At 43.4% G+C, this 139680-nt stretch overlaps 12 protein-coding genes, 1 long non-coding RNA gene and 1 pseudogene across 15 annotated transcripts in view; 4 read left to right on the forward strand and 10 right to left on the reverse strand.

Moving 5' to 3' along the window:
- Window positions 1-15362: 15362 nt before the first annotated feature.
- LOC131187124 (platelet glycoprotein 4-like) lies at window positions 15363-32222 on the forward strand. 2 transcript variants are annotated; one of them, XM_058161318.1, is made up of 13 exons: window positions 15363-15749; window positions 16305-16589; window positions 16766-16926; window positions 18026-18170; window positions 22116-22298; window positions 23471-23562; window positions 23884-23930; window positions 24826-24895; window positions 25458-25645; window positions 28410-28528; window positions 28654-28727; window positions 29383-29437; window positions 30696-32222. In XM_058161318.1, the coding sequence occupies exons 2-13, from the start codon at window positions 16470-16472 to the stop codon at window positions 30858-30860; spliced, it is 1419 nt and encodes a 472-aa protein (XP_058017301.1). In that variant the 5' UTR covers window positions 15363-15749; window positions 16305-16469; the 3' UTR covers window positions 30861-32222. The 2 variants fall into 2 exon arrangements, with proteins under 2 accessions (XP_058017301.1, XP_058017300.1); XM_058161317.1 differs by lacking the exons at window positions 15363-15749; window positions 16305-16589; window positions 16766-16926; window positions 18026-18170 and adding an exon at window positions 19835-19980.
- A 93-nt stretch (window positions 32223-32315) lies between these two features.
- On the reverse strand, window positions 32316-58171 carry ATP10D (ATPase phospholipid transporting 10D (putative)). Its single transcript, XM_058161441.1, has 22 exons — window positions 57897-58171; window positions 56441-56635; window positions 55494-55698; window positions 52941-53026; window positions 52716-52822; window positions 51491-51622; window positions 50520-50635; window positions 49482-49734; window positions 48821-49023; window positions 46701-46883; window positions 45272-45854; window positions 44287-44387; window positions 43204-43330; window positions 42509-42693; window positions 41032-41317; window positions 38761-38837; window positions 38072-38197; window positions 36157-36357; window positions 34980-35060; window positions 34282-34386; window positions 32922-33109; window positions 32316-32446 (listed from the first exon to the last, which is right to left on the reverse strand). Exons 1-22 carry the CDS (start codon window positions 58169-58171, stop codon window positions 32317-32319), a joined length of 3945 nt encoding a protein of 1314 aa, XP_058017424.1. The 3' UTR covers window position 32316.
- A 2744-nt stretch (window positions 58172-60915) lies between these two features.
- Window positions 60916-69250, forward strand: COMMD8 (COMM domain containing 8). Its single transcript, XM_058161329.1, has 5 exons — window positions 60916-61057; window positions 62003-62158; window positions 63843-63995; window positions 64794-64949; window positions 65592-69250. Exons 1-5 carry the CDS (start codon window positions 60938-60940, stop codon window positions 65610-65612), a joined length of 606 nt encoding a protein of 201 aa, XP_058017312.1. The 5' UTR covers window positions 60916-60937; the 3' UTR covers window positions 65613-69250.
- Window positions 67492-72247, reverse strand: LOC131187126 (arylacetamide deacetylase-like 4). Its single transcript, XM_058161328.1, has 4 exons — window positions 72014-72247; window positions 70856-71072; window positions 68601-68664; window positions 67492-68272 (listed from the first exon to the last, which is right to left on the reverse strand). Exons 1-4 carry the CDS (start codon window positions 72185-72187, stop codon window positions 67492-67494), a joined length of 1236 nt encoding a protein of 411 aa, XP_058017311.1. The 5' UTR covers window positions 72188-72247.
- A 2938-nt stretch (window positions 72248-75185) lies between these two features.
- LOC131187044 (arylacetamide deacetylase-like 4) lies at window positions 75186-78360 on the reverse strand. 2 transcript variants are annotated; one of them, XM_058161157.1, is made up of 3 exons: window positions 77917-78360; window positions 76679-76742; window positions 75186-76305 (listed from the first exon to the last, which is right to left on the reverse strand). In XM_058161157.1, the coding sequence occupies exons 1-3, from the start codon at window positions 78026-78028 to the stop codon at window positions 75531-75533; spliced, it is 951 nt and encodes a 316-aa protein (XP_058017140.1). In that variant the 5' UTR covers window positions 78029-78360; the 3' UTR covers window positions 75186-75530. The 2 variants fall into 2 exon arrangements, 1 of the variants encoding a protein (XP_058017140.1); XR_009152474.1 differs by lacking the exons at window positions 75186-76305; window positions 76679-76742 and adding an exon at window positions 76892-76958 and having other exon boundaries at window positions 77917-78026.
- Window positions 78361-78986: 626 nt separating this feature from the next.
- On the reverse strand, window positions 78987-82387 carry LOC131187043 (arylacetamide deacetylase-like 3). Its single transcript, XM_058161156.1, has 3 exons — window positions 82197-82387; window positions 81185-81248; window positions 78987-81098 (listed from the first exon to the last, which is right to left on the reverse strand). The coding sequence occupies exons 1-3, from the start codon at window positions 82306-82308 to the stop codon at window positions 80324-80326; spliced, it is 951 nt and encodes a 316-aa protein (XP_058017139.1). The 5' UTR covers window positions 82309-82387; the 3' UTR covers window positions 78987-80323.
- A 1974-nt stretch (window positions 82388-84361) lies between these two features.
- Window positions 84362-86612, reverse strand: LOC131187101 (arylacetamide deacetylase-like 3). The gene is made up of 3 exons (XM_058161261.1): window positions 86399-86612; window positions 85380-85443; window positions 84362-85293 (listed from the first exon to the last, which is right to left on the reverse strand). Exons 1-3 carry the CDS (start codon window positions 86508-86510, stop codon window positions 84522-84524), a joined length of 948 nt encoding a protein of 315 aa, XP_058017244.1. The 5' UTR covers window positions 86511-86612; the 3' UTR covers window positions 84362-84521.
- Window positions 86613-89474: 2862 nt separating this feature from the next.
- On the reverse strand, window positions 89475-91843 carry LOC131187176 (arylacetamide deacetylase-like 3). The gene is made up of 3 exons (XM_058161402.1): window positions 91499-91843; window positions 90477-90540; window positions 89475-90390 (listed from the first exon to the last, which is right to left on the reverse strand). Exons 1-3 carry the CDS (start codon window positions 91608-91610, stop codon window positions 89616-89618), a joined length of 951 nt encoding a protein of 316 aa, XP_058017385.1. The 5' UTR covers window positions 91611-91843; the 3' UTR covers window positions 89475-89615.
- LOC131187203 (arylacetamide deacetylase-like 4) lies at window positions 91681-94032 on the reverse strand. The gene is made up of 4 exons (XM_058161442.1): window positions 93955-94032; window positions 93489-93804; window positions 91850-92485; window positions 91681-91715 (listed from the first exon to the last, which is right to left on the reverse strand). Exons 1-4 carry the CDS (start codon window positions 94030-94032, stop codon window positions 91681-91683), a joined length of 1065 nt encoding a protein of 354 aa, XP_058017425.1.
- A 1554-nt stretch (window positions 94033-95586) lies between these two features.
- On the reverse strand, window positions 95587-98414 carry LOC131187177 (arylacetamide deacetylase-like 3; annotated as a pseudogene).
- A 2009-nt stretch (window positions 98415-100423) lies between these two features.
- LOC131187175 (arylacetamide deacetylase-like 4) lies at window positions 100424-109431 on the reverse strand. Its single transcript, XM_058161401.1, has 4 exons — window positions 108828-109431; window positions 105618-105852; window positions 105143-105206; window positions 100424-103682 (listed from the first exon to the last, which is right to left on the reverse strand). Exons 1-4 carry the CDS (start codon window positions 109008-109010, stop codon window positions 102908-102910), a joined length of 1257 nt encoding a protein of 418 aa, XP_058017384.1. The 5' UTR covers window positions 109011-109431; the 3' UTR covers window positions 100424-102907.
- Window positions 109432-114275: 4844 nt separating this feature from the next.
- VAMP3 (vesicle associated membrane protein 3) lies at window positions 114276-122197 on the forward strand. Its single transcript, XM_058161356.1, has 5 exons — window positions 114276-114389; window positions 117189-117264; window positions 118340-118498; window positions 119559-119610; window positions 120971-122197. Coding segments are annotated over exons 1-5 (306 nt in total). The 5' UTR covers window positions 114276-114387; the 3' UTR covers window positions 120988-122197.
- A 2460-nt stretch (window positions 122198-124657) lies between these two features.
- On the reverse strand, window positions 124658-129193 carry LOC131186960 (uncharacterized). Its single transcript, XR_009152460.1, has 3 exons — window positions 128989-129193; window positions 126254-126297; window positions 124658-125046 (listed from the first exon to the last, which is right to left on the reverse strand). It is a non-coding gene; the product is annotated as an uncharacterized LOC131186960 (long non-coding RNA).
- A 10128-nt stretch (window positions 129194-139321) lies between these two features.
- LOC131187143 (coiled-coil domain-containing protein 50-like) overlaps window positions 139322-139680 on the forward strand; it is a 16413-nt gene continuing 16054 nt past the window's right edge. Inside the window, exon 1 of the mRNA XM_058161352.1 lies at window positions 139322-139581. The gene's annotated coding sequence lies outside the window, so the exon portion shown is untranslated. The remainder of the gene's footprint in view (window positions 139582-139680) is intronic.

The raw sequence follows: 139680 nt of genomic DNA on the forward strand, positions 1-139680 counted from the left end.
CTTCAAGTCTATCAACTGCCATATGCACTTCTCATGTTTATTGCACTTTATTTTCTGGCCTTACTTCACATAAGAGTTTTACTTATTTAAATGGCGATGGGTTTGTAAAGCATTTTTGGTAACATTGCAGACCTCTTGTTCGACTTGAGTCACGTGCAGAGATGCTAACTGGACAGTACTAAACACCGAAGGGAGAAGTCTGGTGCAGCATTCCACCCAGAAAAAAAATTATTGTTTTGGCTATTTCATCAAAAAACCAACCAACTAACAAACAAACAAACAAACAGAAGGAAGAAGAAAGAAAAAGAAAGAAAGAAAGAAAAAGAAAGAAAGAATCAAAATCTAGGCAGTTTCTGTATATAGAGAGAAGGTTAGAAATGGCAATGACAAAAATAAATATTTGAGAGGGAATATATTGATTAATTGCTAAATATTTTATTCACAAAGGGTCAATAGCTTGGCAAGAGAAATTTGCGTAATTGTATAGTTTTGTCTGAATGAACGAGAATAAGTGTGGATGTTTGTACATATTGTATATATTAAAACAGATGTGCATGAATTCAAGGAAAAAAGAAATGAAAAAAAGTAAAAGCATTAGTGGCTTATGGTCTAAAACGAAACAAAAACTTTATTTCACTATAAGAAACTTTATTTTAAATGTTCTTTAGAAGAACATTTTGCTAAAGCATGAATAAAACTGCAGAAGCAAAAAGAGCTAATGTATTTAGACTTAGGAAAAAAAAGCAAAGTAACATTACTTTAAAAAAAAGAGATATGTTTACATTTGATTTTGGCTACCAGGAGTTTTTAAATTTCTTTTAACCTTCTGGGTTATCTTTTTTTTTATTATTTATTTTATTATTTTGTTCTTATTTTATTTAATTTCTCTCTCTCTCTCTCTTTTTTTGCCAATGGTGCCAAGTAAAGTGAATGCTAATATTGCTTAACAACAACAAAAAATTAAATTATTTTGCAAAGCAGATAATCATAAGAATTCCAAATTGTATCTAGCTTAGCACCATACACTCACTCCAATAAAAAACAAACACTTAGAATGAACATAAACTTTAAAAAAAATTTAAAAAACAAGAAATAGTACGAAAGTAGGAAAAAAAGTTTCACCTGTCCATATTTCCCGCTGAAAGTCAGACAATGTACTAAATTGCACAAAACAAAAAAAAATTTAATGTTTTAAAAAAAAGATAATAATAATAATGAAAAGATGGAAAGGATACGTAGGGGTATCATGGTATATTTGCTATTTCCAGCGAGAGAGAGAGAGAGAGAGAAAGAAAGAAAGAGGAAGAACAGCCAAAGAAAACTCTTTAAAATTCAACCTTTTTCTGACAAGTTGAAATGCAGATTGCAACACTGGGAATTCGGTTGTGCGCGGTGGCTTCCGAGAAAGCCAGAGCGCTCAATCCCTCCCACACCTGCTCCCCCTCTGCCCCCCCCACACACATCCAGTGTGCATCTTGCTAGTGCTAGTTGGCCTTCTGGAGGGCGAGTTGGATCTTGGATGATCCCAGTTGCTTCATTCAACCGTTCCATTCGATTCTGGATGGTTGATTGTGAGGATCGGCATCCTCACCATTCTGCGCAACATCTTTCACCGACAAAGATGGAGAACCTGACCTGGCCTGAGATCCAGGTGTCTCTTCTGTCATTTGTTTCTCTCTCTCTCTCTCTCTCTTTCTTTAATTGCCTCCGTTCACTGCCAGGACCGACTGAAACCCCGGTTGGATGTGTGGTTGCATTGCTGTACACGCTCGCCCCTCTGCGTGATGGTGTGTGGCCGTTTCAACCCACAAAACAAACGGATCTAGAATCCCTGCCTCACCCGCAGTGGTGAAGCCACATCAAGGACCTCCTTCAGATGTTCCACTAACCCTCTCCGGATGGCGTCAGAGACTCTGATGTCTACCAGGATTGCCGCAACATATGAAGAAGGTCCTTGACTTGTGGCTGACCAGACAGAGAAGAGACACCTCCCCCCTTGGCCGAGTGGTAGCTACTACTTTCCTTCAGATGGACGTGGCTTTCCCTGGCCACAAGATTGACCTCAGGAGTGATTTGGCAAACCTGGTCCTGTTGGCCGGAGGGTTTCCAGAAAGAGTTGTAACATCTCAAGGTGTTCCACCATCATTCCTTCCAGATCCAGACTTGACAAGTGGGCCAGCCTGTCTTCTCATGGACTAGAGGCTGCCCGCAAGACAAGTTGAGCAACGTTATACTACCTGTAGTCCCCTTGCACCACCCATGCCCACATCCCAAATAGTTTTGGGGAATTGCGGGGGCCGCTCGCTTTGGGGCAATCGATGACCTCTGGCACGTTCTGTGTAGACCGTGTCAAGTTTCGGGGCATGTCCCTTCTCTGGGGTTCAGGATTCCATGTCAGGATGGGGCCTCTGGTCCCCTCCTGTCTGCTCGATCCTAAAACCAGATCGGGGAACGCTCTCGTGTCTCCCACCCACCCCCACCCCTCCAAAAATATATCCGGAATTGCTCCCTTGTGTGACTTCACTCGCGTGAAACGAACGACCCTGCGCGAACGAAATGCAGAATATAACATGAACCCCCTCTTGCACGCTTTCGTGGCCGTTCCACACAGTAGTTTGGTGCCCAAAGCAGAGATTTGGGGGGGGGAGGGGAATTCCTGAGACTTGCATGTAAAACCTAGTTATAGATGTCTCTTTTTGTAAGTTTTATTTTTGTAACTCTGCATGTTTAAAAAGAAAAAAACAAAAAACAAAAAAGCATCACTGACTCAATGGATCTGTTGAAGAAACTCAGCTGCTGGAAATCATGCAAAATGTTTTGAATTGCCCTTAAAAAAAAAAAATATGGAAAATGTTTTCTGAATGCTTTATATTCTTTCTGCTGTAAATTAAAAAAAAGAACAAAAAAAAGAAGAAAATTTCCCCCTTTGAAGCATGTGGGCTTTTTGTGGGTTGTGTTGTGGGTGCATCGCCAACTTTTTGCGTTTCTAGGAATGTCCTGAAGTCTTCAGGACATTGAATAACTCTTCAATCGTTCTTAATTTGGGTAATGGTCTGGATCAGGGGTCTTCAACCTTGGTCCCTTTAAGACTTGTGGACTTCAACTCCCAGAGTCCCTCAGCCAGCAAAGCTGGCAGTTGAAGTCCACAAGTCTTAAAGGGACCAAGATTGGAGACCCCTGGTCTGGATGGTCTCTTGAAACTTGAGGAACGTTTTCAGTCTCCCAAGACCATTCCCTCCATCATATCTGGAATGTACCTGTGGCATGTTTTACCTGGTAACAGGTGGAAAGATGTTGGGCTTCACAAAATTATTTTGTAACTGATACTTGAGATATTTCGCTTTGGGGCATTTTATTGTCGCAGCGATGGCTGTCCAAGCAGAGAATAAGGGTCTATTAATGCAAAGGAATGTTCTGCTCCTTAAATCAAGTTCCTAGCTTAGTAGATCAGGGGAATGCTGCAGGCATAGTTTAACTTGAGCTTGATAAAAGCTTGGTCTCTTCTGATATTCGCCTTAGCACTGATGATGTTCCCTAGTTTGGGTAATGAAACGTCCTCAAGAAAACAACAAAGCTGAGAGAGCACCGAGGACCCCACCATTTTCCTCCTCCTCCTCCTCTATCCCCCCCTCAAACCCCCCTCCCTTCTAAGACCGATAGTTGGGTAATTAGATGTCTGCAAGAAAACAACCCAACTCAGAGAGCATCAAGGACCCCCAGAGTTGTCATCCTCCTCCCTTCCCTTCATTCCTCCTCCTATTTTCCTTTCTCCATTCTCTTCTTCCTTCTCCTTCTCCTCCCTTCTTTCCTTTGTTCCTTCTCCTTCCTTCTTCCTCTTCCCGTTTTCCTCCTCCTCCTCCTCTTCTCCACAAAACCCGACTCTTTCCTAGCACTGATGATGTTCCCTAGCAGGGTCATGAAACATCTGCAAGAAAACAACCAAGCTCAGAGAGAGCACCAAGGACCCCCACAGTTCAACCCTCCGCCACAAATATTCTCCCGGATTAATATTCTCCTCGAAATGGTAAAATACGGAATAGACAAGAGTGCCATTAAACGCCCTCACAGTTGGCCCAACAACCGCAAACGAAGAAGACTTAATGAATGGTTCCGCTTCATTTGGAAGTGTTACTTGTGTTTTGTATAACACCCAAGATTTATGCTGGGCTGGCCAACTTTTGGATTAATGACTTGGAGAAGGGGAGAGGACGGGAGGCTTACGAAGTTTAAGCTGGGAAGGTGGTTCGATTCTTCAGAAGGAAGAGAGGTGGTGGTGGTGAGAAATGTGTAGGATGGATTGACCGGGAAGAAAAATTAGGAAATGAATCTGCTAAGATAAATTCAGGAGGGCCTCTGGTGGCTCAGACTGGTAAAACAGTCTGTTATTAACAGCAGCTGCTTGCAATTACTGCAGGTTCAAGTCCCACCAGGCCCAAGTTTGACTCAGCCTTCCATCCTTTATAAGGTAGGTAAAATGAGGACCCAGATTGTTGGGGGCAATAAGTTGACTTTGTATATAATATACAAATGGATGAAGACTATTGCTTGACATGGTGTAAGCCGCCCTGAGTCTTCGGAGAAGGGCGGGATATAAATGCAAATAATAATAATTTTAAAAAAAGGAGTGGGGAAGCTGCAAACTTGGCAAGACGCCTGAGGGGAGACGGGCTAACTGGCTTCAACGATCTAAGACGATTAAAGGCCTGGAGACAAACTTTGGAAGAACGCTTGCAGGAATTGGGCATGGTCAGTCCAGAGAAAAGAAGGACTAGGGGGGGATGTGATAGCATCGTCCAGTATTTGAGGGGCTGCCCCAAAGAAGAGGAGGGGGTCAAGCTATTCTCCAAAGCATCAGAAAGAAGGAGAAGAAGCAATGGATGGAAACTCATCAAGGAGAGGAGTAACCTGGAAGTAAGGAGAAACTTCCTAACAGTGAAGGCCAACTCGCCATGGAACAACTTGTTGCAGGACAACTTAACGATTCGGTTTATTTAAAACAAAACAAAAAAGATTATTTTTTGCCATTCGCATTTCATTCTATCCCTCCTTTTTGTGCCTCCTTTCCTGAACGATTCTATTCCATCGTTTCTTTGACAGTCGTATAACTCTTGTCCCTCTGGCGGGTTGTCCAATGGCGAGTTGGCCACGTCGAATTGTCACCTGGCACCCCTGCAAGAGCCCCCTTGCCTGGCCTTGTGCATGGGAAAGGGGTGGCAGGGGAACATGGGATATGGGGCGTTCCCCAATCCCAGGTCTCAGAAGATGGAAGTTGGATTATGCAGATTAACTTTCCGTCTCCAACACGAAATTCCTGAGCCGCTCGTCCCTTCCTCCCTCCCTTTCTTAGGCGGGTGAAAGGTATCGTTTATTTCACCGTATATTTTCTCTTAACTTCTCTCTCTCTCTCCTTGTTTGTGTGTGCGGGTGTGATTTATTCCCCCTCCCACTTAACTCTGGAAAGTTCACTAAGGTTTGATTGTGTTCTTGGAGACTGGCCAAGCTACTGCATCCACCCTTTCGGGATGGCGCCCTTAAGCATTAACTTTCAAAATAAAGTAAAAAAAAAAAAATTGGCTTTCGCTCAGCGGGCAGAACTGTGACGTCTTCGGTCCCTGGAATCTTCTCTTTAACCACGATGGCAAAAGATCCAGGGGTGGGATTGAAAAATTTTAGCAACCGGTTCTCTGCCCGGTTGCTGGGTGGGAGTGGCCATGGGGGCATGACCTATTCGGACTCCTGTACCACGGCGGGGGAGGGTGTCACACGGGCGTGCGCCCACACCCATAATTTGATACAGCCCACCCCCTGTGCGTGTGTGCCTAATCCACCCCCACCCCACCCCCGCTTTTGGCATCCGGTGGCCCGGTAGACCCGTTTTTCTCCCTCCCCAGGCTCCAGAGCCTTTCTAGGAGCCTGGGGAGGCCTTCCCCACTCCCTCAGAGGCCCTCCGAAGGCCGGAAACAGCCCATTTCCTGACTTCCGGTAGGTCCAGAAGGCCAAAAACTCAGCTGGCTGGCGCGTGCATGAGTGCTGGAGCTGAGCTGAGGTTCGCCATCACAGGGCTAGGTTTAGGAATGCATATTTTGCATCCATTCAGAAAGCCCGGCCACTCTGTTCATAAACAAAGGGCAGCCAGAAACCCCAAAGAGGCAACACAATAGACAAAAATGCCGAAACCGACAAGATTAGCTCAGACAAACAAAACACCTAGGATTTGCATTTCCCCTTTTTGCCTGTAGAGCCAGTCATGACCCCTACATGACCCCATAGGAATCTGACCACAACCATTCAAATATTCTCGCACAGGAACAGGCATCTCAATCCAAAGCCCCCAAAACTTGTATAAAAGCCCACCTCCTCTCACCCTCCCAATTTGTCAGCTGTCCCAGAACCGATTGCTGTATCGCTTTGCTTCTGATTCCTTAAAAAAATAAAAATGGAGACCTCCTTTCTGACTGCAGCTTGCCTCCTGCATCTTCCTCCCGGCTTGGAACAAGACCAGATTTAACTTCCAACGTGTCTCCCTATTTACTTAACAATATAGTCCACAGGCTGTCACTTTCCTGCTTCTTGGTCAGCTCTCATCCCAAACTTGACATCCCTTAGAAAAGGTGGGAAAGGAAATTTCACTTCAGGTGAAAAGCAATTTTAAAATCACCCCAATTTCGGATTAATACGTGGAGTACTGATATACCGTGTTTCCCCGAAAATAAGACATCCCCTGATAATAAGCCCAGTCCGGCTTTTGACTGCATGCGCTAAAATAAGCCTCCCTCCATAAATAATCCCACCCAAAAATAAGCCCTCCCAGAAAATATTCAAAAAATATATAAGACAGGGTCTTATATTTTGGGGAAACACGGTAAAAGAAAATCACCAACATGACCTACGTTAAATATTAAATATTATTCAAGGGTACTAATTGCTTCTTCGGTGTCAAAAGAGCTAAGGGACATCAACCTAGAGCAGCGGTCGGCAACCTGTGGCTCTGGAGCCGCATGTGGCTCTTCCATCCCTCTTCTGCGGCTCCGTCACTCAAAATATGCGTCACAACCACCAATGTGTGACACCTGCCAGCACGCGATTTATTGAGCTTTTCAACCCCTGGTAGGCCAACCATGGATAAATCCAAGAAAAGTAAAGTTTCTGAAGAAAACGGAACGTTTAATTCAACGAGATATGCTAGTTTTGTAGCCGCTCAAGTAATAGTCAGGCATGGGAAGGGTTTTTGTGGTTCCCGGTGTTTCCTTTTGTTTGGGAAATGGGTCTAAATGGCTCCTTGAGTGTTTAAGGTTGCAGATCCCTGACAGAAACGGGCCATTTGCTGACTTCCAGTCCCACTGGAAGTTGGTAAATGGGCTGTTTATGGCCTCCAGAGCAGAGGTCTCCAACCTTAGTCCCTTTAAGACTTGTGGACTTCAACTCCCAGAGTCCCTCAGCCAGCAAAGCTGGCTGAGGAACTCTGGGAGTTGAAGTCCACAAGTCTTAAAGGGACCAAGGTTGGAGACCCCTGCTCCAGAGGACCTCTGAGGGGGTGTGGAAGGCCATTTTTGCCCTCCCCAGTCTCCTAGAAAGGCTCTGGAGCCTGGGGCGGAGTGAAAAACGGGCCTTCACACACACACACACACACACCCGGAGGCCCTCCGAAGGTCGGAAACAACATTTTTTCTGAGTTCCTGTGGGCCCAGAAAGGCCAAAAATCCGCTGGCGAAGCTGACCTCGCGTGCCCACCGATATGACTCCGCGTGCCACCTGTGGCACACATGTCATAGGTTCGCCATCATGGGCCTAAGGGGTTCTCCGTACACGAATCAGCAAGCTATTTTTCTTGAAATAAATCAAGGAAAAATTGCGAGGAAATAGACACGGAGAAGGAATGTGTGGGGCAATCCCGATGCCCTCATTTCTCCGTAGATTTTTATTCCAACTGCAACTGATATGTCTCGTTTTGTTCAGACAACGCCGATTTCTTGAGAAGAGGGACAGGTGATAGGAAGGGAAGTCACTTTAGACTCGCTAATTATGAAGCCTTTATTAAACATGCTTTTTCATGTAGGATTATCCTTTTGTACTAAGTTCTGGAATGTAAAACTATTGCAACATCTCGGGAGTGCCCTTATATATTGATTTTCCAAGTAAAAGTAAATTTTAGCTCTAATTCATCAGGCAGCTACTTCAGATCTGTGACACGATTGGGCATTAACTATCCCGCTGGGATTTTCTCTTTCACCACGATGGCGACAAATGTCAGTTTTATTTTCTTTTTTTTTTTCCAGCTGCGAATTTCCTCCATGGCCAATCTCAAAGACTGAGATCCCAAACCTCCCAATTCTTTTATATATATATATATATTTGTTTTCTGAGGTTTTCGCAGGAAGGTCTTTGGTTATTTGGGTTTTCTCCCGCGTAAAGCCAAGACACTTCCAATTTTACGCGGGAGAAAACCCGAATAACCAAGCCTGAAGATGACGAATGAGACTTCGTCGAAACGTCGCCAATTTTACGCGGGAGAAAACCCAAATAACCAAAGACCTATATACAAACACCCGTGAAAACCTCAGAAAACAAATATATATATATATATATATAGGTCTTTGGTTGTTCGGGTTTTCTCCCGCGTAAAATTAGAAGTATCTTGGTGACGTTTCGACGAAGTCTCATTCGTCATCTTCAGGCTTCAGCTTCGTGCTTCTGGGAGCAATGTGTGATCGCAGCTGTTTCTTGATATATATAGTTCTATATATTCTATATATAGAATTATATATATATAGTTTTATTCATAAACATTTTTGAATACAGTGTATTGTCAGGGTATACTGTTTACAAACAAAAAAGGCCAAAGAAAAGGTGATAATAGATAGTAACACACGAACTGATAACAGGGACAATAATATAATAAGGTAAAGGAACTCTGGGAGCTGAAGTCCACAAGTCTTAAAAGAGCCAAGTTTGCAGACCCCTGCTCTAGGTTATAATCATAGCCATCTCAAGACCTACAGGCAATCCTTCAAGGTACGACCACAGTGGAGCCCAAAGTTTCTGTCGCCCAAAGGTGGGTTGGACTAGAAGACCTCTAAGGCCCTTTCAAGCTCTATTCCGTCTGAATTGGGGGAAAACATGGCCCCGTGCTCACCCAAATGAAAGAAGAGAATTAATTCTGTTTATATCCGTTGTGTTGCGATACTCTCATATGTTGTTAAAGATGGTTGCCAAAACAGCACGCAACTCCTAACACTTAGCGTGGAACTAGCCAATGGATTTGAATGCGGTGCTAATCTTACATATCATAAATTCTAAGAAGGCTCGGCTAATCACCCTAGGGAGACAAGCACGAAAACTACACCCGTTTGATTATTATCTGAAATTTCTGCGGTCGGAGAGTTAGGTTTCCCTTGCTAAGGTGTAACTCCTTATTATGCAAGTTGCGCGGCGGAGTTTCTACACCATCCAAGAGACAAACATGAGACTGCTTTGGAAGGAGCCGAGGAGTAGCTGAGTCACCGAGAAAGCTGCCCACTAATGGAGGGAGAGTTTTGATTGGAACCCACGCCGGCATTAGATGCGAGCTTCCCTAAGCGTCCAATTCAAATGAGAGATCGAATATCAGGTCCAAAGAGAGAGCACGAAACCCTTAGCAAGGCCACGCCTGGAAGAATGCAGCGTCCAGTTTTGGTCCCCACGTTACAAAAAATATATGTATATATATGTTGAGACTTTGGGAAAAAAGTGCAAAGAGCTACTGAAGACCCGGAAGCTAAATCATACGAAGAACGGTTGCAGGAATTGTATATGGCTAATCTACAGAAAGGGACGCGGTGATTCAGGGGCTAAGATGCTGAGCTTGTCGATCGAAAGGTCAGCAGTTCGGCGGTTCGAATCCCTAGCGCCGCGTAACGGGGGTGAGCTCCCGTGACTTGTCCCAGCTTCTGCCAACCTAGCAGTTCGAAAGCAGGTAAAAAAATGCAAGTAGAAAAAATAGGGACCACCTTTGGTGGGAAGGGAAGAGCGTTCCGTGCGCCTTTGGCGTTGAGTCATGCCGGCCACATGACCACGGAGATGTCTTCGGAGAGCGCTGCCTCTTCGGCTTTGAAACGGAGACGAGCACCGCCCCCTAGAGTCAGGAACGACTAGCACGTATGTGCGAGGGGAACCTTGACCTTTTTAATCTACAGAAAAGAAAGACTGGGAGGGGGGACATGATAGCAGTGTTCTAATGTTTGGGGGGCTGCCCCAAAGAAGAGGAGCGGGGGTCAATGTATTATCCAAAGCCCCCGAGGGCAGGAGAAGAAGCAACGGATGGAAACTAATCAAGGAGAGAAGCAACCTGGAATTAAGGAGAAACTTCCTAACAGTGAGGACAATGAACCAGTGGAACAGCCTGCCACCAGACGTTGTGAGTGCTCCAACACTGGAGCACCACTTTTGTAAGAAGAGGCTGGACAGTCGCTTGTCTGAAATGGCATATAGCCATGATGACATGAGTGCTGGGAAGTGGCACGCAAAGTCATCTCTCCGTTGCCCGTGGTTCTGCCAGCTTCTGGCCAGCTAGTCTTCACGTGTGTGGTTTCCGGCATGCCCATGAGCAGTGCCGGCTGGTCCTTGCACACGCATGTGTGCCAGAAATCAGAAGACCAGCTGGTCAGTGTGCATGCGCATACCGCAAACCGGAAGATCATTTTCCCGGCGCACACATGTGCACCCGGTGGCTGTTCTTCCGGTTCCCAGTGCGCGCATGCGTACCGGCCACCTGGTCTTTGCACATGCATGCACGCCAAAAACCGGAAGACCTGGTGGTCGATGTACATGTGCGTGCTAGAAACCAGAATATCGTCTTTCCAGCGCACACATGCGCCCTGGGCAGCTGCTCTTCCACTTTTTTTCTTCCAGAGCAAAATTTTTTATTTTCCATAATAATTCCCACAATTTGACCAGTGTACAATACAATCACTTATCCAACAATCGATCCTATACTCAAATTATACTCAATCAGGGCTGCTCGACCGCCACTCCCTCCCTTAATCCTTTCTACCCTTCTCATCCTTCTTCGACTTTCCCCACCATCCTTCTCCTCGCTTTCCTACTTCCCCGCCTCTAGAAGATAACCCTCTATCTTCTCCTCCTTCTTCTCCTCCTATCCTTTCTTCTCCCTCCCTTCTTTCCTACCTACCTACCTGCCTACCTACTTTCTTCCTTCTTTACTCCTCTTTCCTTACCCTTTCCCTTCGGGAGTGGTTACCGAGCGGTCCCGACTTTACACCATTCCAACTTGTTTAATTCTACCATTATTCCTGTACAATGGCAATCAATCAATTTATAATCTTCCCCTTCCCCCCGCCCCCGCCATTTCCCCCCTCCCCTGCTCTTCCACTTTTTGACACACTCCCATTTCAGCACTCCGTGCCAAAAAGTTTCACCAACACTGGTATATAGTTTCCTGCCTGAGCAGGGGGGGTTGGACTAGAAGACCTCCAAGGTCCCTTCCAACTCTGTTATTCTGTATGTTTCTTTGACGAGCGCTGCGGGATGAATTGGAATTGGAATGGCGGAACTGGAAGAATGAAATCAGCCATCCATGAAGTCAATCAGATCGTGCTGACTGGCGCGAAAAAGATAAAGTTTTTCTTTGAAACCCGAATGGTGCAATGTCCATTGGTGTCTTCAGACATCTTGTCTTGTTATTATTTTGTGCAACGTGACCTGATTGTTCTTAGCGTCCATTGGAGCTGGCAGGCTAATACAGTGCAATAAATCAATGTCATTTGTTACGACACTTTTTTTACAGCTTCTATCATTCGAGCCAATTGTTCTCGTTGAGCAACATTGAAGAGCTACCTCTGAAGTGCCAGAATGAACAAAGCAGCCTTCAAATTGAAATTCGGGTAGTCCTCTACCTACGGCCCACAACCGACTCCCCAATTTTCTGCTGCTTGGTGAGAAATTCGTTGGTTTTAATATAATATAATATAATATAATATAATATAATATAATATAATATAATATAATATAATATAATATAATATAATATAATATAATATAATATAATATAATATAATATAATATAATATAATATAATATAATATAATATAATATAATATAATATAATATAATATAATATAATATAATATAATATAATATAATATAATATAATATAATATAATATAATATAATATAATATAATATAATATAATATAATATAATATAATATAATATAATATAACAACAGAGTTGGAAGGGACCTTGGAGGCCTTCTAGTCCAACCCCTGCCCAGGCAGGAAACCCTACACCATCTCAGTCAGATGGTTATCCAACATTTTCTTAAAAATTTCCAGTGTTGGAGCATTCACAACTTCTGCAGGCAAGTCGTTCCACTTATTAATTGTTCTAACTGTCAGGAAATTTCTCCTTAGTTCTAAGTTGCTTCTTTCCTTGATCAGTTTCCACCCATTGCTTCTTGTTCTACCCTCAGGTGCTTTGGAGAATAGTTTGACTCCCTCTTCTTTGTGGCAACCCCTGAGATATTGGAACACTGCTATCATGTCTCCCCTAGTCCTTCTTTTTATTAAACTAGACATACCCAGTTCCTGCAACCGTTCTTCATATGTTTTAGCCTCCAGTCCCCTAATCATCTTTGTTGCTCTTCTCTGCACTCTTTCTAGAGTCTCAACATCTTTTTTACATCGTGGTGACCAAAACTGGATGCAATATTCCAAGTGTGGCCTTACCAAGGCATTATAAAGTGGCACTAACACTTCACGTGATCTTGATTCTATCCCTCTGTTTATGCAGCCCAGAACTGTGTTGGCTTTTTTGGCAGCTGCTGCACACTGCTGGCTCATATCTAAATGGTTGTCCACTAGGACTCCAAGATCCCTCTCACAGGTACTACTATTGAGCAAGGTGCCACATATCCGGTACCTGTGCATTTTGTTGTTGTTTTTTTGGCCTCAATGTAGAGCCTTACTTTTTTCCCTGTTGAATTTCATTTTGTTAGATAGCGCCCAATGTTCGAGTCTGTCAAGATCCTTCTGTAACTTGAGCCTATCTTCCAGAGTGTTGGCTATTCCTGCCAGCTTGGTGCCATCTGCAAATTTGATGAGTTCCCCATCTAAACCCCTTTTTGCAACTTTTCTTCCCACCGCTCTTCAGTGAATCGCTGCAGTTGGTAAGCGAGTCACCCGATCGTTTAGTGAATCTGACTTCCCCGTTGACCTTGCTCGACAGAAGGTCGCAAATAGGGGAATCACACAACCCTGGGACACAGCAACAGTCCTAAGTCCATGCCAGTTTCCAATCGTGCGATTTCTGGGGATGCTATAAAGCTTATAAATCCCTTTTTTCAGTGCGGTTGTAACTCCAAATGGTCACTAAATGAACTGCTGTAAGTTAAGGATGACCTGTAGTCTATTGAAAGCTTTAGCTGAAACTCTGACTATACAAATTATATTGGCTTTGAACGTTGGCAATATTTGCCCGATATTCTTTCCACCTGCAGGATTCTCCTACGATTTGACGCGTTTGTTCAAGGAAGCATTTTTTACGATTGCTGACAGAAATTAGCCAAAAAAAGAAAGAAAGCTTTATTTCACTTATTTTCTTCAAACATGCCACATTTTATTTTAAGGATGGCAGCTATTTCTCTTCCCGCACAAGTCCAGGTGATGCTTAATTTCTGAATGTTATCACTTGCGGGCAAAGAAAATTCTTAATTCTAGGTTGGATCTTTCCTGGATTAGTTTCCATCCGCTGTTTCTTGTCTTGCCTCCTGGTGGTTTGGAGAATAAATCAGAATAATAGAGCTAGAAGGGACCTTGGAGGTCTTCTAGTCCAACCCCTCTGCTCAAGCAGGAGACCCTGGATCATTTGAATCAACCAATCAATCAGAATAGAGCTGGAAGGGACCTTGGAGGTCTTCTAGTCGAACCCCCTGCTCAAGCAGGAGACCCTAGACTATTTTAATCATAGAGCTGGAAGGGACCTTAGAGGTCTTCTAGTCCAGCCCTCTATTTAAGCAAAAGACCCTAGATCATTTCAATCAATCAGAACAGAGTTAGAAGGGACCTTGAAGGTCTTCTAGCCCAACCCCCCTGCTCAAGCAGAAAACCTTGTACCATTTAAGACAAAGGGTTGAAACTTCTGATGAACAATACAGATGAATGTGGAAGCAGACTTAAATGTATTTTGTGGTTTTAGCCGCACCCCGTGTTTGTTTTCTGCAACAACCCACTCGCAGTTATTTTCCCACAACAACTATGTTGTGGGCTGGGCTGGGCTGAGAAGTGCTTTGGCCCAAGGAGACCTATAACGGCTTTATGTCTAAGGGAAGACTAGAACTCCCAAGCTCCCTGATGCTAATCCATCTTTTTAATCCCTGTATAAAATGGCTCACTTCATACGTTGGATGTTCGTTGAAGTTTTTTTTTGTTTTTGTTTTTTAGGAGCAACAATATCCAAGTAGGTTTTGTTAGGAGCAGCCAACACTCACAGTTGTAAAAATAAAAATTCGGGTGCTTGGGAGAATGGGGTTGTTGTTTTTTTTAATTTGCATTTATATCCCGCCCTTCTCCGAAGACTCAGGGCGGCTTACATTGTGTTAAGCAATAGTCTTCATCCATTTGTATATTTATATACAAAGTCAACTTATTGCCCCCAACAATCTGGGTCCTCATTTGACCTGCCTTATAAAGGATGGAAGGCTGAGTCAACCTTGGGCCTGGTGGGACTTGAACCTGCAGTAATTGCAAGCAGCTGTGTTAATAACAGACTGCATTAGTCTGTTGAGTCACCAGAGGCCCTGACACACACACCCTTGAAACTGAAAAAAAAGTGACTTATGGCCATTTCTCACACTTACGACCTTCGTCGCCATCCCCAGGATCATGTGATCAAAGTCCAAGCACTTCATACTTATGACCGTTTGCTGTGTCCCGAGGTCATACGATCCCCTGTTAGCAACCTTCTCACCTTGAGGGGCATCCAAGTTCCCTTAACAACCAGGTGACTAACTTATGGGCTGCCACGATTCACTTAGCGACGATGGCCAGGAACCTCGTACAATGGGGGCAAAGCTCCCTTAGCCAATGTCTCACTTAACCACAGAGATGTTGGCCTCCGTGGAGGGCGTAAGTCGAGGTCTACCTGTACCCTACCGCCTTCTTACCCATCGTCTGTCTTATATTCTGTGTCAGATTCCCTTTTTCCTTCTCGTTTTTCCTCCAACATATGATAAAGAAAAAATCTTAACTGCTTAATGCTGGCAAATAGGAGGTTCATTAGACGGGATTGGCTAATGTCTTACTCCCGCATTCAAACTTGTTCTCCTGGAATTTCTGATATATACTTAGATAACTTCGGGGTTCGTTCAGAGCAACTGTTAGCTCCTGGTTGAGTTCAGACTAGTCCAAGGTGAAGTTTACGTGCAACCGTCTCCTGTCTCGCTTCTTTTTTTCTGACGTTGAAGATTAAAGAGGAAGATTTGGTTATCCTGAGCTGTTTCAGTTCTTTTGATTTTTTAAAAATATATATCTATATCTACCGAGGCCGATGATAGAGCGACGGACTCTTGAACCCCTGGGCAGCTAACCAAGCTGGACTTCTGCAGAGTTGTTACCACAACTTCTTGTCTACAGAAAAGAAAATCCAGCTATGGGCACCGTATAGCTGGATTTTGAAGATTTTTTTTCCCCCCTTCTTCCTGATGTGGTTTGAACCAACTCTACAATCCCTGCAGAATTACTCCTCGGCTGCTCCAGGTTAGTTTGCATCTTCAGTTGGTTTTGTTTGTGTGTGTGTGTGTTAGGTTTGGGGAGTTATCCTAAACAGCAGAGGGATCAGACTAGGAAAGAGCTGCTAAAACTGAATCGGTCTACTCTTTTCGCCGTGCCTGTTGGTACCTGGGGTTGCAGCCTTGCATCAAAATAAGAAGAGTGCAGGAGAACAGCTCTGAAGCTGTACATGTTCCTTACAAGGGGAAGGAATCATCAATCAATCAGGAAAGAGCTGGAGGGGACCTTGGAGGTCTTCTAGCCCAACCCTTTGCTCAAGCAGGAGACCCTAGACCATTTCAATCAACTTCTGGTGGCAAGCCGTTCCACTGGTTAATTTTTCTCACTGTTAGGAAATTTCTCCTTAATTCCAGGTTGCTTCTCTCCTTCTGGTCCTTTGGAGATTAGGTTGACCCTCTCTTTTTTGGGGGGCAGCCCCTCAAATATTAGAATATTGCTATTATATCCCCTCCTGGTCCTTCTTTTCTCTAGCCCGGCCAAACCCAAATCCTGCAACCGTTCTTCATATGTTTTTGTCTCCAGGCCTTTAAGCTCTTCTCTGCGCTTTTCCCAAAATCTCAACATCCGCCGTTGAGGAAACATTTTGAGGAAACCTCAGGACAAGTGAAACCATCCGAGGTCAAAGGAGGAGGAGGAAGAGGAGGAGGAGGGGACAGCCGCCACAAGCTGCAATTGTTGGGAAGAAGCATGGGGTGTAAACCAAATTGTGGCTTGCTGACAGTCGCAACCGTTGGGGCAGTGCTCGCCATCTTTGGAGGAATCCTGATCCCAGTTGGAAATTACTTCGTTGACCAAAAAATAAAAAAGGTAATTCGTGTATTTCTGCGTGCTTCTTTCACTTCCTTCCCAACATTTGCCGGGCGTAAGCCGGCGCTCCAAGAAAGAGCCTGCCGCAATTCCATCTAACCTTTTCCTCACTTAGGGGAAGGGGGGAAAAATCATATTAAAATGTTGTCGTTTTTCCCACCCACCCCCCTCTGCAGGAAGTTGTCATCGAAAATGGTACAATTGCTTACGAGAACTGGATTATTCCGGGAAGTCCCATTTTCCGACAGTTTTGGGTTTTTGATGTCCAGAACCCAGAGGAGGTGATGGAGAACGGTTCGGCTCCGATACTTAAGCAGAAAGGACCGTACACTTACAAGTAAGTCCGGGACCTGAGGATGGGGGTGTCTTTGGAAGATGCATTCCTCGGCATTGAGAACAGTTAACCGGTGGAACGGCTTGCCACCAGGAGTTGTGGGCGCTCCATCCCTGGAGGTTTTCAAGAAGAGAGCGACTGAAATGGTCTAAGGCAGGGGTGTCAAACTCAAGGCCCGGGGGGGGCTAGATCTGGCTCGCGGGGTGCTTAGATCTGGCCCGCGGGGTCATATTATATTGGAAGCAGCAAAAGATCCGCCCGCGGTGCCTCTGGTTGCAGGAGGCAGCTTAAAACGGAGCTCCGAAGCCCGTTTTCGCTGGCAGAGCGCTCGGACCACCATAAGCACCCCCAAAATAAGTGATGTCAAGCTGGCCACACCCACCCTGGCCACGCCCACGCCCACCCCCCCAAGGTCAAACACAACCCTGATGCGGCCCTCAATAAAATCGAGTTTGACAACCCTTGTCTAGGGTTTCCTGCTTGAGCAGGGGGTGGGACTAGAAGACCTCCGAGGTCCCTTCCAGCTCTGTTCTTCTATCATCCCTCTGGATCAATGAACCAGTGGAACGCCTTGCCTCCAGAAGTTGTGAATGTTCCAACACTGGAGGCTTTTAAAGACGAGACCCGACAACCATTTGTCTGAAATGGTAGAAGATAAAGAGCAGGATTATTTCAGACGAATGGCTGTCCAGTCTTCTCGCGAAGGCCTTCAGCGATGGAGCGCCATTGATTTCTGGTGGCAAGCTGTTCCACAGGTTAATTGTTCTCACTGTCAGGAAATTTCTCCTTCGTTCTAGGTTGCTTCTCTCCTCCATTAGTTTTCCATCCCTTGTTTTCCTGTCCTGCGGGACAAAGCAAGCCATTCCACTGATTAATTGAACAGGGATTGTAGAATAACGGAGTTGGAAGGGACCTTGGAGGTCTTCTAGTCCAACCCCCTGCTCAGGCAGAAGACCCTATTACCATCTCAGACAAGTAGCTGTCCGGTCTCTTCTTGAAGACCTCCATTGATGGAGCAGCCACAACTTCTGGAGGGAAGTTGATTAATTCCGCGGGTTGATTTTTTTCAACATTTAACGATTGGATTTCCTTTTTCTTCAAGGATGCGCTATATTCCCAAAGAAAACATCACTAAACATGAAGATGCCACTCTGTCTTACCTCCAGCCGAATATCGTCCTTTTTCAACCTCATATGTCGGTTGGGCCGGAAAACGACACTTTCACGACCGTCAATCTTGCTATCGTGGTAAGCAAGCCCCCCCCCCCACACACACACCCTTAAAATTTCTAACATCTGAATATGAAACTGTAATAATAAGTCGGTTGGGTTCGGGTATTCTCAGGGCTTTGGAATAATGTAATCATAATTATCAGAATAGAGCTGGAAGGGACCTTGGAGGTCTTCTAGTCCAGCCCCTCTGCTCAAGCAGGAGAACCTTCCTAGACCATTTCAATCAAACGATCAGAAAAGAGCCGGAAGGAACCCTGGAATGAGTTCCTTCCAGCTCTATTATTCTTTATGCCAAAGCCATTAATTCTCCCGACTCTATTATTCTACGTTCTCTATGTTCTAAATCGGGTGCTTCACAGCAGAAGCAACGCAGCCGGTTGGACCACGCATGCCTTAACTTCACGGCCTGTATGAGCATCATTGTCCCCCTCCTGTATCTTTCCGCCCCCTCCCTCCCAAGAAGGAAAAAAGCCAACACAGTTCTGGGCTGCATAAACAGAGGGATAGAATCAAGATCATGTGAAGTGTTAGTGCCACTTTATAATGCCTTGGTAAGGGCACACTTGGAATATTGCATCCAGTTTTGGTCGCCACGATGTAAAAAAGATGTTGAGACTCTAGAAAGAGTGCAGAGAAGAGCAACGAAGATGATTAGGGGACTGGAGGCTAAAACATATGAAGAACGGTTGCAGGAACTGGGCATGTCTAGTTTAATGAAAAGAAGGACTACGGGAGACATGATAGCAGTCTTCCAATCTCTCAGGGCTGCCCCAAAGAAGAGGAGTCAAGCTATTCCACAAAGCACCTGAGGGTAGAACAAGAAGCAATGGGTGGAAACTGATCAAGGAAAGAAACAACTTAGAACTAAGGAGAAATTTCCTGACAGTTAGAACAATTAATCAGTGGAACGACTTGCCTGCAGAAGTTGTGAATGCTCCAACACTGGAAATTTTTAAGAAAATGTTGGATAACCATCTGTCTGAGATGGTGTAGGGTTTCCTGTCTGGAAAGGGGGTTGGACTAGAAGGCCTCCGAGGTCCCTTCCAACTCTGTTGTTATATTATATTATAAGTAGCCAACACTGCAGCAGCTATAAAAGGTCTTGGGAAACTCCTGGGAGTATCAGCTAATCAAAGAAGTGTTACTTAATACTCTTTATAATGAAAATGCTTGTAATCTTATCCTTCTTCCCGAAGGGAAGAGATTAATCCCATCCCTAGATGGGTGATTGATGGGTGTCCCTGCCCTAATCCTGTCAGTTTCTGTTGTTTATTGACTTGATTCAGCGTGTATCTGCATTCCAGCTGCAACTGTTAAGTGGAGCTATTAACTGAAAGGAGGAGATAGAGAGAGGAGGAGGAGGAGGAGGAGGAGGAGAAATACTCTTGCACTTTAGTTTTCCATCCCTTGTTTTCCTGTCCTGCGGGACAAAGCAAGCCATTCCACTGATTAATTGAACAGGGATTGTAGAATAACGGAGTTGGAAGGGACCTTGGAGGTCTTCTAGTCCAACCCCCTGCTCAGGCAGAAGACCCTATTACCATCTCAGACAAGTAGCTGTCCGGTCTCTTCTTGAAGACCTCCATTGATGGAGCAGCCACAACTTCTGGAGGGAAGTTGATTAATTCCGCGGGTTGATTTTTTTCAACATTTAACGATTGGATTTCCTTTTTCTTCAAGGATGCGCTATATTCCCAAAGAAAACATCACTAAACATGAAGATGCCACTCTGTCTTACCTCCAGCCGAATATCGTCCTTTTTCAACCTCATATGTCGGTTGGGCCGGAAAACGACACTTTCACGACCGTCAATCTTGCTATCGTGGTAAGCAAGCCCCCCCCCCCACACACACACCCTTAAAATTTCTAACATCTGAATATGAAACTGTAATAATAAGTCGGTTGGGTTCGGGTATTCTCAGGGCTTTGGAATAATGTAATCATAATTATCAGAATAGAGCTGGAAGGGACCTTGGAGGTCTTCTAGTCCAGCCCCTCTGCTCAAGCAGGAGAACCTTCCTAGACCATTTCAATCAAACGATCAGAAAAGAGCCGGAAGGAACCCTGGAATGAGTTCCTTCCAGCTCTATTATTCTTTATGCCAAAGCCATTAATTCTCCCGACTCTATTATTCTACGTTCTCTATGTTCTAAATCGGGTGCTTCACAGCAGAAGCAACGCAGCCGGTTGGACCACGCATGCCTTAACTTCACGGCCTGTATGAGCATCATTGTCCCCCTCCTGTATCTTTCCGCCCCCTCCCTCCCAAGAAGGAAAAAAGCCAACACAGTTCTGGGCTGCATAAACAGAGGGATAGAATCAAGATCATGTGAAGTGTTAGTGCCACTTTATAATGCCTTGGTAAGGGCACACTTGGAATATTGCATCCAGTTTTGGTCGCCACGATGTAAAAAAGATGTTGAGACTCTAGAAAGAGTGCAGAGAAGAGCAACGAAGATGATTAGGGGACTGGAGGCTAAAACATATGAAGAACGGTTGCAGGAACTGGGCATGTCTAGTTTAATGAAAAGAAGGACTACGGGAGACATGATAGCAGTCTTCCAATCTCTCAGGGGCTGCCCCAAAGAAGAGGGAGTCAAGCTATTCTCCAAAGCACCTGAGGGTAGAACAAGAAGCAATGGGTGGAAACTGATCAAGGAAAGAAACAACTTAGAACTAAGGAGAAATTTCCTGACAGTTAGAACAATTAATCAGTGGAACGACTTGCCTGCAGAAGTTGTGAATGCTCCAACACTGGAAATTTTTAAGAAAATGTTGGATAACCATCTGTCTGAGATGGTGTAGGGTTTCCTGTCTGGAAAGGGGGTTGGACTAGAAGGCCTCCGAGGTCCCTTCCAACTCTGTTGTTATATTATATTATAAGTAGCCAACACTGCAGCAGCTATAAAAGGTCTTGGGAAACTCCTGGGAGTATCAGCTAATCAAAGAAGTGTTACTTAATACTCTTTATAATGAAAATGCTTGTAATCTTATCCTTCTTCCCGAAGGGAAGAGATTAATCCCATCCCTAGATGGGTGATTGATGGGTGTCCCTGCCCTAATCCTGTCAGTTTCTGTTGTTTATTGACTTGATTCAGCGTGTATCTGCATTCCAGCTGCAACTGTTAAGTGGAGCTATTAACTGAAAGGAGGGAGATAGAGAGAGGGAGGGAGGGAGGGAGAGAAATACTCTTGCACTTTATTTTTTCAATTTCTTTTTTTATTGAGAAAGTTTCACAACAAATTTTTCCCCCTTTCCTCTCATGCCCCCTCCCCCCTCCCTTCACAAACCCCCCTCCCCCCTCCCACCCACCCCACTTCCCGGAACAAACACAAGGTATAGTTAAAAATAAAACAAACATATGCTAAAAAAATTTCCCTCCCAACTCAATTATACTCCTACAATTCTCATCAGTTCCTAACTTCCCCCAAAACAATCAGAAATAATACATCCTAATCATTCAAAGGCAGTCTGATAACTCTTAGTCTGATATCTACTTTGAATATAGTCAATCCATTTTTTCCATTCCTTTAAGTATCTTTCTTGCGTATTGTCTTTCAAAAAGGCTGGCCAGACAACAGAAAGAGAAATTAGAGGAAATAACAGGATTTGAAATTGTAAAAAAGGTTAAATATTTAGGGGTTTATATTACATCATTAAATGTGAAATTGTATAAGAATAATTATGAGGTTTTATGGCAAAAAGTTCAGAAGGAGTTGATTGTTTGGAAAAAATTGCAATTATCGTTGTTGGGGAGAATAGCTGCTATTAAAATGAATGTTTTACCTAGATTTTTATTCCTCTTTCAGATGATACCAATAATTAAGAAAGATAAGAATCTGGAGGAATGGCAGACGGGAATTAATAAATTTTTAACTGGTCCTCTGAACTGCCTAAACAATTTATTAACGGTTCGGGCAAACCGGTGAGAGTTATAGGTATATTGGTATTTATTGCAGGCTGCACCGGCGTTGTATAAAAGCGAATTTCTTCAAACCTTGATGAATATCTGGATGAAATCGTCAAAATCAAATTTCCTCCAAACTAGGACTGTGAAAGAAATACTTTGGGGCTATGAAGATCCTTTCTTGAAAAAAATCCCCATTGTAAAAATGGATACAGTTGTTGGAGTGTTCTACCCTGTAAGTATGAACTCAGAGGGGGAAAAAAAATCGATTACCGGTGATGTTTATTTTAAGAAAATTGTTCTAGATCAGAAGCCTTGCTGATATCATTCTATTCCATTGGACGTTAGGAGCAAAAGTGATAGCAAAAATGGGATTTTGATAGGGGTATAAAAGTAATTTCCTTGTGTCATTGGGTGATGTACCAATCCGATCTAGAAATCTAAACAGGATACCTAGACTGTACGTTTTATTTTATTTATTTTATTTTATTTATTTATTTTGGCACACAGTATATATAAGCATAAGCATGAAATAACTATATAATATATAAGCATATATATATATAGGTAAGAGTATGTAATAACTATATTAATTGGATATAACGAAAAGAAACAATAGGACAGGAAGGGTAGGCACGTTTGTGCTCTTAGGTTAAAATATTCGTCAATTCCACACCCCTATGTTGAAGTCAAATACATTTTCCTTTCTCATTCCAGGCCACAAGCAATAAGAGGGAATAATATTCAAGTTAAAGTAAGCTTTGAAGAAAATTATCCTTCCTAAAACCTTTGAAATAGAAATAGAATAGAATAGAATAGAAATAGAATAGAATAGAATAGAATAGAATAGAATAGAATAGAATAGAATAGAATAGAATAGAATAGAATAGAATAGGAATAGGAATAGAAAATATGGAATGGAATGGAATGGAATGGAATGGAATGGAACGGAACGGAACAGAACAGAACAGAACGGAATAGAATAGAATAGAATAGAATAACAGAGTTGAAAGGGGCCTTGGAGGTCTTCTAGTCCAACCCCCTGCTTAAGCAGGAAACCCTACACCACTTCAGACAAATGGTTACCCAACAGGTTTTCAGGGAGATTATTTTAAACTGGGTGGGTTTGTTCTGAAAAAGACACAAATGGTTTTTTGTTTTTTTTGAAGCTGACTCAGGACATCTTCAAATATTTTTTTTATTTCCTGATCTGTGCCGATTTCCATGTTTGGATGTTTAGCTAAAAGGGAAGGTCTCCATGCCCTAGGTACCTAGAAACCCACAATGCTGGCTAAAAGTCAGAAAAAGAAGAATGTTAAACATAACCGAGATTTGGCACTGCGGATTTTTAAACCCTTAGAAAAAGACTCATTCATTTTTTGCTTCTCTCTCTTTCTCTCGTTCAAGTACAATGAAACCTTTGATGGCCCTTACCGGATTTATAGTGGCAAAAATGATATAAACAAGAAAGGAACGATCATCACTTTTAATAATAGCAGGTATGATATATTTGGGGAAACGCACCTATATCTTTTTTCTTTTCCTTCAAAATTGACAGTTTAATTTAGCGGGTCTGTTTTTCTTTTTTTCTTGAGCTCTTGCAACACCTCCGTTCTTACATTTCCTAGCGCAGGTGCAAAATATTCTAAGCGTAGGAAGATATGTTGGTTGGGATATGGTGCAGGCAGTCCTTGACGTACGACGACAGTGGACCCCAGAAGTTATGTCACTAAGTGAGACAGTTGTTAAGAGAGTTTCTGCCCCCATTTTACCACTTATCTTGCCACGTTATTTTTCTATTTTCCTTTTTCTTTTCAAAGGACCCTCCAATATCGGACAAGTTATTGTAGCATGGTGAACGGCACTGGTAAGTATGTCAGTGGAACAGCTTTGAATTTCTGTGCAGAACACACACCTGTGTAAATTTAGGCATGCGTTAAAAATACTTTTGGGGCCTGGAAGTCCAGGTGCAAAACTCCTAAAGATTCCCGCATCAACGCATCGAATGAATGAATGAATGAAGCGAGGGAGGGAGGGGGGCGGAGAGAGAGGGGGGGAGGGAAGGAAAGAAGGAAGGAAGGAAGGAAGGAAGGAAGGAAGGAAGGAAGGAAGAGACGGAGGGAGAGAGAGAGAGAGAGAGAAAGAAAGAAGGAAGGAAGGAAGGAAAGAAAGAGAAAGAAAGAAAGAAAAAGAAAAAGAAAGACATAGTGTAAGCTGCCCTGAGTCTTCGGAGAAGGGCGGGATATAAATGCAAAAAAAAAAGGAAGAAAAAGAAAGAAAGAAAGAAAGAAAGAAAGAAAGAAAGAAAGAAAGAAAGAAAGAAAGAAAGCGTGCTACTGCTTTTTCCTTTGGCATGCATTTAAAATATTTCAGGTTGGAACTGAAGTCCAGGTGCTAAACTCCTAAAGATTCCCACCTTGATGCATCAAATGAATGAATGAATGAATGAATGAAGAAAGAAAGAAAAAGAAAGAAAGAAAGAAAAATGGAGAAAGAAAGAAAGAAAGAGAGGGAGGGAGGGAGGGAGGAAGGAAGGAAGGAAGGAAGGAAGGAAGGAAGGAAGGAAGGAAGGAAGGAAGGAATCTTTTAAGAAGAGATTGGACCACCGCTTTTCTCAAATGGTCTAGGCTCTAGGGTTTCCTGCCTAAGCAAGGGGTTGGACTAGAAGACCTCCAAGGTCCTTTCCGACTCTGTCCTTCTGTATTTTTGAAACCAGTTGCCAGGCTCACAAACTCACTAGATGCTCTCCTTGTAACTCACAGATGCGACGTCGTTCCACCCTTTTGTCAAAAAGAGCGAACAGCTCTATTTCTTTTCCTCGGATGTGTGCAGGTAAACGATCTTGAACAAATGGGTGGGTGGGTGGGTGGGCGGCAGGAGGTCGTTCCTTTGCTCCAGACAGCCAGGGAGCCACCCTCAACCTATGACCGCAACAGCCAATTTCTGTTGCTAAGTAAGGGAAGTTGCGGGTGCTCCAAGACTGGAGGTTTTTAAGGGGAGGTTAGCTGAGCAGGAGATTAAACTAGGAGACCTCCAAGGTCCCTTCCAGCTTTATTCTGATTAATTGACTGACTGATTGATTGATTGAAATGGTCGAGGGTCTCCTTTTTGAGCAGGGGGTTGGACTAGAAGACCTCTAAGGTCCCTTCCAGCTCTATTCTGATTGATTGATTGATATGGTCTAGGGTCTCTTGCTTGAGCTGGGGGTTGGACTAGAGGACCCCCAAGGTCCCTTCCAGCTCTATTCTGATTGATTGATTGATTGATTGATTGATTGATTGAAATGGTCTAGGGGTCTTCTGCTTGAGCAGGGCAGGGGGTTGGACTAGAAGACCTCCGAGGTCCCTTCCAGCTCTGTTATTCTATTAACGCCTATTATTTTCGCGTCTTGCAGGTCCACCTTTGCAAGATTCAATCGGGATCTGACCGTGAAGGACATCCCACTCTATCGCTTCAGTATCCCTGGTTCAATTTTGGCTTCCCCTGCCACCAATCCCGACAATACGTGTTTCTGCTCCGATCGGGAGGCAACCAATAACTGCACCTTGAAAGGGTTCCTGGATATCACCAGCTGCAAAAAAGGTAACCCAAAATAAGACAGAAAAGGGGGAAGAAATCTTGTTCGGAGCCAGAGCAGAACCTGCAAGATTCTATTCCCGGGAGCCATGGCGGCGCCAAGTGGGGAATGCAATACGGGCTGCCCTCGTCTTACCCCCCAAAACTGAGCGCAACCGTTCCGTCGCTAAGCAAGACAGCCGTGAAGTGAGTTTTGTCCCCGCTGGTCAAGGGTCTCCCTGCAGTTTGTTCAGTTAGCGACAGGGTTGTTCAGCGAATCCGGCTTCCCCGTCAAAGGTCACCAGAAGGGATTGCGCGATACCCACCCACCCACCCCCGGCGAACTCTGCGACCGTCATAAATAGGACCCGGTTGCCAAGCGTCCGAATTTTGATTGGGAATGCTGTGAAGGTCACGACTGTGAAAAATGATCTTAAGTTTGCTTGGGCGGGGAAAGGGGGGAGGGGTTGGACTAGATCAGGGATCTCCAACCTTGGTCCCTTTAAGACTTGTGGACCTCAGCTTTGCTGGCTGAGGGACTCTGGGAGTTAAAGTCCACAAGTCTTAAAGGGACCAAGGTTGGAGACCCCTGGACTAGATGACCTACGAGGTCCCTTCCGACTCTTGTTAATCTGTTCACACACAAAGTAAACCCAGAGCACGTTAGAGAGAAGTGCCCTGGGCTCTCGCACAAGTCCGAAAGCTCGGAAGAAAATGGAAAAAAAAACTTTCCATTAATATAGCTGAACCCCTAAGTATTATCTTTGATAAAGCTTTCACTACCAGTTCTCTTCCCAAACTTTGGTCACTAGCCACAGTCATCCCCATCTTCAAAAAAGGAGACCCCAGCTTAGTCGAAAACTACAGACCGATCTCCCTTTGCTGCGTCACCTGCAAAGTCATGGAATCTATCATCAATCAATCCATTACCTCACACTTAGAAACTAACAACCTACTCTCCAACAAACAATTTGGTTTCAGGAAAAAGTTATCATGTAACTTACAACTTCTCCACTGCAAAAACATATGGACTTCAAATCTAGATCAAGGCAAATCAATAGATGCAATCTACATAGACTTCTGCAAAGCTTTTGACTCAGTAGTACACGATAAACTTCTCCTTAAACTAACATCCTATGGCATCTCAGGACCCCTCCACAAATGGATATCTGCTTTTCTGTCTAACAGACAACAAGTGGTCAAAATTGGCAATGCTTTATCAAATCCTGTTCCTGTCAAGAGTGGCGTTCCTCAAGGCAGCGTCCTTGGACCAACACTCTTTATTCTATACATTAATGATCTTTGTGACCATATCTCAAGTAATTGTGTTCTCTTTGCTGACGATGTCAAACTATTTAACACCACAGACAACACTTCTATCATTCAAAACGACCTTGACCATCTAACCGCTTGGTCTAAAAATTGGCAGCTCCAAATTTCAACCAGCAAATGCTCAGTCTTACATATAGGAAAAAAGAACTCTAAAACTAAGTACATACTAGATGGACATTACCTTACAGACGACCCCATCCCGTTAAAGACCTTGGAGTTTTCATGTCAAATGATCTAAGTGCCAAAGCCCACTGCAACTACATAGCAAAAAGCTCTAAGAGTTGTAAACCTAATTTTATGTAGCTTCTTTTCCAAAACACCACACTACTAACCAGAGCATATAAAACATTTGCTAGACCAATTCTAGAATACAGCTCACCTGTTTGGAACCCTCACCACATCTCTGACATCAATACAATTGAACGTGTCCAGAAATATTTTACAAGAAGAGTTCTCCATTCCTCTGAAAACAACAAAATACCTTATCCCACCAGACTTGAAATCCTAGGCTTAGAAAACTTGGAACTCCGTCGCCTTCGACAAGACCTAAGTTTAACTCACAGAATCATCTATTGTAATGTCCTTCCTGTCAAAGACTACTTCAGCTTTAATTGCAATAATACAAGGGCAACCAATAGATTTAAACTTAATGTAAACCGCTTTAATCTAGATTGCAGAAAATATGACTTCTGCAACAGAATCATCAGTGCTTGGAATACTTTACCTGACTCTGTGGTCTCTTCCCATAATCCTAACAGCTTTAACCAAAAACTTTCTACTATTGACCTCACCCCATTCCTAAGAGGACCATAAGGGGCGTGCATAAGCGCACAAACGTGCCTACCGTTCCTGTCCTATTGTTTTTCTTTTCTTCTTCCTATATATGTTTATATGTGTATATACTATATAATCTTTTTGTATGATGTTGTGACAAAATAAATAAATAAAAATAAAAGACAGAAACCCCTGGTTCCGCTGACCGACTCAGACCGGACATGACGTGTGACATGAAATCAGAAGTGAGATTCGTACTGGTTTGAGCAAACCGGTAGTCGCGACCTGCGGGCCGGCCGGCCGGCTGCCCCGGCGCTACGCCGTCCTATTTAGCCACGTTTTCTAAGCCGCGCACATGCGTGCAAGCCCCGCGCGCAGTGGTGGGATTCAAATAACTTAACCGCCGGTTCTCTGCCCTAATGATTTCTTCCGACAACCGGTTTGCCAAACTGCTCAGAAAGTTAACCGCCGGTTCTCCTGAAGCGATGCGGAATGGCTGAGCAAAGCGTGTGCACGGATGGTCGCGCGCACATTTTCAGTGCTGGGTGAACCGGTAGGTAAATTATGTGAAACCCACCTCTGGACATTATCTACTCTGCAGATTTCCATCCGGCATCTGGAACAGAATGGCATTTGATGATCCCGTTTGCCAAGTGCACTTTTTAAAAAAATTTTATTTCCACAGGGAAGCCAGTCCACATCTCGTTGCCTCATTTCCTGCACGCAAGTCCGAGCGTATTTAAATATGTGAAGGGGATGCAGCCCAACGCCGAAGAGCATACCACCTTTCTGGACGTGGAACCGGTAAGTGGAGTGCAAATTGCACTCTGAAAGGAGAATTATCCGTAGCTCCTTAATGCTGCTGATCCTTGATGGATTCCGGCCCGTTTTGGCACAAAAATTCAAACGATTTGTTTGGTTTTTTTCAGATTACGGGATTTACCTTGGCCTTTGCCAAAAGGCTGCAGGTGAATTTATTGGTGAAACCCAATCTAAAAATCACGTAAGTCTCAGCGGGTTTTTTTAATGACCCATTGGGGAAAGGCGACCTGGCCGACGGATTGCTGGGATGCTTATCAGAGGCTTATGGGCAACAGCATCTCCGGCAGGGGCGGAAATCTGCAAGATGACAGGCCAATAGAGAGAAATGAAGGATCGGGGGAGGGGGGGACACATGACAGCTGGGTTCCAGTATTTGAACCCCCAAAGAAGAGGGGGGTCAATGTATTGTCCAAAGCACCCGAGGGCAGGACAAGAAACAACGGACGGGAAACTGATCAAGGGGAGAAACAACCTGGAATTAAGGAGAAACTTCCTAACAGTGAGGACTGTTAACCAGTGGAACAGCGTGCCACCAGAGGTCGTGGGTGATCCGTCACTGGGGGCTTTTAAGAAGCGATTGGACATCCGTTTGTCTGACTTGGACTAGGGTCTCCTGCTTGGGCAAGGGGTTGGACTAGAAGACCTCCAAGGTCCCTTCCAGCTCTATTCCGATTGGTTGGTTGGTTGGTTGCCATCCACATTACAGATCAAGCTTCATCCATGAAAAATAGAACAGCACTTAAAACCAACAAAAAAAATACGGTAGCCATTTTTTGCTTTCTCCCAAGGCAGCTAACAAAACTTCTAATTCTTTCTTTCTTTATCGTTTTCTGCAGCGCGCTAAAAAACGTCAAACATCTCTTTTACTTTCCTATTTTGTGGCTGAATGAGGTTAGTGGGTTTCTCTCCTCGGGGCGGGCGGGTTGTCAGCGGGGGGTTCCTTTGGAGTTTGGCTCTTCGAACTCCACCCGGGATCCATGTGGATTGTGAACCCACTCAATACAAACAATCTGCAAGGAAGGTCTGGAAACGAGATCTCTGGGAAGGGATGAAGAGAAGAAGGGTTGCAGGATTTGGGTATGGCCAGTCTAGAGTAGAGAAGGACCAGCGGGGACACAATAGCAGCCTTCCAGTATTTGAGGGGCTGCCCCAAAGAAAAGGGGGGGTCCAATTATTTTCCAAAGCACTGGAAGGCGTTTTACGAGAAGCAACAGGTGGAAACTCATCCAGGAGAGAAGCAACTTAGAACTAAGGAGAAACTTCCTGACAGTGAGAACAATTAATCAGTGGAACCTTATATATATATATATATATATATATATATATATATATATATATATATATATATATATATATACAGTCTGGTGATTGGATCAGTTTGTGACTTGCAATAACCTTCTTTCCTGGGCAATCCATTTTATGCAGAAGTGTGTAAATTGCAAGGTAGCACTGATTGGGGCATAGAGGAGAACCTGGTTGGGTTATTCGGGCTGAATTGTCCAGTTGAAATGATGCTGAAAATGCTAATCTTTCTTTCTTTCTTTTTCTTTCTTTCTTTCTTTCTACCTTCCGTCCTTCCTTTGTTTCTTTTTTCTTTCTTCCTTCCTTTCTTTCTTTCGTTCCTTCCCTCCCTCCCTTTCTTCCTTCCTTTTCCTTCCTTCCTTCCCTCCCTTTCTTTCTTCCCTCTTTTCATTCCCTCCCTCTTTCCTTCTTCCTTTCCATTTTTCCTTTCTGCACTTTCCATCCTTCTTCCCCTCCCTCCCTCTTCCTTCCTTCCTTCCTTTGTCTTTCTTCCTTCCTTTCTTTTTCCTTCCTTCATCCCTCCCTTTCTTCCTTCCCTTCCTTCTTTCTTCCTTCTCTCCCTCCCTCCCTTTTTCTTTCTTCCTTTCTGTCCTTCCTTTCCTTCTTTCCCTCCCTCCCTCCCTCCCTTTTTCTCTTTTTCTTTCTTTCTTCCTTTTCCTTTCTTTCCTTCCTTCCATCCCTCCCTCCCTCCCTCCCTCCCTCTTTCTTTCTTCCCTTCCTTCCTTTCCTTCCTTCCCTCCCTTCCTCCCTTCCTCCCTCCTTCCTTCTTTCCTTCCTTCTTTCTTTCTTTCTTTTCTTTCTTCCTTCCCTCCTTTCTTTTTCTCTCGTTTCCTTTCATCTTCTCCAGACGGCTATTATCAGTGATGAGAAAGCAGAATTTTTCCGATCGAAAGTGACCAACAAGATCAAGTTGCTGATCCTCCTCCAATTGGCGCTAATGATCGTCGGGTCTCTGACCTTTCTGGGATTCCTATTCGCTTTTTTCATTTGCAAAGGGAAGAACCCAAAATGACTCAAGTCAGGTTTAGAATTTAAGCTCTCTCAATTCATTTGTTCGGAAAGACTCTCGGTTCCACCGGATTCTGGGTTCCGTGGTGGGGCCCTAAAAATTGTGCGTAGCGAGAAAAGAGGAAAAGAATGGCAAACTTTCAAGCTAATGGATAATAATATTCTATGTGATATTATATTACATATTATCTGTGTGATGATATTCACACCCAACCAGATTTTCAAAGTTTGCGAGTGACGCGGAACTCTGGAAAGATTGCTGTCATGCAGGGCAGTTTTGTTTTTAACGGTGTGTTTGTAAGTGCGACTCGCACTTAGCAACGGGACATCCTGTATTTTCCATATGGCCCCAACCCTTTTCAGAATCCTGAATTGGGACGTTTGCTCTCCCACGTGCTCTTCGCTGAATTTAGGGGGTTTTAACGAGGGAGACTCCAGCCAGGTGTTTTACTAAGTGGGTAGATACTCGTTTCGCTATTTTATTGTCATTTTTGGAGGGGTTTTTTTTTTTTTTTGGAAACTGCATTTGTTGTTAAATTGTGAGCCCCTCCTCCCCCCGGAGTTGGTTTTGAAATCAAGTGGCATATAAGTCAAATAACATTGCAAACACCAGTCCCTGTTCATGAACAGAGAAAGGAAAGAGATACCTAAATAATGGGTTAGACTAGAAGATCTTCAAGGTCCCTTCCAGCTCTGTTTTCTATTCTATTCTATTCTATTCTATTCTATTCTATTCTATTCTATTCTATTCTATTCTATTCTGTTTCTTATTCTGTTCTATTCTATTCTGTTCTATTCTGTTGTAGTCTATTCCTTATTCTATTCTATTCTGTTCTGTTCTGTTCTGTTCTGTTCTGTTCCATTCTATTCTATTCTACATTCTACATTCTATATTCTATTCTCAAAGTAACAGTAACAAGAGTTGGAAGGGACCTTGGAGGCCATCTAGTCCAAACCCCTGCTCACGCAGGAAACCTATTCTATTCTATTATTTTGAATTCTATTATATTCTTATTTTCTATATTTATCTATTTTCTATATTCTATTCTAATACTATTTTCTATATTATTCTATTCTATTCTATTATTATTTTTTATATTCTATATTTTTATTCTATTATTATTTTCTATATTCTCTTCTCTTCTCTTCTCTATATTCTATTCCTATTCTATATTATTCTATTTTCTATATTCTATTCTATTACTATTTTCTATATTATTCTATACTATTCTATCTATTCAGGTGTCTTTTTTCTATTTTGTCTATTCTACACAGTATCTTTTTTCAAAAATTAACCCTATCATCCAAAAATAACAACACCTTTTGTTATTTTTATGATAACCACGGAATCATAGTGTATAAAAATGTCCAGAATGACGGCCGGTTATATATCCATGAAAATCGAACATTATCTGAGAAAGATAAATTTTAATATACATAATATATGCCACTTGGACATTTCATTTTTTTCTAAACTTGCTGTGTGTTTGCTCTCCACTTTTTTTTCGTGCATGGCTCCGACATTCACGAATTCTGGCTTGTAATAGTGGACTTGGGAACACGGTGGTCTCGATGACCCGGAACAGGAACCTAAAGTGAAATGAGATATTCAAGCAAGCCCCAAATCTATGTCACTAAGCGAAAATGTTTCTCCAGCGAGTTTTGCTCTGTTTTACGACTTTTCTTGCTGACGTTATTAAGTGGACCGTCACGTGGGTTACGTTAGTAACAGGGTTCTCTGTTGGATTAAATTTAACACTGATTCGCTTAACAAGAAAAGTTGTAACTCACTTAAAAAAAAATTCTCACTTAGCAGCGTTAAGTTCTGGGCTCAATTGTGGTCATAAGTCAAGGATCAGGGAGGATTTGAGATTTGCTAGAGGGAGGATTATATAACAGGGCGTTTTGCGCACTCCTTACCCAACTCAGAAGTAACTGAATGCAAGAATTCCATTTTTTTCCATTTTCCCCAAAAGTAAGTAAATTCTTACTGGATGAGAGCTAGCGTGGGAAAAAGCAAGATGGATAGGTGGCGAATTTAGGTAGGTTAAAATTAATAAAATACCTTGGAAGCAAAGCCAGGGTAATTGCGATCGTGAAGTCCAGATAAAACATCGGATTCGTCAGTTGCTTTTGGATAATCCAGTATGGATTTGCTGGTGGGTTACAGAGGACACAAAAAGCTCCCAAAAGCCCAAGAACGAAGAAATATAGAAAGATGCTCCCAGCGAAAACAGAGAAATGTATAATCGTCTGAAACAAATAAAAACAAACAAACAGAACGGTACAAATTTTCATTCGATCAGATCCGCTTCCGTTTTACAGATTAACAGAGTTGGAAGGGACCTTGTAGGTCATCCAGTCCAACCCCCACCCACCCACCAAGCAGGAGACCCTACACCATTTCTGGAAGGGTCCATGCAGGGAAGGATTGGTTGGGATTAATCTCATCTGATTAAGCATTCAGAGAGAACAATCATTTTCCCAAGTTCTCACTTGAACTTCCCGATACGATAACCAGTGGAACGACTTGCCACCAGAAGTTGTGGGTGCTCCGTCATTGGGGTTTTTAAGAAGAGATTGGACAACCATTTCTCTGAAACGGTCTAGGGAGCTCCTGCTTGAGCAGGGGGTTGGACTAGAAGACCTCCAAGGTCCCTTCCAGCTCTATTCATTGATTGAAACGGTCTAGGAGTTCCTGCTTGAGCAGAGGGTTGGACTAGAAGACCTCCAAGGTCCCTTCCAGCTCCATTATGATTGATGTATATTTAAACGTGTAACAACCTTCTGCATCTTCCTCAAGAGTATGAGATTGCAAAATGAACGATTTTCTATTAACTGTGCATCGATAGCAATGTTTTAAGTTTGTTTATTTTCCACCGGGAAATAGGTTTCCTTACCCAACATTGGAGCAAAAATTAGAAAGAAATTAAATATTTTTGAGTGTCTTTTCTGGGGTTTCATAATAAATGTTTTTTTTTAAAGTCCCATAATCAAACGCAGCAGCGACAATTTCTCTTAAGATGTAAATATGACGCAGTCTTATGCCCTTCTCTATCTCTCAGGTACTTGAATTTGTCTTCAAATGAAGGGCAATTAAAATTAAATGCCGTGTTTAAATTTTAACACTTTTGTTACCTAGAAAACACCCTGTTCAATTTAGAAATGGAATTTGCGACATAAAAATAGATAAATGGAAATTTTATTTCCCTATTTTAAGTGTGGAAAAGGAAATTTCAAATGGAAAGGAAATTTTATTTCCCTATTTTAAATGTGATCTAAAAACAAATATTTTATTTGGACGGAGACTTCAGAATACCTCGGTGCCTTGTCGATTTTTACACTTTTTATCGATCGTTGTTAGCTTATCGAAATATAAAATGCAAAGAAAAAATGAAAATAAGGGGAACACGTAAGATGCTCACCACATTTTTACTTTCAATCAGAAGATGCAGTAATATTATAAAAAACATGATAGTGTTCATACGATTTCCAAAAGAATAGATGTCGACATCAGAATCTTGCAAGGTCTACAGAGGAACCATCAAAAATGCATATTTTATCTCTTATATCAAAATGGCATACCGCAAATTGAGATCATAGCATGAAGCAATATTAAACGAGTTGGGTTTTTCGATACAAAAATTCCTAGTGTTGTAATTACAGGTAGGGCTGTAAAGTTTCGTACAAATAAACATGTGAAACGACTGTGCGCTATTTTTAAAAAAAACAAAATTTAAAACAAGCACAGATACCCCTTGACTTACGACTCCCGCCCCCCAATGGAGCCCAAAATTTCTCTCGGTAACTGAGATCCTTGTTAAGTGAGTTTTGCCTCGTTTTATGGCCTTTCTTGACGCAGTTGTTCAATTGGTCGTTAAGTGAATCTGGTGAATCCCCATTGTCAGACGGTCGCAAAAGGGGATTGTGTGACACCCCCCACCCCCACCCCCAGGACACTGCAACCATCATAAATATGAGTCTTTTGCCAAGTGTTTGCATTTGGATCGTGTGATCCACAGGGGATGCTGCTACGGTCGTAAGTATGAAAAACGGCCATAAGTCACTTTCAATGCCGGTCACTGTACGAAGGACTACCTGTAGCCGATTTTATAATACTTACAAAGTAACAGATAAAAAAGCAAACCAGACTTTGGTAAAATGCATCCACCAAGTTCATTGCAAAGGCTATTCCCAAGTAGGGCTGAAAAACAAAATAAAATAAACAGGCTGGTTATATTTGCTGATTTGAAATATTAACCTTTACGTAAGTTTGCATGTCTAAACTTGAGCTCAAATCTCCCACTGAAACTGGATTGAAATCCAAACCAAACCTGTCAGAACCAGATGGATTTCACCCCTAATTCTGTGTCTATTTTATATTCTACAGTACTCTATTCTATTCTCTATTCTCTATTCTCTATTCTCTATTCTCTATTCTCTATTCTCTATTCTCTTTTCTATTCTCTATTCTATTCTATTCTATTCTATTCTATTCTATTCTATTCTCTATTCTCTATTCTCTATATTCTCTATTCTATTCTCTATTCTATTCTATTCTATTCTATTCTCTATTCTATTCTATTCTATTCTCTATTCTTTATTCTCTATTCTCTATTCTCTATTCTATTCTATTCTATTCTCTATTCTTTATTCTCTATTCTCTGTTCTATTCTATTCTATTCTCTATTCTATTCTCTATTCTATTCTATTCTATTCTCTACTCTTTATTCTCTATTCTCTATTCTATTCTCTATTCTCTATTCTCTATTCTATTCTATTCTCTATTCTATTCTATTCTATTCTCCTCTTCTCTCTTCTCTTCTCTTCTCTTCTATATTCTCTTCTATATTCTAAAGTATTCTCTATTCCATTCTATTCTATTCTATTCTATTCTGGCAATGTAGAATCAGTATTAGACAGACTGACCCATTCTTCTAAGGGCTGATGAATCGTAATAGCTGTCCAACAAATTTGGACATGTTTCTGTTAAAGTTTTCCTTAAATAATATAAACAAGAAAAATCAGGAAAGCAGGCCAGGAGGCAACCGGGCTAGACTTATAATACGTCTAGCAGCTCATGGGGGGAAAATATACATCTCTCCTAGACCCATCTCCATCCGTTCATTAGAAGCCTACCAAAGAACATTTTACGGCTCCAACTTTTTCAAAAAGTTAAGAAAGGAACAAAGTTATAAAAACGATGGTTCAAGGAGCAAGGAATTGTGGGAACCGAGAACCGATAAATCGATGCAATTTTTTGAGCCGAGCTCCCACCACCACCAAAAAAAAAAAAATACCTCGTTTTTCTGACTCGCTTTGTAAAGTTCTGGATGCCTCATGAGAGTTTCTGCAGAAACGTCTTTATCTAAAACCCCGTATATGACGGGTGGCACCGAAGTGAAGAGAAGGTTGAAGAAAATCAGGCTCCAATAATCGATCATGGGAGTTCCTGAAAACCCACAAAAGAATTGATACCAGAACAGGAGATTGACGTATGCCTGCAATGATTGGAAAAAAAAGGGACAATGCATTGTACGAACTATATGCATGCTCGGAAGAAATTTAATATATAACTGTCTGGTTTGATTCTGCAACCCAACAAGACAGACACAGACTTCAGAGGATCGTTAGAACTGCGGAAAAAACAATGGCTACCAACCTGCCTTCCATTGAGGACCTGTATACTGCACCAGTCAAAAAGAGGGCTGTGAAAATATCTACAGACCCCTCGCATCCTGGACATAAAGTATTTCAACTCCTACCCTCAAAACGACGCTATAGAGCACTGCACACCAGAACAACTAGACACAAGAACAGTTTTTTCCCAAACACCATCACTCTGCTAAATAAATAATTCCCTCAATACAGTCAAACCATGTACTAAATCTGCACTACTATTAATCTTCTCATCGTTCCCATCACCCATCTCCTCCCACTTATGACTGTATGTACATCAGGACAAATTCCTTGTGCGTCCAATCACACTTGGCCAATAAAAAATTCTATTCTATTCTATTCTATTCTATTCTATTCTATTCTATTCTATTCTATTCGACTTTATAGAAATACAGACAGAATACAAATCTTCTATATTTATTGTTCTCAACTGCTCGACTTCCTTCCAAGCTCTGGAAATAGCATTGAGGGCAAAAGTGGGATTAATGTTTGTTAATCTTTGGAGGCTTAATCAACCTTAATATTAAGTGTGAAAACAGCAAATGTGAGTTTTCGTAATCAGACTCTCTCCATTTTTGGTAGCACCCTCAAAGGTAGGATTCGTATTATAATCAAGTCCTCGCCTAATCAAGAGAGACACAAAAACTAGCAATAGACTTATAGACCAGTGTTTTTTACAGCCCTCTCTAAGCGGTTTACGGAGTCAGCCTATTGCCCCGAATGATCTGGGGGTCCTCATTTTACCAACCTCGGAAGGACAGAAGGCTGAGTCAACCTTGAGCTGGTCAGGATCGAACTCCTAGCATTCGGCAAAGTCAGTCTGCAATATTGCATTCTACCCACTGTGCCACCATGGATGGATAGATAGATAGATAGATAGATAGATAGATAGATAGATAGATAGATAGATAGATAGATAGATACAGTGGTGGGATTCAGCCAGTTCACACCACTTTGGGAGAACCGGTTGTTAACTTTCTGAGCAGTTTGGCAAACTGGTTGTTGGAAGAAATCATTAGGACAGAGAACTGGTTGTTAAATTACTTGAATCCCACCACTGGATAGATAGATAGATAGATAGATAGATAGATAGATAGATAGATAGATAGATAGACAGAGAGATATGAGAAAGGGAGGGAGGGAGGGAGGGAGGGAGGAAGATACATGATGGATAGATGATAGAGATAGATAGATAGATAGATAGATAGATAGATAGATAGATAGATAGATAGATAGATAGATAGAAAGATAGAGGAGAAAGAGGAGAAAGAAAGAGAAAGAAAGAAAGAAAGAAAGAAAGAAAGAAAGAAAGAGAGAGAGAGAGAGAGAGAGAAAGAAAGAAAGAAAGAAAAAGATAAATGATGGATGGATGGATGGGAGAGAGAAAGAGAGAGAGATAGAGATAGATATTATTATGAATTACATTTCTTAGCGCTTAATAAGCCTCTGTCATCTGAACCCGCTAACCCCTTTTTCCCCTTTTCAAGACCTTCCCGCCCTCTTAAATTCGGGATGCCCCGCCGAGAGCCAACCTACCAAATTCTTGTAAAAAAAGTAGAGGATCATGTTAGCCAGGCGGGTGTAACACCAGTGCCCGTGAACAAACAGCAGCTTCCGGAGGTGACGGAATTGGGAAATGGCGAAGTCGCTGGCTAAGACGGCCTGCAAAGACGACGACGGGTTAGTTAGTTTACTTTATTGTCACTGCACCTCGTGCAACGGAATTAAATCGATTGCTGGATCAAATCAAACCCAACTGCTGAAATCGGAGGTTAGCAGGATCTTCCCACCTCCAGAGAACTCAGCGGCATAAGTCCCAATCCTGTTTAGACTTGCGGCCACCACTTATGACCATAATTTATGTCGCTAGGTGAGGTATACGTTAAGGGATACAGTCATTAAGTGACTCCGACTTTGCTGGTCAGAAGGTCGCAAAAGGGGGATCGCATGACACACCCACCCACCCGCGGGATGCTAACCGTTGTAAGTATGAACCAGTGGCCAAGAATCTGAAGTTGTATCACATGATCCGGGGGGGGATGCTACAAAATTGATTCGTAAGTGTGAAAAACGGACCTAAAAGTTGCATTTTTCAGTGCCATGATAACTTCGAATGGTCACTGAATGATCTGTTTTAAGTAGAGGACTAGATGTATTAATGAATTAAGATATGGGCGGCTTGGCTCTCGCCGGGGGGTGGTGGGAGGTCATCGATGTGCCCCTACCTGCATGCCTTCTTGTCCAGAAATGCCGACTCCAATGTTTGCCACTTGAATCATGCTCACATCGTTGGCCCCGTCACCTTCAAAGCAGAAAAACGCAACCAGGGTGTTGCAGAAACCTACAGCGTTTTTTTTTTAAATTATATTTTTTATTTTTTGTTTTTTTTACAAACATATCAAATCAATGCCCTGGTGGCTCAGGCTGTAAGATAGCCTGTTATTAAAACACAGTAGCCTGCAATTACTGCAGGTTCAAGCCCCACCAGGCCCAAGGTTGACTCAGCCTTCCATCCTTTATAAGGTAGGTAAAATGAGGACCCAGATTGTTGGGGGGGGGCCAATAAGTTGACTTTGTAAATATACAAATAGAATGAGACTATTGCCTTACACACTGTAAGCCGCCCTGAGTCTTCGGAGAAGGGCGGGATATAAATGTAAATTTTTTTTAAAAAAATGCATGAACAGGGTGGCTCTTGAGTGTCATACATTCTAATACAAATAAAACTAGTAAAATTAATCATAGTTATTACATTCAGTCGACATAAATTTCTAATAATGATACACAGTTATAGTAAATTGCAATCTGCCGTTGTTCAATTATTCCATGTTTTCTCTTATTGCTACTTTATTTTATTATATAAAAGAGTCTACACTAACATTCGCCCTTCTCTTTTTTCTACCACTTATTCTGACTTTCAGCCACGCCACCTTTTACTGAAAACTACCTAACTTCTAATCATGTCATCTACCTAAAAAAAAGAAAGAAAGAAAGAAAGAGAAAGAGAGAGAGGGAGGGAGAGAGATAGTTAAAGTATTTTTAAATTTAAATATTTAAAGTATTTTTAAAGATATTTAAAGTATTTCAATACTTTATTGGCCAAGTGTGAGTGGATACACAAGGAATTTGTCTTTGGTGCATACAGTAATTTCTCAGTGTCCATAAAAAATACATTCCTCAAGAATCATAAGAGACAACGCTTAGTGATAGTCATAGGATACTAAAACACCAATCAAAATCTTACTAGGAAACTAAATCCGGGACTAGCCTAAGTATAATTTTAATTGTAATTTTAAATGGGTTTTATGTCGGTCTTTGACCGTTTTAGTTGATCTGGCCATTAAATATTTGGTTTTAATTCGCTTTTAAAATTGTTATTTGTATTTGTAGTTTTAATACGGCTGTGAACCGCCCTGAGTCCTTCGGGAGAAGGGCGGTATATAAATGTAAATTTTTTTAAAAATGCATGAACAGGGTGGCTCTTGAGTGTCATACATTCTAATACAAATAAAACTAGTAAAATTAATCATAGTTATTACATTCAGTCGACATAAATTTCTAATAATGATACACAGTTATAGTAAATTGCAATCTGCCGTTGTTCAATTATTCCATGTTTTCTTATTGCTACTTTATTTTATTATATAAAAGAGTCTACACTAACATTCGCCTTCTCTTTTTCTACCACTTATTCTGACTTTCAGCCATACCTTTACTGAAAACTACCTAACTTCTAATCATGTCATCTACCTAAAAAAGAAAGAAAGAAGAGAAGAGAGGGAGGGAGAGAGATAGTTAAAGTATTTTTAAATTTAAATATTTAAAGTATTTTTAAAGATATTTAAAGTATTTCAATACTTTATTGGCCAAGTGTGAGTGGATACACAAGGAATTTGTCTTTGGTGCATACAGTAATTTCTCAGTGTCCATAAAAAATACATTCCTCAAGAATCATAAGAGACAACGCTTAGTGATAGTCATAGGATACTAAAACACCAATCAAAATCTTACTAGGAAACTAAATCCGGGACTAGCCTAAGTATAATTTTAATTGTAATTTTAAATGGGTTTTATGTCGGTCTTTGACCGTTTTAGTTGATCTGGCCATTAAATATTTGGTTTTAATTCGCTTTTAAAATTGTTATTTGTATTTGTAGTTTTAATACGGCTGTGAACCGCCCTGAGTCCTTCGGGAGAAGGGCGGTATAGAAATTAAATTATAAATAAATAAAATAAATAAATAAAACAATATAATCATGACGATACAAGCAACAAGGTTATAGTCATGAGTAGAAGGAGACAGGTAATAGGAAGGATGAGAAGAAGAATAGTAATACAGTCTGAGTAAATAGTTTTCACAGTGCTGAGTAGGCCACCCCCACCATGGCCACCCCACTCCTGTGTTCGAGGTCTCCTAGATATGGCACATTCACACAAACACACACACACACACACACACACACACACACCCCTCCCTGAAACGAGATGCAACTCACCGACAGCCAAGGTCATCACTTGGAGCTCGTTCTGGGCTTGTTTCACCATTTTGCTTTTCTGCAGCGGTGTGGCTCGGCAACAGATGACCGCTCGGACTTTCCTTGCAAGTTGCATGAAAGTGTTTCGGACTTTTTTGTGCAAAGCGAATTCCAAAGTGGGGCCGTTTATGATTAAGGCAAAATTTCTGGCGGAAGTCACTGTTCCCGGGAGGTTGCCGGGCTTTGGGGTACGAGTTTTCATCTCGATCTCTTCCAAAATGCTTTTCACCTTCTGCGCACAGGTCTCCTGGTTGGGAAATGAAAGCGGCCGGGAGAATAGTTTTACCTCGGTTCAGTTACCTTCTAAAGGGTAATTTCAATTACAGCTGGCTTGGATTTTTAAAATCAGCCTGGCCTGAGGATTAGGGCCTGACGTGGATGACATAAAATTGCACGAGGTCTTTAAGTGAGGAACAGGGTTGGGAAGGGAAGTCGGGTTTCCCATTGGCTTGGCTTGGCAGAAGATGGATTGGCAGAAGAGGGGCTCACAGGACCCTCAGGAGACGTTACAACCGTCGTGTTGCGAAGCATCCAAGTTTTGATCACATGACTAACAAGGGTGCTCCAATGGTTTTAAATGTGAAAGAAGAGAAGAGAAGAGAAGAGAAGAGAAGAGAAGAGAAGAGAAGAGAAGAGAAGAGGAAGAGAACAACAACAACAACAAGAAGAGAATGAGTAGAGGAGAAGAGGAGAAGAGAATAAGAAGAGTAGAGTAGAAGAATAGAATAGAATAGAATAATAGAAGAGGAGAAGAGAAGAGAATAAGAGTAGAATAAAGTAGAGTAGAATAAAAGAAGAGAAGGGGGAGAGAACAAGAAAAGAAGAGAATAAGGAATAGAATAGAATAAATAGGATAGGATAGGATAGGATAGGATAGGATAGGATAGGATAGGATAGGATAGGATAGGATAGGATAGGATAGGATAGGATAAGACAAGAGGAAGAGAAGAGAATATGAAGAAGAGAAGAGAATAAGAGAAGAGAATAAGAGAAGAGAATAGAATAGAATAGAATAGAATAGAATAGAATAGAATAGAATAGAATAAGAGAAGAGAAGAGGAAGAGAACGAGAAGAGAATAAGCAGAGTAGAGTAGAGTAGAATAGAATAAGAAAAGAGAAGAGAAGAGTAGAGTAGGATAGAGGATAGCACAGAACATAACAGAATAGAAAATGGAATCACTTAACAACCGGCTTACTAACTTATTAACTGTGTTGATTCACTTAACCACTGTGGCAAGAAAAGTCGTAACACAAGGCAAAACTCGCTTCCTCAATGTTTTCTTAGCCACATCAAGTTTGAGCTCAGAGTTGTGGCCATATCCCCTGTATCTGGAAGACCAGATCCTCCATCCTTGAAATCCCTCAAAGGTATGACATTTTGGCAGGGGGGGGGGGAGAAGTCCTTTTATGGAGAAACCGCAAGAGCTGCCAACGCACCAAATCTTCGCTGTCGAGGGAGAAAAGTCTGTCTGATGCATCCAGTAATTTGCAGGAATAGGCAATATTGATGGCCGTCTCTTTTTTATCGCCTGTGAGCATCCAAACGTTAATTCCCGCTTTCCGGAGAGCCTCTATGGTTTCTGGAACCCCTTCTTGCAATCGGTCCTCGATTCCAGTGGCCCCTATTTAAAACAACAACAATCAGGTTCATTATTTCCAATTAATCTTTTTTTAAAAAGAAGAAAAAAAGAAAGAAATGCAAATAAACATTAAAAAGAACGCAGCAGGCCAGAACAAATGAATGTAAAGATTGCAGATGGCAGCATCTGGAAACCTACGGTAGTCCTCGACTTATAACCACGACACCCACCCCCCCACCGCCGCCGTGGTGCAGGAGGCCAGGTAGGCCACGCCCACCATGGCCACGCCCGCCCAGTAACCAGGCAGAGAACTAGTTGCTAAAATCTTTGAATCCCACCCTTGCTGGGCACAATGAGAATATTATCTGCTGAACAAAACTCTGCACTGGCAACAGGAAGAGCATCCGGCCAGTAAACACTCTTGCTAGCTCCATTCAGTTGCCCAGACTCCATCCCGCAGGGGATTATGGGATCGTTAAAAGACGGTGATGATACTGATGAGAATTGGGGTGTATTTTTAACAGGTTAGCATTGGTTTTCTTTCCAACTCACCTAGCAGGGTTAATTTATTCTCGAGCCTCTCCGCTGACTCCAGCAGGAGCTGTTCTCTGTTTTCTATGCTGCTTTCAGCTAAGTATTGTCCTTTCAGCCACTCTTCATATTCCTTGTCGCTCAGCACCTGAATGCCCCCCCACCCCAAAAAAAATACACATCCCTTACAATGATAGTAACGGCAATGCTTAAACGGCAAGGGGTTTCTCGGGTCTGTGACAATTCGGGAGAGAAGAGTTTAGCCTAACATCAAAAGAATCGGCGGGATAGAATCATTAAAGAAAGGACGGAATGGAATGAAATGTGGACGAGAAAAACTAAAACAGTTTTTAAATTTATTCGAAGTAAATATTGAATTGTTGGATTGTTCCGCAGTGAGTTGTCCTGCAGCGAGTTGGGGAGGAGGAGGAGGAGGAGAAGAAGAAGAAAAAAAAGAAGAAGAAGAAGAGGAGGAGGAGGAGGAGGAGGAGGAGGAGGAGGAGGAGGAGGAGGAGGAGGAGGAGGAGGAGGAGGAGGAGAAGAAGAAGAAGAAGAAGAAAAAGAAGAAGAGGAGGAGGAGGAGGAGGAGGAGGAGGAGGAGGAGGAGAAGGAGAAGGAGAAGAAGAAGAAGAAGAAGAAGAAGAAGAAGAAGAAGAAGAAGAAGAAGAAGAAGAAGAAGAAGAAGAAGAAGAAGAAGAATTATTCAATCGATTTAAGGAATCATAATCCAATTTTAAGGATGAGTTGTCCATTAGGTGGTCGGGGTGGGCAACTATGGCCCATCATTTTGCAACCTGTGGACTTCAACTCCCAGAATTCCCGACCCAGCATGGATTGAACATCCATTCAATATTATATGGTACAAGACGGCTGCTTAGCATTTTTCTTTCCATGGGAAGAAACTATCCATTATTTTCAGCTTGAAAATTTGAGTATCGAACCACACTCAAAAAACAAAACAAAACACAGGGATGTCCGATTATGCCCAGTTTAGCTTCAGGAAAAAGTATTAAGTCCAGTTTTCATTCTCATAAAAAAACATTTTATATAAAAAGGGCGGGTTTTGTGAATTTTTTAAGCTTAACCATTTGGGGACATCATTACCTTCATAGAGATGCAAAGGGTACGAAGCCCTTGCCTGGCATAATCATTTAAATGCCTCTGGGTTCGATCTTCGACTGTCTTTTTTGGTGGCACTGTTTTATCTTTGCCTGAATTAAAAGGAAAAACCGGTCCAGAGAATATATAAATATAGAAGAAAAAATATATTAATTAATTATGTTTACTTCCTGAGGCTTATAGTGTAATGTCAGCCCATTTTCGATTTAGCAAAATTCCAACAATCCGATGAAAACAACAATCAGTGCAAAACTACAAGCAGCCCTCGACGTACGACAGTTCATTTAGTGACCGCTTAAAGATACGACGGCATTGAAGAAAAGTGACCGTTTTTCTCACTTACAACCGTTGCGGCGTCCGATCAACATTCAGACGTTGGGCAAACTGACTCGTATTTATGACGGTCCCAATGTCACGCGATCCCCTTCGACGACCTTCTGAGGAGCAAAATCGACGGGGAAGCCAGAATCGGTTAACTAACAACCGTGTGACTGGCTGAACGATTGCGGAAAGCAAAATCGTAAAATGAGGAACAACTGCCTGAACCGACGTCTCACCGAACGGCAGAAATGTGTTCTTGTTGTTCGTACCGTTGGCTGTATGTAGCGGCGGGCTTCACATTTTGCACCCGACCTTCAACGCGTGTGCTTTGCTCACGCGCACGCCTTCTGCGCATGCGCCTGGCCTCAAAACCCTTCCTAAATAGGACGGCATAAAGCCAGGGCGGGTGGACTGGTGGGCGAGCCCATCTACGATTTCTGCTACCGGTTCGCCCGAACCGGTACGAACCAGCTGAATGAATACCACTTCTGGCTGTATGGTTTTTTTCCCCACTGTTTTGTATTTTATTCCCATTGATAAAACACAATAAATAAATATTATAAATATAAACCCGGAAATTTTGAGGTCCATTGTGGTCGCCAAACCAAGGACCGCCTCTAAAATCAGAACCAAACGGCGGGATCCTTACCTGTTAATCCCACATCCAGCAAATTCATAATGGTGGTGTCGGCTCCTTTGGTGTACACCACGACCTGGTTGAACAAGGGGTGTTTCACAACCACCGACATGCGTTTCCGGGTGGAGTCGAAAGGTAAGATGTGCAGAAGCTGAAACGTTAACGTTCCCAAAGGCGCAAAGTCGATCTGCACCTGCTCGGGACTTCTAGTTTTCAAGGTGCATTGGTACGCCCTGGCCGCGTGAACCAAGGCCGCTTCGTCGGGACTTTCCGCTTCGTAACATATCTCGGACAGGGGGTTGTTTAACGACTCGTACGACAATCTGTGTGGCCGGTTCTCGGGTAACCTTAAAATATCTGGCAATTGGGGGCTGGGGGAGGCGGTTGGCGTTTCCAGACTGTCGGAGAGCTGCGCTGGAGTAGACGGGAATTTCACGTGAACAGACAGCCTTCTGGATTTCTCGGGTTTCTCTTTACGTCCCGCGGAGGAATCTGGGCTTTGAGTGCTCATTTTGCGACTTGACAACCTTTGGAATATATTTTTAAATTCTCCCAGATTTAAAGCGGGCATTTTGACCATAGAAGACCACCGTCTCTGTAGTGGAAAGAACGTTCTATAAGTACAGGTAGATCTTGACTGACCAAGGCTTCGCTTTGGGACCGTTAGAAGTTAGAACGGCACTATGATACTATGAAATCTCCTCGGATGCTGATTTATTGAGGGAGGGGGTGGGAAAGTATATAGATCAGCGTTTTGCAGACTTGACAGCATTAAGATGCGTGGACCGTGGACCACCAACTGCCAGAGTTGCTCAGCCGGACGTTTGAAAAACACAGATACAAAACTCACCGTGATTATAAAAATTTTATAAAAAATTATAAAAGGGTTTTTGTGTCCTGCTGAGATAGATAGATAGATGATTGATAGATAGATAGATAGATAGATAGATAGATAGATAGATAGATAGATAGATAGATAGAGATAAATAGATGATAGATGATAGATAGATAGATAGATAGATAGATAGATAGATAGATAGATAGATAGATAGATAGATGATAGATAGATAGATAGATAGATAGATAGATAGATAGATAGATAGATAGATGATAGATGATAGATGGATGGATGGATAGATAGATAGATAGATAGATAGATAGATAGATAGATAGATGATAGATGGATGGATGGATAGATAGATAGATAGATAGATAGATAGATAGATAGATGATAGATGGATGGATGGATAGATAGATAGATAGATAGATAGATAGATAGATGATAGATGGATGGATGGATGGATGGATAGATAGATAGATAGATAGATAGATAGATAGATAGATAGATAGACAGACAGACAGACAGACAGACAGACTGACTGACTGATGGATGATGGATGATGGATGGAACATCTGGAATTTCTCTGTTCTCTATACTCACCTTAAGTCGTGGTTGATCAGGTTCAGACACGACCACCGTGTTGCAAATTGCCAGGGCAATGAAGAATTCCGTGATATACATTAATTCCGGGATTGGCTTCTGTTTGTCTGGGTTTGAATATCCTTTGGATGAGATCCGGTTAACTTTCCTCACCAGTCGCATATCGGGCACAACACCCGTTTCCTGCGGGTAATATTAAAAGAATAAACGACGGGAATGAGGTTGGGTGTTTTTTTCCCCCATTTCAGCAGCCTGGCGGTTTATTATTTTTTAAAAGTGTTTTAAAAGAGACTGCTGCGGCTGAAAGCCTACATTTCCAAAGTTATGGAAAACTGCCTTTTAAGTCGCCTTCAGATTAAAGACTACAACTTCTGGTGGCAAGCGGTTCCACTGGTTAATTGTCCTCACTGTTAAGAAGTTTCTTCTTAATTCCAGGTTGCTTCTCTCCTTGATGAGTTTCCATCCGTTGCTTCTTGTCCTGCCTTCAGGGGCTTTGGAGAATAGGTGGACCCCCTCCTCTTCTTTGGGGCACCCCCTCAAATTGTTGGAAGACTGCTATCACGTCCCCCTTAGATCTTCTTTTCATTAAAGTGTTGGTGTTAGTTGCGAAGTCATGTCCGACCCATCGCAATCCCATGGACAACGTTCCTCCAGGCCTTCCTGTCCTCTACCTCTACCTCTACTAAACCTCTACTTTACTTCATTATAGTAGACATCCCCAATTCCTTCAAGTCCTTCGGGAGAAGGGTGGTATAAAAATCGAATAAAATAAATAAATAAATAAACTGTTCTTTATATGTTTTAGCCTCCGGTACCCTAATCATTTTTGTTGCTCTTCTCTCCACTCTTAACCCTATCGTGAGAGAATGGCAGATGGATAAAATTAGGACAAACATATAAATACTCACTCTTGCGGTCATCAGTAGCAGGTCAAAACTGCTTTGGAAGATTAGGAAAATAACTGCTATTTGTTGTATAATATATGTAATATAGAGAGAAGCAACCTGGAATTAAGGAGAAACTTCCTGACATTGAGGACAATTCACCAGTGGAACAGCTTCCACCAGAAGTTGTGGGTGTTTCATCACTGGAGGACTTTAAGAAGAGTCTCTAGACAGTCACTTATCTGAAATAGTGGACTAGAAGACCTCCATGGTCCCTTCCAGCTCTATTCTATTCTATTCTATTCTTTTCTATTCTTTTCTATTCTTTTCTATTCTTTTCTATTCTATTCTATCCAATCCTATTTTATATTTTATTATTTTCTATTTTCTATTCTATTCTATATTCTATATTCCATTTTATATTTTATATTCTATTCTATTTTACATTTTACATATTTTACATTCTACATTCTACATTCTACTCTACTCTATTCTGCTCTATTCTATTCTATTTTGTATTTTATTCTATTCTGTCTTCTGTTCTATCCTACATTCCATTCCATTCCATTCCATTCCATTCCATTCTATTCTATTCTATTCTATTCTCTGTTCTATTCTATTTTCTATTTTCTGCTCTATTCTATTCTACATCTTTTCTGCACTCTGTTCTATTCTATTCTTCATTTATTCTATTCTATTCTTCATTTATTCTACTCTATTCTACTCTACTCTACTCTATTCTATTCTATTTTGTATTTTATCCTGTTCTGTTTTCTATCCTATCCTACGTTCTATTCTATTTATTCTTCTATTCTATTTTCTATTCTATTATTTTGTTTTCTATTCTATTCCGATTTTATTCTGTTCTATTCTATTCTTCATTTATTCTACTCTATTCTACTCTACTCTATCCTATTCTATTTTGTATTTTATCCTGTTCTGTTTTCTATCCTATCCTACAGTCTATTCTATTCTATTTATTCTTCTATTCTATTTTCTATTCTATTATTTTCTTTTCTATTCTGTTTTCTATTCTATTCCGATTTTATTCTGTTCTATTCTATTCTTCATTTATTCTACTCTACTCTACTCTACTCTACTCTACTCTACTCTACTCTACTCTACTCTACTCTACTCTACTCTATATATAACCAGAAGTCTTTGGATCTGTACGGAGGAAATATGTTGGCAATTGCTAGATCCTTCAGCAAGGTGGATGGTTTCGGGAATACTCACGAGAGGGCTACTGAAAGCCAGTTGTCTCCAGCCAACACAGCCGATGCTGCTGGAAGTGTGGAAAATGCGGGAGTTAAAAAATTCGCTGGATTTGCGACTGAAGAACCTTGCCCTGGCCGCATGCCTCAGCGAAGAATGCGACGAGAGGTAGCCTGCCTCGTCTTCCTCTTCGTCGTAATCTTGATACGTTTCTAGTCTCTTGGCTAGACGTCGAGGGGACACAACCCAAAGAAAAACAGCTTCGTTAGGGAGAGTCCTCGACTTACGACCACAATCGAGCCTCAGATCTCTGTTGCTAAGCGAGACATCAGTTCCGTGAATTCCCGATCTCATTTTAGCGACCGTTCTCGCTGCGGTTGTTAAGTGAAACACTGCAGTTGTTAAGTTAGTGACGCGGTTGTTAAGTGAATGACGCTTGCCGCGTTGACTTTGCTTCTCCGAAGGTCGCAAAAAGAGGATCGCGTGACCCCGGGATGCTTCAACTGTCATAAGTACATGCCAGTTTCCAAGCCTCCGGGAATCCTGCAAGTGTGAAAAATGGTCCCTTTTTTCTTTTCAGTGCGGTTGTAACTTCGAACGGTCACTAAATGAACCGTCATATGTCGAGGACTACCTATATTTTTACCGAAAGGAACCGGTTATGGATCTGCCTGAGTCTTACCATTTTCCTCATGGCCATATTCCAATCCTCCGATGCTGCATCTCCGAAACACCATTTTATTCTCGGTTAGCGTACCCGTTTTATCCGAGAAAATATATTCAATCTGTCCCAGATCTTCTGCGATATTCAGGGATCCACACTGGATCTTTCGGTCGGACACTTCGTCGTATAAATCGATATCGTTTCTGATTAAAAAGATGTGCCCCAGTTTGACGAATTCAATGGAGACGTAAAGAGAAATCGGGATTAAGACCTGCGAGGCGAAAAAAAAATGAAGAATAAAGGCAGATTTGTAAGGTAAAAAACAGATTAAATATGGCTTCCTCACACGACCAGATCTTCCTCTCCATCAGAGGCAGTCCTCGACCTACAACCTTTTCATTTAGTGACCATTTGGAGTCATGGTCACACTTTCACATTTACGACTGTCACAGCATCCCCGTGGTCAAAATTCAGACGCTCGGCCACTGACTCGTAGTTATGACGGTCGCAGCATCCCGGCCCGGGTCATGAGATCAACTTTGGCAACTTACCGACAAAGGAAAATCAAGATTCCCTTAAGAACCGTGTAACAAACCCACAGGGTTTCACTTAATGACGGGGGCAAAGAACGATTGTAAAACGGGGATCAAAATTCACTGAGTGCTAAATAATCTAAATAATAGATATAGAAGAATATAGAAAAGTAAAGCTATTAGCATTAGGTAATCTAATGTAAATAAAGAAAATGGGATAAGAAAGAAAATAAAATAACAAATGAGAAATGGGGGGGAAAGGTATAAAAGCGTTGTTTAAAAATAGGAGATATTTATATGTTGTGTGTTTGTCAGATTGTGTATCACAATAAAATAATAATTAAAAAAATTCACTGAATGCATTTTGCTTAGCCACAGAAATTTGGGGCTCAATGGCAGTCGCAAGTCGAGAACTAGCCTGTACGAGAAAAACATTCCACATTTTTTCAATCCTATTCAAAAGGCTTGAGGATCACAGGGGCGTAAGTCAAAAAAACTTAGAAGGAACAAGCTGTAAAATTACCTGCAATAAAATTATCATTGTCCAAAACATTAGAAAACCTCCCAGTTCTGCAGGTAATTCTTTCCCGCTTGTGTAGAGAGGGGGTGTCGGATTGGCACTTAGCCAACGTCGGTGCCCTTCCGGTGAAGAAAAGAAATAAAAGTTTTGAAGAATTAAATATCAAAAACAAACACGATTTATTGTCCTTTAAAACGATATTTTTTTAAAGAAATAAACGTGATTTATTGAACTTTAACGATATCGTTTTAAAGAAATAAACATTACAGTAGTGGCCAAAATTGTGGAAACCTTTTGGGAAAAGTGTAATTTTCTAAAACATTTTTTTTTGAGTAGTACCATAAAATTATATATCAATGGAAAGACAATTTAATGAAGAATGTAATGCAATATCTTTTATGAAGGATTTGCTGTTAGAATAGCAGTTACAGTATAGAGAAGAAAAGTGAAAACACGTAGAAAAAACGAGATGTACAAAAAAGATCACAATAAAAAAACGAGATATACAAAAATGATCCCCATGTCAGTTAATACTTAACTGGGTAACCTTTAGCATGAATTACGGCCTTGCAACATCTTCCCATGGAGTGAACTAAGTCTTTTAATTCTGCAGCTGTTATAATATGAAACCAAGATTGAAGGATGGCTTCTATTAACTGGGTTTTATTGCTGGGTCGTTTCTGACTAACAAGTTTCTTTAGTTGGCGCCATAGATTTTTCCATTGGGTGAAGGTCTGGGCTATTCCCAGGCCATTCCAGCAGTGGAATAGAATTATCTTGAAACTCCCAAAAAAAAAAAAAGTGGTGTTATTAGCCAACAAACCTCAAAAATACAACTTTTCCCAAAAGGTATCCACAATTTTGGCCACGACTGTATTCGTTGTTCTTTAAAATGATAATGTGTTTAAAGAAAGAAATGTGATTTATTGTTCATTATTTTTTAATAGATCAGTTAGTCTTGTTCTTTAACTTACCGATCGCCCCTATGAAGCACATCATTATGAGTAGCAACACACACCAAAGGATGTCCCTGTTCATTCTCTTCTCTAGTTTACTTCGCTTGTACCGCGCTCCCATCGTGTTTAACATGGCTTTTGTTTCATGACCTTGCAACACACACACAAACACACAAAGAAACCCACATTGGGTGTTTCAATGCAAAGCAAAACTTTAACTCATTAAGTAGAGGGAAGCTTATAATACTGTTTCCCCGAAAATAAGACCCAACCGGAAAATAAATCCTAGCATGATTTTTCAAAATGCTCGTAATATAAGCCCTACTTCAAAAATAAGCCCCAGTTAAGATTGTCAGCCAGATGGATTCATTTAGTACCGTATTTTCCCCAGAAATAAGACCTAACCAGAAAATAAGCCCGGGTCTTATATTAATTTTTGCTTTAAAAGACACATTGTCTTTTAAAGCAAAAATTAATATAAAACCCGGTCTTATTTTCAGGAAAACACGGTACTTATTCAATAGCAATAGCCCTTAGACTTATATACCACTTCCTAGCGCTTTATAGCCCTCTCTGAGCGGTTTAGACTAAGCATTTTGTCCCCAATAATCTGGGTCCTCGTTTTATCGACCTCAGAAGGACGGAAGGCTGAGTCAACCGTAAGACAGTCAGGATTGAACTCCTGGCCGTAGGCAGAGTTTGCTTGCAATATTGCATTTTAACCACTGCGCCATCAGGACAGTTATGTGATGCTTACATCATATTAAAAAAAACAAAACCCAATTAACTATTTTTTTAAAGCTTCCCCCCACCCTTACTTACCCAATTCAAGAGAAAAGGCAGGCAGATTGAGTTGCTCACCGATGAGATGGATTGCAAGCAGGCAGATTCAGTTGCTAGTGGATGCAATTGGCTGCAGCCGCCGAAGTAAGACGGGAATAGCGAGCGAGACCGAAAGAAGTAGGAAACTGCCGAGTAGGCAAATGGGGACCGGGCGATTGGGTGGGCATGGGCAGGGAGAGGGGGCCAGGGATTTTGGCTACCGGTTCTCCAAACTACCTGCTCCCATCGCTATCGGATCGCCCGATCCGGCCCGATCCGGGAGCATTTCACCTCCGCCCCTAACCCATCCAAGTTAGATCATTGTTGAGTGCAATTATAGCTCCGGGATTAAAAAAACTATTTCCCAACTGACCAATGAACGGCTAGATATTTTCCTGCACGATCGAGCTATGGCACCCACCTGCATACACCACAATGCCAACCACAGCTTCCGTGTTCCTGATAACGCACCCTCGCATCAGCAGGTTGTCCTTGTTTAAGCCCACTCGCTCCTGGTCCACGTTCTCACTGCAACACATGGAAATCCGAACGAGTAATTCTGACTGGTGCGGTAGTCCTGCTTTAAAAACAAGAGAGCAGTGCACCCCGCGCTTATGTTTCTCAACATGATAAAAGAACTACTTACATGAAGCCCCGGAATGAATTAAGGTCGTTGTTAGGAGTCTCGCATTCTATTCTGCATATAATTTCTTCTGGATTGATTTCATAGGCCTTCAAAAGAAGAAGAATATATATGTATGTATGTAGGTAGATAGATAGGTAGGTAGGTAGGTAGGTAGGTAGACAGACAGAAATGTGCATAAATGAGATAGATAGATAGATAGATAGATAGATAGATAGATAGATAGATAGATAGATAGATAGATAGATAGATAGATAGATAGATAGATAGATAGAGATGGATGGATGGATGGATGGATGGATGGATGGATGGATGGATGGATAGAGATAGATAGATAGATAGATAGATAGATAGATAGATAGATAGATAGATAGATAGATAGATAGATAGATAGATAGATAGATAGATAGATAGGATATATGGATGGATGCATGGATGTAACAACTTGCATCCAGATAGATAGATAGATAGATAGATAGAGATGGATGGATGGATGGATGGATAGATAGAGATAGATAGATAGATAGATAGATAGATAGATAGATAGATAGATAGATGATAGATGGATGGATAGATAGATAGATAGATAGATAGATAGATAGATAGATAGATAGATAGATAGGTGATAGATAGGTATGGTCTAGAGCAGTGGTTCCCAACCAGTGTGCCGCGGCACTAAGGGGTGCCGTGAGATCTTTTGAGGGTGCCGGGAACTTTTGAGCTACGGAGATTTTAAATATCTATTTCCTTATAAGGGTGCCGGGAACTTTTGAAAGGCTTTCCAAGGGTGCCTCAAACAAGAAAAGGTTGTGCCTCAAACAAGAAAAGGTTGGGAACCACTGGTCTAGGGTCTTCTGCTTGAGCAAGGGGTTGGACTAGAAGACCTCCAAGATCCCTTCCACTTCTATTCTGATAGATGGATAGATAGATAGATAGATAGATAGATAGATAGATAGATAGATAGATAGATAGATAGATAGGATGGATGGATAGATAGATAGATGATAATGATAGATAGATAGATAGATAGATAGATAGATAGATAGATAGATAGATAGATGATGATAGATAGATAGATAGATAGATAGATAGATAGATAGATAGATAGATAGATAGATAGGATATATGGATGGATGCATGGATGTAACAACTTGCATCCAGATAGATAGATAGATAGATAGATAGATAGATAGATAGATAGATAGATAGATAGATGATAGATGGATGGATAGATAGATAGATAGATAGATAGATAGATAGATAGATAGATAGATAGATAGGTGATAGATAGGTATGGTCTAGAGCAGTGGTTCCCAACCAGTGTGCCGCGGCACTAAGGGGTGCCGTGAGATCTTTTGAGGGTGCCGGGAACTTTTGAGCTACGGAGATTTTAAATATCTATTTCCTTATAAGGGTGCCGGGAACTTTTGAAAGGCTTTCCAAGGGTGCCTCAAACAAGAAAAGGTTGTGCCTCAAACAAGAAAAGGTTGGGAACCACTGGTCTAGAGTTTCCTGCTTGAGCAGGGGGTTGGACTAGAAGACCTCCAAGGTCCCTTCCACTTCTATTCTGATAGATGGATAGATAGATAGATAGATAGATAGATAGATAGATAGATAGATAGATAGATAGATAGATAGATAGATAGATAGATAGATAGATAGATAGATAGATAGATAGATAGATAGATAGATAGATAGATAGATAGATAGATAGATAGATAGATAGATAGATAGATAGATAGATAGATAGATAGATAGATAGATAGATAGATAGATAGATAGAGTTCATAGATAGAGTTTATAGATAAAGGGAGGGAGGGAGAGAGAGAAAGTTTAGATAGATGAGAGATGAGAGAGAGAGAGAGATAGAGGTGTGGCTGTGTGTGTATGTGTGTGTGTGTGTGTGTGTGTGTATGTGTGTGTGTACCGGCGGAAAGTGCAAGAAGCAACGGATGGAAACAACTTGCCACCAGAAGTTGTGGATGGTTCACCACTGGAAGTTTTTAAGAAGAGATTGGACAATTGTCTGAAATTGTATAGAGTTTCCTGCCTGAGCACAGGGTTGGACTAGAAGACCTCCAGGGTCCCTTCCACCTCTATTCTGATTGCTGGATGGATTGATTGAGTGATTGATTGATTGATTGAGCAGGGTGGGTGTTGGATAATAATTTCCTTCACAACTGCGATGCCTTTGAAAGGTCACTAAATGGAACGGTTGTAATTCGAGGACTACGTAAGATGTAAGATCCTCAACCTTAAAGGCCTTAATGGCCATTAACCTTAATGGCTGGGATAGCTCAGGCAGTAGAGAAGCCTGTTATTAGAACACAGAGCCTGCAATTACTGCAGGTTCAAGCCCGGCCCAAGGTTGACTCAGCCTTCCATCCTTTATAAGGTAGGTAAAATGAGGACCCAGATTGTTGGGGGGGCAATAAATTGACTTTGTATATAATATACAAATAGAATGAGACTATTGCCTTATACACTGTAAGCCGCCCTGAGTCTTCGGAGAAGGGCGGGGTATAAATGTAAACAAAAAAAAAACACGATCGGTACCTGTTCGGCGAAGCCCTTCACCACCTGTCTCTGCTTCAGGTTGGTCTCTCCATCCAGGCTCGAGGTCTCGATGTGGCAGATCCCATCCCCGTCGCTAGAATAGATCAGGATCATGTCGGCGGGAATCTCTTCGTTGCACTCCAGTCGGATGAAATCCCCCACGGCCACATTGCTCCAAAACTTATCCACGTAGTCTCTCTCTCTTCTGGAAAACCAGGAGTTAAGTAGATGGAAGACATGAGCATGCCATTTTTATTTTAATTTTAATTTTTGTATTTTATTGATACATTTTTCTTTAGTAAGCATAAAAACTCAACATTCTACATGAACAGCGTGTTGTCCAGTAAAGGTAATTTTGAAAAATAACAGCAGTAGTAATAAGTAGTAATAGGTCACATTCCCAGAACTCAGGACGTTTCCACACAGCCCGTTACCCAGGTCGTTACAACACAGAAGACTAATGGGCGCACAACTAGGACAACACCCACACAGGATGCCACGAAACAACCGACTAATCTGCAAACACCCACTCCACCTACCAATCAAGATGCAACCACACAGCCAACCAACCCGCTTACAGCAACAAAGCCAACACTCCACACCTCCCCACCAGTATTTATAGAGAGACGGCAGCTCCGACCACGCTTTGCTCGCACAAGCACGAAGCCGAAAGCACCAGCCTGAAGATGACGAGTGAGACCTCGTCGAAACGTCGCCAAGATACTCTCAAACTTACACGGGAAAAGACCCGAACACGCCCACTTAGGGCCGTTCTTTCACACTTACGACCGTTGTGGCACCTCCGTAGTCACGTGATGGAAATTCAGAGGCTTGGAAACTGGCATGTACTTATGACTGCTGCTGTGTGCCAATCAGATCCGTGTGACTTAGAGCCTTCGATGGGCATCTGACGTCTTGGAATACATTGTGGAAGGACTTCTACGTACCTACAATACGCTCTGGTGGTGAAGTTGTTTATCTTTTTGTCTAGTTTGTACTTCGTGTAATCCTCCAAGCCATCTTTCACGGCGATAATGGTGAGAACCACGCAGAGGGGAATCATGGTGACTTCTTTTCTAAAGGCTTCCACCGCTGGGACCCAGTTGAGCAGGACGATAAATAAGAAGTACAGATTGGCGACTCTGAAATAGAACAAAATACACCTGCGGTAATCATACGAGACACATACGAGGTGTTCATAGGTGAGCAACCTTAGCTAATCAAAGGAATATCGAAACGACGTTATGCATCCACAAACTGTAGGTGTTTTATCATATGTCGTCTCAACTATCCAGATATTTGTCTCTTTCTGGCTTAAATATTCTGCTTAAAATTATAGTTCTGATACCACCACAATTGTAAAAAAAAGATGTTGAGACTCTAGAATAGAATAGAATAGAATAGAATAGAATAGAATAGAATAGAATAGAATAGAATAGAATAGAATAGAATAGGATAGGATAGGATAGGATAGGATAGGATAGGATAGGATAGGATAGGATAGGATAGGATAGGATAGGATAAGCACTGAACAACTGGCTTAATAATTTATCAACTGCAGAGCAGAGCAGAGTAGTGGAGAAAAGAAGAGAGGAGAGGAGAGGAGAGGAGAGGAGAGGAGAAGAGAAGAGAAGAGAAGAGAAGAGAAGAGAAGAGAAGAGAAGAGAAATTGGAAGATGGAAGATGGAAGATGGAAGATGGGGAATGGAATGGAGTGGAGTGGAGTGGAGTAGTGTAGAGTAGAGTAGAGTAGAGTAGGGTAGAATACAATAGAATACAATAGAATACAGTAAAATAGCAGAATAAAATACATAATAGTATACGATAGGATAAGCACTGAACAACCAGCTTAGTAACTTATCAACTGCAGAGTAGAGTAAAGTAGAGTAGAGTAGAATAGCATAGCGTAGTGTAGTGTAGCGTAGTGTAGAAGAGGAGACGAGAGGAGAGGAGAGAAGAGAAGATGGAAGATGGAAGATGGAAGATAGAAGATGGGAAATGGAATGGAATTGAATGGAGTAAAATTCTTTATTGGCCAAGTGTGATTGGACACACAAGGAATTTGTCTCCGGTGCAGAAGCTCTCAGTGTACATATAAGCAACAAGTGATAAATCACAATCATAATCACAAAATACAATCATCCTAAATCATAAGATACAACCAACCAACCGATAGTTCTAAGATGCTAAAGGAATAGGTAATAGGAAGGATGAGAAGGATAAGAGTAATACAATCCTACTACATGGTTTGACATCCTGGGCCATAGGCGAGTGTTGTGGGAATTAACTGTTTTGCAGAGTGGGGGAATACAATTGTCTTTGTGTGTGTCTAGCACACACAAAAAATGTGTTATGGATTATGGTCCTATAAACTCAAATAAAATAAGGAAACTAACCAATCACCTGTGAAACTGTTCGAAGAGATTCCTAGGTATAAAGGACCAAAACCGGTATTTGGTCGTCCGTATTTTGTTGTTCACGTAAAGGTTGGTGACTTTTTTATACTCGTCTTGAAAATGGGTCGACCAAGGTATAACGACTCGGTGTTTCTTGGATTTTTCAGGGACCACCAGCAGGGTCTCACAACTCGGAGCTGTCGGTTTGATTTTGTTCTGCTTGCCGAAGGCCAATTTTAGCCACCGCTGACAATATCGGGGTGCCCACGCCCGGCCTCCCATCTTCTCAAAAGAAGCCAGCAAATCTGGGAGAGGAGACCTATGAGAATAAATCTAGTTAAATGATTGTTACAAAGGATTGTCTGCCCTGCTGATATCAATGGCGCATTGAACGGTCCACTATAACGGTCTTCTAAATTGCCAAATATTTAAACAAAGACTTGCTGAAGCATCTTAGGGCGAGACTAGAAGACCTCCAAGATCCCGTCCAACTCACTCTGTTATCCTGTAAGAAAGTGTCTCTTGTTTGAGCAGAGGGTTGGACTAGAAGACCTCCAAGGTCCCTTCCACCTCTGTGATTCTGTTATCTTGCACAGGGTAGGGCTTTGCCCACGTCTGATCCCATAGAAAAGACATCACTAACAATAGCTCAAAAAAGTAAAATAGAAGGAGAAGGAGAAGGAGAAGGAGAAGGAGAAGGAGAAGGAGAAGGAGAAGAAGAAGAAGAAGAAGAAGAAGAAGAAGAAGAAGAAGAAGAAGAAGAAGAAGAAGAAGAAGAAGAAGAAGAAGAAGAAGAAGAAGAAGAAGAAGAAGAAGAAGAAATGGAAGGATCGTGAAAGCATTAGCATAGGATGAGGGTTACAAAATAACTAGGCGTATTGGAAGCAGATAACATCTTGAATGGAAAAATCAAAGCGTCAGTGCAAAAGGAATACATCCGGAAAATATTCAAATCAAAACTGAATTTGACCAAGTTGCTAAATTAATCCACTGGTCATTATGTAAAAAAATACGACTTGCCTGTATCCGAAAAATCATGGGAGCACAAAGTGGAAAAAGTTATAGAAAATGAGAAGGTGAAGATCTTGTGGGACTTTGGAATACAGACGGATCGTCACTTGGAACACGACACACCAGATATCACAGTTGTCGAAAACCGAAACGTACAATTTATTTATTTATTTATTTTTTATTTATTTTTGTCACAACAGTATACACAAACAATTGTCATAGATAAAACAACATGTCTTGAAGAAAATATATATATATATATATATATATATATATATATATATATATATATATATATATATATATATATAAGTAAAAAATATGTATCAACTATATTAATTTGATATAATGAAGGGAACAATAGGACAGGAACGGTAGGCACTATTGTGCTCTTATGCACGCCCCTTAACATTGACATCATGGTACCAGGAGATGCCAGAGTCGAAGAAAAAGAACCGGGAAAAATCATGAAATATCGCGATCTGGCCATCGAAACTACACGGCTATGGATGAAACACGTCACAGTGATGCTCATTGTCATCGGGGCACTTGGTACCATGTCCAAGAATTTTATAAGATACATCAACAAAATGCAGCTTCCTGCAAAAACACCAGCAGAATTGCAAAAAAACTGTGCTATTTGGAACATCGTACATCTTAAGAAGGTCCTTGGTTGATACCTAGGATGCTGGCAGCAACCCAGATCAACCATCAGCACCAATCAATGGTATTTGTGATGCATTTTTAAATGTTCAGTTGACTGAGTTTCATGTTTAATGAATAAAAGAAATAACAGTAATACAGAAACTCACTTGTTTGGACTTTAGCGCCAATAGGTTTTCACAGAAGAAAACCAGGAAGCTCCTTAAGCCATGGTGGCTAATAAAATCTTTGCAGGTGGCCCCAAGGGCATCCAACTCGGAGAAACGTCGGAACCAGCAACTGAAGTCCATTGTTGTGAACGTTCTAGAAGAGTTACGACAATGGATCGTGCCGCCATGACTTGGCTCTCCTAGGTTCTGCAAGCTGACATGTGTCCTCCTGCTTTGCAAATACAGGTAGACCTCAAACATTCAGCCCAAAATTTAGGTTGCTAAGTGAGAAATTTGTTGAGTGAGTTTCGCCCCGTGTTATGTACCACCGTTGTTAAACGAACCACGGCGGTTGTGAAGTTAGTCACACAGTGGCTCAGAGAACCTGGCTTCCCCCATGGATTTTGCTCGCCGGAAGGTCGGAAACGGAGATCGCGTGGCTGCGACCGTCGTAAATACAAGTCGGTTGAATTTTGATCACCTTTACATGGTTGTCAGGGTGAAAAATAGCCCCAAGTCACCATTTTTTCGAACTTCGGACGGTCACTAAACGAAGTCAAATGACCACAAAGACGGTTGTTAAGCGAACCTGGTTTCCCCATCGACTTTCTGAGGAGGTCGCAAAAGGCACAGCAACCGTCGTTAAGTAGGAGCCAGTGGCTGAGCATCTGAAATTTTGAAATTTACATTCCTAAGTGTGACATTCATTAAGTGAGTTTTGCCCCATTTTGCGACCTTCCTTGCCCCCGTCGGTAAGTGAATCTCAACGGGTGTTAAAAGTTAGCAAAGCGGTTATTAAGTGAATCAGGCTTCCCGGTTGATTTTGCTCATCAGGTCGCAAAAGGGGGGAGTCACGTGACCCCGGGACACAGCGACCGTCGTAAATATGAGTCGGTTGCTAAGCGAGGGATGCGGCAACAGTCATAACTGTGAAAAACACCCCTAAGTCGTTTTTTTCAGTGCCGTTATAACTCTGAATGGTGTTAAGGTGAGGACTGCCTGCATTTTAATGTTTATTTGTTGATTACAGATATACAGTATAAGCAATAAAGCAACAAAGCTTTGACATTGGTACAATAGGATAATACAAGCGACACTTGGTGCCACAAAACTACAATTCCCGCGATGCAACGCTCGTCACGTGTCAACGAGGCCCCGCCCACCAAACGCTGCGCCTGCGCAGAAGCGCCTAGCCGACCGCTGCTTCCGTCGCAGGAAACTACGCATGCGCGCGAAGCGAACGAAGCGGAAAAGAGCGAGCCCCGCGGACCCCGCCTCGACTCTTGCGCCTGCGCACGGGAGGATGAAGCTGTTGGAGAAATTGCCGGCGGCTGAGACGGCGAAGGTGAGGACGGAATGGGGCTTTATTACAGTCGGATGGCCTATCGGGGTTTCCGCATTTAGAGGGGCGTTCACTTTGCCCCGGTCCCGGCATCGAACGCTCGACGCTGGCTGCCCATGCGCAGAACGGTTCGCGCATGTATCTCATATGTGCGCATGCGCGAGCGCTGGGTTTTGTGCACATGCGTAGTAGCATCCTTACTGAATTGAAGAGCAAGAGTTGGAGGGGACCTTGGAGGTCATCCAGTCCAACCCCCTATTTGCATCTCTTTTTTTTTTTCCCTTTTGGAGAGATGCAACCAACTCTCCAATTTTCTCTTTTTTTCCAGCGATTTTCTGTTCTAACAGTTTTGTGGACAACTGTCAAAAAACTCTGGAGGAGCCTGTTTTTATGTTTAATTACTAATTATTAATTAATAATAATAAATTAATTAATTAATAAGTAAGGAGCGGCTCAGGAGCGGCCACCTCGTTGATTTAAAAGTTACCCAACCCTGAACGATAAAAATAAATTTTGCTGTTTGTTCCTTAATATGGTCAGACTTGACTCGTGCCCTGCGGGTAGTCCTCGACATACGACTGCAGTGGAGCCCAAAATTTCTGTTGCTAAGTGAAACATTTAAGTGAATTTTTCCGCCCCCCCTCCCGTTCTATCACCGTTCTTGCCACTTTCGTTAAGCGAATCAATGCCGCCGTTAAGCGAGTAACCTGGTTGTTAAGTGAATCGGGCTTCCCCGTTGACTCGGCTCGTCATAAATACGAGTCCGTTGCCAAGCGGCCAAATTTTGGGTCACAAGTATCCGCAATTGTCCCTTTTTTTTTCCAGTCCCCGTTGTAACTCCGAACGGTCACTAAACGAACAGCTGTAAGTCAAGGACGACCCTGTACATCCCGCTGAGTCGTGGCCCTTCAGGAAACCATGTCTTGATTTATGCTTCGTTTCTTGCAGTTCTTCCACAAGGTCATCGATGGGCTATGTGGCCACGTTTCCCCCCGGTATCGTGACTACGACGCTATTTGGAATTTAACGGAATGGATGGAGGTGCTCGAACAAACGGCGTCGTATTTCAGGGAAACGATTGGAAAAGATCTTTCTGAGGAAGAGGTAGAATTTTTTTTTTTAAAAAAAAGAGGGACTCGATTCTGCTGGTTAACTCAAAATTTATTTCATAGAAAAGAAAAGCGTTTTAAGATAATTATAAGCAAAGCTTGGCTTATGGAGCAGAACTTGGCTGGGTTTAGATTTATGCGTAAAATGTGTTTACAGATTAGATTAGATTAGATTAGATTAGATTAGATTAGATTAGATTAGATTAGATTAGATTAGATTAGATTAGATTAGATTAGATTAGATTAGATTAGATAAACAGATTTGGAAGGGACCTTGTAGGTCATCTAGTCCAACCCCTCTCCTCCCAGCAGGAGACCCTATATACCATTTCTGACAGAGGGCAGTCCAGTCTCTTCTTGAAAGGCTCCAGGGATGAAGCTCCCACAACTTTTGAAGGCAACTTCTGTTCCATCGGTTGATTGCTTTCAATGTCAGGAAATTTCTCCTTATTTCCATGTTGAATCTCTCCTTGTTCAGTTTCCATCCATTATTCCTTGTCTGGCCTCCAAAACTGGGTTAGTTTTTTTAAGTTATGGGTTTTTAATGGGTTTTATCTCCAAATTTTAATTGTGGCCAATTTAATAAGTTTTTTAAATTGTATTTTAATTGTATTTATAGTGTATTGTGTGTTTTTACTTGGCTGTGAACCGCCCTGAGTCCTTCGGGAGAAGGGCGGTGTACAAATTTAAATAATAAATAAATAAATAAATAAAGGTGCTTTGGAAAATAGCTTGACCACCTTCCTCCTCTCTGGGGCAGCCCCTCAAATATTGGAAAACTGCTATTACATCTCCCCTGGTCCTTCTCTTCACTAGACTAGCCATGCCCAGTTCCTGCAACCGTTCATCATATGTTTGAGCCTCCAGTCCCCTCATCATCCTGGTTGCTCTTCTCTGCACTCTTTCTAGAGTCTCAATATCTTTTTTATAGTGTGGTGACCAAAACTGGATGCAGAACTCTAGGTGTGGCCTTACTAAGGCTTTATAGAGTGGTATTAGTACCTCCCTTGATCTTGATTGTATCCCTCCGTTAATGCAGTTTAGGAGTGCATTGGCTTTTTTTGGGCTGCCGCCACACACAGCCGGCTCCTCCGTGTGCAATGTTTCAGTTCAGTTATTTATTTATCGATTAGCCCTTGGGTCATATCAAAATGCAAAGTTCCAGAAACAAATTATTTCTAAAATTGGATAAAAGCCATTTAAAACGGAACAACAAAAATGCAATTTAAAATGGAATGGGAATAAAATACAGTCTAAAATGAAATTGGAACGTGCCTGTTTAAAAGTGGCTGATTTCATTCCGTTCAGATTATATAGATTTTTGAAACGTGTTTGTTCTTCTTTTGCTTGAAAGGGAAGGCCTCTTTCAGCGGAGAATTCTCTTTCTGGAACTCTCTCTCTGAATAAAAAGAATTAAATAACCAACTTTCCGGAGAGAGGCTGCCAGAGACGTAAGAATAAACACGCAAATATAAATATGTAATATTGATTGTCGATTTTTAATTTTTATGATGGTGACAGCGACCCTGGGGTGTGTGTGTGTCATGTGATCTCCTTTGGCGACCTTCTGAGGCAAAATCAAGTGAATCAAGATTCATTTAACAACCGGATCACTAACTTATCAACTGGCGTGATTCACTTAACAACGGCGGCATTGTTTTCTTTCTTTTTCTTCGTAGGCTGTTCTGCCGTTGGCGGAATTAAATCCCGACACGCAAAGAGCAGCACGGACTTGCTTGAAAGCCAGAAAACCTGATATCAGGCAAGCCCTGGTTGGAAAAACAAATGCTATTTGTTCTTCCCAGCTCCTGAATTTTGACTGGCAGCTCAAGGTTAGAGGCCAACCTGCTCGTTCTTGTCTGCATCATATTTTTAGGAATCCTGAACCTGAGCACCTGAGAGATGGGAGATCAGTTGAGGACTGACAGGTTAAAAGCTCCTGAGTTTACCATTCTTAAACTCAAAGAAAAAGAGGAGCTGTTAGATAGGTAGGTAGCTAGAAAGAAAGGAAGGAAGGAAGGAAGGAAGGAAGATGATAGATAGATAGATAGATAGATAGATAGATAGATAGATAGATAGATAGATAGATAGATAGATAGATAGATAGATAAGATACATGACAGACAATCGATGGGTGGATGGATGGAGATAGATAGATAGGTAGGTAGGTAGATAGATAGATGGATGGATGGATGGAGATAGATAAGATACATGACAGGCAATGGATGGATGGAGATAGATAGATGGATGGATGGACGGGTGGGTGGGTGGGTGGATGAGAGAAAGATGGATGGATGGGATAGATAGATGACAGATAGACATGATAGATGGGTGGATGGATGGACGGATGGATGGTTGGATGAGAGAAGAGATGAAAGATGGATGGGATAGAGAGAGAGAGAGATATCAGAAGATAGATAGATAGATAGATAGATAGATAGATAGATAGATAGATAGATAGATAGATATAGGCTGAATGCAAACTAGATTTCCCATTTACACGTACTCGGAGTTCCTTTCAGCTCTCATGTTATGACCTTAAAACAATTGCTAATTATTATTTTTTGTCATCTCTTCTGATTTTAAAAAAAAACCCGTCTCAATTGTGTTGTCTCTGCTTCCCTACGCAGCTCGCCCTTTCTAGCGATAAATTGTCCCTGCTGCAGATGCCGCTTTTAAACCTTGATCTGGATTTGTCTAAAGATGGGGACCTCAAATTTGTCTCTGTGGAAATGAATAAAGAAGAATTACAGGCTCTGATAAACGCATTGGAAGCGGCGAACAAGGTGGGTCTTTTTGCTTTTAACTCGCTCGACATGTTTCACTTAGCAACCTACATTTTGGAATCAGTTGCGGTCGTACATTGAGGACACTGGGAAACACTCGACTTGGCAGGAGATACTGAATATTTATTTCACCCCAAACTGAGTGATAATTTTAATTGAAATTACTTTTCTGCTCCTTTGGATCTCCCGTTTTTACACTTACGTTATCTTTGGGAGATGTTCAGGAAATCATTTGGTTTCATAAAGCCAACGAAAGCTTAAATCTTTCTCTTCGGGAAGAAAATTGGTAGCCAGTCGATAAATGTTGGAAAACGTTGGGATTTTCACACGAAAGGTTCAATCATGGCAACTGGAGCAAATTATTTGGTAAATTTATTTATTTATTAAAACGTCTTCCGGCAAAATGAAAATAACAAAAACGTCTCAGTTTTGATAAACTTAATTTATTGAACTTAATAAAACGTCCTGTTGCCATCATTTAATCTTTTTAGATAATGCTGGGAATTCCATGGTTGGAGTTTATTGATTGAGAAGATAATGCAGGCAATCATGTCGACACAATACAAGTTTAAAATATTAATAATATGTTTGAATAAGCTGTTGTCATTTAATGGTTGCCTCTCTTTTTTTCCTTCTTTGAAGGTTGTTTTGCAACTGAAATGATTCCAGATTCGGAGCCGCCCAGCGCTGAGAAAAAGAATATTTATTCTAAAATGCAAAAGGATATTATTTTTCCTGAGATGGAAAGTTCAGCACATAAAAGGAGATGAGGAATTTTAATTGCAAGCTTAGCAAGACTTTGCATTAGACCAAAATCAGTTAAGTACATTTAGGCTAAATTGCCAAAATGGGCCAAAGCTCAGATTGTTACAATATGTTTGAAAAGTTTTGAAGAAATGAAGGCGCTTGAAAATTCATTGGATTTCATATTACGTTAACAAACATTGCGTCAAATTGTTTAGGGCAAAAGAAAAGAAATTTCTTTCTTCTTTTTTTTTCAATTCGCTTCGGATTTGTTGAAACAATTACATATTTTGACTACTGTGGGATGGTCAGACTGGAAAGCAAAATACGTTGTTTCTAACTTGCCTAAGAACAATATTCTAGGACAAACAGTTCTGTCCACAAATACAAAGGAATGCATCTACTTAATGAACTACATCCAGTTTGAAAATGACATTAGGAACAACTCCCATTCGTGTCAAGTGGATTTATGATGTCGGAATAATAATTGTACGTGGGAGAAATCAATAAATGTTTTTGTAGCCGGGTATATCCGAAACGAATGAAACCTAAGCTATGAGGCAGGTTGCAAATTTAATACAACGTTGAATCTTATGAGGTTTAGGACAACTCGTCGCGGGGAAAAAGTTACCCTAATATCGAAGAAATGGTGGAATAGAATCATAAAAGGAAGGGTGCCAACGAAGGGGCAGAATGAAATGGGAATGATAAAAATTAAAATGCTTATTAAAAAATTATTTTAAATAATTACATTGAATTGTTTAATTGTCCTGCAGCGAGAAAGAATAGAATAGAACAGATGATAGGATAGAATAGGATATAGGATATAAAATATAGAATAATAGGACACAGAATGCAAAACAGAACAGCACAGGTACCGTATATGTGGTACCTTGCTCAATAGTAGTACCTGTGAGAGGGATCTTGGAGTCCTAGTGGATAACTATTTAAATATGAGCCAGCAGTGTGCAGCAGCTGCCAAAAAAGCCAATACATCAACAGAGGGATAGAATCAAGATCACGTGAAGTGTTAATACCACTTTATAATGCCTTGGTAAGGCCACACTTGGAATACTGCATTCAGTTTTGGTTGCCACGATGTAAAAAAGACGTGGAGACTCTAGAAAGAGTGCAGAGAAGAGTCACAAAGAGGATTAGGGGACCTGGAGGCTAAAACATATGAAGAACAATTGCAGGAACTGGGTATGTCTAGTTTAATGAAAAGAAGGACTAGGGGAGACATGATAGCAGTCTTCCAATATCTCAGGGGCTGCCACAAAGAAGAGGGAGTCAAGTTATTTTCCAAAGCACCAGAAGGCAGGACAAGAATGGATGGAAATTGATCAAGGAGAGAAGCAACCTGGAATTAAGGAGAAATTTCCTAACCGAACAATTAACCAGTGGACCAGCTTGCCACCAAAAGTTGTGAATGCTGAAAGTTTTTAAGAAGAGTTCGGACAACCATTTGTATACGGTTTCCTGCCTGAGCAGGGGGTTGGACTAGAAGACCTCCAAGGTCCCTTTCCAACTCTTATTCTGTTAATTGGAAACCCTGGGAGGTCTACACCAGGTTGCCAAAAGAACTTTTAGGAGGACTGAATGTTGTCCCCGGGAAAGTTCTTCATGACTTGTTCTCAGTCAATTTTAAGAGCTGCGTTTGAATGGGGAAGATCCCAGTTTGGGTTCATTGACCAGCATCTAACCAGTTTATCCTAAGGGGTCCATGAGTCTGGGCCACCGGATCCCCTGGAAAGAAGATCAAAGCGCGACATCCTTCTCTCGCTTTCATTTTTTGGCCTCACAAGCTTCGGATAAAATCGGCGAGATCGTGCACCACCCTGTTGATCAGCGGAAAGGATAGGATGCGATACCCGTAAAGTAAGAACATCCCATGGATGCCCTTCTCTACGTGGCTCCAGGTTACCGGCACACGGTTGTCTGTCAGCCGCCTCATGTACAACAAACCGTCATCGCGAAGGACATCATACTCGCAGGTCAGCAGGAAGGTCCGAGGGAGCTTGGAGACTACCGCATCCTCGGCGAGCAAGGGTGAACACATTTCGGTGAGCAGCACTTTAACTTCTTCGTGCAACCGAGGGTTAAAATGAGACGAGGATGGCTCTGGCGGCGTGTAGCCTCTGGCTTTGAACCGCTCCGGGATGTGGTCGGCGCTCACCCACTTCTGGTACTTCAAACGGGTGGCCTCAGGAACGTGCCTGTTCTTCAGAATACCGTCCACAAAAGAAGTGGGCTTGTTAAAGTAACAGCAGGCCAAGAAGGGGACTAGCTTACGCCACAAGAGGGGACTTCTGCGGTTCTGCTGATAGGATGGCAAGCAGAGATCCAGGCCTTGAAGCACGGGGTAGATCAACACTTGGGCGTGAACCTTGGGAAGGTCACTCCGGTCCACCAGTGACTGACAGACGTGTGTGGCCACCGCACCCCCAAAGCTGTCTCCAGAAATGATGATACGGGAGCTGTCCACCCCGTAATCTTCTGCATGTTTCATGAGGAAGACGGCCGCCTTCAGACATTCAACGTGCTGGGTTGGATAAGGGTTCTCCGGCCCAAGTCGATACCTGAAAGGAGGAGAAAATGACAGATTATGGATTCCCGATCCAATCGGGTATACTGACAAGTTCAGACTTTCCCTCGTTTTGTAATACGGTGGTGGTTGTTTTTAAATTGCCGATCGATCGACCAGTGAGAATAGCTCATGCTCATCGGCAGGCTCCTTTGGAAGCCTTTCTTTCCTTTAACAATTCTAGATCATCATTTCGTTGGTATTAGTGTCACCCTTGGCCTGCGGCGAGTTACCTGCTCCACGAATTGTCCGCGCTGCGAATTGTCCGCGTCGACTCGTCCAAGACCTACGGCAGATTAATGCGACAAGGAGATAACACTCACCCAACCATGAATACAGTCGAATTCCCCACTTTGGCAATGTACCGCAGGAATCTTTCGTAGCTATCTGAAACGAGCATTGAAGAGTTATACAATGGATGGGGGATTCCTTCCCCGAAGCCCCTCTCCCTGCTTCAGACAAGATTTGGGGGAAGGAAAGTCTGCCAGAGACCGGCTGTTGTACCAAAGACGGCTGCTGTCCACTAATCGCTATCCTATTTGTTCTCCTATTTGCTTTTGGAATCTTTTTCATTTTATACATCTCATTGAATGGACGGTGTGATACTTGGATATCATACATTTCAATACAAATAAACATAACATTATTATTCCTGATAATACGTTCCATTTTCATTTTTCATCTTTTTTAACACAAAGCTTTTACCATTGTCCTTCAGTTCTAAACCTTCTCCTACTTCTTCCATACATGGTAACATTTTAATATCTATTTTAACTATTGTTCCCCCTCTTATTTCCCATCTATATTTTAACCCTCTTTTTTTCCCCTATGTCACTCTAATATTCAAAGTCGTGATCTCTCCTTTCATTATTAAATATCTCAGCGTACACTTCTAGTTCCAGTCAAAATTGTTCCAACAATTAATATACACCTATTCATATTCATATTCTTTCCAGTCCTTTATTTCTAGTATGGATACACATGTTTTCATTAAAATACATTTTTTTCACTATCTAATCTAGGATTGTTTAATTTTAGTTCCCACTGTTAATCACAGTTTTATATCTATTGCGATAGTACCCTCACGTAACTTCTAGTTATCTAATTTACAAAGCAATTTTCCAACCTATATAATACTAATGATAATGTGCAGTATTAATATATATTCAGAAGTCATTTTTAACTCTTTTAACCCCTTATGCATCATCTCTTGCCTGTTTCCGAATTTGTAATATTATTATTATTTTTTTAACTTGCTTCCCATGTCCCTATTTGCCAGGCCTCTTGCTGAAGTCCCATCCAACATGGGTCATGTTGACAACGCTGTGGCAATATTGAAAATTGTTAAAGGTTTGGGTGCGGCTGGCCTAAAAACAGATATGGCTTGATTATAGTGTGTAAAGCAAATGAATAGATAGTGTGTAAAGCGAATGAATGGATAGATCTCTGTATCCAATGTGCACGTTTAGCAAGAGAATTTAATATTCCCTGTTTATCTCTATCTAAATATCCACCCTTCTCTTGCTTCAGCTCCCTTGCACATAAACTAGTTAGACGAGAATAACTCTTAACAGCAACATTCTAGGCCCTTCAATGTCTTCATAAATGCCTTGGAATAGAAGGGGGACTCAACAAATTTGCAGCCGACACCCCAGAAAGCAAGCTCAGGATCCAAAAAGGTCTCGTCAGACTCGGACCTTGTCAAACAACGTGACTTTTAATGTGGAGAAAAGCAAGGTTTGAGACCAAGGCAAGAAAAAAAAAACCCAAAGGGATTGAACACATAAAGAACGGCTGCAGGAATTGGGTATTAATTTTAATACCTATAGAAGAGTTTAAAACCAATGGAACCGTTTAAAATCGTAGTTGAGTCCGAATTCATTTTAAATTGCATTTTATCCAATTCCATTTTTTAAATTGCTTTTCTCACATTTGAATAATAATTTGTTTCTGGAACTCCGCACTTTGATACGGCCCGAGGGCTAATCAATAAATAAAAATATTAAGATACTTAAAAGAAGGATTGGTGCGGGTGGGGACATGATAGCAGTATTCCAGTATTTGACGGGCTGCCACAAAGAAAAGGCCGGGTCAACTTATTCTCCAAAGCGCCAGAAGGCAGGTCAAGAAACAATGGATGGAAACTAACCAAGGACAGAAGCAACCTGGAATTAAGGAGAAACTTCCTGACAGTGAGAACAATTAACCAGTGGAACCGCCTGCCACCAGAAATTGTGGGTGCTCCATTAATGGAGGTTTTTAAGGAAAGACAGGACAGCCACCTATCCAAAATGGTCTGCTTGACCAGGGGTTTGGATCAGAAGACCTCCAAGGTCCCTTGCAGCTCTATTCTGATTGATTGAGAGCTGTGTGCGCGTGTCTTTGTGGGAGAGTGAGAGACACTTTGAGTGAAGTGGAATCGCAGGCAACCTCCTGAACATCTACCCGTGCTTTAGTAGCCAACCATCTGGAAGTGGTTTGCCATTAACTGGGATGTTTTGCGGTGTCCCCGAGGTTCCCCAACCATCTTGGTTTGGCAGTCCAAGGTTGGCTTGGAATCACGCCTCCGTTTCCTTACCGAAGCTTCCGAAAACGCCAGCTCCACCGTGGCAAAAAAGCACAGCTTTCCCTTTTACAGTCGGCCCCGTTTTGGATGAGTAGATCCTCACTGGCACCCCATCAAAATTCTGGTTCCGAATGACCAGGGACGGATCCTCCCGCGGGCCGATTCCATTCGTCCACAGCCGTAAGATTTCGGGAAGACTGGACAAGCCCAGCGCCTCCAAAACAATTCCCTGTTGGCCAAACGACGGAAGAGAAGACGTTAATTTGGAGAGCTTCTGAAAGCGAGCTGTTAGTTACTAATTTGATGAGTGCTATTCTGACTAGTTATGTTGTTCTGACACAATGGCATCTTCCAGTATTTTGAGGGGCTGCTTCAAAGAAGAGGGGAAGGGTCAACTTATTCTCCAAAGCCCCTGAAGACAGGACGAGAAGCAATGGCTGGAAACTCATCAAGGAGAGAAGCAAGCTGGAATTCAGGAGAAATTTCTTAACAGTTGAGGACAGTTAACCAGTGGAACTGCTTGCCACCAGAAATCGTGGGTGCTTCATCACCGGAGGTTCTCAAGAAGAGACTGGACAATCACTTGTCTGAAATGGTCTAGGTCTTCTGCTTGAGCAGGGGGTTGGACTAGAAGACCTCCAAGGTCCCTTCCAGCTCTGTTCTGATGGATTGAAACGTCACCCAGCCAGAGACCTTCAGGTGGGGGCATTTAACTTCAACCTTAACTTTAATTTAACTTTTCCTTCAGCTTAACTTTTCCTTAGACATAGTGAGGCATGATTCTCCCAAGTTAAGGTTAATTTAAAAGAAAAAAGACTTTCGTCGCATTTCCCCCCCACCCCTCTTCTATTCAGATTTTACTACCTGGTGTAACTCAAGCCACATTTTAATGGGTCCCAACTATGCCATGGGGACGTGCCCAGTAACAACACAGCTGTGAAATGAAGGAAAAGAAAACGAAGGGAGTCCCTCTTAATTCCAACCCCCTACAAAACTTAGACAGGGAGGTGACCCGGTCAGTTTCATTGCTTTTCTTGTTCAAGAAGCCAAGGAAGGCTTTGACGGCGGGGCAGATAAATTCGGGCCAGTTCGAATCCTGTAAGGAAAGAACAAATCCACTCAATTCTCCCCCAAAATTCATGAAAAGAAAGGAAAAAAAGAAAGACTCACTAGCAGGATACCCGAAATGAGCCATGTCTGGCACACACGAAGCTTCAAGGTGTGATCGATCCCAGGAGGAAGCACGGTTTGGGCATACTGGATGACGACCGAAACCAGTAAGATGGTTGGGTAGATGGCGGTTCCGACAAGAATGCAAGCCAGGCGCTTCCAGAAAGACGTCATTGCACCTAGTCTGGGATGGGAGGATGTTGCTTGTCCTCTTAGAGACTGTGAAGAGCCCAGTGGCTGATCCATGGAAAAATAGGTTGGTATTGATAAAAGAAGGCTGGCCTTCTCCTCTCCACCCATTATAGAGACACCTACAAGAACGACCAGGAAGAGATGGAGATCTGGTGGGAGGGACCACTGGATGGATCTTATCTAACTGAGTTGTTGCGAGGCCAAAAATCTTAATCCGGTTATTATAAGGGGTTAATCCCCAACTCCCTTCTCCTTTCCTGTTGTTGCAATGGTTTTTAAGTTGGAAATGAGTCAACAGATTGTGGTTCACATATAGATATAGATATATTTTTTGGGGGGGCCAGCCTACCTCAGAGGGGATGTGAAGATCCCCCAGTTCAGGGACAGGTGTGTGGGAGCCAGATGGGAACAAAAAATACCCAACGGGCACAAAAGTTAACATTGTGGAGTGGGTGTGGCAGCCTAGAGGTACACCTCTGGCCTCAATCAGGAGGCTGTGAGTTCGATCCTAGATAGAGGCCGATATTTCTCTCTCTCTGGGCACACCAAGAATATATCTGCTAAACAAAACTCTGCCTTGGCAACAGGAAGGGCATCAGGCCATTAAAAAGAACACTCTGCTGGCTTCATTCAGTTGCCCAGACTCCACCCCGCAAGGGATTACGGGGGCCGTTAAATGATGATGACAAAAGATAACATTGTCCATTCTCTCCATCCTTCTCCTCACCACCCATTACGGAGACTCCTAAGCGAAGGACCAGGCAGTGAGGAAGGTCTGAGGGATGGATCCTGGACTTCCTATAACAGGATCATTTCCAATCAGGAAATCCAGTTGGAAAGAGGAGCAGTTCTCCTCTTGTGCATGGATTCTTCAGACTTTTGTCTGTGGGCCAACATCTTCTCAGTTATTCTTCCATCAGCTGGATGCCAAAAATCTACCGCAATTATTATAAGGATTTACCAAGTAATCCCCAATGTTTGGCTCCTTTCCTGATGTTGCAATGGTGCTAGGATTGGAAAGAGTCAGCTGATGATGGGGTCATACGTGGAGATATTTTTCGGGCCCTGAGCAGCCTTACCCCAAAAGAGATGGGAAGAGCCCCCCCCCTCCAGTTCAGCAATAGGCGTGTCAGATCCAGATGGGAACGAAAACACCCAACAGGTATGAAAGGTAACATTCTCCATTCTCTCATCCGTCAGCAAAGATGGACGTCCCACACTGGCCGGGTGGGCGAGATCGGTGCCTCCTTTGCCAGATAAGGAAGCTATGAGCAATTGGATGTCATCGGTTCGCCATCACGGGCCTAGACCATTTCAGATAAAAGGATTGTCCAATCTCTTCTTGAAGACCTCCGATGATGGGAGCACCCGCAGCTTCTAGTGGCAAGCCGTTCCCCTGGTTAATTGAGGAAATCCCTCCTTCGTCCCAGGTTGCTTCTCTCTCCTTGATGAGTTTCCATCCTGCCTTCTGATGCTTTGGAAAACAGGTTGACCCTCCTCCTCCCCCCACCTATCCCCCCATCCCCATCTTCTTTGGGGCAGCCTCTGAGATATTGGAGCATTATTAAGAAAAGGAAGAATTTGTCCCAGGAGTAATGATAGGGTTGGTGTAGACAAGAAGGGTTAATCGCAGTCATATCCTGCAATCCTCATTCCGGATGGAGGGGCTGATAGGATCAGAGAATGCCGCGCTCGTTGATATCAGCACCCCGTGCGAGATCTTTGTCGGGATGGGCGGCTGAGGCAGGTGCTAATTTTGAGGTCGTGTGGTTTTCCTTCTGCATACCACAGAAATCATGATCAGCTTTGCAAACCTCAGGAACGCACAGTGGTGGCTGCAACGTCTCCTGTATTGATGGCCCAGATTGATACGGTCGCCAAGCCATGAAATCAGAAATAGGGATCAAAACTATTAAAGAGGAAACCATCAAGAGCCGTGGTGGCGCAGCGGTTAGGGAGTGCAGGGTGGCAGGCTTGCCCTTCCCATTGCCAGCAGCTCGATCCTGACCGGCTCAAGGTTGACTCAGCCTTCCGTCCTTTTAAAGTCGGTAAATGAGGACCCAGATTGTTGCAGGATGTGGGGGAGGGAGGAGATGCTGAAACTGCTTAGAGAGGGCTGTGAAGCGCTGTGAAGCGGTATATAAGTCTAAGGGCTATTCTGTTCTGTTCTAGTTTATTTTATATATATTTTTTAATTTTTTATTTGATTTTGTCACAACAGTATATACAATCATCAACATAAACAATAATTCATCATGAGAGGAAAAAGTATATATAAGTAAAAGTAAAAAAGTATGCACATAATACTATAATGAAGAGAACAATAGGACAGGAACGGTAGGCACTTTTGTGCTCTTATGCACGCCCCTTATAATATAGAATAGGATAGAATTTTATTCTATCCTATATTGTATTCTACTCTATATTTTCTGTCCTATTTTCTATCTATTCTTATTCTATTCTCTATTTCCTATTCTACTCTATTCTATTCTATTCTACTCTATTCTATTCTATTCTATTCTAAATTTTATTACTATTTTCTATTATTTTCCGTTTTCTATTTTCTATTTTCTATTTATTTTCTATTTTCTATTCTCTATTCTCTATTCTATTCTATTCTATTCTATTCTAAATTTTATTACTATTTTCTATTATTTTCCGTTTTCTATTTTCTATTTTCTATTTATTTTCTATTTTCTATTTTCTATTTTCTATTTTCTATTTTCTATTTTTTTCTATTTTCTATTTTCTATTCTATTCTATTCTATTCTAAATTTTATTACTATTTTCTATTTTCTATTTTCTATTTATTTTCTATTTTCTATTTTCTATTTTCTATTTTCTATTTTCTATTTTTTTCTATTTTCTATTTTCTATTCTATTCTATTCTATTCTATTCTATTCTACTCTACTCCATTCCATTCCATTCCATTCCATTCCATTCCATTCCATTCCATTCCATTCCATGTTTTTTATTCCATTCTATTTCATATCTATTCTTATTCTATTTTCTCTTCTCTTCTGGTGCTTTGGAAAATAAGTTGATCCCCTCCTCAAATACTGGAAGACTGCTATCATGTCACCTGGCACAGATCAGGTCACCTGGAAGTAAGTAAGAATTTTGTGATCATGAGAACAATCCACCAATACAACAGCTTGCCTGGAGCTCCATTCGTGCGAGTGGCGGGGGTGGCACACACGCCACTCACACAAATGGAGTTGTGCGTGAGTGCCTCCCACTCACACACACACACACACACACACACCAGGCAAAGTCACCAAGCAGGAAAGACGAACAGAGCAGAAGAAGGTGGACGTTGGGTTTCTAGAAGCGTTCGAGGAATTGGATGGTACTTTTGAGACTCCTCCTCGTCCCGGGAAACTCCAGTGGCCCAAATCCTAACAGCAAGGTGATCCCGTGGAATCCGTCCTCCAGGTGATGCCAGGTGACGGGCACCCCGTTGTCTTCCAGCCGTTTCTTGTACAGCCAGCCGTCGTCTCGGAAAACGTCGTATTCGCAGGTCAAAAGGAACGTCTCTGGAAACCGTCGGAGGACGGCGTCTTCCATCAGGAGTGGCGAAAACATGGGATCAAAAGCTCTCTCGCATTCTTTGAAGAGGTCTTCTGAAAACCGACCAGGTACAAAAGGGACGTAACCCCGGACTTTAAATTCTTCCGGAATAAGTTCGGCGCTGATCCATTTCTGGTACTTGGCCCTGAGATGTTCCGGAACGTGAGCGTTGGCCATCACTCCATCGACGTCGGAGGACTTTCCGGTGAGATAAAACTTGCCAAAACGGATCATATCTCTCATGAGTAAGAGGGGCACTGACTGGTTTTGCTGGTAAGATGGCAGGTTGAAATCCACAACTTGGAGGTAAGGGTAGATTAGCACGTGGGCCCTGACCTGGGGCAGGTCCTTCCTGAACACAAGTTGTTGAGAAATGGCCGCCACGACGGAGCCTCCACTGCTGTCGCCACCCAACACGATCCGCTGAGGGTCCACGCCGAAGTCCTGCGCGTACTCCAGGAAGTACGATACGGCCGCGTAGCAGCTGCGTTGTTGAGCTGGGTAGGGGTGTTCTGGTGCCAAGGGATACCTAAGGCAACAGGGAGTCAAAAAGAAGTCTTTAAAATACATTGGCATTCCTATTTATCATCACCATCATCATAGGGCCTCATGTGGCTCAACAGGCTAATGCAGTCTGTTATTAACACAGCTGCCTGCAATTACTGCAGGTTCGAGTCCCACCAGGCCCAAGGTTGACTCAGCCTTCCATCCTTTATAAGGTAGGTAAAATGAGGACCCAGATTGTTGGGGGGGCAATAAGTTGACTTTGTATATAATATATAAATGGATGAAGACTATTGCCTGACATAGTGTAAGCCGCCCTGAGTCTTCGGAGAAGGGCGGGATATAAATTCAATTTTTTTTAAAAAAAAAATCATCATCCTCCTCCTGCTCCTCCTTACCCGATAGATACGACCACGGTGGCACTTTCCTGGGCAAAGAAACGGCACAGCCTTTCGTAGCTTTCTGAAATATTAAATATATATATATATATATATTTTAACAGAAAACTGAATGCATCCATTTTTTCGCATTTAGCCCGAACATTTCTCTGTCCCCTTGGTCGATCAATCAAATCAAATTAAAAAAATCATCCCCCTCCTCCTCCTCCTCCTTACCCGATAGATACGACCACGGTGGCACTTTCCTGGGCAAAGAAACGGCACAGCCTTTCGTAGCTTTCTGAAATATTAAATATATATATATATATATATATATATATTTTAACAGAAAACTGAATGCATCCATTTTTTCGCATTTAGCCCGAACATTTCTCTGTCCCCTTGGTCGATCAATCAAATCAAATTAAAAAAAAAATCAAATTCATTACAGCCAAAGATGAGACTTAATTTTCTGGTTGGGTCTTATTTTGGGGAAACAGGTTATATATATATTTGCCGTCGCGTTCCAAAAACAAGGGGAGCACCGGGGGGGGAGGTCTCGCATGTGTGTGCCCACACCCATAATTCAATGCCCTCTGCCCCCCCACACATGTGTACGACCCTCCGTGCTCCCCACGCATGCTTGCACAGCCCCCCCCCTCCTCCCTGTGCCCCGTTTTGGGTCTACCAGGCCTACCTGAAGCCTCCAGAGGCCAAAAATGGCCCATTTCCCAACTTCCAGTGGGCCCAGTAGGCCCATTTTTCACCCTCTCCAGGCTCCAGAGCCTTTCTTGGAGCCTGGGGAGGGCGAAAATCCCCTCCTCCACCCTACCAGAGGCCCTCCGTAAAAAAGACCGTTTCCTGACTTCCGGTGGGCCCGGTAAGCCTGTTTTTCACACACCCAGGCTCCAGAGCCTTTCTTGGAGTCTGGGGAGGGCAAAAAAGGCCTCCCCTACCCCTGGCTGAAAACCCCCTCCCAAAATCTCTCTGTGAGCCCTGTACTTATCTGGCATCCAAAATGGGCTGCGTGGAGACTCCTGGGAGGGGAGGGGCATCGTGGACGGGGCCAGCCGAAAATCAGCTGGCCGGCGCATGCGTGCGCGCTGGAGCTGAGCTAGGGCAAGGGCTCGCGTGCCCGCAGATATGGCTCCGCGTGCCATCGTGCCATAGGTTCGCCATCATGGGTATATATAATATTAATAGAAGTAAGGAGAAATTTCCTAACCGTGAGAACCAGTGGAAAAGCTTGGAGAACTTACTGAGGCTTCCAAAAAGGCCCGCTCCTCCGTGAATCCACACAAGTCCTCGTCTCTTCTCGGGATTTGATGTTTTGCACCGATAGAGCCTCACGGGCACGGTGTCGAAAAGCATTTCCTTGATGCTCAGGTCACAGGGCCCCACTAAAAATATTCCATCTACCAGGAACTTCACTACTGCAAATTCACGGCAGATGTCCAGTTTTTCCAGGGTCGAATCCTGCTCGGTGCAAAAATTAAGGAAGAAACCACTTGGAGAGATCCAGAGAAACGCCACCAAAGAATAGTTCAATCAGAATAGAGCTGGAAGGGACCTTAGAGGTCTTCTAGTCCAACCCCCTGCACAAAGCAGGAGACCCTAGACTATTCCAATCGACTAGAATAAAGCAGGAAAGGACCTTAAAGGTCTTCTAGTCTGTAAGCCGCCTTTGAGTCGACATGTGCGAATGGCCGGCAAATACAAATTCCACAAAACAAACATACAAACTGAAGATAGAATCCAAGGACTCACCAGTCTGAGGACAATACCAATGGACAGATAGAGTAGCTGAAGTTTTACCTCCTGGCGGATTCCTGGCGGGATATACATCTTGGTAAAATCGTCATAAAGGATCCACCCGAGAATTAAAAATGGGACCGAAATGCAGAAATAAAATATCAGACTCCACAACTCTTGGCCAAGAATTTCCATGCTGGAAAGATCCTGAAACCAGAGTTGGAATATCTCTATCTCTATCTCTAACTCTGTCTCTATATCTATATCTGTATCTTCTTGCAATCCAGACCAAGAAAATTGCAGCTGCAGTTTAATTTCCTTTTTTTTTTTGTGGCTTTTTGTCTAGGTGTGCATTGCCACGTCGTCCTTTTAACAATCCGTTGTGTGTTTCAATCCATTTTCTGGCATTTTTCTAATCCTGCATTTGGTGCAATCAGTCAGCCCACGTTCTGAATTCGAGAACTGGCCAATCTCTTTCCAAACCCTTCCCTGCTTAAAGGTTAACCTGACTTTGGTTTTTGTTTAACTTTTTAGATCACCCGGCAGATTAAAAGTTATTTTTTGTTGATGGCCACTTTCCCAGAACAACTTTTCCCCAACGGAGGCTATCCCGGACCGAGAATTTCGAGACAAAAACCGCATTGACTGAGAGTTTTCATTGACAGATAAAAATAGAATAAAAAAAATATATACTAGACTGTGCAGAAACGGATAGGTTAACGTCGAAGATAAATGATGAAGAAGATACAAACTACTCTTAAACTTGGGATTTATTTAGATAATAAAGGGTAGAAATTAGAAACTGGAAGGATGCTATTATATACAAGTAATGAATATTATTGTTACTAGAATTCTCTCTCTCTCTCTCTCTCTCTCTCTCTCTTGTATGGCCTTCACCCTGGGAAAATTTGTCCCACAGGGAATTTATCCAGCAATTCCCTCTCTGGGGATGCCCCCCGATGGCTGCAGGAGGAATTGCACCCTGCCAGAGAAAACCACAATTTGCAACCCAAATCCTGCAACCGCTCTTCCTATGTCTTAGTCTCCAGGCCTTCAATCATCCTAGTTGCTCTTCTCTGCACTTTTTCCAGAGTCTCAGCGTCTATTTTGTAATATGTGGCGGCCAAAACTGGATGCAGGATTCCAGGTGTGGCCTTACTAAGGCTCTGTAAAGCACCAATAATACTTCACGTGATGCTGGTTTTATTAATCTGTTTATGCAACCTAGGATTCAATCGGCTTTTTCGGCTGCCGCCGCACGCTGCTGCGTCATAATTAGGGGATTATCTAATAGCACAACATTTAATGACCGTTTGCAGTTACAAAAGCCCTGAAAAATGTGATTTAGGACCGATTTTTCCCGATTTTATTATTCTATTCTATTTTCTATTATTTTCCATATTCCATATTCCGTTCCACTCTATTCTATTCTCCTTGGTGGCATAGCGGTTAGAATGCAGGATTGCAGGCTAACCCTTCCCACTGCCAGCAGTTCGATCCTGACCGGCTCAAGGTTGACTCAGCTTTCCGTCCTTCCGAGGTCGGTAAAATGAGGACCCAGATTATATGGGGCAATAGGCTAGTTTTGTAAAGTGCTTAGAGAGCCAGCCTATCACCCCCAAGAAACTGGGTCCTCATTTTACTGACCACGGAAGGACGGAAGAGTTCACCTGGGACAGATCACGTCACCTGGAACTAAGTAGGAATTTTCTGACTGTGAGAACAATCCATCAGTACAACAGCTTGCCTGGAGCTCCATTCATGCGAGTGGAGGGGGTGGCACACACGCCACTCAAACAAATGGAGTTGTGCGTGAGTGCCTCCCACTCACACACACACACACACACAAACACACCAGGCAAAGTCACCAAGCAGGAAAGACGAACAGAGCAGAAGAAGGTGGTCGTTGGGTTTCTAGAAGCGTTCGAGGAATTGGATGATACTTTTGAGACCCCTCCTCGTCCCGGGAAACTCCAGTGGCCCAAATCCTAACAGCGAGGTGATCCCGTGGAATCCGTCCTCCAGGTGATGCCAGGTGACAGGCACCCCGTTGTCTTCCAGCCGTTTCTTGTACAGCCAGCCATCGTCTCGGAAAATGTCGTATTCGCAGGTCAAAAGGAACGTCTCTGGAAACCGTCGGAGGACGGCGTCTTCCATCAGGAGTGGCGAAAACATGGGATCAAAAGCTCTCTCGCATTCTTTGAAGAGGTCTTCTGAAAACCGACCGGGTACGAAAGGGATGTAACCCCGGACTTTAAATTCTTCCGGAATAAGTTCGGCGCTGATCCATTTCTGGTACTTGGCCCTGAGATGTTCCGGATAGTGAGCGTTGGCCATCACTCCATCGACGTCGGAGGTCTTTCCGGTGAGGTAAAACTTGCCAATACGGACCATATCTCTTATGAGTAAGAGGGGCACTGACTGGTTTTGCTGGTAAGATGGCAGGTTGAAATCCACACCTTGGAGGTAAGGGTAGATTAGCACGTGGGCCCTGACCTGGGGCAGGTCCTTCCTGAACACAAGTTGTTGAGAAATGGCCGCCACGACGGAGCCTCCACTGCTGTCGCCACCCAACACGATCCGCTGAGGGTCCACGCCCAAGTCCTGCGCGTGCTCCAGGAAGTACGATACGGCCGCGTAGCAGCTGCGTTGTTGAGCTGGGTAGGGGTGTTCTGGTGCCAAGGGATACCTAAGGCAACAGGGAGTCAAAAAGAAGTCTTTCAAATGCATTGGCATTCCTATCATCATCATTATCATCATCATCATCATCCTTACCCGATAGATACGACCACGGTGGCACTTTCCTGGGCAAAGAAACGGCACAGCCTTTCGTGGCTTTCTGAAATATTAAAATATATATATATATATTTTTGCATCCATTTTTTCGCATTTAGCCCAAACATTTCTCTGTCCCCTTGGTCGATCAATTAAATAAAAAAAAAAAAGCAAATTCATTACCGCCAAAGATGAGACTTAATTTTCTGGTTGGGTCTTATTTTGGGGGAAACAGGTTATATATATATATATCAGTGGTGGCTAAGCTTTTTGCCGTCGTGTGCCAAAAACAAGGGGAGCACCGGGGGGGGGGGTGTCGCACATGTGTGTGCCCACACCCATAATTCAATGCCCTCTGCCCCCCATGCATGTGTGTACGACCCTCCATGCTCCCCACGCATGCATACACAGCCCCCCTTCCCTGTGCCCCGTTTTGGGCCTTACCAGGCCTACCTGAAGCCTCCAGAGGCCAAAAATGGCCCATTTCCCAACTTCCAGTGGGCCCAGTAGGCCCATTTTTCACCCTCTCCAGGCTCCAGAGCCTTTCTTGGGGCCTGGGGGGGGCGAAAATCCCCTCCCCCACCCTACCCGGGGCCCTCCGCAAAAAAGAGCGCGTCCTGACTTCCGTGGGCCCGGTAGGCCTGTTTTCACACCCCCAGGCTCCAGAGCCCTTCTTGGAGACTGGGGAGGGCAAAAAGGGCCTCCCCTACCCCTGGCTGAAAACTCCCTCCCAAAATCTCTCTGTGAGCCCTGTACTTATCTGGCATCCAAAATGGGCTGCGTGGAGACTCCTGGGAGGGGAGGGGCATCGTGGACGGGGCCAGCCGAAAATCAGCTGGCCGGGCGCATGCGTGCGCTGGAGCTGAGCTAGGGCAAGGGCTCGCGTGCCCGCAGATATGGCTCCGCGTGCCATCGTACCATAGGTTCGCCATCATGGGTATATATAATATTAATAGAAGTAAGGAGAAACTTCCTAACCGTGAGAACCAGTGGAAAAGCTTGGAGAACTTACTGAGGCTTCCAAAAAGGCCCGCTCCTCCGTGAATCCACACAAGTCCTCGTCTCTTCTCGGGATTTGATGTTTTGCACCGATAGAGCCTCACGGGCACGGTGTCGAAAAGCATTTCCTTGATGCTCAGGTCACAGGGCCCCACTAAAAATATTCCATCTACCAGGAACTTCACTACTGCAAATTCACGGCAGATGTCCAGTTTTCCAGGGTCGAAGCCTGCTCGGTGCAAAAATTAAGGAAGAAACCACATGGAGAGATCCAGAGAAACGCAATCAAAAGCGAGTTCAATCAGAATAAAGCAGGAAAGGACCTTAGAGGTCTTCTAGTCTGTAAGCCGCCTTTGAGTCGACATGTGCGAATGGCCGGCAAATATAAATTCCACAAAACAAACATACAAACTGAAGCTAGAATCCAAGGACTCACCAGTCTGAGGACAAAACCAATGGACAGATAGAGAAGCTGAAGTTTTACCTCCTGGCGGATTCCTGGTGGGATATGTATCTTGGTAAAATCGTCATAAAGGATCCACCCGAGAATTAGAAATGGGACCGAAATGCAGAAATAAAATATCAGACTCCACAACTCTTGCCAATAATTTCCATGCTGGAAAGATCCTGAAACCAGAGTTGGAATATCTCTATCTCTATCTCTAACTCTGTCTCTATCTCTATCTCTATCTGTATCTATATCTGTATCTTCTTGTAATCCAGACCAAGAAAATTGCAGCTGCAGTTTAATTTCCTTTTTTTTGTGTGGCTTTTTGGCTAGGTGTGCATTGCCACGTCGTCCTTATAACAATCCGTTGTGTGTTTCAATCCATTTTCTGGCATTTTTCTAATCCTGCATTTGGTGCAATCAGTCAGCCCACGTTCTGAATTCGAGAACTGGCCAATCTCTTTCCAAACCCTTCCCTGCTTAAAGGTTAACCTGACTTTGGTTTTTGTTTAACTGTTTAGATCACCCGGCAGATTAAAGGTTATTTTTTAATTGATGGCCACTTTCCCAGAACAACTTTTCCCCAACGGAGGCTATCCCAGACCGAGAATTTCGAGACAAAAACCGCATTGAATGAGAGTTTTCATTGACAGATGAAAATAGAATAAAATATATATATATACTAGACTGTGCAGAAACGGATAGGTTAACGTCGAAGATAAATGATGAAGAAGATACAAACTACTCTTAAACTTGGGATTTATTTAGATAATAAAGGGTAGAAATTAGAAACTGGAAGGATGCTGTTATATACAAGTAATGAATATTATTGTTACTAGAATTCTCTCTCTCTCTCTCTCTCTCTCATGGCCTTCACCCTGGGAAAATTTGTCCCACAGGGAATTTATCCAGCAATTCCTCTCTGGGGATGCCCCGATGGCTGCAGGAGGAATTGCACCTGCCAGAGAAAACCACAATTTGCAACCCAAATCCTGCAACCGCTCTTCCTATGTCTTAGTCTCCAGGCCTTCGATCATCCTAGTTGCTCTTCTCTGCACTTTTTCCAGAGTCTCAGCGTCTATTTTGTAATATGTGGCGGCCAAAACTGGATGCAGGATTCCAGGTGTGGCCTTACTAAGGCTCTGTAAAGCACCAATAATACTTCACGTGATGCTGGTTTTATTAATCTGTTTATGCAACCTAGGATTCAATCGGCTTTTTCGGCTGCAGCCGCACGCTGCTGCGTCATAATTAGGGGATTATCTAATAGCACAACATTTAATGACCGTTTGAAGTTACAAAAGCCCTGAAAAATGTGATTTAGGACCGATTTTTCCCGATTTTATTATTCTATTCTATTTTCTATTATTTTCCATATTCCATATTCCGTTCCACTCTATTCTATTCTCCTTGGTGGCGTAGCGGTTAGAATGCAGGATTGCAGGCTAACCCTTCCCACTGCCAGCAGTTCGATCCTGACCGGCTGAAGGTTGACTCAGCTTTCCGTCCTTCCGAGGTCGGTAAAATGAGGACCCAGATTATATGGGGCAATAGGCTAGTTTTGTAAAGTGCTTAGAGAGCCGGCCTACCCCCCCCAAGAAACTGGGCCCTCATTTTACTGACCACGGAAGGACGGTAGAGTTCACCTGGGACAGATCACGTCACCTGGAACTAAGTAGGAATTTTCTGACTGTGAGAACAATCCATCAGTACAACAGCTTGCCTGGAGCTCCATTCATGCGAGTGGAGGGGGTGGCACACACGCCACTCAAACAAATGGAGTTGTGCGTGAGTGCCTCCCACTCACACACACACACACACACAAACACACCAGGCAAAGTCACCAAGCAGGAAAGACGAACAGAGCAGAAGAAGGTGGTCGTTGGGTTTCTAGAAGCGTTCGAGGAATTGGATGATACTTTTGAGACCCCTCCTCGTCCCGGGAAACTCCAGTGGCCCAAATCCTAACAGCGAGGTGATCCCGTGGAATCCGTCCTCCAGGTGATGCCAGGTGACAGGCACCCCGTTGTCTTCCAGCCGTTTCTTGTACAGCCAGCCATCGTCTCGGAAAATGTCGTATTCGCAGGTCAAAAGGAACGTCTCTGGAAACCGTCGGAGGACGGCGTCTTCCATCAGGAGTGGTGAAAACATGGGGTCAAAAGCGCTCTCGCATTCTTTGAAGAGGTCTTCTGAAAACCGACCGGGTACGAAAGGGATGTAACCCCGGACTTTAAATTCTTCCGGAATAAGTTCGGCGCTGATCCATTTCTGGTACTTGGCCCTGAGATGTTCCGGATAGTGAGCGTTGGCCATCACTCCATCGACGTCGGAGGTCTTTCCGGTGAGGTAAAACTTGCCAATACGGACCATATCTCTTATGAGTAAGAGGGGCACTGACTGGTTTTGCTGGTAAGATGGCAGGTTGAAATCCACACCTTGGAGGTAAGGGTAGATTAGCACGTGGGCCCTGACCTGGGGCAGGTCCTTCCTGAACACAAGTTGTTGAGAAATGGCCGCCACGACGGAGCCTCCACTGCTGTCGCCACCCAACACGATCCGCTGAGGGTCCACGCCGAAGTCCTGCGCGTGCTCCAGGAAGTACGATGCAGCGTAGCAGCTGCGTTGTTGAGCTGGGTAGGGGTGTTCTGGTGCCAAGGGATACCTAAGGCAACAGGGAGTCAAAAAGAAGTCTTTAAAATACATTGGCATTCCTATCATCATCATTATCATCATCATCATCATCCTTACCCGATAGATACGACCACGGTGGCACTTTCCTGGGCAAAGAAACGGCACAGCCTTTCGTGGCTTTCTGAAATATTAAAAAATATATATATATATATATTTTTGCATCCATTTTTTCACATTTAGCCCAAACATTTCTCTGTCCCCTTGGTCGATCAATGAAATAAAAAAAAAAAAATCAAATTCATTACAGCCAAAGATGAGACTTAATTTTCTGGTTGGGTCTTATTTTTGGGGAAACAGGTTATATATATATATATATCAGTGGTGGCTAAGCTTTTTGCCGTCGTGTGCCAAAAACAAGGGGAGCACCGGGGGGGGTGTCGCACATGTGTGTGCCCACACCCATAATTCAATGCCCTCTGCCCCCCCATGCATCTGTGTACGACCCTCCATGATCCCCACGCATGCATACACAGCCCCCCTCCCTGTGCCCCGTTTTGGGCCTTACCAGGCCTACCTGAAGCCTCCAGAGGCCAAAAATGGCCCATTTCCCAACTTCCAGTGGGCCCAGTAGGCCCATTTTTCACCCTCTCCAGGCTCCAGAGCCTTTCTTGGAGCCTGGGGAGGGCGAAAATCCCCTCCCCCACCCTACCAGAGGCCCTCCGTAAAAAAGACCGTTTCCTGACTTCCGGTGGGCCCGGTAGGCCTGTTTTTCACACACCCAGGCTCCAGAGCCTTTCTTGGAGTCTGGGGAGGGCAAAAAGGGCCTCCCCTACCCCTGGCTGAAAACTCCCTCCCAAAATCTCTCTGTGAGCCCTGTACTTATCTGGCATCCAAAATGGGCTGCGTGGAGACTCCTGGGAGGGGAGGGGCATCGTGGACGGGGCCAGCCGAAAATCAGCTGGCCGGCGCATGCGTGCGCGCTGGAGCTGAGCTAGGGCAAGGGCTCGCGTGCCCGCAGATATGGCTCCGCGTGCCATCGTACCATAGGTTCGCCATCATGGGTATATATAATATTAATAGAAGTAAGGAGAAACTTCCTAACCGTGAGAACCAGTGGAACAGCTTGGAGAACTTACTGAGGCTTCCAAAAAGGCCCGCTCCTCCGTGAATCCACACAAGTCCTCGTCTCTTCTCGGGATTTGATGTTTTGCACCGATAGAGCCTCACGGGCACGGTGTCGAAAAGCATTTCCTTGATGCTCAGGTCACAGGGCCCCACTAAAAATATTCCATCTACCAGGAACTTCACTACTGCAAATTCACGGCAGATGTCCAGTTTTTCCAGGGTCGAAGCCTGCTCGGTGCAAAAATTAAGGAAGAAACCACTTGGAGAGATCCAGAGAAACGCCACCAAACAATAGTTCAATCAGAATAGAGCTGGAAGGGACCTTAGAGGTCTTCTAGTCCAACCCCCTGCACAAAGCAGGAGACCCTAGACTATTCCAATCGACTAGAATAAAGCAGGAAAGGACCTTAGAGGTCTTCTAGTCTGTAAGCCGCCTTTGAGTCGACATGTGCGAATGGCCGGCAAATACAAATTCCACAAAACAAACATACAAACTGAAGATAGAATCCAAGGACTCACCAGTCTGAGGACAAAACCAATGGACAGATAGAGAAGCTGAAGTTTTACCTCCTGGCGGATTCCTGGCGGGATATACATCTTGGTAAAATCGTCATAAAGGATCCACCCGAGAATTAAAAATGGGACCGAAATGCAGAAATAAAATATCAGACTCCACAACTCTTGGCCAAGAATTTCCATGCTGGAAAGATCCTGAAACCAGAGTTGGAATATCTCTATCTCTATCTCTAACTCTGTCTCTATATCTATATCTGTATCTTCTTGCAATCCAGACCAAGAAAATTGCAGCTGCAGTTTAATTTCCTTTTTTTTGTGTGGCTTTTTGTCTAGGTGTGCATTGCCACGTCGTCCTTTTAACAATCCGTTGTGTGTTTCAATCCATTTTCTGGCATTTTTCTAATCCTGCATTTGGTGCAATCAGTCAGCCCACGTTCTGAATTCGAGAACTGGCCAATCTCTTTCCAAACCCTTCCCTGCTTAAAGGTTAACCTGACTTTGGTTTTTGTTTAACTTTTTAGATCACCCGGCAGATTAAAGGTTATTTTTTGTTGATGGCCACTTTCCCAGAACAACTTTTCCCCAACGGAGGCTATCCCGGACCGAGAATTTCGAGACAAAAACCGCATTGACTGAGAGTTTTCATTGACAGATGAAAATAGTATAAAAAATATATATATACTAGACTGTGCAGAAACGGATAGGTTAACGTCGAAGATAAATGATGAAGAAGATACGAACTACTCTTAAATTTGGGATTTATTTAGATAATAAAGGGTAGAAATTAGAAACTGTAAGGATGCTATTATATACAAGTAATGAATATTATTGTTACTAGAATTCTCTCTCTCTCTCTCTCTCTCTCATGGCCTTCACCCTGGGAAAATTTGTCCCACAGGGAATTTATCCAGCAATTCCCTCTCTGGGGATGCCCCCTGATGGCTGCAGGAGGAATTGCACCCTGCCAGAGAAAACCACAATTTGCAACCCAAATCCTGCAACCGCTCTTCCTATGTCTTAGTCTCCAGGCCTTCAATCATCCTAGTTGCTCTTCTCTGCACTTCTTCCAGAGTCTCAGCGTCTATTTTGTAATATGTGGCAGCCAAAACTGGATGCAGGATTCCAGGTGTGGCCTTACTAAGGCTCTGTAAAGCACCAATAATACTTCACATGATGCTGGTTTTATTAATCTGTTTATGCAACCTAGGATTCAATCGGCTTTTTCGGCTGCAGCCGCATGCTGCTGCGTCATAATTAGGGGATTATCTAATAGCACAACATTTAATGACCGTTTGAAGTTACAAAGGCCCTGAAAAATGTGATTTAGGACCGATTTTTCCCGATTTTATTATTCTATTCTATTTTCTATTATTTTCCATATTCCATATTCCGTTCCACTCTATTCTATTCTGCCTTGGTGGCGTAGCGGTTAGAATGCAGGATTGCAGGCTAACCCTTCCCACTGCCAGCAGTTCGATCCTGACCGGCTCAAGGTTGACTCAGCTTTCCGTCCTTCCGAGGTCGGTAAAATGAGGACCCAGATTGTTATGGGTGTGGGGGAAGATGTTGAAACTGCTTAGAGAAGGCTGGAAAGCACTATGAAGCGGTATATAAGTCTAAGGGCTATTCTGTTCTGTATTCTATTCTACACTATATTTTATATTCTGTTCTATTTTATATCTATTCTGATTCTATTCTAAATTTTATTATTATTTTCAATATTCTATATTCTATCTGTGTATATATAAAAGCGAAATACCCCTCACGGATCATCACGAAATCTCCAGAACCCTAAAGCCTACAAACTCGAAATTTGCCACGTATGTTCCTCTTGGCTTCTAGGTGCTCGCTAAGAAAGGATTTTTCGAAATGACCATCAGATCATTAGTATTTCTTATATTATTATTAACACGTTATGATGCTAAGGAGTTAGACGCTCTACTCCCCCTCCCCACCTCAAAAGAACTCTGTTCCAACTGCCACTTGGGCGTGGCCAGTGTGTGATTCATCTTTCCTGCGGGTTGGCTGTTTAGATATTCTACACCCCACCTGAAAGGGAGAAAAGGGGATGAGATAGGAGAGGCCTCTGTGGGGCGAGCCTGTGGGAGAGAAAGGGAGAGGTGAGGCCGATCGTAACTTCTCATTAATTTTCAAGCTGTGTCGATTTATCAAGCCCTATCACATAGTTTTGTAGCGGAACATGGGTATCCAGCTAATATCCTATATCCTATCTTATTCTGCCTTGGTGGCATAGCGGTTAGAATGCAGGATTGCAGGCTAACCCTTACCACTGCCAGCAGTTCGATCCTTACCGACTCAAGGTTGACTCAGTCTTCCGTCCTTCCGAGGTCAGTAAAATGAGGACCCAGATTATATGGGGCAATAGGCTAGTTTTGTAAAGTGCTTAGAGAGCCGGCCTATCACCCCCAAGAAACTGGGTCCTCATTTTACTGACCACGGAAGGACGGTAGAGTTCACCTGGGACAGATCACGTCACCTGGAACTAAGTAGGAATTTTCTGACTGTGAGAACAATCCATCAGTACAACAGCTTGCCTGGAGCTCCATTCATGCGAGTGGAGGGGGTGGCACACACGCCACTCAAACAAATGGAGTTGTGCGTGAGTGCCTCACACACACACACACAAACACACCAGGCAAAGTCACCAAGCAGGAAAGACGAACAGAGCAGAAGAAGGTGGACGTTGGGTTTCTAGAAGCGTTCGAGGAATTGGATGGTACTTTTGAGACCCCTCCTCGTCCCGGGAAACTCCAGTGGCCCAAATCCTAACAGCGAGGTGATCCCGTGGAATCCGTCCTCCAGGTGATGCCAGGTGACAGGCACCCCGTTGTCTTCCAGCCGTTTCTTGTACAGCCAGCCGTCGTCTCGGAAAATGTCGTATTCGCAGGTCAAAAGGAACGTCTCTGGAAACCGTCGGAGGACGGCGTCTTCCATCAGGAGTGGCGAAAACATGGGATCAAAAGCTCTCTCGCATTCTTTGAAGAGGTCTTCTGAAAACCGACCGGGTACAAAAGGGACGTAACCCCGGACTTTAAATTCTTCCGGAATAAGTTCGGCGCTGATCCATTTCTGGTACTTGGCCCTGAGATGTTCCGGATAGTGAGCGTTGGCCATCACTCCATCGACGTCGGAGGTCTTTCCGGTGAGGTAAAACTTGCCAATACGGACCATATCTCTTATGAGTAAGAGGGGCACTGACTGGTTTTGCTGGTAAGATGGCAGGTTGAAATCCACACCTTGGAGGTAAGGGTAGATTAGCACGTGGGCCCTGACCTGGGGCAGGTCCTTCCTGAACACAAGTTGTTGAGAAATGGCCGCCACGACGGAGCCTCCACTGCTGTCGCCACCCAACACGATCCGCTGAGGGTCCACGCCCAAGTCCTGCGCGTGCTCCAGGAAGTACGATACGGCCGCGTAGCAGCTGCGTTGTTGAGCTGGGTAGGGGTGTTCTGGTGCCAAGGGATACCTAAGGCAACAGGGAGTCAAAAAGAAGTCTTTCAAATGCATTGGCATTCCTATCATCATCATTATCATCATCATCATCATCCTTACCCGATAGATACGACCACGGTGGCACTTTCCTGGGCAAAGAAACGGCACAGCCTTTCGTGGCTTTCTGAAATATTAAAAAATATATATATATATATTTTTTTGCATCCATTTTTTCACATTTAGCCCAAACATTTCTCTGTCCCCTTGGTCGATCAATGAAATAAAAAAAAAAAATCAAATTCATTACAGCCAAAGATGAGACTTAATTTTCTGGTTGGGTCTTATTTTCGGGGAAACAGGTTATATATATATATATATATATCAGTGGTGGCTAAGCTTTTTGCCGTCGTGTGCCAAAAACAAGGGGAGCACCGGGGGGGGTGTCGCACATGTGTGTGCCCACACCCATAATTCAATGCCCTCTGCCCCCCCATGCATCTGTGTACGACCCTCCATGATCCCCACGCATGCATACACAGCCCCCCTCCCTGTGCCCCGTTTTGGGCCTTACCAGGCCTACCTGAAGCCTCCAGAGGCCAAAAATGGCCCATTTCCCAACTTCCAGTGGGCCCAGTAGGCCCATTTTTCACCCTCTCCAGGCTCCAGAGCCTTTCTTGGAGCCTGGGGAGGGCGAAAATCCCCTCCCCCACCCTACCAGAGGCCCTCCGTAAAAAAGACCGTTTCCTGACTTCCGGTGGGCCCGGTAGGCCTGTTTTTCACACACCCAGGCTCCAGAGCCTTTCTTGGAGTCTGGGGAGGGCAAAAAGGGCCTCCCCTACCCCTGGCTGAAAACTCCCTCCCAAAATCTCTCTGTGAGCCCTGTACTTATCTGGCATCCAAAATGGGCTGCGTGGAGACTCCTGGGAGGGGAGGGGCATCGTGGACGGGGCCAGCCGAAAATCAGCTGGCCGGCGCATGCGTGCGCGCTGGAGCTGAGCTAGGGCAAGGGCTCGCGTGCCCGCAGATATGGCTCCGCGTGCCATCGTACCATAGGTTCGCCATCATGGGTATATATAATATTAATAGAAGTAAGGAGAAACTTCCTAACCGTGAGAACCAGTGGAACAGCTTGGAGAACTTACTGAGGCTTCCAAAAAGGCCCGCTCCTCCGTGAATCCACACAAGTCCTCGTCTCTTCTCGGGATTTGATGTTTTGCACCGATAGAGCCTCACGGGCACGGTGTCGAAAAGCATTTCCTTGATGCTCAGGTCACAGGGCCCCACTAAAAATATTCCATCTACCAGGAACTTCACTACTGCAAATTCACGGCAGATGTCCAGTTTTTCCAGGGTCGAAGCCTGCTCGGTGCAAAAATTAAGGAAGAAACCACATGGAGAGATCCAGAGAAACGCAATCAAAAGCGAGTTCAATCAGAATAGAGCTGGAAGGGACCTTAGAGGTCTTCTAGTCTGTAAGCCGCCTTTGAGTCGACATGTGCGAATGGCCGGGAAATATAAATTCCACAAAACAAACATCTCTGGAAACCGTCGGAGGACGGCGTCTTCCATCAGGAGTGGCGAAAACATGGGATCAAAAGCTCTCTCGCATTCTTTGAAGAGGTCTTCTGAAAACCGACCGGGTACGAAAGGGACGTAACCCCGGACTTTAAATTCTTCCGGAATAAGTTCGGCGCTGATCCATTTCTGGTACTTGGCCCTGAGATGTTCCGGAACGTGAGCGTTGGCCATCACTCCATCGACGTCGGAGGACTTTCCGGTGAGATAAAACTTGCCAAAACGGATCATATCTCTCATGAGTAAGAGGGGCACTGACTGGTTTTGCTGGTAAGATGGCAGGTTGAAATCCACACCTTGGAGGTAAGGGTAGATTAGCACGTGGGCCCTGACCTGGGGCAGGTCCTTCCTGAACACAAGTTGTTGAGAAATGGCCGCCACGACGGAGCCTCCACTGCTGTCGCCACCCAACACGATCCGCTGAGGGTCCACGCCGAAGTCCTGCGCGTGCTCCAGGAAGTACGATACGGCCGCGTAGCAGCTGCGTTGTTGAGCTGGGTAGGGGTGTTCTGGTGCCAAGGGATACCTAAGGCAACAGGGAGTCAAAAAGAAGTCTTTAAAATACATTGGCATTCCTATCATCATCATTATCATCATCATCATCATCCTTTATAAGGTTACCAGATAGATGACTTTACTATTGCCTGACATAGTGTGGCACTTTCCTGGGCAAAGAAAATCATCCTCCTCCTCCTGCTTTCTGAAATATTAAAAATATATATATATATATATATATTTTTTGCATCCATTTTTCACATTTAGCCCAAACATTTCTCTGTCCCCTTGGTCGATCAATGAAATAAAAAAAAAAAAATCAAATTCATTACAGCCAAAGATGAGACTTAATTTTCTGGTTGGGTCTTATTTTTGGGGAAACAGGTTATATATATATATATATATATATCAGTGGTGGCTAAGCTTTTGTGCCCACACCCATAATTCAATGCCCTCTGCCCCCATGCATCTGTGTACGACCCTCCATGATCCCCACGCATGCTTGCACAGCCCCCCTCCCTGTGCCCGTTTTGGGTCTACCAGGCCTACCTGAAGCCTCCAGAGGCCAAAAATGGCCCATTTCCCAACTTCCAGTGGGCCCAGTAGGCCCATTTTTCACCCTCTCCAGGCTCCAGAGCCTTTCTTGGAGCCTGGGGAGGGCGAAAAACCCCTCCCCCACCCTACCTGCGGCCCTCCGTAAAAAAGACCGTTTCCTGACTTCCGGTGGGCCCGGTAGGCCTGTTTTTCACACACCCAGGCTCCAGAGCCTTTCTTGGAGTCTGGGAGGCAAAAGGCCTCCCTACCCTGGCTGAAAACTCCCTCCCAAAATCTCTCTGTGAGCCCTGTACTTATCTGGCATCCAAAATGGGCTGCGTGGAGACTCCTGGGAGGGGAGGGGCATCGTGGACGGGGCCAGCCGAAAATCAGCTGGCCGGCGCATGCGTGCGCGCTGGAGCTGAGCTAGGGCAAGGCTCGCGTGCCCGCAGATATGGCTCAGCGTGCCATCGTACCATAGGTTCGCCATCATGGGTATATATAATATTAATAGAAGTAAGGAGAAACTTCCTAACCGTGAGAACCAGTGGAACAGCTTGGAGAACTTACTGAGGCTTCCAAAAAGGCCCGCTCCTCCGTGAATCCACACAAGTCCTCGTCTCTTCTCGGGATTTGATGTTTTGCACCGATAGAGCCTCACGGGCACGGTGTCGAAAAGCATTTCCTTGATGCTCAGGTCACAGGGCCCCACTAAAAATATTCCATCTACCAGGAACTTCACTACTGCAAATTCACGGCAGATGTCCAGTTTTTCCAGGGTCGAAGCCTGCTCGGTGCAAAAATTAAGGAAGAAACCACATGGAGAGATCCAGAGAAACGCAATCAAAAGCGAGTTCAATCAGAATAGAGCTGGAAGGGACCTTAGAGGTCTTCTAGTCTGTAAGCCGCCTTTGAGTCGACATGTGCGAATGGCCGGGAAATATAAATTCCACAAAACAAACATACAAACTGAAGCTAGAATCCAAGGACTCACCAGTCTGAGGACAAAACCAATGGACAGATAGAGTAGCTGAAGTTTTACCTCCTGGCGGATTCCTGGCGGGATATACATCTTGGTAAAATCATCATAAAGGATCCACCCGAGAATTAAAAATGGGACCGAAATGCAGAAATAAAATATCAGACTCCAGAACTCTTGGCCAAGAATTTCCATGCTGGAAAGATCCTGAAACCAGAGTTGGAATTTCTCTATCTCTATCTCTATCTCTAACTCTGTCTCTATCTCTATCTCTATCTATATCTGTATGTTCTTGTAATACAGACCAAGAAAATTGCAGCTGCAGTTTAATTTCCTTTTTTTTGTGGCTTTTTGGCTAGGTGTGCATTGCCACATCGTCCTTTTAACAATCCGTTGTGTGTTTCAATCCATTTTCTGGCATTTTTCTAATCCTGCATTTGGTGCAATCAGTCAGCCCACGTTCTGAATTCGAGAACTGGCCAATCTCTTTCCAAACCCTTCCCTGCTTAAAGGTTAACCTGACTTTGGTTTTTGTTTAACTGTTTAGATCACCCGGCAGATTAAAGGTTATTTTTTAATTGATGGCCACTTTCCCAGAACAACTTTTCCCCAACGGAGGCTATCCCAGACCGAGAATTTCGAGACAAAAACCGCATTGAATGAGAGTTTTCATTGACAGATGAAAATAGAATAAAATATATATATATACTAGACTGTGCAGAAACGGATAGGTTAACGTCGAAGATAAATGATGAAGAAGATACAAACTACTCTTAAACTTGGGATTTATTTAGATAATAAAGGGTAGAAATTAGAAACTGGAAGGATGCTGTTATATACAAGTAATGAATATTATTGTTACTAGAATTCTCTCTCTCTCTCTCTCTCTCTCATGGCCTTCACCCTGGGAAAATTTGTCCCACAGGGAATTTATCCAGCAATTCCCTCTCTGGGGATGCCCCCGATGGCTGCAGGAGGAATTGCACCCTGCCAGAGAAAACCACAATTTGCAACCCAAATCCTGCAACCGCTCTTCCTATGTCTTAGTCTCCAGGCCTTCGATCATCCTAGTTGCTCTTCTCTGCACTTTTTCCAGAGTCTCAGCGTCTATTTTGTAATATGTGGCGGCCAAAACTGGATGCAGGATTCCAGGTGTGGCCTTACTAAGGCTCTGTAAAGCACCAATAATACTTCACGTGATGCTGGTTTTATTAATCTGTTTATGCAACCTAGGATTCAATCGGCTTTTTCGGCTGCAGCCGCACGCTGCTGCGTCATAATTAGGGGATTATCTAATAGCACAACATTTAATGACCGTTTGAAGTTACAAAAGCCCTGAAAAATGTGATTTAGGACCGATTTTTCCCGATTTTATTATTCTATTCTATTTTCTATTATTTTCCATATTCCATATTCCGTTCCACTCTATTCTATTCTCCTTGGTGGCATAGCGGTTAGAATGCAGGATTGCAGGCTAACCCTTCCCACTGCCAGCAGTTCGATCCTGACCGGCTCAAGGTTGACTCAGCTTTCCGTCCTTCCGAGGTCGGTAAAATGAGGACCCAGATTATATGGGGCAATAGGCTAGTTTTGTAAAGTGCTTAGAGAGCCGGCCTATCACCCCCAAGAAACTGGGTCCTCATTTTACTGACCACGGAAGGACGGAAGAGTTCACCTGGGACAGATCACGTCACCTGGAACTAAGCAGGAATTTTCTGACTGTGAGAACAATCCATCAGTACAACAGCTTGCCTGGAGCTCCATTCATGCGAGTGGAGGGGGTGGCACACATGCCACTCAAACAAATGGAGTTGTGCGTGAGTGCCTCACACACACACACACACACACACACACACACACACACAAACACACCAGGCAAAGTCACCAAGCAGGAAAGACGAACAGAGCAGAAGAAGGTGGACGTTGGGTTTCTAGAAGCGTTCGAGGAATTGGATGATACTTTTGAGACCCCTCCTCGTCCCGGGAAACTCCAGTGGCCCAAATCCTAACAGCGAGGTGATCCCGTGGAATCCGTCCTCCAGGTGATGCCAGGTGACGGGCACCCCATTGTCTTCCAGCCGTTTCTTGTACAGCCAGCCGTCGTCTCGGAAAACGTCGTATTCGCAGGTCAAAAGGAACGTCTCTGGAAACCGTCGGAGGACGGCGTCTTCCATCAGGAGTGGCGAAAACATGGGGTCAAAAGCTCTCGCATTCTTTGAAGAGGTCTTCTGAAAACCGACCGGTACAAAGGGATGTAACCCGGACTTTAAATTCTTCGAATAAGTTCGCGCTGATCCATTTCTGGTACTTGGCCCTGAGATGTTCCGGATAGTGGCGTTGGCCATCACTCCATCGACGTCGGAGGTCTTTCCGGTGAGGTAAAACTTGCCAATACGGACCATATCTCTTATGAGTAAGAGGGGCACTGACTGGTTTTGCTGGTAAGATGGCAGGTTGAAATCCACACCTTGGAGGTAAGGGTAGATTAGCACGTGGGCCCTGACCTGGGGCAGGTCCTTCCTGAACACAAGTTGTTGAGAAATGGCCGCCACGACGGAGCCTCCACTGCTGTCGCCACCCAACACGATCCGCTGAGGGTCCACGCCAAGTCCTGCGCGTGCTCCAGGAAGTACGATACGGCGCGTAGCAGCTGCGTTGTTGAGCTGGGTAGGTGTTCTGGTGCCAAGGGATACCTAAGGCAACAGGGAGTCAAAAAGAAGTCTTTAAAATACATTGGCATTCCTATCATCATCATTATCATCATCATCATCATCCTTACCCGATAGATACGACCACGGTGGCACTTTCCTGGGCAAAGAAACGGCACAGCCTTTCGTGGCTTTCTGAAATATTAAAATATATATATATATATTTTTGCATCCATTTTTTCGCATTTAGCCCAAACATTTCTCTGTCCCCTTGGTCGATCAATGAAATAAAAAAAAAAAAATCAAATTCATTACAGCCAAAGATGAGACTTAATTTTCTGGTTGGGTCTTATTTTCGGGGAAACAGGTTATATATATATATATATCAGTGGTGGCTAAGCTTTTTGCCGTCGTGTGCCAAAAACAAGGGGGGCACCGGGGGGGGGTGTCGCACATGTGTGCCCACACCCATAATTCAATGTCCTCTGCCCCCATGCATCTGTGTACGACCTCCATGATCCCCACGCATGCATACACAGCCCCCCTCCCTGTGCCCCGTTTTGGGCCTTACCAGGCCTACCTGAAGCCTCCAGAGGCCAAAAATGGCCCATTTCCCAACTTCCAGTGGGCCCAGTAGGCCCATTTTTCACCCTCTCCAGGCTCCAGAGCCTTTCTTGGAGCCTGGGAGGCGAAAATCCTCCCCACCCTACCAGAGGCCCTCCGTAAAAGACCGTTTCCTGACTTCCGGTGGGCCGGTAGGCCTGTTTTTCACACACCCAGGCTCCAGAGCCTTTCTTGGAGTCTGGGGAGGGCAAAAAGGGCCTCCCCTACCCCTGGCTGAAAACTCCCTCCCAAAATCTCTCTGTGAGCCCTGTACTTATCTGGCATCCAAAATGGGCTGCGTGGAGACTCCTGGGAGGGAGGGGCATCGTGGGACGGGCCAGCCGAAAATCAGCTGGCCGGGCGCATGCGTGCGCTGGAGCTGAGCTAGGGCAAGGGCTCGCGTGCCCGCAGATATGGCTCCGCGTGCCATCGTGCCATAGGTTCGCCATCATGGGTATATATAATATTAATAGAAGTAAGGAGAAATTTCCTAACCGTGAGAACCAGTGGAAAAGCTTGGAGAACTTACTGAGGCTTCCAAAAAGGCCCGCTCCTCCGTGAATCCACACAAGTCCTCGTCTCTTCTCGGGATTTGATGTTTTGCACCGATAGAGCCTCACGGGCACGGTGTCGAAAAGCATTTCCTTGATGCTCAGGTCACAGGGCCCCACTAAAAATATTCCATCTACCAGGAACTTCACTACTGCAAATTCACGGCAGATGTCCAGTTTTTCCAGGGTCGAAGCCTGCTCGGTGCAAAAATTAAGGAAGAAACCACATGGAGAGATCCAGAGAAACGCAATCAAAAGCGAGTTCAATCAGAATAGAGCTGGAAGGGACCTTAGAGGTCTTCTAGTCTGTAAGCCGCCTTTGAGTCGACATGTGCGAATGGCCGGGAAATATAAATTCCACAAAACAAACATACAAACTGAAGCTAGAATCCAAGGACTCACCAGTCTGAGGACAATACCAATGGACAGATAGAGTAGCTGAAGTTTTACCTCCTGGCGGATTCCTGGCGGGATATACATCTTGGTAAAATCGTCATAAAGGATCCACCCGAGAATTAAAAATGGGACCGAAATGCAGAAATAAAATATCAGACTCCACAACTCTTGCCAATAATTTCCATGCTGGAAAGATCCTGAAACCAGAGTTGGAATCTCTATCTCTATCTCTATCTCTAACTCTGTCTCTATCTCTATCTCTATCTATATCTGTATGTTCTTGTAATACAGACCAAGAAAATTGCAGCTGCAGTTTAATTTCCTTTTTTTTGTGGCTTTTTGGCTAGGTGTGCATTGCCACATCGTCCTTTTAACAATCCGTTGTGTGTTTCAATCCATTTTCTGGCATTTTTCTAATCCTGCATTTGGTGCAATCAGTCAGCCCACGTTCTGAATTCGAGAACTGGCCAATCTCTTTCCAAACCCTTCCCTGCTTAAAGGTTAACCTGACTTTGGTTTTTGTTTAACTTTTTAGATCACCCGGCAGATTAAAGGTTATTTTTTATTGATGGCCACTTTCCCAGAACAACTTTTCCCCAACGGAGGCTATCCCAGACCAAGAATTTCGAGACAAAAACCGCATTGACTGAGAGTTTTCATTGACAGATGAAAATAGAATAAAAATATATATATATACTAGACTGTGCAGAAACGGATAGGTTAACGTCGAAGATAAATGATGAAGAAGATACAAACTACTCTTAAACTTGGGATTTATTTAGATAATAAAGGGTAGAAATTAGGCTTCTGGGTGGCGCCATCTTTCTCGCTGGGTGCCAATTTATGGCACTCCGCATTGAATACCGTAAAAGCCGGATTTAACAACTGATCCCGGCTTCATTTCTCTCTCTGGTTGAAAGAGAGAGACAGAGCAAGGGGGAGGAATTGGGTAGATTCCCCTAGGGGCTTTGTTTTTGTAATACAAAGTCCTGAACGGTGAATCCCCTTATTTACCCCTCCCCCACCTCCAGTATTCTCTGTGCTCCTGAAAAAGCAGGAAAAGAGGAAGATGTCCACTTCTGCTAGCAATTGATTTTTTTTGTGGATACGAAAAGCAGGCGGAACGAATGTGAGGAGCAATTATTGGTTTGCAAGTATTTTTGATTTTCTGACTTCCTCCCCCCCTTCAGTTTCGTTTTAGAGAAACTGAAAGCAGAGCGATACATCAAAGGGAGCTTTGCTGTTGAATCGAAACTGAATGGAGATTTTATCTTATTGTGTTTGACTGTGGACTGTTGGATTATATTATGCTGTTTAAGTACGTTACAAGGGGATTCTCAGCAGGAATTTTGTTATGGAGGTTCTTTCAGAAGAATGGGTTCGGGACGTTATACAGGACTACACAGAAAGAATGTATTTAATTATTCAAAAATACAAATTGATAAAAAATGGGGACGTTTTGGATGAGAGTTTGGAGCAAATTAACCAGTGCAATTATTCGGAAAATGGAATGGAGGATATACAAATAAAAGTGGATAAATATGAAGATTTGATCGTGAAGAAACAAGGTGATCTAAAGAAGTTTTCTTTAAATAGTTTGGATGAGCTGCCTGAATTTGTGCTACAGGAGATTGTCCCTCAAATGGAAAAGACTCACAAGCTTAATGTTTCCCAAGAGTTCTCTTTTTGGACTGATGGAATATCGGCAGTAATTTTTGGATTTCTGGACATAAGGAATTACTAGGAAATATTGTGATTGACTTTTTAAAAGGAGCAACGAAGGAAAGACAGAGATTAATGCACCAAAAAAAATGGCAAGAGACATTATTTTTGAAACAAGGTTTTTTTAAAATATTAATAGACAAAAATATTTGTGTCCCCGAAAGAATTATATGGTTATATGGTTATAGAAGCTATAAGGAGATATTCTCTGAATTGGATTGGATTTTTACGTTTTAGCTGGTTTTAAAATATTTTAGGATTAATTTGTTCTACTGATTTATATATTTTATTATTGTTTATTGTTAATTTTTGAAGGATTTGGTTATGTAAGGAGGAAGTCAGAGCTAGAGAGGGAGAATTGGTATAATAGTTTTGGAAAAAAAAATTTTTTTTTAAGCATATGTTTGTTTTATTTTTAACTATACCTTGTGTTTGTTCCGGGAACCAGGGGGGGAGGGGGAGGGGGTTTGTGAAGGGAAAGGGGTTGGGGGGAAAGGGGGGAAAAATTTTTTGTAAAACTTTTTGAATAAAAAAAAAAAAAATAAAGGGTAGAAATTAGAAACTGGAAGAATGTTATTATATACAAGTAATGAATATTATTGTTACTAGAATTCTCTCTCTCTCTCTCTCTCTCTCTCTCTCTCGTATGGCCTTCACCCTGGGAAAATTTGTCCCACAGGGAATTTATCCAGCAATTCCCTCTCTGGGGATGCCCCCCGATGGCTGCAGGAGGAATTGCACCCTGCCAGAGAAAACCACAATTTGCAACCCAAATCCTGCAACCGCTCTTCCTATGTCTTAGTCTCCAGGCCTTCGATCATCCTAGTTGCTCTTCTCTGCACTTTTTCCAGAGTCTCAGCGTCTATTTTGTAATATGTGGCGGCCAAAACTGGATGCAGGATTCCAGGTGTGGCCTTACTAAGGCTCTGTAAAGCACCAATAATACTTCACGTGATGCTGGTTTTATTAATCTGTTTATGCAACCTAGGATTCAATCGGCTTTTTTGGCTGCTGCCGCACGCTGCTGCGTCATAATTAGGGGATTATCTAATAGCACAACATTTAATGACCGTTTGAAGTTACAAAAGCCCTGAAAAATGTGATTTAGGACCGATTTTTCCCGATTTTATTATTCTATTCTATTTTCTATTATTTTCCATATTCCATATTCCGTTCCACTATTTATTTATTTATTTATTTATCAAATTTATATACCGCCCTATCTCCCGAAGGACTCAGGGCGGTGTACAGGCATTTAAAACACATAAATACAATGTAAGAAATATAAAAACAGTTAAAAAACTTATTCTAAACGCCTATTAATTTAAAATTAAAAATATAAAATAAAAGCCAATTTAAAAACCAGTAATTTAAAATTTAAAATTTAGCTCAGCCCTGCACAATTAAATAAATGTGTTTTAAGCCCGCGGCGGAAGGTCCGGAGGTCCGAAAGCTGACGAAGACCGGGGGGTAGTTCATTCCAGAGGGTGGGGGCCCCCACAGAGAAGGCCCTTCCCCTGGGCGTCGCCAGACGACATTGCCGCGCTGACGGCACCCTGAGGAGACCCTCTCTGTGAGAGCGCACGGGTCGGTGAGAGATATTCGGTAGCAGTAGGCGGTCCCGTAAGTAACCCGGCCCAATGCCATGGAGCGCTTTAAAGGTGGTCACCAGCACCTTGAAGCGCACCCGGAAAGCCACAGGTAGCCAGTGCAGCCTGTGCACTCTATTCTATTCTCCTTGGTGGCGTAGCGGTTAGAATGCAGGATTGCAGGCTAACCCTTCCCACTGCCAGCAGTTCGATCCTGACCGGCTCAAGGTTGACTCAGCTTTCCGTCCTTCCGAGGTCGGTAAAATGAGGACCCAGATTGTTATGGGTGTGGGGGAAGATGTTGAAACTGCTTAGAGAAGGCTGGAAAGCACTATGAAGCGGTATATAAGTCTAAGGGCTATTCTGTTCTGTATTCTATTCTACTCTATATTTTATATTCCGTTCTATTTTATATCTATTCTTATTCTATTCTAAATTTTATTATTATTTTCAATATTCTATATTCTATCTGTGTATATATAAAAGCGAAGTACCCCTCACGGATCATCACGAAATCTCCAGAACCCTAAAGCCTACAAACTCGAAATTTGCCACGTATGTTCCTCTTGGCTTCTAGGTGCTCGCTAAGAAAGGATTTTTCGAAATGACCATCAGATCATTAGTATTTCTTATATTATTATTAACACGCTATGATGCTAAGGAGTTAGACGCTCTACTCCCCCTCCCCACCTCAAAAGAACTCTGTTCCAACTGCCACTTGGGCGTGGCCAGCGTGTGGCTCATCTTTCCTGCCGGTTGGCTGTTTAGATATTCTACACCCCACCTGAAAGGGAGAAAAGGGGATAAGATAGGAGAGGCCTCTGTGGGGGGAGCCTGTGGGAGAGAAAGAGAGAGGTGAGGCCGATCGTAACTTCTCATTAATTTTCAAGCTGTGTCGATTTATCAAGCCCTATCACATAGTTTTGTAGCGGAACACGGGTATCCAGCTAATATCCTATATCCTATCTTATTCTGCCTTGGTGGCATAGCGGTTAGAATGCAGGATTGCAGGCTAACCCTTCCCACTGCCAGCAGTTCGATCCTTACCGACTCAAGGTTGACTCAGTCTTCCGTCCTTCCGAGGTCAGTAAAATGAGGACCCAGATTATATGGGGCAATAGGCTAGTTTTGTAAAGTGCTTAGAGAGCCGGCCTATCACCCCCAAGAAACTGGGTCTTCATTTTACTGACCACGGAAGGACGGAAGAGTTCACCTGGGACAGATCACGTCACCTGGAACTAAGTAGGAATTTTCTGACTGCGAGAACAATCCATCAGTACAACAGCTTGCCTGGAGGTCCATTCATGCGAGTGGAGGGGGTGGCACACACGCCACTCAAACAAATGGAGTTGTGCGTGAGTGCCTCCCACTCACACACACACACACACACACAAACACACCAGGCAAAGTCACCAAGCAGGAAAGACGAACAGAGCAGAAGAAGGTGGACGTTGGGTTTCTAGAAGCGTTCGAGGAATTGGATGGTACTTTTGAGACCCCTCCTCGTCCCGGGAAACTCCAGTGGCCCAAATCCTATCAGCAAGGTGATCCCGTGGAATCCGTCCTCCAGGTGATGCCAGGTGACGGGCACCCCGTTGTCTTCCAGCCGTTTCTTGTACAGCCAGCCATCGTCTCGGAAAATGTCGTATTCGCAGGTCAAAAGGAATGTCTCTGGAAACCGTCGGAGGACGGCGTCTTCCATCAGGAGTGGCGAAAACATGGGATCAAAAGCTCTCTCGCATTCTTTGAAGAGGTCTTCTGAAAACCGACCAGGTACAAAAGGGACGTAACCCCGGACTTTAAATTCTTCCGGAATAAGTTCGGCGCTGATCCATTTCTGGTACTTGGCCCTGAGATGTTCCGGAACGTGAGCGTTGGCCATCACTCCATCGACGTCGGAGGTCTTTCCGGTGAGATAAAACTTGCCAAAACGGACCACATCTCTCATGAGTAAGAGGGGCACTGACTGGTTTTGCTGGTAAGATGGCAGGTTGAAATCCACACCTTGGAGGTAAGGGTAGATTAGCACGTGGGCCCTGACCTGGGGCAGGTCCTTCCTGAACACAAGTTGTTGAGAAATGGCCGCCACGATGCAGCCTCCACTGCTTTCGCCCCCCAACACGATCCGCTGAGGGTCCACGCCGAAGTCCTGCGCGTGCTCCAGGAAGTACGATACAGCCGCGTAGCAGCTCCGTTGTTGAGCTGGATAGGGATGTTCTGGTGCCAAGGGATACCTAAACCAATAGGGAGTCAAAAAGAAGTCTTTCAAATGCATTGGCATTCCTATCATCATTATCATTATTATAATAATATTGTTGTTGTTGTTGTTCGTTGCACAGTCAGCCAGATGTTCAAACGGGTTTGGCATTTCTGTCCACCTATCGAGTCCTTAACAAGCATCTGGGATAGGAAAATCTGTGTGTTTGACGAAGTTACAGATACCATCTCAGATGGTTAATACAGGTAGTTTTTTTTTAATTTGTATTTATATCCCGCCCTTCTCCGAAGACTCAGGGCGGCTTACACTATGTTAGCAATAGTCTTCATCCTATTTGTATATTTATATACAAAGTCAACTTATTGCCCCCAACAATCTGGGTCCTCATTTTACCTATTTTATAAAGGATGGAAGGCTGAGTCAACCTTCGGCCTGGTGGGGCTTGAACCTGCAGTAATTGCAAGCAGCTGCTGTTAATAACAGGTTGTCTTACCAGTCTGAGCCACCAGAGGCCCTAGGTTGCTGAAACATCCTAGCTATCAACCAAGTATCTTCTTAAAATGTATGAATTATTATTATTATTATCTCCTTTATTCAGTAAACGTGAAACTTAGCCAACTGAACATTTAAAAATGTGTCACAAATACATTATTATTATTATTATTTACACAAAATGACAGTATACACAGCAAACGAGATAACTATGCTGGATTTCGTATCACAGATCACTAGTCGAACACTTCCCAAGCGTTTAGGACGGGGTGATGTATCGGCGAATTATGCGAGCAGATCCCAGTAAGGTGGCCTTCTGCAGCTGACCAATGGTGATCTTGTCAGCGCCAATTGCTTTTAAGTGCTTGCCCAGGTCTTTAGGCACAGCTCCCAGGGTGCCGAGTACCACTGGAACCACCTGCACTGGTTTATGCCAGAGTCTCTGCCATTCGATTCTCAAATCTTGATATCTGGTGACTTTTTCAAGTTGTTTCTCATCGATTCTGCTGTCACCAGGTATAGCAATGTCGACTATCCACACTTTTTTCTTCTCCACAATCGTAAAATCCGGGGTATTGTGTTCCAAAACTTTTGTCAGTCTGTATTCGGAAATCCCACAGCAGTTTTTGCATGCTCATTTTCAATCACTTTTTCAGGCTTATGATCCCACCAGTTCTTTGCTACAGGCAGATGGTAGTTGTGACACAAGTTCCATCTGGACCATCTGAGCGACTGTGTTGTGACGTTGTTTGTAGTCGGTCTGAGCTATTGCCTTACAACAGCTCAGTATGTGATCAATGGTTTCATCTGCTTCTTTGCAGAGTCTGCATTTGGGATCATCAGCAGATTTTTCTATTCTGGCTTTTATTATTATTATTATCTGGCTAACATCATCATCATCATCATTATTATTATTATTATTATTATTATTATTATTATTATTATTATTATTATTATTATTATTATTATTATTATTATTATTACCCGATAGATACGACCACGGTGGCACTTTCCTGGGCAAAGAAACGGCACAGCCTTTCGTGGCTTTCTGAAATATTAATACATATATACGTATTACAAACTATTCTAAAAAATACGAGTTCCAGGTATATTTGCAAAACAAGAAACAGACATTCCACGAGTTACGGAACGAAAATAATTAATATTTTATGTATATGTTTTATATCTATATATAAACATTTATTAAGAAAAAACTGAATATATCCATTTTTCCTCTTTGGCCCACAAATTTCTCTGTCTCCTTAGTCGATCAATCAAATTGAAAAAAAATCAAATTTATTACAGTCAAAGACCAGAGACCAGAACAAGTCAAAACACTCCAGGAATATCCAGTTTAAAATCCCGGGGATGTGTGAAGAATGGTTCCCTTTTTGTGACTTTGAACGGTCACTAAATGAGCTGTTGCAAGGTGAGAACTGTCTGTGATTGGAGAACTTACTGAGGCTTCCAAAAAGGCCCCCTCCTCCGTGAATCCACACAAGTCCTCTCCTGTTCTCAGCATTTGATGTTCTGCACTGATAGAGCCTCACGGGCACATTGTCGAAAACCATTTCCTTGATGATCAAGTCACAGGGCCCCGCTGGAAATATTCCGTTTGCCACGAACTTCCATACCGCCAATTTATACAGCGGATCTTCCATACTGCAGATGCCAAGTTTTGCCAGGATCCAAGCCTGCTCGGTGCAAAAATTAAGGAAGAAACCACATGGAGAGATTCAGAGAAATGCTATCAAAAGCGAGTTCAATCAGAATAGAGCTGGAAAGGACCTTGGTGGTCTTCCTAGTCCGGTGGTCACCGACCGGTGGTCCATGGACCCCTGGTGGTCCGCGAGAAAATTTTGGTGGTCCGTGGAGAAATAGAAATATTTTTGCCGTTGCACCCTCTTGGAGGAGCTGCGGTGCAAGCGGGCCAAAGCAGCGAATGCGATGGCTGGAAGCTGTGGAAGCGAAGCACTATTTGCACTTGCACAGCATCAGCATTCCGCCTGGGTATATTTGCCCAGCTGGTGGAGCAAAGCAGCCCTCGTCTCCTGCCGCTTGGGACTCGGAGCGGTAAATGGCGACTGGTCTGGGAAGCAGCCGGATTTTGCTCTCGATTGCAGACGCCAGATCGGCCCCCTGGAAGCTCTCGTCTCACGAGGAGCGCTCGCTGAAGTGGTGTGGGAAACTTCGCCCGGGTTCCTCGAGAGACGAGAGCTTGCCGGGGGGGGGACGGGGGGGGCGATCTGGCGTCCGCAATCGAGAGCAAAATCCGGCTGCTCCCCTGATCAGGTGCCATTTACCGCTCCGAGTCCCAAGCGGCAGGAGACGAGGTCTGCTTTGCTCCACCGGCTAAGCAAATTTCGCGAGGCGGAATGCTGACGCCGTGCAAAATAAAATAGAGAAAAAGAGACAGATTGAGAGAATGAGAGACAGAGAAAGAGAATAAGAGCAAATGAGAGAGAATGAGAGAGAGAGAGCACCACCTTCTTGGAAGAAGTGCAAGGGGGGGCGCGAAGGGTGATGTCTTGCATTAAGTATCAAAAAAAACCCCCCTCAATTTGGCAAGGTTGGCGCAGCAGGCAGCGGTCCTTCCCGGGGCACCTTGTTTCTCCGGAGCACTCTGTCTCCTCTCCCGCTTCTGCCTGCCTCCTCCTCCTCCTCCTCCTCCTCCCAGAGTCTCTGGGCTGCTTACTCAGCCAGAGGGCAAACTCAAAGGACACTCCGCTGCCTGGTTTGCCCGCCTCCCTGGGGATGTCACCCGGGAAGGCACTCCCTTTGCAACTCTTGCTCGAAACCGCCTGGCTCTGAAAGGGATGGGCAGAGAATCAGAATCAAGAGAGAAAATCAAAGAGTGAGAGAGACAGAATGAGAGAGAGACAGAATGAAATAGAATCAAAGAGAGAGAATTAGAATGAGGGAGAAAGTGGGGGAGAGAAAGAGAAAGAATGAGAGAAAGAATGGGAGGGGGAGAGAGAATGAGTGGGAGAGAGGGGGGAGAGAAAGAGAGAATGGGAGATAGAGAGAAAGAGAAGGAATGAGAGAGAGAGGAGAGAGAGAATGAGGGGAGAAAGAGGGGAGAGAATGAGAGAGAAAGTGGGGAAAGAGAAAGAGAGAATGAGAGGGGAGAGAGAGGGAGAGAGAGAGAAAGAAAGAATGAGAGAGAAAGAGGGGAGAGAGAATGAGTGGGAGAGAGAGGGGAGAGAGAGAAAGAATGGAAGAAAGAGTGGGGAGAGAAAGAGATGAGAGAGAGAATGAGTGGAGAGAGGGGAGAGAGAGAAAGAGTGGGAGAGAGAAAGGAGAGAGAGAATGAGAGAATGAGAAAGAAAGAGTGGGGGAGAGACAAAGAGGGAAAAAGATGAGAGAGAGAGAATGAGAGGGGGAGAGAAAGAGAAAGAAAGAATGAAAGAGGGGGAGAGAGAGAGAATGAGAGAATGAGTGGGAGAGAAAGGGGGGAGAGGGGGGAGAAAGAAAAGAGAAAGAATGAGAGAGAAAGAGGGGGAGGGAGAGAGAGATATGAGAGAATGAGAGAGAGAGAGAGAGGAGGGAAAGTGCCTGAAGGATCCCATCCCCTCTCTGGGAGTCCAGGAGCTTCCGCAATACTGGATTCGTATTAGTGGTCCACGGGATTTAAAATTATGAACTTGGTGGTCCCCGAGGTCCAAAAGGTTGGGGACCCCTGTTTTATTATATTAACGTATTCTATGACTCTTCTTTTATTAGGCTGATAGTTTTTAGATGACGTTCTACAGAGGAATTATTGAGTGTCATTTGCACCTCTATAGCTGTCTGGTTTGGTTCTGCAACCCAACAGGAAAAACACAGACTTCAGAGGATAATTAGAACTGCAGAAAAAATAATTGCTACCAACCTGCCTTCCATTGAGGACCTGTATACTGCACGAATCAAGAAGAGAGCCGTGAAAATATTTGCAGATCCCTCGCATCCTGGACATAAATTGTTTCAACTCCTACCCTCAAAACGACGCTATAGAGCACTGCACACCAGAGCAACTAGACACAAGAACAGTTTTTTCCCCGAAGGCCATCACTCTGCTAAACAAATAATTCCCTCAACACTGTCAAACTATTTACTGAATCTGCACTACTATTAATCTTCTCATCGTTCCCATCACCCATCTCTTTCCACTTATGACTGTATGACTGTAACTTCGTTGCTGGCAATCCTTACGATTTATATTGATATATTGACCATCATTTTTGTTGTAAATGTTGTACCTTGATGAACGTATCTTTTCTTTTATGTACACTGAGAGCATCTGCACCAAGACAAATTCCTTGTGTGTCCAATCACACTTGGCCAATAAAAAATTCTATTCTATTCTATTCTATTCTATTCTATTCTGTTCTGTTCTGTTCTGTTCTGTTCTGTTCTGTTCTGTTCTGTTCTATTCGGTTCTGTTCTAGTCTATTCCTTATTCTATTCAATTCTATTCAATTCAATTCAATTCTATTCTATTCTATGTACACTGAGAGCATATGCCCCAAGACAAATTCCTTGTGTGTCCAATCACACTTGGCCAATAAAAAATTCTATTCTATTCTATTCTACATTTTGTAAGCCGCCTTGAGTCGACATGTGCGAATGGCCGGCAAATATAAATTCCAGAAAGAAACATACAAACTGAAACTAGAATCCAAGGACTTACCAGTCTGAGAAAAATGCAGATGAACAGATAGATGAGCCGAAGTTTCATCCCCTGGCGGATTCCCGGCGGGACATGCATCTTGGTAAAATCATCATAAAGGATCCACCCGAGAATTAAAAACGGGACCGAAATGCAGAAATAAAATATCAGCATCCACCACTCTTGGCCAAATATAATTTCCATGCTGAGAAGATCCTGAAACGGGACTCCGGTCCAAGGAAATTGCAGTCCTAGTTTTAATTTCCTCTTCTTTTTAACTTTTAGACGTGCGTGTTGCCACGTTGTCCTTTTAACAGTGGGAAGCGGGTGTGCTTTAATCCCTTTTTGAAGGCATCCTTTGGTGCAATCGGTCAGCCCATGTTCTATAGTCAAGAACACGTTGATCTCTTTCCAAATCCTTCCCTCTTTGAAGGTTACACCACCCAACTTTGGGTTTTGTTCAACCTTTTAGATCATGCGGCAGATTAAAGGTTATTTTCTTATGGATGGCCCATTTTTCCAGAACAACATCTTCCCCAACGGAGGCTATCCCAGGCCAAGAATTGCGAGACCGAAAACCACATTGAACGAGAGTTTTCGTTGGGAGATGAAAATATAACCAAGAAAATGCTAGATTGTGCGGAAACGGATAGGTTTAACGTCGAAGATAAAGGATAATGAAGATACACACTGCTTTTAAACATGGGATTTTTTTTTATCAATGGTTAGATCTCCTGCTTGAGCTGGGGGTTGGACTAAATGACCTACAAGGTCCCTTCCAACTCTCTTAATCTGTTAATGAAGGGTAGAAATTAGAAACCGGAAAAACACTACTATATACAAGTAAATAATATTATTGTTACTAGAATTATGTGTATGTAAAATGACCCAGACAATACACTGTTTATTAAATACTTATATATGTTAAGAAAAATGTATAAATAAAAAAAATAAATAATAATTTTTAAAAAGTGTTCACGCCAAGGCTTTGGATTCCAAATTTGGGGAAAGAGTCGGATTGGTGTTGTCCTAAAAGATAGGAGGGCCCCAAATGCAATTCTTTGCCCTTCGTTTGTTTTTTATAACGAGGCAGTTATAAGATTTCATAAATTTTGATGAAGAAGCTGGGAATAATACATATATGCGAACAGAAGATCACAAAGGAAAAACTTGAGCAAGAGAAAGGAAAGGAAAGGAAAGGAAAAAGAATGGAATTTGAGAAGGCTGGTGGTGAAATTCTGGGAAGGGGCTGAGCTGGGCCCTTGAGGAAGGTCACAGCTTCCTTGGCTCACGCACAGGGAACCTTAGAGGTCATCTAGTCCGACCCCCTGCTCAAGCAGGAGACCTTAGACTATTCCAGGCGAGCGGCTATCCAATCTCTTCTTTATTTTTATTACTTTTATTTTATTTTATTTTTCAAATTTATATACCGCCCTATCTCCCTAAGGACTCAGGGCGGTTCACAGGCAGTTAAAATACATATAAATACAGATTAAGAACAACAATTAAAAAACTTATTCTATTGCCCAAATTTAAAATAGTATAAATAATAAAAAACCCTTAAAACCCATAACTTTAAAATCTAATCCAGTCCCGCGCAGATGAATAAGTGTGTTTTAAGCTCGCGACGAAAGGTTCGGAGGTCCGGAAGTTGACGAAGTCCTGGAGGGAGTTCGTTCCAGAGGGTGGGAGCCCCCACAGAGAAGGCCCTTCCCCTGGGTGTCGCCAGACGGCACTGCCTAGCTGACGGCACCCTGAAGAGTCCCTCTCTGTGAGAGCGCACGGGTCGGTGAGAGGTATTCGGTAGCAGCAGGCGGTCCCGTAAATAGCCCGGCCCTATGCCATGGAGCGCTTTAAAGATTGTCACCAGCACCTTGAAGCGCACCCGGAAGGCCACAGGTAGCCAGTGCAGTCTGCGCAGGATAGGTGTAACACGGGAGCCACGAGGGGCTCCCTCTATCACCCGCGCAGCCGCATTCTGGACTAACTGAAGCCTCCGGATGCCCCTCAAGGGGAGCCCCATGTAGAGAGCATTGCAGTAATCCAGGCGAGACGTCACGAGGGCGTGAGTGACCGTGAATAAGGCATCCCGGTCTAGAAAGGGGCGCAACTGGCGCACCAGGCGAACCTGGTGGAAAGCTCTCCTGGAGACGGCCTTCAAATGGTCTTCAAAGGACAGCCGTTCATCCAGGAGAACGCCCAGATTGCGCACCCTCTCCATCGGGGCCAATGACTCGCTCCCAACAGTCAGCCGCGGACTCAGCTGACTGTACCGGGATCTTAAAAACCTTCAGTGATGGGAGCACCCACAACTTCAGAATATAGAATAACAGAGTTGGAAAAGGCCTTTTGAGGTCTTCTAGTCCACCCCCTGGCTCAGGCAGGAATAACTAGACCATTTAGACAAATGGTTGCTGCCTATCCCTCTGGGGAGGAAGGAGCCTCTGAATTGTCAGAACAACTTTTGTCTCTCTTATTTACCTACATCCAGTGGTGGGATTCAAGTAATTTAACAACCGGTTCTCTGCCCTAATGATTTCTTCCAACAACCAGTTTGCCAAACTGCTCAGAAAGTTAACAACCGGTTCTCCCGAAGTGGTGCGAACCGGCTGAATCCCACCACTGCTTACGACCAATTTTCACACTTATGACTCTTGTAGCCTCTCCTTGGTCCTGTTGATAAAGAGAAAACATGAGTGAAGGTCCTACAGAAAGTACAAAACTGCCAGAAGAAATAGCTTGCTTAACTGCAGGCGTAAATAATTAGTATAACAAGAAAGTAACTAGCAACTCCAAGTAACCGTAGCGTAACAGCGACTGAAGGGGCTTCGTAGCGAGGATTGGAAATATTTGATCTGTAAAAGAGCCACCAGAGGAAACCGTTGGCTTATCTACAGGAGGGAGGCATGGAAATTAGGGTGGTGCTCTTGCCTCACTATCAGGAGGTTGTGAGTTCAATCCTAGGTAGAGGCAGATGTAGATGTAGAACTAGATGATCTGCAAGGTCCCTTCCAATTCTGTTAATCTGTAAATTGTGGCAAACCCATAATAGGTGGTTCTTCTAAAGTCACCGTAGTAAGCACAGCACATGCTTAAAATGTCGACACGCCTTGCGTAGATAATCTGATAATCATAATCTGTCCATATGTGGTAATTTAGGGAGGGTCTCAAGAAACGTAGGAGGATCGGAAGAGAGTGTAACCTCATAGTATCTCAGCTAATGGGGAACAAGGAGGGATTGGCAGCCCGTGTTAATTGAAGATGACCTGAGATAACCAAGCTAGGATAGTTTCTCCCTGTATGTTGCAACAGAATTTACAATAACATTTTTTTTTAACTTTTAAAAGCATTTTTTTCTACAACCGAAAGAGGTTGTAAAAAAATGCTTTTAAAAGCCTCTGATGATCAGGCAACTCAGCTGGGATCGTCAGAGGAGCCTTTTAAAAGCATTTTTTTCGGCCGAAGAGGTTGTAGAAAAAATGCTTTTAAAAGGCTCTGACGATCCCAGCTGAGCCGCGCGATCATCAGAGGCTTTTTTTAAAAACTTTTGAAAGCATTTTTTTCAGCCGAAGAAAAAATGCTTTTAAAAGTAAAAAAACCAAAAAAAACCAAACCTCTGATGATTGCGCGGCTCAGCTGGGCATGGGGGGTGGGCAGGGATTTTTGCTACCGGTTCTCCGAACCACCCGCCGCCATCACTACCGGATCAGGCGATCTGGTCCGAACCGGGAGCATTTCACCCCTGGCGTGCATGCTCACGATACTGAACTGGTAACAAAGGTAAGTGGAACATACCACTCTTAACATAACATAACATAACATAACATAACATAACATAACATAACATAACATAACATAACATAACATAACATAACATAACATAACATAACATAACATAACATAACATAACATAACATAACATAACATAACAACATAACATAACATAACAACAGAGTTGGAAGGGACCTTGGAGGCCTTCTAGTCCAACCCCCTGCCCAGGCAGGAAACCCTACACCATCTCAGTCAGATGGTTATCCAACATTTTCTTAAAAATTTCCAGTGTTGGAGCATTCACAACTTCTGCAGGCAAGTCGTTCCACTTATTAATTGTTCTAACTGTCAGGAAATTTCTCCTTAGTTCTAAGTTGCTTCTCTCCTTGATCAGTTTTCACCCATTGCTTCTTGTTCTACCCTCAGGTGCTTTGGTGAACAGCCTGACTCCCTCTTCTTTGGGGCAGCCCCTAAGATATTGGAACACAGCTATCATGTCTCCCCTAGTCCTTCTTTTTATTAAACTAGGCATACTGTGTTCCTGCAACTGTTCTTCATATGTTTTAGCCTCCAGTCCCCTAATCATCTTTGTTGCTCTTCTCTGCACTCTTTCTAGAGTCTCAACATCTTTTTTACATCGTGGCGACCAAAACTGGATGCAATATTCCAAGTGTGGCCTTACCAAGGCATTATAAAGTGGCACTAACACTTCACGTGATCTTGATTCTATCCCTCTGTTTATGCAGCCCAGAACTGTGTTGGCTTTTTTAACAGCTGCTGCACACTGCTGGCTCATATCTAAATGGTTATCCACTAGGACTCCAAGATCCCTCTCACAGGTACTACTATTGAGATTACTCAATACTATATATTACTCAATATATATTACTCAATATATATACTCAATATCTCAATACTATTGAGATTACTATCAAGATTACTCTTGGCAACTGGTTCATATTTACGATGACTGTAAATAAATAAATATAAAAATAAATAAATATAAATATAAATAAATATAAATAAATAAATATGACAATCAGTGTCATGAAGTCATGTGATCCCCCCCCTTTTTTTGCCACCTTCGGACAAACTAACCTTACTCTCGCTCTTACCTTACTCTTACTATTAGAAGTACCTTTGCTTTGTTCTGCAACGGGCCGTTCTATTTCTACCTGCTTATTTGTTGGCATTTATTTATTTATTTATTTAGTCACACAGTATATATAAGCATAAGCATGAAATAACTATACAATATATAAGCATATATATAAGCATGAGTATGTAATAACTATATTAATTGGATATAACAAAAGGAAACAATAGGACAGGAACAGTAGGCACTTTTGTGCTCTTATGCACGCCCCTTACAGACCTCTTAGGAATGGGGTGAGGTCAATAGTAGATAGTTTTTGGTTAAAGCTTTGGGGATTTTGGGAAGAGACCACAGAGTCAGGTAGTGCATTCCAGGCATTAACAACTCTTGTTACTGAAGTCATATTTTCTGCAATCAAGATTGGAGATTTGGTTAGGTTGTGCACTTTTTTCTGAAATTGAAGACAGCCCCAAAGGTTTGCACTTTGCAAGGGGATTCCCCACGCCCGTCACCCACCGGAGGAGACCTCTCCCCCTTCCTTCCTTACCCCGACCCACCCCTCCCTCCGGCGTAAAACCAACCCGCCCCACGGGGAGGGGTTTGCACGGCCCGCCCCGGACCCACCCAGCAAAAATCCCCGAAGCTGCGACTTCTCCTCCTCCTCCTCCTCTTCCTCCTCCGCCTGGTTCTGCGAAAACAGCGACCTCCGCCGTCATGTGAGTCTCCCCTCCGAGGGTCTTGGGGAGGGGGGCTGCTTTTGGAAGAGGCGCGGGGGAGGGCTTTTTTTTTTTTTTTGCAAGTCGGGCAACTGCGGGGAAACTTTGGAAACTTTCATTTGCAACCGGGCGCCCGCCGCTCTGCTCCGGCGCCCTCGCGTCTCCTTGGCTTCCACTCCGCCAAAAAAAGCCCCTCGGGGGTCCTGAAGCCGAGTTAGAAGGGACCTCGGGGGGGGGAAGGTTAGGCAGAGCTATGGCCGGAGGGAGAAGGCCGAGACTTGCAGGCCGGGACGGCAGCCGAGTCCTTTGGGGCATTTCTTTTGCTGGAGTTTAATCCAGAGCCAAGACTTTTTCTACCCAAGTCGGTCTGACTCCGGATCTGTTGCAAGTACGGTTTTTTGTTTCTTTTGCTTTAGTTGCAACTTGGTTGCAACTAGTTGCAAAAAGAAAAAAGAGAAACAAAAAAAAACAAACCACCCCAGGGGCGATGCCTATTTCCGGGACAGGCGGAGCTCCGACCGAGTCCGGCGTAAGAGGCCGGCCTGTATCGGGTCTCCTTAGGGGTGGAACGGAGAGCCCTGGACCGCTTTGGGGGTGGGGGGGTGGGTTGGGGGGGCCTCTGGGTGTCTGCTGGGCGAACCCCCGGGGTTGTTTTATCCCGGTGGGTAGCTCTACTAGGAGCTTTTACCTGCCAAACCAAAATAGGGCTGCAAGGGACCTTGAAGGTCTTCTAGTCCACCCCCTTGCTCAAGCAGGAGACCCTAGGCCTAGACTAGGGGTCTCCAACCTTGGCAACTTTAAGCCTGGAGGACTTCAACTCCCAGAATGCGAGGAGTTGAAGTCCGCCAGGCTTAAAGTTGCCAAGGTTGGAGACCCCTGGCCTTGACCATTTCAAAACAATCAGAATAGAGCTGGAAGGGACCTTGGAGGTCTTCTAGTCCACCCCTTGCTCAAGCAGGAGAGTCTAGACCTAATCAATCAATCCAGAATAGAGCTGGAAGGGACCTTGGAGGTCTTCTAGTCCAACCCCCTGCTCAAGCAGGATATCTTATATAGCATCTGAGACAGTGTTGGAGCATCCACAACTTCTGGTGGCCAGCTGTTCCACAGGTGAATTGTCCTCACTGTTAGGAAATTCCTCCTTAGTTCCAGGTTGCTTCTCTCCTTGATAAGTTTCCATCCGGTCCGTCGATTCTTCTCCTGCCTTCAGGTGCTTTGGAGAATAAGTGGACCCCCTCTTCTTTTTTTGGGGCAGCCCCTCAAATACTGGAAGGCTGCTATCATGTCCCCTCCCGGTCCTTCTTTTCATTAAACTAGACATACACAATTCCTGCAACCGTTCTTCGTATATTTTAGCCTTTTTCCAAAGTCCCAACCTCTTTTTTTGTAATGTGGTGACCAAAACTGGATGCAGTATACCAGTAGTGGCCACTTTATGAAGTGGCAGTAATTCATCACGTGGTATTTTATACAGCCAAGGACCGTATTAACAGTTTTTGGCTGCTGCACAGGGCTAGCTCGTATTTAAGGGATCGTCCACTAGGACTTCCAACTCTCGCAGTTAACCGTTTTTGAGCCAGGTTTCGCCTAATCTGGACTTGCAACTTTGATGTTTGTCCTGCTTAGCTGTCAAACTTTGCTTTTCTCCACGTTAAACGGTGTTGGATTAGATCGGGGTCTCCAACCTTGGCAACTTTAAGACTTGTGGACTTCAACTCCCAGAGTTCCTCACGTATATGCGGCAGAGACACGAAGACCAGGTGGCTGGCGAGAGGCGTGTCCTCATCCACGGTGCAGCTGGGCTGGGGCGACGGGCGGTGTGCCCTCAGAGAGGGCTCTGCGCCACCACCTCTGGCACCTGTACTATAAGTTCGCCATCCCAGACCTACAAGGTCCCTCCCACCTCTTTTAATCTGTGTCTGAAAATGTTGCGTTGTTGGACAAGGGCCCATTGTCTCAGTCTGACAAGATCTTTTTGGATCCTGAGCTAGCTTTCTGGGGTGTTGGCTACTCCTGCCAGCTTAGTGTCATCTGCAAATTTGATGAGTTCCTCTTCTCTTTCCTCGTCTGAGTCATTTATGAAGATACTGAAGAGCACTGGGCCTAAACCTTGTGGTACCCATTATCGTCGTAAGCTGGATAGCGACTGAAACTTCATTTTACTGGTGGCCTAGAAGCAGGAAGCCTTTGTTGGGGACTGAATTGTGTTTAGTACAATGTTTTGGTCACAACAGTTTGCTTTTCTTGGCAAAATCTCCACAAAGGACAAGAGACTCTGACAAGCAATGGAATCGACGTTGCTTTTCTACAAAGAACCCAACGGCTCATTGCTGCTCTTTTAAGCCTTATGGGAGGGGCCAATCATCTCCTGGCCTTACTCCTGAGTTGTCCTTTTTTCTTCAGCTACTCTTGCATTCTGGCATCTTTTCGCACGTGTGCACTAGGAACAGGCTCCTCCTGTTCCTCTGCCTCTCTGCTGTCTGCCTCCGGAGGCTCCGGAGTTTGCGCATCGCTCCCAGATGGCCCTGGCCCCATCTCTGCCTCCGATGCAGAGCCCTCGACCGGGTCTTCCCCTGACTCCAGGACTGGCCCATTGTCCTCCCCAGCCTCCTCACTGTCCAACTCCGTTGCCAGGTCTGCAGGCTGCTGGCGAATCACAACAGCCATCCTAGAATTTAAGTCCACCATATCTGAATGATACTGGTATGTGAATGGATCCTGGTAACCCAGATGAAGTACCCGGTGTTTATAAATGGCCGTCTGGCAATAAATAACCTGGCTTGTCTTTTTTTTCTGCAGGTCTGGTGATCCTGTATCCGGCTCTGCCTCTGGCAGCAACCGACGTCTCCAGCAGACTCAGAACCAAGTTGACGAGGTGTGTATGGCCAGGTTCTTCAAAACTAAGATGGTGGATGAGCTTGGTGGTGAAGCTGCAGCACATTAAGAGTTGAGGACATTCCTAAAAGGTCCATCAGTTGAAGGACCCAACCTGTTGAGGGCTTCCTGAAGGACCCAACCTGTTGAGGGCTTCCTGAAGCGTCCATCAGTTGAAGGGCCGAACCTATTGAGGGCTTCCTGAAGGGTCCATCGGTTGAAGGTCCAACCAGTTGAAAACCTTCCTAAAAGGTCCATCAGTTGAAGGGCCCAACCAGTCAAAGGCCTTCCTAAAAGATCCATCAGTTGAAGGGCCCAACCAGTCAAAGGCCTTCCTAAAAGATCCATCAGTTGAAGGGCCCAACCAGTCGAAGGCCTTTCTAAAAGGTCTATCAGTTGAAGGGCTCAACCTGTTGAGGGCTTCCTGAAGGGTCCATCGGTTGAAGGTCCAACCAGTTGAAGACCTTCCTAAAAGGTCCATCAGTTGAAGGGCCCAACCTGTTGAAGACCTTCCTAAAAGGTCTATCAGTTGAAGGGCTCAACCTGTTGAGGGCTTCCTGAAGGGTCCATCGGTTGAAGGTCCAACCAGTCGAAGACCTTCCTAAAAGGTCCATCAGTTGAAGGTCCAACCAGTCGAAGGCCTTCCTAAAAGGTCCATCAGTTGAAGGCCCAACCAGTCAAAGACCTTCCTAAAAGGTCCATCAGTTGAAGTGCCCAACCAGTCAAAGACCTTCCTAAAAGGTCCATCAGTTGAAGGGCCCAACCTGTGGAAGACCTTCCTAAAAGGTCCATCAGTTGAAGGGCCCAACCTGTTGAGTTCTAGTCCAACCCCCTGCTCAAGCAGGAGATTTTAGACCATTTCTGGAGCCGCTCTTTCATCCCTCTGTTGCGGCTCCCTGTTGCTGGTCGGCTCCACAGTTGATAGGGTTTTCGGTTAGATCAGGTCGAAGAAAAACGATGCCAGACTAGGAGGAGACTCTATAGTGGGGGAACTGGACTTCTGGTCTGCTCCAGAATTGAACAGGGGGCATTTGTGGCTCTTTTTGAGTATTTAAGGTTGCCGATTCCTGTTCTAGGTGGTGGATATCATGAGGGTCAACGTCGACAAGGTTTTGGAGCGGGATCAGAAGCTGTCCGAGCTGGACGATCGGGCCGACGCCTTGCAAGCCGGAGCCGCTCAGTTCGAGACGAACGCGGCCAAGCTGAAGAGGAAATATTGGTGGAAGAATTGCAAGGTAAGGGAGCTTCCTGGGCTGGAGGAGGTGGTGGTCAGAGTTCGGGTCTCGGGGGGCCACCCTCCCTTCCTCCTGCTAGGACGTCTGTTCTGTTCTGTGGATTCGGGCACTTGCTTCAAGAGGGACAGATTAGGACTCGGCTAATTAGAGACGAAAAAAAGCGGGTTGGACTAGAAGACCTTCAAAGGCCCCTTCCAACTCTGTTCTATTTCTGTTTCTAATTTGTATTCTTATTATTTCTAATTTTTTTCTGTGTTCTATTCTGCATTCTATTCTGTTCTGCATTCTATTCTGTTCTGCATTTTTCTGTTATTCTGTTCAGTTATATTCTACTCTAATTATTCTATTCTATATTCTATATTATTTCTAATCTATTTTTCTGCATTCTATTCTGTTCTGCATTCTTCTCTTCTACTGTAATGATTCTGTTCTCTATTCTATTCTATTCTATATGCTATATATTCTGTATTTTATTTTATTTTGAATTCTATTCTATTATGAATTCTGTTCTGTTCTATTCCATTCCATTCCACGTTTTCTATTCTATTCCATTTTATTCCATGTTTTCTATACTATTCTATTCCATTTTATTCCATGTTTTCTATTCTGTTTTATTCTATTTTATTCTATTTCATTCCATTCTATTCTATTCCATGTTTTTCTATTCTGTTCTGTTCTGTTCTGTTCCGTTCCGTTCCGTTCCGTTCCATTCCATTCCATTTCATGTTTTCTATTCTATTCCATTTCATTCCTTCTATCCTGTCCTGTCCTGTATTCCATTCCATTCCATGTTTTCTATTTTATTCTATTCTATTCTGTTCTGTTCTGTTCTGTTCTGTTCTATTCTATTCTGAATTCTGTTCTATTCTTCTTCTTCTTCTTCTTCTTCTTCTTCTTCTTCTTCTTCTAATTCTTCTTCTTCTTCTTCTTCTTCTTCTTCTTCTTCTTCTTCTTATTCTTATTATTATTATTATTATTATTATTATTATTATTATTATTATTATTATTATTATTATTATTATTATTATTATTATTATTATTATTATTATTATTTTTGCAGATGTGGGCCATACTGATTACAGTGGTGGTAGTCCTTCTCATCATTATCATTGGTAAGTATCTTAAAGCCCCCTGGCCAGAAGTACTGGTGGTCCTCATTTAGTGACTGCCTTGTTTAGCGACTGTTCACAATAGTGATGGAAAAGGACCGTGGTGAACCAATCCTCACATGTATGACCTTCGCCGTGCCGGTTAGCAAAGGGCAGCTGTGGTAAGATCGTAAACCGCTTCACTTAATGACCAAGTTGCTGGTCCCAATTTGGTCACTAAATGAGGACTGCCTGTATTTCTTGGAACGGGGACTGCTTTTTCCTAGGCTGTCGATTGAAAAATAATTTGCAGCTGTCTCATATATTATTATTTATTATGAATGCTATCCTTACCTTGAGTGAAGATTGGGGCTATTTTTTTATTTTGTCCTGCTGTGGGTTTTATACATTTGTGTGTATGTATGTTGTGAAAGTGAAACTCCTCTCCTCTGCTTGTGTTTTGCATTTGGAACAGATTTCTTTTCAGGTGGGGAGGGGAAGTAGAACTCCTTAGCATCAGAGCGTGTTAATAATAATAGAAGAAATACTAATGCTCTGATGGCCATTCCAAGAAAATCCTTTCTTAGTGAGCACCTAGAAGCCAAGAGCAACATACGTGGCAAATTTCACATTTGTCGGCTTTATGGTTCTGGAGATTTCGTGATTAATGCGCGAGTGGTTTTCGCTTTTATATAGAGAGATACATTTTCAGAATAGTTGCAGCTCTATTATCCCCATTATTGAAAAAGTCATCAATTGCATGTATAGGTTTAAATTTAATTTTAAAAAATCACGTTTAAAAGCAATCGTATGCTATTGTTTTTGCTAATCCTTTCTTCCTTCTTTCTTCCCTTCCTGTTTTTTTTCTTTTCTCCCTCCTCCTTTCTTTTTCTTTCTTTCCTCCCTCCCTCCCTCTTTCTTTCTTTCTTTCTTTTTCTTTCTTTCTTTCCTCCTTCCCTCCCTCCCTGTTTCTTTCTTTCTTTTTCTTTCTTTCTTTCCTTCCTTCCTTCCTTCTTTCCTTCCTGTTTATTTCTCTTTTCTCCTCCTCCTTCCTTTCTTTCTATCTCCCTCCCTCCCTCTTTCTTTCTTTCTTTCTTTTTCTTTCTTTCTTTCCTCCTTCCCTCCCTCCCTGTTTCTTTCTTTCTTTTTCTTTCTTTCTTTCCTTCCTTCCTTCCTTCTTTCCTTCCTGTTTATTTCTCTTTTCTCCCTCCTTTTTTTCCTCCCTTTTTTCTTTCTTTCCTTCCTTCCTTCCTCCCTCCCTCCCTCCCTCCCTCCCTCCCTTCGTTCCTTCCTTCCTGTTTCTTTCTTTCCTCCCTCTTCCTTTCCTTCCTTCCTTCCTTCCTTCTTTCTTCCTTCCTTCCTTTTTTTCTTTCTTTCTTTTCAGTTTGGAGCGTGTACTGATGACCTGGCACAAGATTAAAATCCTGTTTCAACCTCCAAATTCTTCCATTTCACCTGCTTCGTTGCCAAGCTTTCGTAAAGGATGCACAAATCATTTATCCTGGACGGCTGTGTTTGTAACTCTTTATAGTTTGAGTGACGGACAGTTCAGTTCAGAAGTTAGTATGGAAGCTGCAGGAGGAAACAACTTCACGCCTCCCACCTTGTTGATCATGTGCTAAAATTGCCATTTCTCGGACAAACCCATATTATTCCTCTCCCGGTTAGACTGTTAGAAACGGAGAATCAGTTCATACTTCTGCTTTCCTAAAATTAATCCATTTTTTTTAAAAAAAAACACCACAATTGTTACATAGAGAACAACCACGGTGCCTTCATTAAATCACAATTTTTCGAGGGGAGCAGACCATCACGTGCAAACACTACTCTCTCTTTTTAAAGCCTCTTGCAAAGATTTGCACACTTGGGGCACTTAAAATAGCCACCCCAAACCTTGGAAGTATTTTGGATGCAAATGTAGTTGCAACTTAGCGCCTCTTGTTTGAACCTGAATTTGTTGCAGAGATGCAGCGATTGTGATTCTCTCAACACAATTGCAAGCCAAGATAATCATCATCACAGATGCAGCGATTGTGGGTTTTTTTCAACACAATTGCAAGCAAAAAAATAACAATAATCACGATGGCTTTTCGGAAGCGTTTTGACTTCTTTTTTTTTTTTTTTGGTTGCAACCGTTGTTCTGCATTGCCAATTTAGTAATTCTGTTAACGAGGCTTATTTTTCTATAGATCAAATCTCTTTTCATTTTTGCATTTGTCCTGTCAGTTGAGCACCCCCAAATAGCCACAAATAACAGCTGATCCCCATAAATTATTCAAGCTTTCTCATCGGATTATTTTTCTACTTGTCTTTGGGAACCTGGTTATATTTCTGGGGGGGTGTTTTTTTTCCAGTACTTTTGTATAGCTTGAAAACCGCCACGGTTTGGAAACGCCTGAAAATAAGTTTTCCTGCCTGGGAAATTGTCTTCGTTACTGTTGTTTTTTTCCTACCCAATTCTTAACCAAACTTGAACGGCTGTGTTTTTCTACTACTAACAAGCAATCTTGGTTTATTATCAGCCAGGCAGAAATGTTTTCAACGGCCCGGTAGATCAAGCGACTGAATTTTTTATTGTAGCTATTTAATAAAGGAGTGATTGTCAATCGGATTTGGTGTTTTGCAATTCTTGGGCAGGGTGGGGGTGGGGTGGGGCAGTTGTCCTTGCGGGAGACATAGATAGGAAAAAAAAAGCTAGAAAACATTGCGCAAATTAGCAAGGGCTGTGGGTGGAGGGAAACCTATGGACTCCTAACCCTCAATCAATTAGAATGGAGCTGGAAGGGACCTTGGAGGTCTTCTAGTCCAACCCCCTGCTTAAGCAGGAGACCCTACCTAGACCATTTCAATCAATCAATCAATCAATCAGAATAGAGCTGGAAGGGACCTTGGAGGCCTTCTAGTCCAGGGGTCTCCAACCTTGGCAACTTGAAGACTTGTGGACTTCAACTCCCAGAATTCCTCAGCCAGCAATGCTGAGGAATTCTGGGAGTTTTATTTATTTATTTTATTTATTAATCGTATTTATATACCGCCCTATCTCCCGAAGGACTCAGGGCGGTTCACAGGCAAATAAAAACACATAAATAGAGATTAAAATAACAATTAAAAAACTTATTCTAAAAGGCCGAATGTTTAAAAACAATATAAAAAAAATAAAACCCCATTTAAAACCAATAAATTTAAAATCTAATCCAGTCCTGCGCAGATGAATAAGTGTGTTTTAAGCTCGCGACGGAAGGTTCGGAGGTCCGGAAGTTGACGAAGTCCTGGAGGGAGTTCGTTCCAGAAAGTGGGAGCCCCCACAGAGAAGGCCCTTCCCCTGGGCGTCGCCAGACGACACTGCCTCGCTGACGGCACCCTGAGGAGTCCCTCTCTGTGAGAGCGCACGGGTCGGTGAGAGGTATTCGGTAGCAGTAGGCGGTCCCGTAAATAACCCGGCCCTATGCCAGTTGAAGTCCACAAGTCTTAAAGTTGCCACGGTTGGAGATTCCTGTTCTAGTCCACCCCCTGCTCAAGCAGACCATTTCAAACCATCAGAATAGAATTGGAAGGGACCTTTTGAGGTCTTCTAGTCCAACCCCCTGCTCGAGCAGGAGACCCGAGGCCTTTTCAAACAATCAGAGTAAACCTGGAAGGGACATTTAAGAAGAGACAGGACAACCTTTTGACTGAAATGGTCAAAGGTCTCCTGCTTGAGCCGGGGGGGGGGGCGGGTTGGACTAGAAGACCTTACAAGGTCCCTTCCAGCTCTATTCTATTCTAGAATCTTAACAGACCTTTCTGTCTTCTATGGGGAAATGCAGCCCAACGGATGCTTGGTGCTATCCAATGTTGGGCCCCAACCGCTCTCTGGCCCCCACCCCACTCAAATTGAAGAGAATGGCAGCTTCCTTCTTCCTTCCCAAGCTAACCGTCCTTCCAGCGGTCTTACACGCACCCACACACCCCTCCGAGGGTCATATTTGACCTGTTACACAACGGCTCCTTTATTCAGCCTTCTGGAGATCCATCCATCGTGGGCGGCTTGTTCATAAAAGCAAGTCACAAAAAAAAAAAAAAAAAGGCCGCCTGATGAAATTAGATGAAGCCATTAAACGAATGACTCACTCGTTCGGGCGGATGGCGGAGACGGGCGTCGCTTAGCTCTCTTCCAGCGGCCGAATGATGATGGATCGGCTGGTTTACCGATGGTCGGGAAGGTTCTCGAATGGTGTAGCAGCCCCTCAAGAAGGGATAGGGCAGGGGGTCTCCAACCTTGGCAACTTTTAAGACCTGTGGACTTCAATCCCAGAATTCCTCAACCGGCAAAGCTTGAGAGTTGAAGTCTACAAGTCTTAAGAGTTGCCAAGGTTGGAGACCCCTGGGATAGGGAGTCTCTGCACAGGACCCTCGGAAGGAAGAGGGCCAGCCCTTGGCAAAGGGGGTCAACTGGCATCGAGCATGCTTGCTGGGTATCACGGCTTCTTATGGGGTTTTCAGCTCAAGAAAGAAAATTTGGTCTCGTAGTTATGACACCAAACTAGAAACCAGGTGAGTTCCAGTCCCGCCCTAGGCATGAAAGCCTAGGTGAATTTGGGCCGATCACCAGGAGACTGGGAGTTCCAGTACCGCCCTAGGCATGAAAGCCCAATAGGTGAATTTGGGCCAATCACCAGGAGATGATGGGTGACTTTAAGCCAGTCACTCTCAATCCAATCCACCTCACAGGGTTGTTTTTGCAGGAAAATAGGAGGAAGGACTACAGGTAAGTCCCCTAATTCTGAAAAGCATTTTCGGGTGCGCAATACAAATTTTACATCGTATTTTTTAATCTTTGTCAGCCACCTAGAATGATGTCTGAGAGAAGGGCAGTCATATAAATTGATTTAAAATAATACATTTGCAATGTGTACCTTTCTAGTGGGGGGGGGGAGAGGAGGAAAGTAATTATCTGCTTCCAATAATACGAACAAATCTAGAGATGATTTTGTTAGAATGCAGTTTTCGTGTATTTTCTACAACACCTACAGCAATATTCAGTAAAGAAAGATATATATTCTTCAACCAGTAGATGGCAGTGGTTATTTTCTCAGAATAAAAGATTGCTGCTTCCTTGCCGCAGTTAAGCAGAAAAACACATGTCGACTGTGCACTGTCTGTTCTGTAGGGCTATATACAGAATTTCTAATATACAGATTTATTAAATCCCATGCAAGTAACAGGAGTTTTGACCATCTTCAGTATGACTTTATTTTCATCACATGTGCGTTTCCGGAAATGATATGCAGGAATCTAGTCCATTGCTTGATCACATCATAAATTATAGGGCAAGGGACTGGAAGCGAGTGGGTTCCCAGCCGATCACACACAATATTTCCAGAAGCACTGAGAGAGGTTTCTACGTTTCTTGTACTGCTTCCTGGCAGATTCCCATAAGCGTCTTAACAGCATGTTCCGGGAGAAATTTTCAATCGGTGCCTAAAAGTGAAAAACAAAAAAAAACCCAGATATTTTTCAACTTACGACCACAATGGACCCCAAAATTTACATTGCTAAGTGAGACATTCGTTAAGGGACGTTCAGCCCATTTTGCAACTTTTCTTGCCACGTCGGGTAAGGGAATCCTTGCCGCCGTTAAATCAGCAACCCCTCTTGTTAAGCAAATCTGGATTCCCCGTTGACTTTACTAGTCCAAAGGTCGCAAAAAGAGGATCATGTGACCCCCGGGACACTGCGACCGTCATAAATACGAGTCGGTTGCCGAGCCTCTGAATTTGATTGCGGGACCACGGGTCATAAGTGTGGAACAAAAATGGTTGTCAGTCACTTTTTTTTTTCAGTACTGTTGCAACTTCGGTCACTAAGTGAAATTGTTGTAAGTCGAGGACGTTCATTAAGTGACCTGTCATATCTCAAGGACTATCTGTGCAAATGGCCTGTTGAGTTCCAAGCCGTTGAAATGATAATTTTACACAGCTAAAGCTTTTTCTTCACTTCTCTTGAATAAGTCTTTTTCCATAACATATTGAATTTAAACTAGAAAATGCCTTTTAGGTATACTATCAGAGGATTACAGAGGATCAGATATATTGACGGCAGCAAGGATCACTGGAAATACCGGAAAAATATGAACTGGACGAGGTTGCAATTAGAAAAATTTGGGACTGTGCTGGACAGACTAACTTTAAAATTTAAAGAAGATTCAGAATACTATCAGACATGAAATAAAGTTTATGAATGGATAGAGAAAAGAGATGACGAATGTCAATATTAGAAGTATTGAAAGGAAAGAGGTATATAACTATAAACATAGTAATTGATAAAAATGTAAATAAGCTAATGTAAGAAGAAACCTAGTTTAAACTTTTGGGTTAGATTATTATTACTGCTATTATCTTATTACTATTGCTATTAGTTTGTGTGCTAAGATTTACGACCAACGCTCCTTGGTTTTGTTCTATTCGTAAATGATGCTCTGACAATGCCCTGTTTTTTTCAAAAATGTTTACGAATGAAACTTTACAGAAATAAAACTAAAAGAAAAAAAAAGAATTGGAAATCTTCAGAGGCAGAAAAGGACAAAAAAATACCGTTTCAGTTCTAGTTTCTCTCCATTCACACACACACACACACACACACACAAACACACACACACACAAACACACACACACACACATCTTCTTACCTCTTTAACATATTCCCTGACACTGAAGCTGGAGGGACCAAGACCTGCAATGAAAAACAAAACTTCAGAATATTTGGACTCCTACTGGGTAAATATGAGCCAGCTGTGTGCAGCCACAGCCAAAAATGCCAATGCAATCCTCGGTTCTATAAACAGAGGCATGATAGCACCAAAATCACGTAAAGTATTAGTACCGCTTTATAAAAGCCTTAGTAAGGCCACTCCTGGAAGACTGCGTCCAGTTTTGATCACCACATTACAAAAAAAGAGGATGGGAGTTTGGACAGAGTGCAGAGAAGAGCAACTAAGATGGTTAAAGGCCTGGGGATAGATAGATATAGATAGGTAGGTAGGTAGGTAGGTAGGTAGGTAGGTAGGTAGGTAGATATAGAGGTAAATAGATGATAGATAGATAGACTAGAACTAGATGGATGGATGGATGGATGGATGGATAGATAGATAGATAGATAGATAGATAGATAGATAGATAGATAGATAGATAGATAGATAGATAATAGATATAGAGGTAAATAGATGATAGATAGATAGATAGATAGATAGATAGATAGATAGATAGATAGATAGATAGATAGATAGATAGATAATAGATATAGAGGTAAATAGATGATAGATAGATGGATGGATAGATGATAGATAGATAGATAGATAGATAGATAGATAGATAGATAGATAGATAGATAGATAGATAGATAATAGATAGATAGATAGATAGATAGATAGATAGATAGATAGATAATAGATATAGAGGTAAATAGATGATAGATAGATAGATAGATAGATGATAGATAGATAGATAAATAGATAGATAGATAGATAGATAGATAGATAGATAATAGATATAGAGGTAAATAGATGATAGATAGATGGATGGATAGATGATAGATAGATAGATAGATAGATAGATAGATAGATAGATAGATAGATAGATAGATAGATAGATAATAGATATAGAGGTAAATAGATGATAGATAGATAGATAGATAGATGATAGATAGATAGATAAATAGATCGATAGATCGATAGATCGATAGATAGATAGATAGATAGATAGATAGATAGATAGATAGATAATAGATATAGAGGTAAATAGATGATAGATAGATAGATGGATGGATAGATAGATAGATAGCTAGATCGATCGATCGATAGATAATAGATATAGAGGTAAATAGATGATAGATAGATAGATAGATGATAGATAGATAGATAGATAGATAGATAGATAGATAGATAGATAGATAGATAGATAGATATAGAGGTAAACAGATGATAGACAGACAGATAATAGATAGATAGAAAGATAGATAGAAAACAATACAAGAGCAAACAATAGATTTAAACTTAATGTTAACCGCTTCAAGCTTGATTGCAGAAAATATGATTTCTGTAACAGAGTCATTAACACTTGGAACTCACTACCTGACACTGTGGTCTCTTCTCAAAATCCCAAAATCTTCAACCAAAAACTGTCTACTATTGACCTCACCCCATTCCTAAGAAGACTGTAAGGGGCGTGCATAAGAGCACAAAAGTGCCTACCGTTCCTGTCTTATTGTTTCTTTCCATTATATCCAATTAATATATAGTTATTACATACTTATGCTCATATATATGCTTAAATATTATATAGCTATTTCATTTCATGTTAATGCCTATATATACTGATATGACAAAATAAAATAAAATAAAAACTTATTTTCCAAAGCACCAGAAGGCAAGACAAGAAATAACGGATGGAAACTCATCAAGGAGAGAAGCAACCTTGAATTAAGGAGAAATTTGCTAACAGTTAGGACAATCAACCAGTGGAACAGCTTGCCACCAGAAGTTGTGGGTGATCCATCACGGGAGGTTTTTAAGGAAAGGCTGAAGGCCATTTGTCTGAAATGATCTAGGGTGTCCATCAGTGGTGAAATCCAATTTTTTTTACTACCGGTTCTGTGGGTGTGGCTTGGTGGGTGTGGCAGGGGAAGGATACTGCAAAATCTCCATTCCCATCCCACTCTGGGGCCAGCCACAGGTGGTGTTTACCAGTTCTCTGAACTACTCAAAATTTCCGCTACCGGTTCTCCAGAACCTGTCAGAACCTGCTGGATTTTACCCCTGGTCTCCTTGCTTGAGCAGGGGGGGATGGACTAGAAGACCTCCAAAGTTCCTTCGGGTTCTATTTTGATTGCTTTCTATTGGAAATACAGAACCTGTTCGGTTAATTGTCGGGAAGTTTCTCCTTCATTCCAGGTTGCTTCTCCGTGTGAAACAATCTTCAAGAAAAGAGGCCTATGCTTTAAGTTTTTTGGGCATAGAGAAAAGACAGAAAGGGTTTTTGGGTGGTGAGATAGCATGATTATTCAAGGGGGAAATATATATATATATAAGACACTTCCAATTTTACGCGGGAGAGAACCTGAAGCCTGCACAAAGCTGAAGCCTGAATAACCAAAGACCTACATGCAAACACCCGCGAAAACCTCAGAAAACATATATATATATTTGTTTTCTGAGGTTTTCGTGGGTGTTTGCATGTATCTTTGTTATTCAAACTTCAGCTTCGTGCTTCTGGGATTGCTCCCAGAAGCACGAAGCTGAAGCCTAAAGATGACAAATGAGATTTTATCGAAACGTCGCCAAGACACTTCCAATTTTACGCGGGAGAAAACTTGAATAACCAAAGACCTACATATATATATGCAGGGTTCCCCCCCCCCCCGTCTTACCTGCTTTGCTTGGATTGTCCTCTATCGGTGCTCTTAATCTTCTGGTTAAGGTTTGCTGGAAGGGTATTCTGTTAGTCAAAGGCTCCAAATTTAGCTCGGCATCTTCATTGTTGACTGTTGGTAGATAATAAGATTAGGAAGAAACAAGAATGGTATTTACAGATGTGCCTCCCTTCCTTTCCTCTCGTTTCCTTGAAAATGAGGAATGGCCTTATTATTCCTTATTTGGTCTGAATCATTTTTTTTGCTCTGCAGCTACTCTTGGCTGCTGCCCCGTTCTTGCTAATTGGAAGAAACGCTCTTCTCCAACCACTTTCCTCCAAAGCTCCTTAGCGTAGGACAAGAAGTAGCCGGTGGAAGCTCACTCCAAACTAAAATGAAAGAAGAAATTTCCCAGCGGTGAGAACAATGAACGGCTTGCCTCCGGAAGTTGCGAGTGCTCCATCAGACGTTTCGACAAAGTCTCATTCGTCATCTTCAGGCTTCAGCTTTGTGCTGAAGCACGAAGCTGAAGCCTGAAGATGACGAATGAGACTTCGTCGAAAATGTCATAAGACACTTCAATTTTACGTGGAGAAAACCCGAATAACCAAAGACCTACATACATATATATATATATATATATATATATATATATATATATATATATACACACATATACATATACATATACATATACATATACATATACATATACATATACATATACATATACATATACATATACATATACATATATATATATATATATATATATATATATATATATATATATATATATATAGGGTCTCCTACTTGAGCAGGGGGGGTTGGACTAGAAGACCTCCAAGGTCCCTTCCAACTCTGTTATTCCGTTATCCCAGATCAATTAACCGATGGAACAGCTCGTCTCCGGAATTTCTGAGTGCTCCATCACCGGAGGTTTTTTAAGAAGAGATTGGACAACTGTTTGTCTGGACTCATATATAAGGTTTCCTGCTTGAGCAATAGGATTGGACTAGAAGACCTCCAAGGTCCCTCCCCAATGCATTATTCTATATTGTGCCCTCAAAATAAAATATATCTTGGGCCCCATTCTGACTCAATTACGTGTCGGGTGACAGATTCTTTATCTTGATCCTTGTAGACAATTTGAGTTCCATTTTAATGTACATAAAACAGAGAGATGGCTTCGCCTCAATTCTCCACCGGTTTCCTCTCTTAATCATATTTCAAATGGTTTTTATTTCTCCTACATTCCCGTCCCTTTCCAGATCAGTTTGGCAGCATTCCAAAAGACGGTTGAGATAGAATTACCAACTTTTTTTCTTTTTCAAGGTCAGAAATTCTTGCAGGTTTCAAGTGGGCATCCTCAAATACTTTCAACTGACCCCGTAACTAACATAACATAACATAACATAACATAACATAACATAACATAACATAACAACTGAGGGTCTTTCAAATTTACAGCTTGGCTATTTCATTTTGAACCTTACCAATCCTAAACTAAGGAGGACACACCTATTCACAGCTGGGTTCCTACCACTTTTACATACGGGGGAGACTCCTCAACGTATGACCATAATTGAGCCCAAAATGTCTGATGTTAACTTGAGACAATCCCTAACTATAATGACTTTTTAGCTGAAGCTGGCTAATATTTTGCTTCGTAATATCTCTTTTATTTTTTTTCCCCAACCGTGCTGAGTTGCAATTGCAAACTTGCTCCTCCTGAGGGAGTCTTTTCTGTTAGATTCAGCTTAGTTTGTGAAACCAGATCTGGATTAATCAGAAAAGAGCTAGAAGGGACCATGGAGGTCTTCTAGTCCTACCCCTTGCTTAAGCAAGAGACCCTATACCATGTCAATCAATCAATCAATCAGAATAGAGCTAGAAGGGACCTTAGAGATCTTCTAGTCTAACCCCATGCTCGAGCAGGTGATCATTTCAGAAAAGTAGCTGTCCAGTCTCTTCTTAAAAACCTCCAGTGATGGAGCACCCACAATTTCTGGTGGCAAGCTGTTCCACTGGTTAATTGTCCTCCCTCTTAGAAAGTTTCTCCTCAATTCCAGGTTGCTTCTCTCCTCGATGAGTTTCCATCCATTCTTTCTTGTCCTGCCTTCAGGTGCTTTGGAAAATAAGTTTACCACCCTCCCTCTTCTTTGGGGCAGCCCCTCAAACACTGGAATACTGCTATCATGTCCCCCCCTAGTCCTTCTCTTCTCTAGACTAGCCATACCCAGTTCCTGCAACCGTTCTTCGTATGCTTTAATCTCCAGGCCTTTAATCATTTTAGTTGCTCTTCTCTGCACTTTTACTCAGCCCTCAGTCCTGGTTCTTTAAAAACAGCCCAATAGTTAGCCCATTTTCTGCCAGTTTGTAGCCTCCTTCATTTCTGCAGCTGGATTTTAACAGGAGTTAAGTTTGCAAAAACTGGGACTTTCTGGCTTTCTAGAATGGACTCAGTTGATACGAAATGCATCACTTTTCCGCTACAATGCCGTGTCTTTAACTACTGGAGGAATCCCAAAAACAAAACTCTTCTTACCTGGAGGCCAAGCAGATAGTTCTTCAATGGTCCTGGGAATGGACCACAGCCGTCCGAAGAGGGTGAAGAGCAAGAGGCAGAACAAACCCAGCTTCCCCATCGCTCGCACTTAACTTTGGCGTGGAGTTCCCCTCGTGGCTGTTGTCTGTCTCCAGAGGTTTCTCCAGCTTGGGTTTATATGTTGTAGCCCACCTGTGACCTCATCACGCCCATGGTTTCCTCCGCCCCACCCAAAATTCTCCAACGAACGTATCGTCCATTTGGGCACTGAGGTCATCCTTCCAAGTCGCTTCGTAGCCCATAAATCGAACTGTCTGATGGGCAAAGCCAACACGATGGAGAAGGGGAGGAGGAGGAGGAGGAGGGAGAGAGAGAGAATCGAGAAAAAAACAACAACCAACAACTTTATAAATCGGGCATTAAAAAAAATCAGAGTACCTTCGGAGTGATAAATCACGAGCTAATGAAAACATCGGACGTCATTCGGGAATGGCCCGAGTATTGAAACGCCTGATTTATGAAGCTGGAGGGGGGGAGCTTGACGCAAGTCATCCGAGCGATATGGCATGGGCTGGCGCTCGGAGATGGATGAGGGAAGATGCCCTGTTGCATTTCAGGTTGCCCGTGCCAAAAACAGGACGATGAGCAGAGAATTAAACAGCCATCCCGGCCGGCTGGGTCTCTCGTCTTGCCTCCCGGACGAAAAGTTGAGAGTGACGTGGCGATGGGTTGCATTGATGCCCGAGTTGACCCGTCTCGTCAACTGCACCTTGAACGTGAAGGTTGTTGTTAGCTGCGAAGTCGTGTCCGACCCATCGCGACCCCATGGACCATGTTCCTCCAGGCCTTCCTGTCCTCTACCATCCCCTGGAGTCCATTTAAGCGCACGCTAACTGTTTCGGTGACTCTATCCAGCCACCTCGTTCTTTGCCATCCCCTTCTTCTTTTGCCCTCCATCGTTCCCAGCATTCGGCTCTTCTCCAGGGAGTCCTTCCTCCTCATTAAGTGGCCGAAGGATTTGAGTTTCCTCTTCAGGATCTGGCCTTCTAAAGAGCAGTCAGGGTTGATCTCCTCTAGGACCGACCGATTAGATCGCCTTGCAGTCCAAGGGACCCCCAGGAGTCTTCTCCAGCACCAGAGTTCAAAGGCCTCATGAAGGCACACCAGATTAAAAGGGAGGATGGGACATGGTATCCAACAGGACAAAGTCTTGCTCAGCCTCTGCCCTGAGCCTCTGTGGCTCAGGCTGCTAATGCAGTCTGTTATTAACAGCAGCTGCCTGCAATTACTGCAGGTTCAAGTCCCACTAAGCCCAAGGTTGACTCAGCCTTCCATCCTTTATAAGGTAGGTAAAATGAGGACCCAGATTTTGTATATAAATATACAAATAGAATGAAGACTATTGCTAACATAGTGTAAGCCGCCCTGAGTCTTTGGAGAAGGGCGGGATATAAATGCAAAATAAATAAATAAATAAATATGGAGCACGGTAGAAGAACCCATGAGGAGCAGCCTGACACATGGTCTTCACTCTGGAGGCTAAAACATGAAGAAGGGTCAGCTGGGATTGGGTATGTCTAGTTTAATGGAAAGAAGGACTGGGGGGGAGGACATGATGGCAGTGTTCCAGTATTGGAGGGGCCGCCCCAAAGAAGAGGTGGGGGTGTCAACTTATATTCCAAAACACCAGAAAGCAAGACAAGAAATAAGAGATGGAAACTCATCTAGGACGGAAGCAACCTGGAATTAAAGAGAAAGTTCTGGACAGTGAGAACAATTAACCCGTGGAACAGCTTGCCACCAGAAATTATGGTGGCAGATTTTTAAGAAGAGACTGGGCAGCCCCCTGTCTGAAATGCTATAGGGCTTCCTGCCTGAGCAGGGGTTGGACTAGAAGACCTCCAAGGTCCCTCCCATCTTGATTTCGATTGATTGACTTTTGTTGAAGTAGAAGGAAACCGTTTGTCTGGAATGGTATAAGGCCTCCCGCTCAAGCAGAGGGTAGGCTAGAAGACCTTCAAGGTCCTTTCCTACCCTGTTATTCTATGTTCTATGACGGGCCTTCAAAACATCCCAGGGCCAATCTAGCTTAGAGTCTTCAAAACTCTGGATGTCAGTTGACCTTGGCAGATCTAGAAAGCAAAACAGGATTGACTCTGGTTTGGATATTTTAAGGTGGGGAAGGTAAACCCACAGCCTCTATTGCCGAAATGGCCCCTCAAGGTATCTGTGGGGTTGATCTTCATGGGAAGAATAGAATGGAATGAAATGGAATTAGAATACAATAGAATAGAATAGAATAGAATCAGTGGTGGGTTTCAATTTTTTTTACTACCGGTTCTGTGGGCGTGGCTTGGTGGGCGTGGCAGGGGAAGGATACTGCAAAATCCCCATTCCCACTCCACTCCAGGGGAAGGATACTGCAAAATCCCCATTTCCTCTCAATCAGCTGAGACTTGGGAGGTGGAGAATAGATGGGGGCGGGGCCAGTCAGAATTTTTACTACCAGTTCTCCGAACTACTCAAAATTTCTGCTACTGGTTCTCCAGAACTGGTCAAAACCTGCTGAAACCCACCTCTGAACAGAATAGAATAGAACAGAACGGAACAGTACAGAATAGGAAAATATAGAATAGAATAGAATAGAATAGAATAGAATAGAATAGAATAGAATAGAATAGAATAGAATAGAATAGAATAGAATAGAATGGAGAAAACGAATAGAGTAGAATAGAATAGAAAATATGGAATGGAATTAGAATAGAATAGAGTAGAGTAGAGTAGAGTAGAGTAGAACAGAACAGAACAATAAAATCAAATCATCAAATAGAAATAAAAATAGAATAGAATAGAATAGAACAGAACAGAACAGAACAGAACAGAACAGAACAGAAAAGAAAAGAAAAGAAAAGAAAAGAAAAGGGAGAATTGAACAGAATAGAAACGAAAAGAGAAAAGAGAACTGGAAGGGACCGTGGAGGTCTTCTAGTCCAGCCCCCTGCTGAAGCAGAAGAACCTATACTATCTCAGATAAGTGGCTGTCTAGTTTCTTCTTAAAAAACCTCCAGTGATGAAACACCCACAACTTCTGGTGGCAAGCCGTTCCACTGGTTAATTGTCCCTACTGTCAGGAAGTTTCTCCTTGATTCCAGGTCCTTTCTCTCCTTGATGAGTTTCCATCCGTTGTTTTCTTTGGAGAAGAGGGCTCCATCAACCAACCAACCTGGCCAGATCTCGGGCCTTGGATCTAGCCAGTTTCTCCAACCTACGATCCCAAGCATCGGTTGGCACTTCTAAGCTAGAAGGCAACGAACGCCAAGATTTTGGGTGGGAAAGCTGTTTTGTTCCTGCCGAGCTCTATCGTAGGGAAAAGCTGAAAATACTCACCCTGGCAGCTCGTAGAAGGGAAATTATCCTTGAAGTGATATTATTAGAGTCACTCGTGGTACCCACCACCCCAGAAAATATATATATATATTGATGCTGTGGAGAAGTTTTCTAAAATTATCTTCGGTTTTGTTCCTCTAAAAAAACGAACGAGTTACGGTATCTCCAGCGTTGTGTGGCCCCACCTGCCAAGAAGTTCACACGTTTTGGCCCAGGAATAGAAGCCAGTTGTTATAACAGCTGGCTTTTCTATTTTTTCATTAACGGATGATGAGAAATGCGGCGATGTTGCTGCGGGGTTTTTCATCCCGGGATCTGCCGTATAACCCAACCGAGGGAAGATTTTTTTGGATTTTTTGGGGGGGGAGGTTCAAAAGCTACCTGTGGCTTCTCCACGTGAAATTCTATAATTCTTTTCTGAAAAGCCCCACGGCGGGTGTGTGAAATGTTTGTTCTGGTTTGTCCTCGTTTTGAAGTTTTGAAAAAGCTTTTCGTGGACAGTTCAGTGGGGCCGGCCGCAAATTGTGACCGTTTGGTTTCTTTCTTTCTTTTTTAATTTTTATTTATACATTTTTCTTTAATATATATATAACAGTGGTGGGTTGCTACCGGTTCGCCCCGGTTTGGGCGAACCCGTAGCGGTGGCAGCAGGAGGCTCCGCCCACCCACCCGGACATCATCAAATAAGATCTGCGCATGCACAGAAGCTTGTGCACATGTGCAGATGGGGTGCATGCGCGAGCAAAGCGAGCACAAGTGCACGAGCGAACCAGTAGCAAACCCACCCCTGATATATAAGTGTTCAATAGACAGTTTATTGTCTGGGTCATTTTATATATAAATATATATGTATATAAGGAACGCGGTGGCTTAGTGGCTAAGACGCTGAGCTTGTCGATCGAAAGGTCGGCAGTTTAGTGGTTCGAATCCCTAGTGCTGTCACATAACGGGGTAAGCTCCTGTGACTTGTCCCGGCTTCTGCCAACCTAGCAGTTCGAAAGCACGTGAAAAATGCAAGTAGAAAAATAGGGACCACTTTTGGTGGGAAGGTCACAGCGTTTCATGCGCCTTTGGCATTGAGTCATGCCGGCCACATGACCACGGAGACGTCTTTGGACAGCGCTGGCTCTTCGGCTTTGAAGCGGAGATGAGCACTGCCCCCTAAAGTCGGGAACGACTAGCACATATGTGCAAGGGGAACCTTTATATATATATACATATAATATAGTAGTAATAATAACATTCTTTACTTGTATATAATAGTATTCTTCCAGCTTCTAATTTCTCCCTTTATTATCTAACCATTGATGAAACAAATCCCAAATTTTTTAAAAAGACATTCTGTGTGTTCTTTATTTTTTATCTTTAATGTTAACCTATCCATTTCCGCATAATCTAATATTTTTTGGATTATATTTTCATCTGAAGGAGTTTCCTCATTTTTCCCGTGTGGTGCAAATACAATTCACGCTGCCGTCAAACCGTGTAGTATTAAATATAGATTCCCTTTATTCTATTTTTTTTCCGGCCAAATAACTAACAAAAATATTTCTGGCTTCAAATCTATCTGTTGCTTTATCGTTTCCTCTTCATTTCTTGGTGTAATAATGGCACATGTGAATTTGATTCTTGAAGGCATGGAATACGAAGAACGGTTGCAGGAAATGGGTACGGTCAGTCTAGAGAAAAAAAAAATAACCAGGGGAGACATGATAGCAGAGTTCCAATATTTGGGGGGCTGCCTCAAAGAAGAGGGGGTCAACTATCCTCCAAAGTGCCCAAAGGGAGGACAAGAAACAACAGGTGGAAACTAAGAAGAGAAGCAACCTGGAATGGGCCTCTGGTGGCTCAGACTGCTAAGACAGTCTGTTATTAACAGCAGCTGTCTGCAATTACTGCAGGTTCGAGTCCCACCAGGCCCAAGGTTGACTCAGCCTTCCATCCTTTATAAGGTAGGTAAAATGAGGACCCAGATTGTTGGGGGCAATAAAAGTTGACTTTGTATATAATATACAAATGGATGAAGACTATTGCTTGACATAGTGTAAGCCGCCCTGAGTCTTCGGAGAAGGGCGGGATATAAATGCATATTTAAAAAAAAAAATTAGGGAGAAACTTCCTGACAGTGAAAACAAATTAACAAGTAGAACGGCTTGCCACCAAATATTGATTGATATGAGCTATTGTCTCCTGCTTGAGCGGGGTGTGTGTGTGTCTAGAAGACCTCCAAACTCCCTTCCAGCTCTATACTGATTGACTGATCGATAGATATGAACTATCGTCTCCTGCTTCAGCAGGGGGTTGGTCTAGAAGACCTCCAAGGTCCCTTTCCGGCTCTATTTTGATTGAACTCACCGAACCAAGTTGCTCTCTGCGTCTTGACAGTCTACGGGAGACAGTCTCGTCTTCTAAGTTTTGCTAGGTCACCTTGAAGTTCTGGCTGTCCGAACGAGGCCTACGAGGCCGATGAATTTCGACGTAAACGAAACCCTTCTCTCATTGCTTGAACGGGTCTCTGCCCCGGCCCTCCCCAGCCGAGTCTCCCTCCTTCTGTTCCTCGGTGTGACTCACACACAATACATTTCATCTTATTTATTTATTTTTATTTTTTATTTTTTTTAATCTCCTGCGCAAAGTAATTAGGTCAGCCGATCGCATGACCTCATTGCTCACTGCAAAAAAAGTTTTCTCCTTCAAGCAAACTGCAGAGTCTGGAGGAATGCAAGCGCGGAGGAAAAGCAAGCAAGTTGCAAATCCCCAGGGATTAATTAACCAGCGGAACAGCTCGCCACCAGAAGTTGGACCAGCATGTATTTTGTCCCCATTCTCCTTCCTCCTTGGCTGTTTTCATCCTGGACTCTGGAGAGCATCTTCCGAGGAGACAACATACAACGTACGAACTTACAAACGGATTCCTTTAGGGACCATTCCAAGTTACGACAGCACGGGGGGAGGGGGAAAGTGAATTAGGACCGTTTTCCCTCACGCTTACGACCGTCGCAGCATTCACCTGATCCAAATTTGGACGCTCGGCAACTCGTATTTATGACAGTGGTATAAACTTGACAAAATTTCCTGACAGTTAGAACAATTAACCAGCGGAACAGCTCGCCACCAGAAGTTGGACATTTTTAAGAGGTTGGATAACCATTTGTCTGAAGTGGTCTAGGCTTTCCTGACTGAGCAGGGGGGGGGTTGGACTAGAAGACCTCCAAGGTCCCTTCCAACTCTGCGATTCTGTTATTATGAAAGTGTCTCCTGCTTGAGCAGAGGGTTGGACTAGAAGACCTCCAAGGTCCCTTCCGGAATAATTCTGTTATTCTGTTTTCTGTCCCCTTTTGCGACCTTCTGGCAAGCAAAGTCAACGGGAAAAAGAGATTCACTTAAGTGTTCCTAACTTAATAACTGCAGTGATTCACTTAACAACGGTGGCAAGGAAGGTCGTAAAACGGGACAAACCTCACTGAATGAATGTCTCCCTTAGCAGCATGAATTTTAGTCTCAGTTGTGATCACGGGGAGGCCTCAAAGGTCGTAACTGTGAAAAACGGCTCTTTTGTGTCCCTTGTTCTGGCGCCTTGGTCACTTTGAACGGACACTAAGCGAATTGTTGTAATTCGGGGACGACCTGTACAAATTCGATACTGCTGTATTTTCAGGACAGGAACGGAAACGTTTTTCCTGGGGGGGAAAAAACAACCCAGTCCATTGGCCTTTTTAAAAAAATTAAAAACCACTTTTGAATACAGATAGCCCTCATTTACGACCGCGACTGAGCCCGGAATTTATGTCGCTAAGGGAGAAATTCGGTGAGTGAGTTTTTACGCCCGCCACATTCGTTGAGCGAGTCAGCTGCTCCGTTAGGGTCACCCGGCGGGTAAGCGAATCCGGGTCTCCCCCCATGGATTTTGGCTTGTCGGAACATCGCAAACGTCGCAAACTTCCAACGGTCACTAAACGAATCGTTGCAAATCGAAGGCTGGCTGTATAAATTTCTGCCTATCTGCCTGCCTGCCCGTCCGCAGGTCCGCAGCCAGCTCTCCTCCCCTCCCCGGGTGCCCTCCTGCACCTGGTAACACTGCAGCCCTTCCCCAAAGCGCTGGGCTAGTAGGAACGCGCAGATGATCTCGGAGGTTTTTTCCTAGATGGGAGGGGAGGGGGCGGAGGGCGCAACTGCCAGGCTGGCTTCCCCAGGGTCAGGATAGGGCAAGCTGGCCGGCTACCGACCACCCTTCTCCTGCACACCCCACCCCACCCCACCTCTCTGCGCCGTGCCCGGCCTCTCCAACGCGCAGGAAAGGTGCCACCGCGCACCTGCCGGGCAAGAAGCGCGCAAGAGGGAGGAGCCCTGCGGCGCAGGAAAAAGAGGAGGAGTCTGGCGGGGCTGCTTGCTCCCTCCCCCCTCTTTCCTTGCGCGCCCCCCAACCCCCAACCCCCCTTTTCCCCGGGCTTTCCACCTGGCCCGGTAGCTCCTCGTTTAACCGGAGCACCATCGGCCCGGCTTTTTGGACAGCTCCGGGGGCGCACGGAGCTGGCTGGCTTCGTCTCTGCTCGGTTAGGGTTTTGTTTTTTTTTGGGGGGGGGGAAATACCCGGTGGGTATAAGGAGCCCATCTGCTGCGGCGGCTTGGAAAGCCGGGAGAAGGCGACCCCCGCGCCGGGTAAGAAACCTTCCCAGGTAAGGCTCCGCGAGGGTCCGCGACCCCCTTTCCTGGGCCGGTAGAGAGGTATCCGCTGCGGCTCCGGAGATCTCTATTCGTTTCGCGGGGGAACGACG

Source organism: Ahaetulla prasina, chromosome 18 (genome assembly GCF_028640845.1).
Source record: "Ahaetulla prasina isolate Xishuangbanna chromosome 18, ASM2864084v1, whole genome shotgun sequence".
In the NCBI taxonomy this organism is placed as follows: domain Eukaryota; kingdom Metazoa; phylum Chordata; class Lepidosauria; order Squamata; family Colubridae; genus Ahaetulla; species Ahaetulla prasina.

Coding starts and splice junctions, on each gene's coding strand:
- LOC131187124 (XM_058161318.1), top strand. CDS start 16,470: ATGGGGTGTAAACCAAATTGTGGCTTGCTGACAGTCGCAACCGTTGGG. Junction 23,931..24,825: donor TAGCATGGTGAACGGCACTG/GTAAGTATGTCA, acceptor TGTAACTCACAG/ATGCGACGTCGTTCCACCCT. Junction 28,728..29,382: donor AAACCCAATCTAAAAATCAC/GTAAGTCTCAGC, acceptor CGTTTTCTGCAG/CGCGCTAAAAAACGTCAAAC.
- ATP10D (XM_058161441.1), bottom strand. CDS start 58,171: ATGGGAGGCCGGGCGTGGGCACCCCGATATTGTCAGCGGTGGCTAAAA. Junction 46,884..48,820: donor TGGCTTTCAGTAGCCCTCTC/GTGAGTATTCCC, acceptor TATTACCCGCAG/GAAACGGGTGTTGTGCCCGA. Junction 38,198..38,760: donor CTGGACAAGAAGGCATGCAG/GTAGGGGCACAT, acceptor TCGTCTTTGCAG/GCCGTCTTAGCCAGCGACTT.
- COMMD8 (XM_058161329.1), top strand. CDS start 60,938: ATGCGCGCGAAGCGAACGAAGCGGAAAAGAGCGAGCCCCGCGGACCCC. Junction 61,058..62,002: donor CGGCGGCTGAGACGGCGAAG/GTGAGGACGGAA, acceptor CGTTTCTTGCAG/TTCTTCCACAAGGTCATCGA. Junction 63,996..64,793: donor ATTTTGACTGGCAGCTCAAG/GTTAGAGGCCAA, acceptor TTCCCTACGCAG/CTCGCCCTTTCTAGCGATAA.
- LOC131187126 (XM_058161328.1), bottom strand. CDS start 72,187: ATGACGTCTTTCTGGAAGCGCCTGGCTTGCATTCTTGTCGGAACCGCC. Junction 68,665..70,855: donor TGGCGTTTTCGGAAGCTTCG/GTAAGGAAACGG, acceptor TGCTCGTTTCAG/ATAGCTACGAAAGATTCCTG. Junction 68,273..68,600: donor TCGACTGTATTCATGGTTGG/GTGAGTGTTATC, acceptor TCCTCCTTTCAG/GTATCGACTTGGGCCGGAGA.
- LOC131187044 (XM_058161157.1), bottom strand. CDS start 78,028: ATGCTTTTCGACACCGTGCCCGTGAGGCTCTATCGGTGCAAAACATCA. Junction 76,743..77,916: donor GGGCCTTTTTGGAAGCCTCA/GTAAGTTCTCCA, acceptor TTAATATTTCAG/AAAGCTACGAAAGGCTGTGC. Junction 76,306..76,678: donor ACCGTGGTCGTATCTATCGG/GTAAGGAGGAGC, acceptor CTGTTGCCTTAG/GTATCCCTTGGCACCAGAAC.
- LOC131187043 (XM_058161156.1), bottom strand. CDS start 82,308: ATGCTTTTCGACACCGTGCCCGTGAGGCTCTATCGGTGCAAAACATCA. Junction 81,249..82,196: donor GGGCCTTTTTGGAAGCCTCA/GTAAGTTCTCCA, acceptor TTAATATTTCAG/AAAGCCACGAAAGGCTGTGC. Junction 81,099..81,184: donor ACCGTGGTCGTATCTATCGG/GTAAGGATGATG, acceptor CTGTTGCCTTAG/GTATCCCTTGGCACCAGAAC.
- LOC131187101 (XM_058161261.1), bottom strand. CDS start 86,510: ATGCTTTTCGACACCGTGCCCGTGAGGCTCTATCGGTGCAAAACATCA. Junction 85,444..86,398: donor GGGCCTTTTTGGAAGCCTCA/GTAAGTTCTCCA, acceptor TTAATATTTCAG/AAAGCCACGAAAGGCTGTGC. Junction 85,294..85,379: donor ACCGTGGTCGTATCTATCGG/GTAAGGATGATG, acceptor CTGTTGCCTTAG/GTATCCCTTGGCACCAGAAC.
- LOC131187176 (XM_058161402.1), bottom strand. CDS start 91,610: ATGCTTTTCGACACCGTGCCCGTGAGGCTCTATCGGTGCAAAACATCA. Junction 90,541..91,498: donor GGGCCTTTTTGGAAGCCTCA/GTAAGTTCTCCA, acceptor TTAATATTTCAG/AAAGCCACGAAAGGCTGTGC. Junction 90,391..90,476: donor ACCGTGGTCGTATCTATCGG/GTAAGGATGATG, acceptor CTGTTGCCTTAG/GTATCCCTTGGCACCAGAAC.
- LOC131187203 (XM_058161442.1), bottom strand. CDS start 94,032: ATGTATATCCCGCCAGGAATCCGCCAGGAGGTAAAACTTCAGCTACTC. Junction 93,805..93,954: donor TTGGTTTTGTCCTCAGACTG/GTGAGTCCTTGG, acceptor AACTCGCTTTTG/ATTGCGTTTCTCTGGATCTC. Junction 91,716..91,849: donor TTTCCCGGCCATTCGCACAT/GTCGACTCAAAG, acceptor TGCACCGAGCAG/GCTTCGACCCTGGAAAAACT.
- LOC131187175 (XM_058161401.1), bottom strand. CDS start 109,010: ATGGAAATTATATTTGGCCAAGAGTGGTGGATGCTGATATTTTATTTC. Junction 105,207..105,617: donor GGGCCTTTTTGGAAGCCTCA/GTAAGTTCTCCA, acceptor TTAATATTTCAG/AAAGCCACGAAAGGCTGTGC. Junction 103,683..105,142: donor ACCGTGGTCGTATCTATCGG/GTAATAATAATA, acceptor CTATTGGTTTAG/GTATCCCTTGGCACCAGAAC.
- VAMP3 (XM_058161356.1), top strand. Junction 117,265..118,339: donor CTCAGAACCAAGTTGACGAG/GTGTGTATGGCC, acceptor TTCCTGTTCTAG/GTGGTGGATATCATGAGGGT. Junction 118,499..119,558: donor ATTGGTGGAAGAATTGCAAG/GTAAGGGAGCTT, acceptor TTATTTTTGCAG/ATGTGGGCCATACTGATTAC.